This window comes from Tursiops truncatus, chromosome 2 (assembly GCF_011762595.2).
Source record: "Tursiops truncatus isolate mTurTru1 chromosome 2, mTurTru1.mat.Y, whole genome shotgun sequence".
NCBI lineage: Eukaryota > Metazoa > Chordata > Mammalia > Artiodactyla > Delphinidae > Tursiops > Tursiops truncatus.
The window spans coordinates 121,526,225-121,650,606 of record NC_047035.1 but is presented as its reverse complement, the minus strand read 5'-3'; the positions used below and the strand labels follow the sequence as shown (position 1 = coordinate 121,650,606).

At 51.0% G+C, this 124,382-nt stretch overlaps 3 long non-coding RNA genes and 40 other non-coding genes across 43 annotated transcripts; all 43 read right to left on the bottom strand.

Annotated features, from left to right (window-relative positions):
* Window positions 1–1,152: 1,152 nt before the first annotated feature.
* LOC117311357 (small nucleolar RNA SNORD116) lies at window positions 1,153–1,244 on the bottom strand. The gene has a single exon (XR_004525569.1). It is a non-coding gene; the product is annotated as a small nucleolar RNA SNORD116 (small nucleolar RNA).
* A 2,408-nt stretch (window positions 1,245–3,652) lies between these two features.
* LOC117311365 (small nucleolar RNA SNORD116) lies at window positions 3,653–3,745 on the bottom strand. The gene has a single exon (XR_004525576.1). It is a non-coding gene; the product is annotated as a small nucleolar RNA SNORD116 (small nucleolar RNA).
* Window positions 3,746–6,213: 2,468 nt separating this feature from the next.
* Window positions 6,214–6,305, bottom strand: LOC117311324 (small nucleolar RNA SNORD116). Its single transcript, XR_004525538.1, has one exon. It is a non-coding gene; the product is annotated as a small nucleolar RNA SNORD116 (small nucleolar RNA).
* Window positions 6,306–8,715: 2,410 nt separating this feature from the next.
* On the bottom strand, window positions 8,716–8,807 carry LOC117311345 (small nucleolar RNA SNORD116). The gene has a single exon (XR_004525558.1). It is a non-coding gene; the product is annotated as a small nucleolar RNA SNORD116 (small nucleolar RNA).
* Window positions 8,808–11,269: 2,462 nt separating this feature from the next.
* On the bottom strand, window positions 11,270–11,361 carry LOC117311323 (small nucleolar RNA SNORD116). The gene has a single exon (XR_004525537.1). It is a non-coding gene; the product is annotated as a small nucleolar RNA SNORD116 (small nucleolar RNA).
* Window positions 11,362–13,765: 2,404 nt separating this feature from the next.
* Window positions 13,766–13,857, bottom strand: LOC117311344 (small nucleolar RNA SNORD116). Its single transcript, XR_004525557.1, has one exon. It is a non-coding gene; the product is annotated as a small nucleolar RNA SNORD116 (small nucleolar RNA).
* Window positions 13,858–16,322: 2,465 nt separating this feature from the next.
* Window positions 16,323–16,414, bottom strand: LOC117311322 (small nucleolar RNA SNORD116). Its single transcript, XR_004525536.1, has one exon. It is a non-coding gene; the product is annotated as a small nucleolar RNA SNORD116 (small nucleolar RNA).
* Window positions 16,415–18,822: 2,408 nt separating this feature from the next.
* On the bottom strand, window positions 18,823–18,914 carry LOC117311343 (small nucleolar RNA SNORD116). The gene has a single exon (XR_004525556.1). It is a non-coding gene; the product is annotated as a small nucleolar RNA SNORD116 (small nucleolar RNA).
* Window positions 18,915–21,375: 2,461 nt separating this feature from the next.
* Window positions 21,376–21,466, bottom strand: LOC117311354 (small nucleolar RNA SNORD116). Its single transcript, XR_004525566.1, has one exon. It is a non-coding gene; the product is annotated as a small nucleolar RNA SNORD116 (small nucleolar RNA).
* A 2,410-nt stretch (window positions 21,467–23,876) lies between these two features.
* Window positions 23,877–23,968, bottom strand: LOC117311342 (small nucleolar RNA SNORD116). The gene has a single exon (XR_004525555.1). It is a non-coding gene; the product is annotated as a small nucleolar RNA SNORD116 (small nucleolar RNA).
* Window positions 23,969–26,435: 2,467 nt separating this feature from the next.
* On the bottom strand, window positions 26,436–26,527 carry LOC117311321 (small nucleolar RNA SNORD116). The gene has a single exon (XR_004525535.1). It is a non-coding gene; the product is annotated as a small nucleolar RNA SNORD116 (small nucleolar RNA).
* Window positions 26,528–28,936: 2,409 nt separating this feature from the next.
* On the bottom strand, window positions 28,937–29,028 carry LOC117311341 (small nucleolar RNA SNORD116). The gene has a single exon (XR_004525554.1). It is a non-coding gene; the product is annotated as a small nucleolar RNA SNORD116 (small nucleolar RNA).
* A 2,466-nt stretch (window positions 29,029–31,494) lies between these two features.
* LOC117311320 (small nucleolar RNA SNORD116) lies at window positions 31,495–31,586 on the bottom strand. The gene has a single exon (XR_004525534.1). It is a non-coding gene; the product is annotated as a small nucleolar RNA SNORD116 (small nucleolar RNA).
* A 2,409-nt stretch (window positions 31,587–33,995) lies between these two features.
* LOC117311340 (small nucleolar RNA SNORD116) lies at window positions 33,996–34,087 on the bottom strand. The gene has a single exon (XR_004525553.1). It is a non-coding gene; the product is annotated as a small nucleolar RNA SNORD116 (small nucleolar RNA).
* Window positions 34,088–36,554: 2,467 nt separating this feature from the next.
* LOC117311319 (small nucleolar RNA SNORD116) lies at window positions 36,555–36,646 on the bottom strand. Its single transcript, XR_004525533.1, has one exon. It is a non-coding gene; the product is annotated as a small nucleolar RNA SNORD116 (small nucleolar RNA).
* Window positions 36,647–39,055: 2,409 nt separating this feature from the next.
* Window positions 39,056–39,147, bottom strand: LOC117311363 (small nucleolar RNA SNORD116). The gene has a single exon (XR_004525574.1). It is a non-coding gene; the product is annotated as a small nucleolar RNA SNORD116 (small nucleolar RNA).
* A 2,313-nt stretch (window positions 39,148–41,460) lies between these two features.
* Window positions 41,461–64,976, bottom strand: LOC141277865 (uncharacterized). The gene is made up of 6 exons (XR_012329731.1): window positions 64,561–64,976; window positions 64,372–64,480; window positions 62,611–63,154; window positions 54,536–54,673; window positions 44,476–44,626; window positions 41,461–42,096 (listed from the first exon to the last, which is right to left on the bottom strand). It is a non-coding gene; the product is annotated as an uncharacterized lncRNA (long non-coding RNA).
* Window positions 41,615–41,706, bottom strand: LOC117311360 (small nucleolar RNA SNORD116). The gene has a single exon (XR_004525572.1). It is a non-coding gene; the product is annotated as a small nucleolar RNA SNORD116 (small nucleolar RNA).
* LOC117311370 (small nucleolar RNA SNORD116) lies at window positions 44,144–44,235 on the bottom strand. Its single transcript, XR_004525581.1, has one exon. It is a non-coding gene; the product is annotated as a small nucleolar RNA SNORD116 (small nucleolar RNA).
* LOC117311379 (small nucleolar RNA SNORD116) lies at window positions 46,699–46,791 on the bottom strand. The gene has a single exon (XR_004525589.1). It is a non-coding gene; the product is annotated as a small nucleolar RNA SNORD116 (small nucleolar RNA).
* On the bottom strand, window positions 49,496–49,587 carry LOC117311377 (small nucleolar RNA SNORD116). The gene has a single exon (XR_004525587.1). It is a non-coding gene; the product is annotated as a small nucleolar RNA SNORD116 (small nucleolar RNA).
* On the bottom strand, window positions 52,033–52,124 carry LOC117311353 (small nucleolar RNA SNORD116). Its single transcript, XR_004525565.1, has one exon. It is a non-coding gene; the product is annotated as a small nucleolar RNA SNORD116 (small nucleolar RNA).
* LOC117311382 (small nucleolar RNA SNORD116) lies at window positions 54,208–54,300 on the bottom strand. Its single transcript, XR_004525592.1, has one exon. It is a non-coding gene; the product is annotated as a small nucleolar RNA SNORD116 (small nucleolar RNA).
* LOC117311378 (small nucleolar RNA SNORD116) lies at window positions 57,026–57,118 on the bottom strand. The gene has a single exon (XR_004525588.1). It is a non-coding gene; the product is annotated as a small nucleolar RNA SNORD116 (small nucleolar RNA).
* On the bottom strand, window positions 59,814–59,904 carry LOC117311376 (small nucleolar RNA SNORD116). Its single transcript, XR_004525586.1, has one exon. It is a non-coding gene; the product is annotated as a small nucleolar RNA SNORD116 (small nucleolar RNA).
* On the bottom strand, window positions 62,715–62,804 carry LOC117311367 (small nucleolar RNA SNORD116). The gene has a single exon (XR_004525578.1). It is a non-coding gene; the product is annotated as a small nucleolar RNA SNORD116 (small nucleolar RNA).
* Window positions 64,723–64,815, bottom strand: LOC117311338 (small nucleolar RNA SNORD116). Its single transcript, XR_004525551.1, has one exon. It is a non-coding gene; the product is annotated as a small nucleolar RNA SNORD116 (small nucleolar RNA).
* A 4-nt stretch (window positions 64,977–64,980) lies between the features above and the next one.
* LOC141277866 (uncharacterized) lies at window positions 64,981–67,573 on the bottom strand. Its single transcript, XR_012329732.1, has 3 exons — window positions 66,401–67,573; window positions 65,341–65,482; window positions 64,981–65,163 (listed from the first exon to the last, which is right to left on the bottom strand). It is a non-coding gene; the product is annotated as an uncharacterized lncRNA (long non-coding RNA).
* Window positions 66,752–66,844, bottom strand: LOC117311355 (small nucleolar RNA SNORD116). The gene has a single exon (XR_004525567.1). It is a non-coding gene; the product is annotated as a small nucleolar RNA SNORD116 (small nucleolar RNA).
* A 2,058-nt stretch (window positions 67,574–69,631) lies between the features above and the next one.
* LOC117311375 (small nucleolar RNA SNORD116) lies at window positions 69,632–69,724 on the bottom strand. The gene has a single exon (XR_004525585.1). It is a non-coding gene; the product is annotated as a small nucleolar RNA SNORD116 (small nucleolar RNA).
* A 2,784-nt stretch (window positions 69,725–72,508) lies between these two features.
* LOC117311374 (small nucleolar RNA SNORD116) lies at window positions 72,509–72,601 on the bottom strand. Its single transcript, XR_004525584.1, has one exon. It is a non-coding gene; the product is annotated as a small nucleolar RNA SNORD116 (small nucleolar RNA).
* A 2,785-nt stretch (window positions 72,602–75,386) lies between these two features.
* On the bottom strand, window positions 75,387–75,479 carry LOC117311373 (small nucleolar RNA SNORD116). The gene has a single exon (XR_004525583.1). It is a non-coding gene; the product is annotated as a small nucleolar RNA SNORD116 (small nucleolar RNA).
* Window positions 75,480–77,415: 1,936 nt separating this feature from the next.
* On the bottom strand, window positions 77,416–77,508 carry LOC117311337 (small nucleolar RNA SNORD116). Its single transcript, XR_004525550.1, has one exon. It is a non-coding gene; the product is annotated as a small nucleolar RNA SNORD116 (small nucleolar RNA).
* A 1,931-nt stretch (window positions 77,509–79,439) lies between these two features.
* On the bottom strand, window positions 79,440–79,532 carry LOC117311366 (small nucleolar RNA SNORD116). The gene has a single exon (XR_004525577.1). It is a non-coding gene; the product is annotated as a small nucleolar RNA SNORD116 (small nucleolar RNA).
* Window positions 79,533–82,317: 2,785 nt separating this feature from the next.
* On the bottom strand, window positions 82,318–82,410 carry LOC117311371 (small nucleolar RNA SNORD116). The gene has a single exon (XR_004525582.1). It is a non-coding gene; the product is annotated as a small nucleolar RNA SNORD116 (small nucleolar RNA).
* A 2,782-nt stretch (window positions 82,411–85,192) lies between these two features.
* On the bottom strand, window positions 85,193–85,285 carry LOC117311368 (small nucleolar RNA SNORD116). The gene has a single exon (XR_004525579.1). It is a non-coding gene; the product is annotated as a small nucleolar RNA SNORD116 (small nucleolar RNA).
* Window positions 85,286–85,528: 243 nt separating this feature from the next.
* LOC141277864 (uncharacterized) lies at window positions 85,529–92,895 on the bottom strand. The gene is made up of 6 exons (XR_012329730.1): window positions 92,817–92,895; window positions 91,164–91,299; window positions 88,375–88,513; window positions 88,028–88,277; window positions 85,810–85,951; window positions 85,529–85,633 (listed from the first exon to the last, which is right to left on the bottom strand). It is a non-coding gene; the product is annotated as an uncharacterized lncRNA (long non-coding RNA).
* On the bottom strand, window positions 88,071–88,163 carry LOC117311369 (small nucleolar RNA SNORD116). Its single transcript, XR_004525580.1, has one exon. It is a non-coding gene; the product is annotated as a small nucleolar RNA SNORD116 (small nucleolar RNA).
* On the bottom strand, window positions 90,860–90,952 carry LOC117311358 (small nucleolar RNA SNORD116). Its single transcript, XR_004525570.1, has one exon. It is a non-coding gene; the product is annotated as a small nucleolar RNA SNORD116 (small nucleolar RNA).
* A 722-nt stretch (window positions 92,896–93,617) lies between the features above and the next one.
* Window positions 93,618–93,710, bottom strand: LOC117311336 (small nucleolar RNA SNORD116). The gene has a single exon (XR_004525549.1). It is a non-coding gene; the product is annotated as a small nucleolar RNA SNORD116 (small nucleolar RNA).
* Window positions 93,711–96,368: 2,658 nt separating this feature from the next.
* Window positions 96,369–96,461, bottom strand: LOC117311362 (small nucleolar RNA SNORD116). The gene has a single exon (XR_004525573.1). It is a non-coding gene; the product is annotated as a small nucleolar RNA SNORD116 (small nucleolar RNA).
* A 1,822-nt stretch (window positions 96,462–98,283) lies between these two features.
* On the bottom strand, window positions 98,284–98,376 carry LOC117311380 (small nucleolar RNA SNORD116). Its single transcript, XR_004525590.1, has one exon. It is a non-coding gene; the product is annotated as a small nucleolar RNA SNORD116 (small nucleolar RNA).
* Window positions 98,377–107,497: 9,121 nt separating this feature from the next.
* LOC117311503 (small nucleolar RNA SNORD109A) lies at window positions 107,498–107,564 on the bottom strand. Its single transcript, XR_004525698.1, has one exon. It is a non-coding gene; the product is annotated as a small nucleolar RNA SNORD109A (small nucleolar RNA).
* Window positions 107,565–124,382: the final 16,818 nt, after the last annotated feature.

The window sequence follows — 124,382 nt, the reverse complement described above, 5'->3', positions numbered from 1 at the left end:
GACCCCCGCACCACACACCCTCACCCGCCTTGCAAAATCTATAGCCTTTCCTTGGCAGGCGACTCCCTTTTTTCCGCATGGTTGTGCCCAGAGATGACCTCCGGGAGGAGCTGCAAACCTCAGGGGAACGCTATGTGGGCCAGGTTTAGTAAAGATGTTGGGCTGGACTCAGGAACACCCTCACACCTTCAACACAGGGGGAAAGTGGACAGACAGGGACAAAACCACCCACGACCTCCACAATCAGCCCCCATGAGAAGGACACCATACTTGTGCCACAAGGGGCAACCATCACTAGCAATAGGGGGACCCGCCATGAAGTAAATCGACCCAAGGAGGGGAGAAAGGCGGGACAGTCCACAGAAGTTCTCCCGTGTTCCCTCTCTAAACACGTGCCTCCAAATGCTCCTGGGGGATGTCAAAAAGTGTTCCTGGAAGCCTATGGCCTCTGTCAATCTGTCCACCCACAAGTAAGACATGTGGGCTTAGCCAGCCATTTCATCGTGTCTTTATAGGTAGCCTTGCCCTTCCCTCTCCAACGGGATTCCAACGTGTCATGAAAGATGCCAGAGCCACCCCTCACCAAAGAAGCTTGCTGTGACTTATCTTGACTAAGCATTTTCTAGCCTGTTCACACAGCACACACAAGCCGGAAACAAACCCGAGGAGGAGCCATCAGCTTGGGCAAACTGCCTGGGGACAATGGCCCATTGGATTTCTCCCCTCATCATGAGAAACCTAACTGGCAGCTCTGGTTCAAGCAGAACATGACAAAGAGCCAGCCCTAGGCAGGAATCCTGCTCTGACCCTGAGCATAGACTTCTCTTCGTGAGGGCACAAGGCAACGAGTAGCGGTGGCGGCGGCTGTTAGAACTCAAATGCAGTCGATAGGACCACCAACGGTTCACGCTTCCTTTCCTAGCCGGCGTGCTCGTCCGTGGCAGGGGACAGAAGTCCTGGCTCGACCAAGGACCCAGAGACGGCACGCTGTCCCTAGCCTTCCCACCTGGATTGGCATCCCAGGCTCCTTTCCCAATGGCTCTTCTCCCATGAGACGGCCACAACCCTCCACTCGAACAACGTGGCTGTACACACACACGGCAGCAAACGCAACCAAACCTCTCCCTACTTTCCTTTTGGGAGCCACGTGCTGGACCTCAGTTCCGATGAGGAGACGTGTAGGGTTTTCTCACTCATTTTGTTCAGATTTCCAAGGAATGCATTTGTGGGGTCATCATCGATCCAAGCACATGCTCAAACGCCGGACATGCAAAGTTGCAGATTCCACCAAGGGACGGCAGTGAGCTGAATCATGTCAGCATACAGAAGCGGCCAGATCTGAGCCATGGGGCAGGAAATGCAGCCAGTTCTCAGGTCATCGAGCTCATGTTCCCCAGGAAAAAGACAGAAGATGAGGCTGTAGCACCGGTTTTCAGTTCCCGTGGCCAAACCTCTAGGTTTTAGCAAAGAAGTGCCACTTACCGCAACAAGGTTAAACCAGGATCCTCATGGAATGTGCGCCAACACCCCTGCGAGACTCCTCCTCCTCCCTTCACCAGGTATTATGGATGATACGGATGGCCCCAGGCTGCTCTGCTGCTGGGATTCCGGCCCTGGCAGTCCACCTGGCTCGGGCTGAGAGAACACACGCGTGCCTGAGGATGGTGCACGGGCGCACCGAGGGAAAGGGCGATACCATCTAGTGATGCGTGCTCTATATCCCCTCAACATTTCATTTGCTGCCCATCGTGCCTGGGTGTCCGCACGTAAATGTGAAAGCAATGTGGCGTAGACGCCTTCACGGCGTGCCGCCATCAGGACAAAGAGCCCCGCTGTCCAACAACACCCTGGCCTCGGGCCCTGCAATTCCTCTCCTGAGCACTCTCCCCTCCATCACAGCTAAAGGATGTCTTCCGGAAACCCTGAGACACGCTCAGGGCAACTGTGCCTCCTCAGACTAAGAGCCAGTGACCTTTGGGGAACACACCAACTCTAAGCACACATGGCTCCACACAGTGGACGTGCCCGGAAGATCAAGAGATCTTCCACAAGGGAAGGGCACACGGCCGAATATGACGGCCTCCACCAAAAGCGGCTCATAGGGACCCACGACAAAGGGCACGTGAGGAACACCTGGACTAATCAAGGCAGACTCACCAGCAGGCATACTTCCTGGCCTGCTGTTAGGACAGACGACCTACCCTTGTCGTACACACAAAGGTAATGGCATGGGAACCATTACGATGCCCAACGTGGCGGGGCAAACTGTTGCAGCAATTGGGTCTCTTGCAGTGCTGCCTGGCACTTTCACACTCTGGGTCCGTCAGTGACGTGACCTCGGTGAAACCGTGAGGCCCAGGTCCTCTAGAAGCAACGTGTTACCTACAGCCGCGCAACAAGAGAACCCGGCCAACAGCCTAGACACCTGAACCGGTATGACTTCTCTGGACTGTGGCCAGGCACGCCGTACACCACAGTCTCAAAGCACCAGCGGGTGGCAGGAGAAAAGATCCCCGCACCACACATCCTCTCGGGCCCGGAAACCTGTAGCCTTTCCTTGGCAGCCGACTCCCTTTCCGCGTGGTTTTGCCCAATGACCTCCGGGAAGGTCTGCAATCCTCAGGGACTGCTAGGTGGGCTGGGTGTGTAGTACCGATGCAGGGCTGTACTGAGGAACACCTTCACATCTTCAACACAGGGAGAACGTGGACAGACAGGGACAAAACACCCCACGGCCTCCAAATCAGCCCCCATGAGAAGACACCATACTGTGCCACGAAGGCAACCATTCCCTGGCACAGGGACCCGCCATGAAGTAAATTGACCAAGGAGGGGAAACAAGCGAGACACGCCACAGATGTGCTCCCGTGTTCCCTCTCTACACTTGCCTCCAAATGTCCCTGAGGGAATACCAAAAGTGTTCCCGGAAGCCTATGACCACCATCGATCTATCCACCCACCAGTAAACCTGTGGGATTAGCCAGCCATCTCTCGTGTCTTCTTCATTCGCCTTGCCCTCCTCTCTCCACCGGGATCCCAACGTGTCAGGGAAAGATGCCAGAGCCACCCCTCACCAAAGAAGCTTGCTGTGACTTATCTTCACTAAGGCATTTTCTAGCCCTTTCACACAGCACACACAAGCCAGACACAACCCGAGGAGGAGCCCTTAGCTTGGCCAACCTCCCGGTGGCAATGGCCCATTGGATTTCTCCCCTTATCAGGAGAAACCTAAACTGCATCTGGTCTCCCAAGCAGAACATGGCAAAGAAGCCTGCCCTAGGCCAGGAATCCTGCTCTGACCCTGAGCCTACAGACTTCCGTTTCTTTGCGGGCACAAGGCAACGAGTAGCCGGTGGCGGAGGCCTGTAGAACTCAAGGGCAGGCGACCGGACCACCAAGGGCTCACGCTTCCTCTCCTACCCGAATGCTGAACCGTGGCAGGGGACAGCAGTCCTGGCTAGACCAAGGAACCCACAGACGGCACGCTCTCCCTAGCCTTCCCTCCTGGATTGGCATCCCAGGCTCCTTTCCCAATGCCTCTTCTCCCCATCAGACGGCCACAAGCCTCAACTTAAACAGCGTGGCTGTGGACACCCACGGGAGCAAATGCAACGCGAACCTCTCCCTACTTTCCTTTTGGGAGCCACGTGTTGGACCTCAGTTCCAAGGAGGAGACGGCAGGGATTTCTCACTCATTTTTGTTCAGATTTCCAAGGAATGCATTTGTGGAAGTCATCGTCGAGCCAAGCACATGCTCAAACGCTGGACATGCAAACTTGCAGATTCCACCACGGTACGGACAGCGAGCTGAATCACGTCAGCATACGGCAGTGAACAAAGCAAAGCCATTGGGGAAGGAAATGCAGCCAGTTCTCAGGGCATCGAAGCTCGGGTTCCCATGGAAAAGGCCAGAAGGTGAGGGTGTAGCCCCGTTGCACATGTTCCCTTGGTCAAACCTCTAGGTTTTAGGAAAGAGGTGCTACTTACCGCAACAAGGGTTAAACCAGGATCCTCATGGAATGCGGGCCAACACCCCTGTGAGGCTCCTCCTCCTCACTTCACCGGGTGTCAGGGATTATACAGATGGTCCCAGGTTGATCTGCTGCTGGAATTCCTTTCTTGGCATTCCACCTGGCTCGGGGTGAGAGAACACATGCGTCCTATAGGAGGGTGCACGGGTGCACCGAGCGAAAGGGCGATGTCCCTCAGTGATGCGTGCTCTGTCTCCCCTCGACATGTAATTTGCTGCAGATCTTGCCTGTGGGTCCGCAGGGAAACGTGAAAGCAACATAGAGCTGACGCCTTCAGAGGGTGCGGCCATCAGGACATAGAGCACCGCTGTCCAAAATCCCCTGGTCTCGGGCACTGCAATTCCACTCCTGAGTGCTCTCCCATCCACCACAGCAGAAGGATGTCTTCCTAAACCCTGAGACACCCTCTGGGCAACTGTGGCCCCTCAGACTAAGAGCCGGTGCCATCTAGGGGAACACACGCCCGCCCTTGGCACATATTCTTCCACACAAGTGCCACGCTCTTACGGGGAAGAGATCTTCCACAAGGGAAGGGGCCTTGGCCGAATATGACGGCCTTCATCAAAAGCAGCTCGAAGGGAACCGTGACAAAGGGCACGTGAGGAACACCTGGACTGATCAAGGGAGACTCACCAGTAGGCACACTTCCTGAGCTGCTGCCAAGACAGATGACCTACCCTTGGTTCACACACAGAGGTAATGACATGGGAAACATTCTGAAGCCCAACGTGGTGGGGAAACCCTTGCAACCAAATGGCATGGGAGCCATTCCAATGCCCATTGTGGCGGAGAACACCATTGCACCAATGGGGTCAACTGCAGTGGTACCTGGCACATTCACACTCCGGGCCCGTCAGTGACGTGACCTCGGAGAAACAGTGAGGCCCGGGTCTTCTAGAAGCAATGTGTGACCCACAGCCATGCAATTAAGAGAACCCAGCCAACAGCCTAGACACCTGAACCGCTATGACTCGTCTGGCCTGTGGCCAGGCACACCGGATACCACAGTCTGGATGCACCAGCGCGTGGCAGTGAAAATGACCCCCGCACCACACACCCTCACCCGCCTTTAAATCTATAGCCTTTCCTTGGCAGCCGACTCCCTTTTTTCCGCATGGTTGTGCCCAGTGACCTCCGGGAGAGAGCTGCAAACCTCAGGGAACGCTATGTGGGCCAGGTTTAGTAAAGATGTTGGGCTGGACTCAGGAACACCCTCACACCTTCAACACAGGGGGAACGTGGACAGACAGGGACAAAACACCCCACGACCTCCAAATCAGCCCCCATGAGAAGACACCATACTGTGCCACAAAGGCAACCATTCACTAGCATAGGGACCCGCCATGAAGTAAATCGACCAAGGAGGGGAGAAAGGCGGGACAGTCCACAGAAGTTCTCCCGTGTTCCCTCTCTACACGTGCCTCCAAATGCTCCTGAGGGGATATCAAAAGTGTTCCTGGAAGCCTATGGCCTCTGTCAATCTGTCCACCCACAAGTAGACATGTGGGCTTAGCCAGCCATTTCATGTGTCTTTATAGGTAGCCTTGCCCTTCCCTCTCCACCGGGATCCCAACGTGTCATGGAAAGATGCCAGAGCCACCCCTCACCAAAGAAGCTTGCTGTGACTTATCTTGACTAAGGCATTTTCTAGCCTGTTCACACAGCACACACAAGCCGGAAACAACCCGAGGAGGAGCCATCAGCTTGGCCAACTGCCTGGGGACAATGGCCCATTGGATTTCTCCCCTCATCATGAGAAACCTAAACTGCATCTGGTCTCCCAAGCAGAACATGACAAAGAGCCAGCCCTAGGCCAGGAATCCTGCTCTGACCCTGAGCATAGACTTCTCTTTCCGTGAGGGCACAAGGCAACGAGTAGCCGGTGGCGGCGGCCTGTAGAACTCAAATGCAGTCGATAGGACCACCAACGGTTCACGCTTCCTTTCCTAGCCGCGTGCTCGTCCGTGGCAGGGGACAGAAGTCCTGGCTCGACCAAGGAACCCAGAGACGGCACGCTGTCCCTAGCCTTCCCACCTGGATTGGCATCCCAGGCTCCTTTCCCAATGGCTCTTCTCCCCATGAGACGGCCACAACCCTCCACTCGAACAACGTGGCTGTACACACACACGGCAGCAAACGCAACCTCAACCTCTCCCTACTTTCCTTTTGGGAGCCACGTGCTGGACCTCAGTTCCGATGAGGAGACGGTAGGGTTTTCTCACTCATTTTGTTCAGATTTCCAAGGAATGCATTTGTGGGGGTCATCATCGATCCAAGCACATGCTCAAACGCCGGACATGCAAAGTTGCAGATTCCACCAAGGGACGGCCAGTGAGCTGAATCATGTCAGCATACAGAAGCGGCCAGATCTGAGCCATGGGGCAGGAAATGCAGCCAGTTCTCAGGTCATCGAAGCTCATGTTCCCCAGGAAAAAGACAGAAGATGAGGCTGTAGCACCGGTTTTCAGTTCCCGTGGCCAAACCTCTAGGTTTTAGCAAAGAAGTGCCACTTACCGCAACAAGGTTTAAACCAGGATCCTCATGGAATGTGCGCCAACACCCCTGCGAGACTCCTCCTCCTCCCTTCACCAGGTATTATGGATGATACGGATGGCCCCAGGCTGCTCTGCTGCTGGGAGTCCGGCCCTGGCAGTCCACCTGGCTCGGGCTGAGAGAACACACGCGTGCCTGAGGATGGTGCACGGGCGCACCGAGGGAAAGGGCGATACCATCTAGTGATGCGTGCTCTATATCCCCTCAACATTTCATTTGCTGCCCATCGTGCCTGGGTGTCCGCACGTAAATGTGAAAGCAATGTGGCGTAGACGCCTTCACGGCGTGCCGCCATCAGGACAAAGAGCCCCGCTGTCCAACAACACCCTGGCCTCGGGCCCTGCAATTCCTCTCCTGAGCACTCTCCCCTCCATCACAGCTAAAGGATGTCTTCCGGAAACCCTGAGACACGCTCAGGGCAACTGTGCCTCCTCAGACTAAGAGCCAGTGACCTTTGGGGAACACACCAACTCTAAGCACACATGGCTCCACACAGTGGACGCGCCCGGAAGATCAAGAGATCTTCCACAAGGGAAGGGCACACGGCCGAATATGACGGCCTCCACCAAAAGCGGCTCATAGGGACCCACGACAAAGGGCACGTGAGGAACACCTGGGCTAATCAAGGCAGACTCACCAGCAGGCATACTTCCTGGCCTGCTGTTAGGACAGACGACCTACCCTTGTCGTACACACAAAGGTAATGGCATGGGAACCATTACGATGCCCAACGTGGCGGGGCAAACTGTTGCAGCAATTGGGTCTCTTGCAGTGCTGCCTGGCACTTTCACACTCTGGGTCCGTCAGTGACGTGACCTCGGTGAAACCGTGAGGCCCAGGTCCTCTAGAAGCAAACGTGTTACCTACAGCCGCGCAACAAGAGAACCCGGCCAACAGCCTAGACACCTGAACCGGTATGACTTCTCTGGACTGTGGCCAGGCACGCCGTACACCACAGTCTCAAAGCACCAGCGGGTGGCAGGAGAAAAGATCCCCGCACCACACATCCTCTCGGGCCCGGAAACCTGTAGCCTTTCCTTGGCAGCCGACTCCCTTTCCGCGTGGTTTTGCCCAATGACCTCCGGGAAGGTCTGCAATCCTCAGGGACTGCTAGGTGGGCTGGGTGTAGTACCGATGCAGGGCTGTACTGAGGAACACCTTCACATCTTCAACACAGGGAGAACGTGGACAGACAGGGACAAAACACCCCACGGCCTCCAAATCAGCCCCCATGAGAAGACACCATACTGTGCCACGAAGGCAACCATTCCCTGGCACAGGGACCCGCCATGAAGTAAATTGACCAAGGAGGGGAAACAAGCGAGACACGCCACAGATGTGCTCCCGTGTTCCCTCTCTACACTTGCCTCCAAATGTCCCTGAGGGAATACCAAAAGTGTTCCCGGAAGCCTATGACCACCATCGATCTATCCACCCACCAGTAAACCTGTGGGATTAGCCAGCCATCTCTCGTGTCTTCTTCATTCGCCTTGCCCTCCTCTCTCCACCGGGATCCCAACGTGTCAGGGAAAGATGCCAGAGCCACCCCTCACCAAAGAAGCTTGCTGTGACTTATCTTCACTAAGGCATTTTCTAGCCCTTTCACACAGCACACACAAGCCAGACACAACCCGAGGAGGAGCCCTTAGCTTGGCCAACCTCCCGGTGGCAATGGCCCATTGGATTTCTCCCCTTATCAGGAGAAACCTAAACTGCATCTGGTCTCCCAAGCAGAACATGGCAAAGAAGCCTGCCCTAGGCCAGGAATCCTGCTCTGACCCTGAGCCTACAGACTTCCGTTTCTTTGCGGGCACAAGGCAACGAGTAGCCGGTGGCGGAGGCCTGTAGAACTCAAGGGCAGGCGACCGGACCACCAAGGGCTCACGCTTCCTCTCCTACCCGAATGCTGAACCGTGGCAGGGGACAGCAGTCCTGGCTAGACCAAGGAACCCACAGACGGCACGCTCTCCCTAGCCTTCCCTCCTGGATTGGCATCCCAGGCTCCTTTCCCAATGCCTCTTCTCCCCATCAGACGGCCACAAGCCTCAACTTAAACAGCGTGGCTGTGGACACCCACGGGAGCAAATGCAACGCGAACCTCTCCCTACTTTCCTTTTGGGAGCCACGTGTTGGACCTCAGTTCCAAGGAGGAGACGGCAGGGATTTCTCACTCATTTTGTTCAGATTTCCAAGGAATGCATTTGTGGAAGTCATCGTCGAGCCAAGCACATGCTCAAACGCTGGACATGCAAACTTGCAGATTCCACCACGGTACGGACAGCGAGCTGAATCACGTCAGCATACGGCAGTGAACAAAGCAAAGCCATTGGGGAAGGAAATGCAGCCAGTTCTCAGGGCATCGAAGCTCGGGTTCCCATGGAAAAGGCCAGAAGGTGAGGGTGTAGCCCCGTTGCACATGTTCCCTTGGTCAAACCTCTAGGTTTTAGGAAAGAGGTGCTACTTACCGCAACAAGGGTTAAACCAGGATCCTCATGGAATGCGGGCCAACACCCCTGTGAGGCTCCTCCTCCTCACTTCACCGGGTGTCAGGGATTATACAGATGGTCCCAGGTTGATCTGCTGCTGGAATTCCTTTCTTGGCATTCCACCTGGCTCGGGGTGAGAGAACACATGCGTCCTATAGGAGGGTGCACGGGTGCACCGAGCGAAAGGGCGATGTCCCTCAGTGATGCGTGCTCTGTCTCCCCTCGACATGTAATTTGCTGCAGATCTTGCCTGTGGGTCCGCAGGGAAACGTGAAAGCAACATAGAGCTGACGCCTTCAGAGGGTGCGGCCATCAGGACATAGAGCACCGCTGTCCAAAATCCCCCTGGTCTCGGGCACTGCAATTCCACTCCTGAGTGCTCTCCCATCCACCACAGCAGAAGGATGTTCCTAAACCCCTGAGACACCCTCTGGGCAACTGTGGCCCCTCAGACTAAGAGCCGGTGCCATCTAGGGGAACACGCCCGCCCTTGGCACATATTCTTCCACACAAGTGCCACGCTCTTACGGGGAAGAGATCTTCCACAAGGGAAGGGGCCTTGGCCGAATATGACGGCCTTCATCAAAAGCAGCTCGAAGGGAACCGTGACAAAGGGCACGTGAGGAACACCTGGACTGATCAAGGGAGACTCACCAGTAGGCACACTTCCTGAGCTGCTGCCAAGACAGATGACCTACCCTTGGTTCACACACAGAGGTAATGACATGGGAAACATTCTGAAGCCCAACGTGGTGGGGAAACCCTTGCAACCAAATGGCATGGGAGCCATTCCAATGCCCATTGTGGCGGAGAACACCATTGCACCAATGGGGTCAACTGCAGTGGTACCTGGCACATTCACACTCCGGGCCCGTCAGTGACGTGACCTCGGAGAAACAGTGAGGCCCGGGTCTTCTAGAAGCAATGTGTGACCCACAGCCATGCAATTAAGAGAACCCAGCCAACAGCCTAGACACCTGAACCGCTATGACTCGTCTGGCCTGTGGCCAGGCACACCGGATACCACAGTCTGGATGCACCAGCGCGTGGCAGTGAAAATGACCCCGCACCACACACCCTCACCCGCCTTTAAATCTATAGCCTTTCCTTGGCAGCCGACTCCCTTTTTTCCGCATGGTTGTGCCCAGTGACCTCCGGGAGGAGCTGCAAACCTCAGGGAACGCTATGTGGGCCAGGTTTAGTAAAGATGTTGGGCTGGACTCAGGAACACCCTCACACCTTCAACACAGGGGGAACGTGGACAGACAGGGACAAAACACCCCACGACCTCCAAATCAGCCCCCATGAGAAGACACCATACTGTGCCACAAAGGCAACCATTCACTAGCATAGGGACCCGCCATGAAGTAAATCGACCAAGGAGGGGAGAAAGGCGGGACAGTCCACAGAAGTTCTCCCGTGTTCCCTCTCTACACGTGCCTCCAAATGCTCCTGAGGGGATATCAAAAGTGTTCCTGGAAGCCTATGGCCTCTGTCAATCTGTCCACCCACAAGTAGACATGTGGGCTTAGCCAGCCATTTCATGTGTCTTTATAGGTAGCCTTGCCCTTCCCTCTCCACCGGGATCCCAACGTGTCATGGAAAGATGCCAGAGCCACCCCTCACCAAAGAAGCTTGCTGTGACTTATCTTGACTAAGGCATTTTCTAGCCTGTTCACACAGCACACACAAGCCGGAAACAACCCGAGGAGGAGCCATCAGCTTGGCCAACCGCCCGGGGACAATGGCCCATTGGATTTCTCCCCTCATCATGAGAAACCTAAACTGCATCTGGTCTCCCAAGCAGAACATGACAAAGAGCCAGCCCTAGGCCAGGAATCCTGCTCTGACCCTGAGCATAGACTTCTCTTTCCGTGAGGGCACAAGGCAACGAGTAGCCGGTGGCGGCGGCCTGTAGAACTCAAATGCAGTCGATAGGACCACCAACGGTTCACGCTTCCTTTCCTAGCCGCGTGCTCGTCCGTGGCAGGGGACAGAAGTCCTGGCTCGACCAAGGAACCCAGAGACGGCACGCTGTCCCTAGCCTTCCCACCTGGATTGGCATCCCAGGCTCCTTTCCCAATGGCTCTTCTCCCCATGAGACGGCCACAACCCTCCACTCGAACAACGTGGCTGTACACACACACGGCAGCAAACGCAACCTCAACCTCTCCCTATTCCTTTTGGGAGCCACGTGCTGGACCTCAGTTCCGATGAGGAGACGGTAGGGTTTTCTCACTCATTTTGTTCAGATTTCCAAGGAATGCATTTGTGGGGGTCATCATCGATCCAAGCACATGCTCAAACGCCGGACATGCAAAGTTGCAGATTCCACCAAGGGACGGCCAGTGAGCTGAATCATGTCAGCATACAGAAGCGGCCAGATCTGAGCCATGGGGCAGGAAATGCAGCCAGTTCTCAGGTCATCGAAGCTCATGTTCCCCAGGAAAAAGACAGAAGATGAGGCTGTAGCACCGGTTTTCAGTTCCCGTGGCCAAACCTCTAGGTTTTAGCAAAGAAGTGCCACTTACCGCAACAAGGTTTAAACCAGGATCCTCATGGAATGTGCGCCAACACCCCGCGAGACTCCTCCTCCTCCCTTCACCAGGTATTATGGATGATACGGATGGCCCCAGGCTGCTCTGCTGCTGGGAGTCCGGCCCTGGCAGTCCACCTGGCTCGGGCTGAGAGAACACACGCGTGCCTGAGGATGGTGCACGGGCGCACCGAGGGAAAGGGCGATACCATCTAGTGATGCGTGCTCTATATCCCTCAACATTTCATTTGCTGCCCATCGTGCCTGGGTGTCCGCACGTAAATGTGAAAGCAATGTGGCGTAGACGCCTTCACGGCGTGCCGCCATCAGGACAAAGAGCCCCGCTGTCCAACAACACCCTGGCCTCGGGCCCTGCAATTCCTCTCCTGAGCACTCTCCCCTCCATCACAGCTAAAGGATGTCTTCGGAAACCCTGAGACACGCTCAGGGCAACTGTGCCTCCTCAGACTAAGAGCCAGTGACCTTTGGGGAACACACCAACTCTAAGCACACATGGCTCCACACAGTGGACGCGCCCGGAAGATCAAGAGATCTTCCACAAGGGAAGGGCACACGGCCGAATATGACGGCCCACCAAAAGCGGCTCATAGGGACCCACGACAAAGGGCACGTGAGGAACACCTGGGCTAATCAAGGCAGACTCACCAGCAGGCATACTTCCTGGCCTGCTGTTAGGACAGACGACCTACCCTTGTCGTACACACAAAGGTAATGGCATGGGAACCATTACGATGCCCAACGTGGCGGGGCAAACTGTTGCAGCAATTGGGTCTCTTGCAGTGCTGCCTGGCACTTTCACACTCTGGGTCCGTCAGTGACGTGACCTCGGTGAAATCGTGAGGCCCAGGTCCTCTAGAAGCAACGTGTTACCTACAGCCGCGCAACAAGAGAACCCGGCCAACAGCCTAGACACCTGAACCGGTATGACTTCTCTGGACTGTGGCCAGGCACGCCGTACACCACAGTCTCAAAGCACCAGCGGGTGGCAGGAGAAAAGATCCCCGCACCACACATCCTCTCGGGCCCGGAAACCTGTAGCCTTTCCTTGGCAGCCGACTCCCTTTCCGCGTGGTTTTGCCCAATGACCTCCGGGAAGGTCTGCAATCCTCAGGGACTGCTAGGTGGGCTGGGTGTAGTACCGATGCAGGGCTGTACTGAGGAACACCTTCACATCTTCAACACAGGGAGAACGTGGACAGACAGGGACAAAACACCCCACGGCCTCCAAATCAGCCCCCATGAGAAGACACCATACTGTGCCACGAAGGCAACCATTCCCTGGCACAGGGACCCGCCATGAAGTAAATTGACCAAGGAGGGGAAACAAGCGAGACACGCCACAGATGTGCTCCCGTGTTCCCTCTCTACACTTGCCTCCAAATGTCCCTGAGGGAATACCAAAAGTGTTCCCGGAAGCCTATGACCACCATCGATCTATCCACCCACCAGTAAACCTGTGGGATTAGCCAGCCATCTCTCGTGTCTTCTTCATTCGCCTTGCCCTCCTCTCTCCACCGGGATCCCAACGTGTCAGGGAAAGATGCCAGAGCCACCCCTCACCAAAGAAGCTTGCTGTGACTTATCTTCACTAAGGCATTTTCTAGCCCTTTCACACAGCACACACAAGCCAGACACAACCCGAGGAGGAGCCCTTAGCTTGGCCAACCTCCCGGTGGCAATGGCCCATTGGATTTCTCCCCTTATCAGGAGAAACCTAAACTGCATCTGGTCTCCCAAGCAGAACATGGCAAAGAAGCCTGCCCTAGGCCAGGAATCCTGCTCTGACCCTGAGCCTACAGACTTCCGTTTCTTTGCGGGCACAAGGCAACGAGTAGCCGGTGGCGGAGGCCTGTAGAACTCAAGGGCAGGCGACCGGACCACCAAGGGCTCACGCTTCCTCTCCTACCCGAATGCTGAACCGTGGCAGGGGACAGCAGTCCTGGCTAGACCAAGGAACCCACAGACGGCACGCTCTCCCTAGCCTTCCCTCCTGGATTGGCATCCCAGGCTCCTTTCCCAATGCCTCTTCTCCCCATCAGACGGCCACAAGCCTCAACTTAAACAGCGTGGCTGTGGACACCCACGGGAGCAAATGCAACGCGAACCTCTCCCTACTTTCCTTTTGGGAGCCACGTGTTGGACCTCAGTTCCAAGGAGGAGACGGCAGGGATTTCTCACTCATTTTGTTCAGATTTCCAAGGAATGCATTTGTGGAAGTCATCGTCGAGCCAAGCACATGCTCAAACGCTGGACATGCAAACTTGCAGATTCCACCACGGTACGGACAGCGAGCTGAATCACGTCAGCATACGGCAGTGAACAAAGCAAAGCCATTGGGGAAGGAAATGCAGCCAGTTCTCAGGGCATCGAAGCTCGGGTTCCCATGGAAAAGGCCAGAAGGTGAGGGTGTAGCCCCGTTGCACATGTTCCCTTGGTCAAACCTCTAGGTTTTAGGAAAGAGGTGCTACTTACCGCAACAAGGGTTAAACCAGGATCCTCATGGAATGCGGGCCAACACCCCTGTGAGGCTCCTCCTCCTCACTTCACCGGGTGTCAGGGATTATACAGATGGTCCCAGGTTGATCTGCTGCTGGAATTCCTTTCTTGGCATTCCACCTGGCTCGGGGTGAGAGAACACATGCGTCCTATAGGAGGGTGCACGGGTGCACCGAGCGAAAGGGCGATGTCCCTCAGTGATGCGTGCTCTGTCTCCCCTCGACATGTAATTTGCTGCAGATCTTGCCTGTGGGTCCGCAGGGAAACGTGAAAGCAACATAGAGCTGACGCCTTCAGAGGGTGCGGCCATCAGGACATAGAGCACCGCTGTCCAAAATCCCCCTGGTCTCGGGCACTGCAATTCCACTCCTGAGTGCTCTCCCATCCACCACAGCAGAAGGATGTCTTCCTAAACCCCTGAGACACCCTCTGGGCAACTGTGGCCCCTCAGACTAAGAGCCGGTGCCATCTAGGGGAACACGCCCGCCCTTGGCACATATTCTTCCACACAAGTGCCACGCTCTTACGGGGAAGAGATCTTCCACAAGGGAGGGGCCTTGGCCGAATATGACGGCCTTCATCAAAAGCAGCTCGAAGGGAACCGTGACAAAGGGCACGTGAGGAACACCTGGACTGATCAAGGGAGACTCACCAGTAGGCACACTTCCTGAGCTGCTGCCAAGACAGATGACCTACCCTTGGTTCACACACAGAGGTAATGACATGGGAAACATTCTGAAGCCCAACGTGGTGGGGAAACCCTTGCAACCAAATGGCATGGGAGCCATTCCAATGCCCATTGTGGCGGAGAACACCATTGCACCAATGGGGTCAACTGCAGTGGTACCTGGCACATTCACACTCCGGGCCCGTCAGTGACGTGACCTCGGAGAAACAGTGAGGCCCGGGTCTTCTAGAAGCAATGTGTGACCCACAGCCATGCAATTAAGAGAACCCAGCCAACAGCCTAGACACCTGAACCGCTATGACTCGTCTGGCCTGTGGCCAGGCACACCGGATACCACAGTCTGGATGCACCAGCGCGTGGCAGTGAAAATGACCCCCGCACCACACACCCTCACCCGCCTTTAAATCTATAGCCTTTCCTTGGCAGCCGACTCCCTTTTTTCCGCATGGTTGTGCCCAGTGACCTCCGGGAGGAGCTGCAAACCTCAGGGAACGCTATGTGGGCCAGGTTTAGTAAAGATGTTGGGCTGGACTCAGGAACACCCTCACACCTTCAACACAGGGGGAACGTGGACAGACAGGGACAAAACACCCCACGACCTCCAAATCAGCCCCCATGAGAAGACACCATACTGTGCCACAAAGGCAACCATTCACTAGCATAGGGACCCGCCATGAAGTAAATCGACCAAGGAGGGGAGAAAGGCGGGACAGTCCACAGAAGTTCTCCCGTGTTCCCTCTCTACACGTGCCTCCAAATGCTCCTGAGGGGATATCAAAAGTGTTCCTGGAAGCCTATGGCCTCTGTCAATCTGTCCACCCACAAGTAGACATGTGGGCTTAGCCAGCCATTTCATGTGTCTTTATAGGTAGCCTTGCCCTTCCCTCTCCACCGGGATCCCAACGTGTCATGGAAAGATGCCAGAGCCACCCCTCACCAAAGAAGCTTGCTGTGACTTATCTTGACTAAGGCATTTTCTAGCCTGTTCACACAGCACACACAAGCCGGAAACAACCCGAGGAGGAGCCATCAGCTTGGCCAACCGCCGGGGACAATGGCCCATTGGATTTCTCCCCTCATCATGAGAAACCTAAACTGCATCTGGTCTCCCAAGCAGAACATGACAAAGAGCCAGCCCTAGGCCAGGAATCCTGCTCTGACCCTGAGCATAGACTTCTCTTTCCGTGAGGGCACAAGGCAACGAGTAGCCGGTGGCGGCGGCCTGTAGAACTCAAATGCAGTCGATAGGACCACCAACGGTTCACGCTTCCTTTCCTAGCCGCGTGCTCGTCCGTGGCAGGGGACAGAAGTCCTGGCTCGACCAAGGAACCCAGAGACGGCACGCTGTCCCTAGCCTTCCCACCTGGATTGGCATCCCAGGCTCCTTTCCCAATGGCTCTTCTCCCCATGAGACGGCCACAACCCTCCACTCGAACAACGTGGCTGTACACACACACGGCAGCAAACGCAACCTCAACCTCTCCCTACTTTCCTTTTGGGAGCCACGTGCTGGACCTCAGTTCCGATGAGGAGACGGTAGGGTTTTCTCACTCATTTTGTTCAGATTTCCAAGGAATGCATTTGTGGGGGTCATCATCGATCCAAGCACATGCTCAAACGCCGGACATGCAAAGTTGCAGATTCCACCAAGGGACGGCCAGTGAGCTGAATCATGTCAGCATACAGAAGCGGCCAGATCTGAGCCATGGGGCAGGAAATGCAGCCAGTTCTCAGGTCATCGAAGCTCATGTTCCCCAGGAAAAAGACAGAAGATGAGGCTGTAGCACCGGTTTTCAGTTCCCGTGGCCAAACCTCTAGGTTTTAGCAAAGAAGTGCCACTTACCGCAACAAGGTTTAAACCAGGATCCTCATGGAATGTGCGCCAACACCCCGCGAGACTCCTCCTCCTCCCTTCACCAGGTATTATGGATGATACGGATGGCCCCAGGCTGCTCTGCTGCTGGGAGTCCGGCCCTGGCAGTCCACCTGGCTCGGGCTGAGAGAACACACGCGTGCCTGAGGATGGTGCACGGGCGCACCGAGGGAAAGGGCGATACCATCTAGTGATGCGTGCTCTATATCCCCTCAACATTTCATTTGCTGCCCATCGTGCCTGGGTGTCCGCACGTAAATGTGAAAGCAATGTGGCGTAGACGCCTTCACGGCGTGCCGCCATCAGGACAAAGAGCCCCGCTGTCCAACAACACCCTGGCCTCGGGCCCTGCAATTCCTCTCCTGAGCACTCTCCCCTCCATCACAGCTAAAGGATGTCTTCCGGAAACCCTGAGACACGCTCAGGGCAACTGTGCCTCCTCAGACTAAGAGCCAGTGACCTTTGGGGAACACACCAACTCTAAGCACACATGGCTCCACACAGTGGACGCGCCCGGAAGATCAAGAGATCTTCCACAAGGGAAGGGCACACGGCCGAATATGACGGCCTCCACCAAAAGCGGCTCATAGGGACCCACGACAAAGGGCACGTGAGGAACACCTGGGCTAATCAAGGCAGACTCACCAGCAGGCATACTTCCTGGCCTGCTGTTAGGACAGACGACCTACCCTTGTCGTACACACAAAGGTAATGGCATGGGAACCATTACGATGCCCAACGTGGCGGGGCAAACTGTTGCAGCAATTGGGTCTCTTGCAGTGCTGCCTGGCACTTTCACACTCTGGGTCCGTCAGTGACGTGACCTCGGTGAAACCGTGAGGCCCAGGTCCTCTAGAAGCAACGTGTTACCTACAGCCGCGCAACAAGAGAACCCGGCCAACAGCCTAGACACCTGAACCGGTATGACTTCTCTGGACTGTGGCCAGGCACGCCGTACACCACAGTCTCAAAGCACCAGCGGGTGGCAGGAGAAAAGATCCCCGCACCACACATCCTCTCGGGCCCGGAAACCTGTAGCCTTTCCTTGGCAGCCGACTCCCTTTCCGCGTGGTTTTGCCCAATGACCTCCGGGAAGGTCTGCAATCCTCAGGGACTGCTAGGTGGGCTGGGTGTAGTACCGATGCAGGGCTGTACTGAGGAACACCTTCACATCTTCAACACAGGGAGAACGTGGACAGACAGGGACAAAACACCCCACGGCCTCCAAATCAGCCCCCATGAGAAGACACCATACTGTGCCACGAAGGCAACCATTCCCTGGCACAGGGACCCGCCATGAAGTAAATTGACCAAGGAGGGGAAACAAGCGAGACACGCCACAGATGTGCTCCCGTGTTCCCTCTCTACACTTGCCTCCAAATGTCCCTGAGGGAATACCAAAAGTGTTCCCGGAAGCCTATGACCACCATCGATCTATCCACCCACCAGTAAACCTGTGGGATTAGCCAGCCATCTCTCGTGTCTTCTTCATTCGCCTTGCCCCTCTCTCTCCACCGGGATCCCAACGTGTCAGGGAAAGATGCCAGAGCCACCCCTCACCAAAGAAGCTTGCTGTGACTTATCTTCACTAAGGCATTTTCTAGCCCTTTCACACAGCACACACAAGCCAGACACAACCCGAGGAGGAGCCCTTAGCTTGGCCAACCTCCCGGTGGCAATGGCCCATTGGATTTCTCCCCTTATCAGGAGAAACCTAAACTGCATCTGGTCTCCCAAGCAGAACATGGCAAAGAAGCCTGCCCTAGGCCAGGAATCCTGCTCTGACCCTGAGCCTACAGACTTCCGTTTCTTTGCGGGCACAAGGCAACGAGTAGCCGGTGGCGGAGGCCTGTAGAACTCAAGGGCAGGCGACCGGACCACCAAGGGCTCACGCTTCCTCTCCTACCCGAATGCTGAACCGTGGCAGGGGACAGCAGTCCTGGCTAGACCAAGGAACCCACAGACGGCACGCTCTCCCTAGCCTTCCCTCCTGGATTGGCATCCCAGGCTCCTTTCCCAATGCCTCTTCTCCCCATCAGACGGCCACAAGCCTCAACTTAAACAGCGTGGCTGTGGACACCCACGGGAGCAAATGCAACGCGAACCTCTCCCTACTTTCCTTTTGGGAGCCACGTGTTGGACCTCAGTTCCAAGGAGGAGACGGCAGGGATTTCTCACTCATTTTGTTCAGATTTCCAAGGAATGCATTTGTGGAAGTCATCGTCGAGCCAAGCACATGCTCAAACGCTGGACATGCAAACTTGCAGATTCCACCACGGTACGGACAGCGAGCTGAATCACGTCAGCATACGGCAGTGAACAAAGCAAAGCCATTGGGGAAGGAAATGCAGCCAGTTCTCAGGGCATCGAAGCTCGGGTTCCCATGGAAAAGGCCAGAAGGTGAGGGTGTAGCCCCGTTGCACATGTTCCCTTGGTCAAACCTCTAGGTTTTAGGAAAGAGGTGCTACTTACCGCAACAAGGGTTAAACCAGGATCCTCATGGAATGCGGGCCAACACCCCTGTGAGGCTCCTCCTCCTCACTTCACCGGGTGTCAGGGATTATACAGATGGTCCCAGGTTGATCTGCTGCTGGAATTCCTTTCTTGGCATTCCACCTGGCTCGGGGTGAGAGAACACATGCGTCCTATAGGAGGGTGCACGGGTGCACCGAGCGAAAGGGCGATGTCCCTCAGTGATGCGTGCTCTGTCTCCCCTCGACATGTAATTTGCTGCAGATCTTGCCTGTGGGTCCGCAGGGAAACGTGAAAGCAACATAGAGCTGACGCCTTCAGAGGGTGCGGCCATCAGGACATAGAGCACCGCTGTCCAAAATCCCCTGGTCTCGGGCACTGCAATTCCACTCCTGAGTGCTCTCCCATCCACCACAGCAGAAGGATGTCTCCTAAACCCCTGAGACACCCTCTGGGCAACTGTGGCCCCTCAGACTAAGAGCCGGTGCCATCTAGGGGAACACGCCCGCCCTTGGCACATATTCTTCCACACAAGTGCCACGCTCTTACGGGGAAGAGATCTTCCACAAGGGAAGGGGCCTTGGCCGAATATGACGGCCTTCATCAAAAGCAGCTCGAAGGGAACCGTGACAAAGGGCACGTGAGGAACACCTGGACTGATCAAGGGAGACTCACCAGTAGGCACACTTCCTGAGCTGCTGCCAAGACAGATGACCTACCTTGGTTCACACACAGAGGTAACGACATGGGAAACATTCTGAAGCCCAACGTGGTGGGAAACCCTTGCAACCAAATGGCATGGGAGCCATTCCAATGCCCATTGTGGCGGAGAACACCATTGCACCAATGGGGTCAACTGCAGTGGTACCTGGCACATTCACACTCCGGGCCCGTCAGTGACGTGACCTCGGAGAAACAGTGAGGCCCGGGTCTTCTAGAAGCAATGTGTGACCCACAGCCATGCAATTAAGAGAACCCAGCCAACAGCCTAGACACCTGAACCGCTATGACTCGTCTGGCTGTGGCCAGGCACACCGGATACCACAGTCTGGATGCACCAGCGCGTGGCAGTGAAAATGACCCCCGCACCACACACCCTCACCCGCCTTTAAATCTATAGCCTTTCCTTGGCAGCCGACTCCCTTTTTTCCGCATGGTTGTGCCCAGTGACCTCCGGGAGGAGCTGCAAACCTCAGGGAACGCTATGTGGGCCAGGTTTAGTAAAGATGTTGGGCTGGACTCAGGAACACCCTCACACCTTCAACACAGGGGGAACGTGGACAGACAGGGACAAAACACCCCACGACCTCCCAAATCAGCCCCCATGAGAAGACACCATACTGTGGCCACAAAGGCAACCATTCACTAGCATAGGGACCCGCCATGAAGTAAATCGACCAAGGAGGGGAGAAAGGCGGGACAGTCCACAGAAGTTCTCCCGTGTTCCCTCTCTACACGTGCCTCCAAATGCTCCTGAGGGGATATCAAAAGTGTTCCTGGAAGCCTATGGCCTCTGTCAATCTGTCCACCCACAAGTAGACATGTGGGCTTAGCCAGCCATTTCATGTGTCTTTATAGGTAGCCTTGCCCTTCCCTCTCCCCGGGATCCCAACGTGTCATGGAAAGATGCCAGAGCCACCCTCACCAAAGAAGCTTGCTGTGACTTATCTTGACTAAGGCATTTTCTAGCCTGTTCACACAGCACACACAAGCCGGAAAACAACCGAGGAGGAGCCATCAGCTTGGCCAACTGCCTGGGGACAATGGCCCATTGGATTTCTCCCCTCATCATGAGAAACCTAAACTGCATCTGGTCTCCCAAGCAGAACATGACAAAGAGCCAGCCCTAGGCCAGGAATCCTGCTCTGACCCTGAGCATAGACTTCTCTTTCCGTGAGGGCACAAGGCAACGAGTAGCCGGTGGCGGCGGCCTGTAGAACTCAAATGCAGTCGATAGGACCACCAACGGTTCACGCTTCCTTTCCTAGCCGCGTGCTCGTCCGTGGCAGGGGACAGAAGTCCTGGCTCGACCAAGGAACCCAGAGACGGCACGCTGTCCCTAGCCTTCCCACCTGGATTGGCATCCCAGGCTCCTTTCCCAATGGCTCTTCTCCCCATGAGACGGCCACAACCCTCCACTCGAACAACGTGGCTGTACACACACACGGCAGCAAACGCAACCTCAACCTCTCCCTACTTTCCTTTGGGAGCCACGTGCTGGACCTCAGTTCCGATGAGGAGACGGTAGGGTTTTCTCACTCATTTGTTCAGATTTCCAAGGAATGCATTTGTGGGGGTCATCATCGATCCAAGCACATGCTCAAACGCCGGACATGCAAAGTTGCAGATTCCACCAAGGGACGGCCAGTGAGCTGAATCATGTCAGCATACAGAAGCGGCCAGATCTGAGCCATGGGGCAGGAAATGCAGCCAGTTCTCAGGTCATCGAAGCTCACGTTCCCCAGGAAAAAGACAGAAGATGAGGCTGTAGCACCGGTTTTCAGTTCCCGTGGCCAAACCTCTAGGTTTTAGCAAAGAAGTGCCACTTACCGCAACAAGGTTTAAACCAGGATCCTCATGGAATGTGCGCCAACACCCCCGCGAGACTCCTCCTCCTCCCTTCACCAGGTATTATGGATGATACGGATGGCCCCAGGCTGCTCTGCTGCTGGGATTCCGGCCCTGGCAGTCCACCTGGCTCGGGCTGAGAGAACACACGCGTGCCTGAGGATGGTGCACGGGCGCACCGAGGGAAAGGGCGATACCATCTAGTGATGCGTGCTCTATATCCCCTCAACATTTCATTTGCTGCCCATCGTGCCTGGGTGTCCGCACGTAAATGTGAAAGCAATGTGGCGTAGACGCCTTCACGGCGTGCCGCCATCAGGACAAAGAGCCCCGCTGTCCAACAACACCCTGGCCTCGGGCCCTGCAATTCCTCTCCTGAGCACTCTCCCCTCCATCACAGCTAAAGGATGTCTTCCGGAAACCCTGAGACACGCTCAGGGCAAACTGTGCCTCCTCAGACTAAGAGCCAGTGACCTTTGGGGAACACACCAACTCTAAGCACACATGGCTCCACACAGTGGACGTGCCCGGAAGATCAAGAGATCTTCCACAAGGGAAGGGCACACGGCCGAATATGACGGCCTCCACCAAAAGCGGCTCATAGGGACCCACGACAAAGGGCACGTGAGGAACACCTGGACTAATCAAGGCAGACTCACCAGCAGGCATACTTCCTGGCCTGCTGTTAGGACAGACGACCTACCCTTGTCGTACACACAAAGGTAATGGCATGGGAACCATTACGATGCCCAACGTGGCGGGGCAAACTGTTGCAGCAATTGGGTCTCTTGCAGTGCTGCCTGGCACTTTCACACTCTGGGTCCGTCAGTGACGTGACCTCGGTGAAATCGTGAGGCCCAGGTCCTCTAGAAGCAACGTGTTACCTACAGCCGCGCAACAAGAGAACCCGGCCAACAGCCTAGACACCTGAACCGGTATGACTTCTCTGGACTGTGGCCAGGCACGCCGTACACCACAGTCTCAAAGCACCAGCGGGTGGCAGGAGAAAAGATCCCCGCACCACACATCCTCTCGGGCCCGGAAACCTGTAGCCTTTCCTTGGCAGCCGACTCCCTTTCCGCGTGGTTTTGCCCAATGGCCTCCGGGAAGGTCTGCAATCCTCAGGGACTGCTAGGTGGGCTGGGTGTAGTACCGATGCAGGGCTGTACTGAGGAACACCTTCACATCTTCAACACAGGGAGAACGTGGACAGACAGGGACAAAACACCCCACGGCCTCCAAATCAGCCCCCATGAGAAGACACCATACTGTGCCACGAAGGCAACCATTCCCTGGCACAGGGACCCGCCATGAAGTAAATTGACCAAGGAGGGGAAACAAGCGAGACACGCCACAGATGTGCTCCCGTGTTCCCTCTCTACACTTGCCTCCAAATGTCCCTGAGGGAATACCAAAAGTGTTCCCGGAAGCCTATGACCACCATCGATCTATCCACCCACCAGTAAACCTGTGGGATTAGCCAGCCATCTCTCGTGTCTTCTTCATTCGCCTTGCCCTCCTCTCTCCACCGGGATCCCAACGTGTCAGGGAAAGATGCCAGAGCCACCCCTCACCAAAGAAGCTTGCTGTGACTTATCTTCACTAAGGCATTTTCTAGCCCTTTCACACAGCACACACAAGCCAGACACAACCCGAGGAGGAGCCCTTAGCTTGGCCAACCTCCCGGTGGCAATGGCCCATTGGATTTCTCCCCTTATCAGGAGAAACCTAAACTGCATCTGGTCTCCCAAGCAGAACATGGCAAAGAAGCCTGCCCTAGGCCAGGAATCCTGCTCTGACCCTGAGCCTACAGACTTCCGTTTCTTTGCGGGCACAAGGCAACGAGTAGCCGGTGGCGGAGGCCTGTAGAACTCAAGGGCAGGCGACCGGACCACCAAGGGCTCACGCTTCCTCTCCTACCCGAATGCTGAACCGTGGCAGGGGACAGCAGTCCTGGCTAGACCAAGGAACCCACAGACGGCACGCTCTCCCTAGCCTTCCCTCCTGGATTGGCATCCCAGGCTCCTTTCCCAATGCCTCTTCTCCCCATCAGACGGCCACAAGCCTCAACTTAAACAGCGTGGCTGTGGACACCCACGGGAGCAAATGCAACGCGAACCTCTCCCTACTTTCCTTTTGGGAGCCACGTGTTGGACCTCAGTTCCAAGGAGGAGACGGCAGGGATTTCTCACTCATTTTGTTCAGATTTCCAAGGAATGCATTTGTGGAAGTCATCGTCGAGCCAAGCACATGCTCAAACGCTGGACATGCAAACTTGCAGATTCCACCACGGTACGGACAGCGAGCTGAATCACGTCAGCATACGGCAGTGAACAAAGCAAAGCCATTGGGGAAGGAAATGCAGCCAGTTCTCAGGGCATCGAAGCTCGGGTTCCCATGGAAAAGGCCAGAAGGTGAGGGTGTAGCCCCGTTGCACATGTTCCCTTGGTCAAACCTCTAGGTTTTAGGAAAGAGGTGCTACTTACCGCAACAAGGGTTAAACCAGGATCCTCATGGAATGCGGGCCAACACCCCTGTGAGGCTCCTCCTCCTCACTTCACCGGGTGTCAGGGATTATACAGATGGTCCCAGGTTGATCTGCTGCTGGAATTCCTTTCTTGGCATTCCACCTGGCTCGGGGTGAGAGAACACATGCGTCCTATAGGAGGGTGCACGGGTGCACCGAGCGAAAGGGCGATGTCCCTCAGTGATGCGTGCTCTGTCTCCCCTCGACATGTAATTTGCTGCAGATCTTGCCTGTGGGTCCGCAGGGAAACGTGAAAGCAACATAGAGCTGACGCCTTCAGAGGGTGCGGCCATCAGGACATAGAGCACCGCTGTCCAAAATCCCCCTGGTCTCGGGCACTGCAATTCCACTCCTGAGTGCTCTCCCATCCACCACAGCAGAAGGATGTCTTCCTAAACCCCTGAGACACCCTCTGGGCAACTGTGGCCCCTCAGACTAAGAGCCGGTGCCATCTAGGGGAACACGCCCGCCCTTGGCACATATTCTTCCACACAAGTGCCACGCTCTTACGGGGAAGAGATCTTCCACAAGGGAAGGGGCCTTGGCCGAATATGACGGCCTTCATCAAAAGCAGCTCGAAGGGAACCGTGACAAAGGGCACGTGAGGAACACCTGGACTGATCAAGGGAGACTCACCAGTAGGCACACTTCCTGAGCTGCTGCCAAGACAGATGACCTACCCTTGGTTCACACACAGAGGTAACGACATGGGAAACATTCTGAAGCCCAACGTGGTGGGGAAACCCTTGCAACCAAATGGCATGGGAGCCATTCCAATGCCCATTGTGGCGGAGAACACCATTGCACCAATGGGGTCAACTGCAGTGGTACCTGGCACATTCACACTCCGGGCCCGTCAGTGACGTGACCTCGGAGAAACAGTGAGGCCCGGGTCTTCTAGAAGCAATGTGTGACCCACAGCCATGCAATTAAGAGAACCCAGCCAACAGCCTAGACACCTGAACCGCTATGACTCGTCTGGCCTGTGGCCAGGCACACCGGATACCACAGTCTGGATGCACCAGCGCGTGGCAGTGAAAATGACCCCCGCACCACACACCCTCACCCGCCTTTAAATCTATAGCCTTTCCTTGGCAGCCGACTCCCTTTTTTCCGCATGGTTGTGCCCAGTGACCTCCGGGAGGAGCTGCAAACCTCAGGGAACGCTATGTGGGCCAGGTTTAGTAAAGATGTTGGGCTGGACTCAGGAACACCCTCACACCTTCAACACAGGGGGAACGTGGACAGACAGGGACAAAACACCCCACGACCTCCAAATCAGCCCCCATGAGAAGACACCATACTGTGCCACAAAGGCAACCATTCACTAGCATAGGGACCCGCCATGAAGTAAATCGACCAAGGAGGGGAGAAAGGCGGGACAGTCCACAGAAGTTCTCCCGTGTTCCCTCTCTACACGTGCCTCCAAATGCTCCTGAGGGGATATCAAAAGTGTTCCTGGAAGCCTATGGCCTCTGTCAATCTGTCCACCCACAAGTAGACATGTGGGCTTAGCCAGCCATTTCATGTGTCTTTATAGGTAGCCTTGCCCTTCCCTCTCCACCGGGATCCCAACGTGTCATGGAAAGATGCCAGAGCCACCCCTCACCAAAGAAGCTTGCTGTGACTTATCTTGACTAAGGCATTTTCTAGCCTGTTCACACAGCACACACAAGCCGGAAACAACCCGAGGAGGAGCCATCAGCTTGGCCAACCGCCCGGGGACAATGGCCCATTGGATTTCTCCCCTCATCATGAGAAACCTAAACTGCATCTGGTCTCCCAAGCAGAACATGACAAAGAGCCAGCCCTAGGCCAGGAATCCTGCTCTGACCCTGAGCATAGACTTCTCTTTCCGTGAGGGCACAAGGCAACGAGTAGCCGGTGGCGGCGGCCTGTAGAACTCAAATGCAGTCGATAGGACCACCAACGGTTCACGCTTCCTTTCCTAGCCGCGTGCTCGTCCGTGGCAGGGGACAGAAGTCCTGGCTCGACCAAGGAACCCAGAGACGGCACGCTGTCCCTAGCCTTCCCACCTGGATTGGCATCCCAGGCTCCTTTCCCAATGGCTCTTCTCCCCATGAGACGGCCACAACCCTCCACTCGAACAACGTGGCTGTACACACACACGGCAGCAAACGCAACCTCAACCTCTCCCTGCTTTCCTTTTGGGAGCCACGTGCTGGACCTCAGTTCCGATGAGGAGACGGTAGGGTTTTCTCACTCATTTTGTTCAGATTTCCAAGGAATGCATTTGTGGGGGTCATCATCGATCCAAGCACATGCTCAAACGCCGGACATGCAAAGTTGCAGATTCCACCAAGGGACGGCCAGTGAGCTGAATCATGTCAGCATACAGAAGCGGCCAGATCTGAGCCATGGGGCAGGAAATGCAGCCAGTTCTCAGGTCATCGAAGCTCACGTTCCCCAGGAAAAAGACAGAAGATGAGGCTGTAGCACCGGTTTTCAGTTCCCGTGGCCAAACCTCTAGGTTTTAGCAAAGAAGTGCCACTTACCGCAACAAGGTTTAAACCAGGATCCTCATGGAATGTGCGCCAACACCCCCGCGAGACTCCTCCTCCTCCCTTCACCAGGTATTATGGATGATACGGATGGCCCCAGGCTGCTCTGCTGCTGGGAGTCCGGCCCTGGCAGTCCACCTGGCTCGGACTGAGAGAACACACGCGTGCCTGAGGATGGTGCACGGGCGCACCGAGGGAAAGGGCGATACCATCTAGTGATGCGTGCTCTATATCCCCTCAACATTTCATTTGCTGCCCATCGTGCCTGGGTGTCCGCACGTAAATGTGAAAGCAATGTGGCGTAGACGCCTTCACGGCGTGCCGCCATCAGGACAAAGAGCCCCGCTGTCCAACAACACCCTGGCCTCGGGCCCTGCAATTCCTCTCCTGAGCACTCTCCCCTCCATCACAGCTAAAGGATGTCTTCCGGAAACCCTGAGACACGCTCAGGGCAACTGTGCCTCCTCAGACTAAGAGCCAGTGACCTTTGGGGAACACACCAACTCTAAGCACACATGGCTCCACACAGTGGACGCGCCCGGAAGATCAAGAGATCTTCCACAAGGGAAGGGCACACGGCCGAATATGACGGCCTCCACCAAAAGCGGCTCATAGGGACCCACGACAAAGGGCACGTGAGGAACACCTGGGCTAATCAAGGCAGACTCACCAGCAGGCATACTTCCTGGCCTGCTGTTAGGACAGACGACCTACCCTTGTCGTACACACAAAGGTAATGGCATGGGAACCATTACGATGCCCAACGTGGCGGGGCAAACTGTTGCAGCAATTGGGTCTCTTGCAGTGCTGCCTGGCACTTTCACACTCTGGGTCCGTCAGTGACGTGACCTCGGTGAAACCGTGAGGCCCAGGTCCTCTAGAAGCAACGTGTTACCTACAGCCGCGCAACAAGAGAACCCGGCCAACAGCCTAGACACCTGAACCGGTATGACTTCTCTGGACTGTGGCCAGGCACGCCGTACACCACAGTCTCAAAGCACCAGCGGGTGGCAGGAGAAAAGATCCCCGCACCACACATCCTCTCGGGCCCGGAAACCTGTAGCCTTTCCTTGGCAGCCGACTCCCTTTCCGCGTGGTTTTGCCCAATGGCCTCCGGGAAGGTCTGCAATCCTCAGGGACTGCTAGGTGGGCTGGGTGTAGTACCGATGCAGGGCTGTACTGAGGAACACCTTCACATCTTCAACACAGGGAGAACGTGGACAGACAGGGACAAAACACCCCACGGCCTCCAAATCAGCCCCCATGAGAAGACACCATACTGTGCCACGAAGGCAACCATTCCCTGGCACAGGGACCCGCCATGAAGTAAATTGACCAAGGAGGGGAAACAAGCGAGACACGCCACAGATGTGCTCCCGTGTTCCCTCTCTACACTTGCCTCCAAATGTCCCTGAGGGAATACCAAAAGTGTTCCCGGAAGCCTATGACCACCATCGATCTATCCACCCACCAGTAAACCTGTGGGATTAGCCAGCCATCTCTCGTGTCTTCTTCATTCGCCTTGCCCTCCTCTCTCCACCGGGATCCCAACGTGTCAGGGAAAGATGCCAGAGCCACCCCTCACCAAAGAAGCTTGCTGTGACTTATCTTCACTAAGGCATTTTCTAGCCCTTTCACACAGCACACACAAGCCAGACACAACCCGAGGAGGAGCCCTTAGCTTGGCCAACCTCCCGGTGGCAATGGCCCATTGGATTTCTCCCCTTATCAGGAGAAACCTAAACTGCATCTGGTCTCCCAAGCAGAACATGGCAAAGAAGCCTGCCCTAGGCCAGGAATCCTGCTCTGACCCTGAGCCTACAGACTTCCGTTTCTTTGCGGGCACAAGGCAACGAGTAGCCGGTGGCGGAGGCCTGTAGAACTCAAGGGCAGGCGACCGGACCACCAAGGGCTCACGCTTCCTCTCCTACCCGAATGCTGAACCGTGGCAGGGGACAGCAGTCCTGGCTAGACCAAGGAACCCACAGACGGCACGCTCTCCCTAGCCTTCCCTCCTGGATTGGCATCCCAGGCTCCTTTCCCAATGCCTCTTCTCCCCATCAGACGGCCACAAGCCTCAACTTAAACAGCGTGGCTGTGGACACCCACGGGAGCAAATGCAACGCGAACCTCTCCCTACTTTCCTTTTGGGAGCCACGTGTTGGACCTCAGTTCCAAGGAGGAGACGGCAGGGATTTCTCACTCATTTTGTTCAGATTTCCAAGGAATGCATTTGTGGAAGTCATCGTCGAGCCAAGCACATGCTCAAACGCTGGACATGCAAACTTGCAGATTCCACCACGGTACGGACAGCGAGCTGAATCACGTCAGCATACGGCAGTGAACAAAGCAAAGCCATTGGGGAAGGAAATGCAGCCAGTTCTCAGGGCATCGAAGCTCGGGTTCCCATGGAAAAGGCCAGAAGGTGAGGGTGTAGCCCCGTTGCACATGTTCCCTTGGTCAAACCTCTAGGTTTTAGGAAAGAGGTGCTACTTACCGCAACAAGGGTTAAACCAGGATCCTCATGGAATGCGGGCCAACACCCCTGTGAGACTCCTCCTCCTCACTTCACCGGGTGTCAGGGATTATACAGATGGTCCCAGGTTGATCTGCTGCTGGAATTCCTTTCTTGGCATTCCACCTGGCTCGGGGTGAGAGAACACATGCGTCCTATAGGAGGGTGCACGGGTGCACCGAGCGAAAGGGCGATGTCCCTCAGTGATGCGTGCTCTGTCTCCCCTCGACATGTAATTTGCTGCAGATCTTGCCTGTGGGTCCGCAGGGAAACGTGAAAGCAACATAGAGCTGACGCCTTCAGAGGGTGCGGCCATCAGGACATAGAGCACCGCTGTCCAAAATCCCCCTGGTCTCGGGCACTGCAATTCCACTCCTGAGTGCTCTCCCATCCACCACAGCAGAAGGATGTCTTCCTAAACCCCTGAGACACCCTCTGGGCAACTGTGGCCCCTCAGACTAAGAGCCGGTGCCATCTAGGGGAACACGCCCGCCCTTGGCACATATTCTTCCACACAAGTGCCACGCTCTTACGGGGAAGAGATCTTCCACAAGGGAAGGGGCCTTGGCCGAATATGACGGCCTTCATCAAAAGCAGCTCGAAGGGAACCGTGACAAAGGGCACGTGAGGAACACCTGGACTGATCAAGGGAGACTCACCAGTAGGCACACTTCCTGAGCTGCTGCCAAGACAGATGACCTACCCTTGGTTCACACACAGAGGTAACGACATGGGAAACATTCTGAAGCCCAACGTGGTGGGGAAACCCTTGCAACCAAATGGCATGGGAGCCATTCCAATGCCCATTGTGGCGGAGAACACCATTGCACCAATGGGGTCAACTGCAGTGGTACCTGGCACATTCACACTCCGGGCCCGTCAGTGACGTGACCTCGGAGAAACAGTGAGGCCCGGGTCTTCTAGAAGCAATGTGTGACCCACAGCCATGCAATTAAGAGAACCCAGCCAACAGCCTAGACACCTGAACCGCTATGACTCGTCTGGCCTGTGGCCAGGCACACCGGATACCACAGTCTGGATGCACCAGCGCGTGGCAGTGAAAATGACCCCCGCACCACACACCCTCACCCGCCTTTAAATCTATAGCCTTTCCTTGGCAGCCGACTCCCTTTTTCCGCATGGTTGTGCCCAGTGACCTCCGGGAGGAGCTGCAAACCTCAGGGAAAGCTACGTGGGCCAGGTTTAGTAAAGATGTTGGGCTGGACTCAGGAACACCCTCACACCTTCAACACAGGGGGAACGTGGACAGACAGGGACAAAACACCCCACGACCTCCAAATCAGCCCCCATGAGAAGACACCATACTGTGCCACAAAGGCAACCATTCACTAGCATAGGGACCCGCCATGAAGTAAATCGACCAAGGAGGGGAGAAAGGCGGGACAGTCCACAGAAGTTCTCCCGTGTTCCCTCTCTACACGTGCCTCCAAATGCTCCTGAGGGGATATCAAAAGTGTTCCTGGAAGCCTATGGCCTCTGTCAATCTGTCCACCCACAAGTAGACATGTGGGCTTAGCCAGCCATTTCATGTGTCTTTATAGGTAGCCTTGCCCTTCCCTCTCCACCGGGATCCCAACGTGTCATGGAAAGATGCCAGAGCCACCCCTCACCAAAGAAGCTTGCTGTGACTTATCTTGACTAAGGCATTTTCTAGCCTGTTCACACAGCACACACAAGCCGGAAACAACCCGAGGAGGAGCCATCAGCTTGGCCAACCGCCCGGGGACAATGGCCCATTGGATTTCTCCCCTCATCATGAGAAACCTAAACTGCATCTGGTCTCCCAAGCAGAACATGACAAAGAGCCAGCCCTAGGCCAGGAATCCTGCTCTGACCCTGAGCATAGACTTCTCTTTCCGTGAGGGCACAAGGCAACGAGTAGCCGGTGGCGGCGGCCTGTAGAACTCAAATGCAGTCGATAGGACCACCAACGGTTCACGCTTCCTTTCCTAGCCGCGTGCTCGTCCGTGGCAGGGGACAGAAGTCCTGGCTCGACCAAGGAACCCAGAGACGGCACGCTGTCCCTAGCCTTCCCACCTGGATTGGCATCCCAGGCTCCTTTCCCAATGGCTCTTCTCCCCATGAGACGGCCACAACCCTCCACTCGAACAACGTGGCTGTACACACACACGGCAGCAAACGCAACCTCAACCTCTCCCTACTTTCCTTTTGGGAGCCACGTGCTGGACCTCAGTTCCGATGAGGAGACGGTAGGGTTTTCTCACTCATTTTGTTCAGATTTCCAAGGAATGCATTTGTGGGGGTCATCATCGATCCAAGCACATGCTCAAACGCCGGACATGCAAAGTTGCAGATTCCACCAAGGGACGGCCAGTGAGCTGAATCATGTCAGCATACAGAAGCGGCCAGATCTGAGCCATGGGGCAGGAAATGCAGCCAGTTCTCAGGTCATCGAAGCTCACGTTCCCCAGGAAAAAGACAGAAGATGAGGCTGTAGCACCGGTTTTCAGTTCCCGTGGCCAAACCTCTAGGTTTTAGCAAAGAAGTGCCACTTACCGCAACAAGGTTTAAACCAGGATCCTCATGGAATGTGCGCCAACACCCCCGCGAGACTCCTCCTCCTCCCTTCACCAGGTATTATGGATGATACGGATGGCCCCAGGCTGCTCTGCTGCTGGGAGTCCGGCCCTGGCAGTCCACCTGGCTCGGGCTGAGAGAACACACGCGTGCCTGAGGATGGTGCACGGGCGCACCGAGGGAAAGGGCGATACCATCTAGTGATGCGTGCTCTATATCCCCTCAACATTTCATTTGCTGCCCATCGTGCCTGGGTGTCCGCACGTAAATGTGAAAGCAATGTGGCGTAGACGCCTTCACGGCGTGCCGCCATCAGGACAAAGAGCCCCGCTGTCCAACAACACCCTGGCCTCGGGCCCTGCAATTCCTCTCCTGAGCACTCTCCCCTCCATCACAGCTAAAGGATGTCTTCCGGAAACCCTGAGACACGCTCAGGGCAACTGTGCCTCCTCAGACTAAGAGCCAGTGACCTTTGGGGAACACACCAACTCTAAGCACACATGGCTCCACACAGTGGACGTGCCCGGAAGATCAAGAGATCTTCCACAAGGGAAGGGCACACGGCCGAATATGACGGCCTCCACCAAAAGCGGCTCATAGGGACCCACGACAAAGGGCACGTGAGGAACACCTGGGCTAATCAAGGCAGACTCACCAGCAGGCATACTTCCTGGCCTGCTGTTAGGACAGACGACCTACCCTTGTCGTACACACAAAGGTAATGGCATGGGAACCATTACGATGCCCAACGTGGCGGGGCAAACTGTTGCAGCAATTGGGTCTCTTGCAGTGCTGCCTGGCACTTTCACACTCTGGGTCCGTCAGTGACGTGACCTCGGTGAAACCGTGAGGCCCAGGTCCTCTAGAAGCAACGTGTTACCTACAGCCGCGCAACAAGAGAACCCGGCCAACAGCCTAGACACCTGAACCGGTATGACTTCTCTGGACTGTGGCCAGGCACGCCGTACACCACAGTCTCAAAGCACCAGCGGGTGGCAGGAGAAAAGATCCCCGCACCACACATCCTCTCGGGCCCGGAAACCTGTAGCCTTTCCTTGGCAGCCGACTCCCTTTCCGCGTGGTTTTGCCCAATGGCCTCCGGGAAGGTCTGCAATCCTCAGGGACTGCTAGGTGGGCTGGGTGTAGTACCGATGCAGGGCTGTACTGAGGAACACCTTCACATCTTCAACACAGGGAGAACGTGGACAGACAGGGACAAAACACCCCACGGCCTCCAAATCAGCCCCCATGAGAAGACACCATACTGTGCCACGAAGGCAACCATTCCCTGGCACAGGGACCCGCCATGAAGTAAATTGACCAAGGAGGGGAAACAAGCGAGACACGCCACAGATGTGCTCCCGTGTTCCCTCTCTACACTTGCCTCCAAATGTCCCTGAGGGAATACCAAAAGTGTTCCCGGAAGCCTATGACCACCATCGATCTATCCACCCACCAGTAAACCTGTGGGATTAGCCAGCCATCTCTCGTGTCTTCTTCATTCGCCTTGCCCTCCTCTCTCCACCGGGATCCCAACGTGTCAGGGAAAGATGCCAGAGCCACCCCTCACCAAAGAAGCTTGCTGTGACTTATCTTCACTAAGGCATTTTCTAGCCCTTTCACACAGCACACACAAGCCAGACACAACCCGAGGAGGAGCCCTTAGCTTGGCCAACCTCCCGGTGGCAATGGCCCATTGGATTTCTCCCCTTATCAGGAGAAACCTAAACTGCATCTGGTCTCCCAAGCAGAACATGGCAAAGAAGCCTGCCCTAGGCCAGGAATCCTGCTCTGACCCTGAGCCTACAGACTTCCGTTTCTTTGCGGGCACAAGGCAACGAGTAGCCGGTGGCGGAGGCCTGTAGAACTCAAGGGCAGGCGACCGGACCACCAAGGGCTCACGCTTCCTCTCCTACCCGAATGCTGAACCGTGGCAGGGGACAGCAGTCCCGGCTAGACCAAGGAACCCACAGACGGCACGCTCTCCCTAGCCTTCCCTCCTGGATTGGCATCCCAGGCTCCTTTCCCAATGCCTCTTCTCCCCATCAGACGGCCACAAGCCTCAACTTAAACAGCGTGGCTGTGGACACCCACGGGAGCAAATGCAACGCGAACCTCTCCCTACTTTCCTTTTGGGAGCCACGTGTTGGACCTCAGTTCCAAGGAGGAGACGGCAGGGATTTCTCACTCATTTTGTTCAGATTTCCAAGGAATGCATTTGTGGAAGTCATCGTCGAGCCAAGCACATGCTCAAACGCTGGACATGCAAACTTGCAGATTCCACCACGGTACGGACAGCGAGCTGAATCACGTCAGCATACGGCAGTGAACAAAGCAAAGCCATTGGGGAAGGAAATGCAGCCAGTTCTCAGGGCATCGAAGCTCGGGTTCCCATGGAAAAGGCCAGAAGGTGAGGGTGTAGCCCCGTTGCACATGTTCCCTTGGTCAAACCTCTAGGTTTTAGGAAAGAGGTGCTACTTACCGCAACAAGGGTTAAACCAGGATCCTCATGGAATGCGGGCCAACACCCCTGTGAGGCTCCTCCTCCTCACTTCACCGGGTGTCAGGGATTATACAGATGGTCCCAGGTTGATCTGCTGCTGGAATTCCTTTCTTGGCATTCCACCTGGCTCGGGGTGAGAGAACACATGCGTCCTATAGGAGGGTGCACGGGTGCACCGAGCGAAAGGGCGATGTCCCTCAGTGATGCGTGCTCTGTCTCCCCTCGACATGTAATTTGCTGCAGATCTTGCCTGTGGGTCCGCAGGGAAACGTGAAAGCAACATAGAGCTGACGCCTTCAGAGGGTGCGGCCATCAGGACATAGAGCACCGCTGTCCAAAATCCCCCTGGTCTCGGGCACTGCAATTCCACTCCTGAGTGCTCTCCCATCCACCACAGCAGAAGGATGTCTTCCTAAACCCCTGAGACACCCTCTGGGCAACTGTGGCCCCTCAGACTAAGAGCCGGTGCCATCTAGGGGAACACGCCCGCCCTTGGCACATATTCTTCCACACAAGTGCCACGCTCTTACGGGGAAGAGATCTTCCACAAGGGAAGGGGCCTTGGCCGAATATGACGGCCTTCATCAAAAGCAGCTCGAAGGGAACCGTGACAAAGGGCACGTGAGGAACACCTGGACTGATCAAGGGAGACTCACCAGTAGGCACACTTCCTGAGCTGCTGCCAAGACAGATGACCTACCCTTGGTTCACACACAGAGGTAACGACATGGGAAACATTCTGAAGCCCAACGTGGTGGGGAAACCCTTGCAACCAAATGGCATGGGAGCCATTCCAATGCCCATTGTGGCGGAGAACACCATTGCACCAATGGGGTCAACTGCAGTGGTACCTGGCACATTCACACTCCAGGCCCGTCAGTGACGTGACCTCGGAGAAACAGTGAGGCCCGGGTCTTCTAGAAGCAATGTGTGACCCACAGCCATGCAATTAAGAGAACCCAGCCAACAGCCTAGACACCTGAACCGCTATGACTCGTCTGGCCTGTGGCCAGGCACACCGGATACCACAGTCTGGATGCACCAGCGCGTGGCAGTGAAAATGACCCCCGCACCACACACCCTCACCCGCCTTTAAATCTATAGCCTTTCCTTGGCAGCCGACTCCCTTTTTTCCGCATGGTTGTGCCCAGTGACCTCCGGGAGGAGCTGCAAACCTCAGGGAACGCTACGTGGGCCAGGTTTAGTAAAGATGTTGGGCTGGACTCAGGAACACCCTCACACCTTCAACACAGGGGGAACGTGGACAGACAGGGACAAAACACCCCACGACCTCCAAATCAGCCCCCATGAGAAGACACCATACTGTGCCACAAAGGCAACCATTCACTAGCATAGGGACCCGCCATGAAGTAAATCGACCAAGGAGGGGAGAAAGGCGGGACAGTCCACAGAAGTTCTCCCGTGTTCCCTCTCTACACGTGCCTCCAAATGCTCCTGAGGGGATATCAAAAGTGTTCCTGGAAGCCTATGGCCTCTGTCAATCTGTCCACCCACAAGTAGACATGTGGGCTTAGCCAGCCATTTCATGTGTCTTTATAGGTAGCCTTGCCCTTCCCTCTCCACCGGGATCCCAACGTGTCATGGAAAGATGCCAGAGCCACCCCTCACCAAAGAAGCTTGCTGTGACTTATCTTCACTAAGGCATTTTCTAGCCTGTTCACACAGCACACACAAGCCGGAAACAACCCGAGGAGGAGCCATCAGCTTGGCCAACCGCCCGGGGACAATGGCCCATTGGATTTCTCCCCTCATCATGAGAAACCTAAACTGCATCTGGTCTCCCAAGCAGAACATGACAAAGAGCCAGCCCTAGGCCAGGAATCCTGCTCTGACCCTGAGCATAGACTTCTCTTTCCATGAGGGCACAAGGCAACGAGTAGCCGGTGGCGGCGGCCTGTAGAACTCAAATGCAGTCGATAGGACCACCAACGGTTCACGCTTCCTTTCCTAGCCGCGTGCTCGTCCGTGGCAGGGGACAGAAGTCCTGGCTCGACCAAGGAACCCAGAGACGGCACGCTGTCCCTAGCCTTCCCACCTGGATTGGCATCCCAGGCTCCTTTCCCAATGGCTCTTCTCCCCATGAGACGGCCACAACCCTCCACTCGAACAACGTGGCTGTACACACACACGGCAGCAAACGCAACCTCAACCTCTCCCTACTTTCCTTTTGGGAGCCACGTGCTGGACCTCAGTTCCGATGAGGAGACGGTAGGGTTTTCTCACTCATTTTGTTCAGATTTCCAAGGAATGCATTTGTGGGGGTCATCATCGATCCAAGCACATGCTCAAACGCCGGACATGCAAAGTTGCAGATTCCACCAAGGGACGGCCAGTGAGCTGAATCATGTCAGCATACAGAAGCGGCCAGATCTGAGCCATGGGGCAGGAAATGCAGCCAGTTCTCAGGTCATCGAAGCTCATGTTCCCCAGGAAAAAGACAGAAGATGAGGCTGTAGCACCGGTTTTCAGTTCCCGTGGCCAAACCTCTAGGTTTTAGCAAAGAAGTGCCACTTACCGCAACAAGGTTTAAACCAGGATCCTCATGGAATGTGCGCCAACACCCCTGCGAGACTCCTCCTCCTCCCTTCACCAGGTATTATGGATGATACGGATGGCCCCAGGCTGCTCTGCTGCTGGGATTCCGGCCCTGGCAGTCCACCTGGCTCGGGCTGAGAGAACACACGCGTGCCTGAGGATGGTGCACGGGCGCACCGAGGGAAAGGGCGATACCATCTAGTGATGCGTGCTCTATATCCCCTCAACATTTCATTTGCTGCCCAACGTGCCTGGGTGTCCGCACGTAAATGTGAAAGCAATGTGGCGTAGACGCCTTCACGGCGTGCCGCCATCAGGACAAAGAGCCCCGCTGTCCAACAACACCCTGGCCTCGGGCCCTGCAATTCCTCTCCTGAGCACTCTCCCCTCCATCACAGCTAAAGGATGTCTTCCGGAAACCCTGAGACACGCTCAGGGCAACTGTGCCTCCTCAGACTAAGAGCCAGTGACCTTTGGGGAACACACCAACTCTAAGCACACATGGCTCCACACAGTGGACGCGCCCGGAAGATCAAGAGATCTTCCACAAGGGAAGGGCACACGGCCGAATATGACGGCCTCCACCAAAAGCGGCTCATAGGGACCCACGACAAAGGGCACGTGAGGAACACCTGGGCTAATCAAGGCAGACTCACCAGCAGGCATACTTCCTGGCCTGCTGTTAGGACAGACGACCTACCCTTGTCGTACACACAAAGGTAATGGCATGGGAACCATTACGATGCCCAACGTGGCGGGGCAAACTGTTGCAGCAATTGGGTCTCTTGCAGTGCTGCCTGGCACTTTCACACTCTGGGTCCGTCAGTGACGTGACCTCGGTGAAACCGTGAGGCCCAGGTCCTCTAGAAGCAACGTGTTACCTACAGCCGCGCAACAAGAGAACCCGGCCAACAGCCTAGACACCTGAACCGGTATGACTTCTCTGGACTGTGGCCAGGCACGCCGTACACCACAGTCTCAAAGCACCAGCGGGTGGCAGGAGAAAAGATCCCCGCACCACACATCCTCTCGGGCCCGGAAACCTGTAGCCTTTCCTTGGCAGCCGACTCCCTTTTTTCCACATGGTTGTGCCCAGTGACCTCCGGGAGGAGCTGCAAACCTCAGGGAACGCTACGTGGGCCAGGTTTAGTAAAGATGTTGGGCTGGACTCAGGAACACCCTCACACCTTCAACACAGGGGGAACGTGGACAGACAGGGACAAAACACCCCACGACCTCCAAATCAGCCCCCATGAGAAGACACCATACTGTGCCACAAAGGCAACCATTCACTAGCATAGGGACCCGCCATGAAGTAAATCGACCAAGGAGGGGAGAAAGGCGGGACAGTCCACAGAAGTTCTCCCGTGTTCCCTCTCTACATGTGCCTCCAAATGCTCCTGAGGGGATATCAAAAGTGTTCCTGGAAGCCTATGGCCTCTGTCAATCTGTCCACCCACAAGTAGACATGTGGGCTTAGCCAGCCATTTCATGTGTCTTTATAGGTAGCCTTGCCCTTCCCTCTCCACCGGGATCCCAACGTGTCATGGAAAGATGCCAGAGCCACCCCTCACCAAAGAAGCTTGCTGTGACTTATCTTGACTAAGGCATTTTCTAGCCTGTTCACACAGCACACACAAGCCGGAAACAACCCGAGAAGGAGCCATCAGCTTGGCCAACCGCCCGGGGACAATGGCCCATTGGATTTCTCCCCTCATCATGAGAAACCTAAACTGCATCTGGTCTCCCAAGCAGAACATGACAAAGAGCCAGCCCTAGGCCAGGAATCCTGCTCTGACCCTGAGCATAGACTTCTCTTTCCGTGAGGGCACAAGGCAACGAGTAGCCGGTGGCGGCGGCCTGTAGAACTCAAATGCAGTCGATAGGACCACCAACGGTTCACGCTTCCTTTCCTAGCCGCGTGCTCGTCCGTGGCAGGGGACAGAAGTCCTGGCTCGACCAAGGAACCCAGAGACGGCACGCTGTCCCTAGCCTTCCCACCTGGATTGGCATCCCAGGCTCCTTTCCCAATGGCTCTTCTCCCCATGAGACGGCCACAACCCTCCACTTGAACAACGTGGCTGTGGACACACACGGCAGCAAACGCAATGTCAACCTCTCCCTACTTTCCTTTTGCGAGCTACGTGCTGGACCTCAGTTCCAATGAGGAGACAGTAGGGTTTTCTCACTCATTTTCTTCATATTTCCAAGGAATGCATTTGTAGGGGTCATCATCGATCCAAGCACATGCTCAAACGCTGGACATGCAACGATGCAGATTCCACCATGGGACTCCCATCGAGCTGAATCATGTCAGCATATGGAAGGGGCCAGAGCCGAGCCATTGGGGCAGGAAATGCAGCCAGTTCTCAGGTCGTCGAAGCTCATGCTCCCCGAGAAAAGGCCGTAAGGTGAGGGTATAGCCCCGCTGCACAAGTTCCCGTGGTGAAACCTCCAGGGTTTAGCAAAGAAGTGCTGCTTACCACAACAAGGGTTAAATCAGGATCCTCATGGAATGCACGTCAACACCCCAGTGAGACTCCTCCTCCTCACTTCACCGGGAATAACGGATTATACGGATGGCCCCAGGTTGCTCTGCTGCTGGAATTCCTTTTCCTGAATTCCAACTGGCTCGGGGTGAGAGAACACATGCGTGCTTTACGAGGGTGCACGGGCGCACCAAGGTAAAGGGCGATACCACCCATCGATGCGTACTCCATCTCCCCTCAACATTTTATTTGCTGCCCATCTTGCCTTTGTGTCCACAGGCAAACGTGAAAGCAACGTAGAGCAGACGCCTTCAGAGCCTGTGGCCATCAGGACAAATACCTCTGTTGTCCAAAAAGCCCCTAGTCTTGGGCCCTGCAACTCCTCTCCTGAGCACTCTCCCCTCCTGCACAGGAAAAGGATGTCATTCTGAACCCCTGAGACACACTGAGGGCAACTGTGCCTCCTCAGACTTCGAGTCAGTGCCCTCAGGTAAACATGTCGGCCCTTGGCACCTATGCTTCCACTGAATTGACACGCCCTGACAGGGTAGAGATCTTTCACAAGGGAAGGGCCCTTGGCCGAATATGACGGCCTTCATCAAAAGCAGCTCGAAGGGAACCGTGACAAAGGGCACGTGAGGAACACCTGCACTGATCAAGGGAGACTCACCAGTAGGCACACTTCCTGAGCTGCTGCCAAGACAGATGACCTACCCTTGGACCACATACAAAGCTAGTGGCATGGGAATCATTCCTAAGCCAAACGTGGTGGGGAAAACCCTTGCAGCCTAATGGCATGGGAGCCATTCCAGTGCCCAACGTGGTGGAGCAAAGAGTTACAGCAATTGGGTCACCCGCAGTGGTGGCTGGCACTTTCGAACTCTGGGCCCGTCAGTGACGTGACCTCGGAGATACTGTGAGGCCCAGGTCTTCTAGAAGCAACGTGTTACCCACAGCCGTGCAACGCGAGAACCCAGCCAACAGCCTAGACACTTGAACTGCTATTACTTGTCTGGCCTTTGGCCAGGCACACCGGATACCACAGTCTGGACGCAACAGCGCCTGGCAGGAAAAATGGCCCCCGCACCACACATCCTCTCCTGCCCTTAAAGCTTTAGCCTTTCCTTGGCAGCTGACTCCCTTTTTTTCCGCATGGTTGTGCCCAGTGACCTCCGGGAAGATCTGCGATACTCAGGGAACGCTATGTGGGCCGGGTGTGGTAAAGATGCTAGGATGGACTGAGGAACACCTTCACATCTTCAGCACAGGGGGAACGTGGATGGAAAGGGACAAAACACCCCACGGCCTCCAAATCGACCCCCATGAGAAGACACCATACTGTGCCATGAAGGCAACAATTCGCTAGCGCAGGGACCCAACATGAAGTAAATCGACCAAGGAGAGGAAAAAGGCGGGACAGTCCACAGCAGTTCTCCCGTGTTCCCTCTCTACACGTGCCTCCAAATGCTCCTGAGGGGATATCAAAAGTGTTCCTGGAAGCCTATGGCCTCTGTCAATCTGTCCACCCACCAGTAAACATGTGGGCTTAGCCAGCCATCTCACATGTCTTTTAAACTCGCCTTGCCCTTCCCTCTCCACCGGGATCCCAACGTGTCACGGAAAGATGCCAGAGCCACCCCTCACCCAAGAAGCTTTCTGTGACTTATCTTGACTAAGGCATTTTCTAGCCTGTTCACACAGCACACACAGGCCGGACACAGCCCGAAGAGGAGCCATCAGCTTGGCCAACCTTCCGGGGGACAATGGCCCATTGGATTTCTCCTCTCATCACGAGAAACCTAAACTGCATCTGGTCTCTCAATGAGAACATGACAAAGAAGCCTGCCTTAGGGCAGGAATCCTGCTCTGACCCTGAGCATAGACTTCTGTTTCTCTGAGGGCACAAGGCAACGAGCAGCCGCTGGGTGCGGCTTGTAGAACTCAAGTGCAGGCGAGAGGATCACCAATGGCTCACACTTCCTCTCCTACCCGCATGCTGAACCGTGGCAGGGGACAGCAGTCCTGGCTAGACCAAGGAGTCCACAGACGGCACGATGTCCCTAGGCTTCCCACCTGAATTGGCATCCCAGGCTCCATTCCCAGTGGCTTTTCTCCCCATGAGTTGGTCACAACCCTCCACTTGAACAACATGGCTGTACACACACAGCAGCACATGCAACGTGAACCTCTCCCTACTGTCCTTATTGGAGCCACATGCTGGACCTCAGTTCCGATGAGGAGATGGTAGGGTTTTCTCACTCATTTTGTTCAGATTTCCAAGGAATGCATTTGTGGGAGTCTACGTCAATCCAAGCACATGCTCAAACTCTGGACATGCACAGTTGCAGATTCCACCATGGGACGCCGATCGAACTGAATCACGTCAGCATATGGAAGCGGCCAGAGCCGTGCCATTGGGGCAGGAAATGCAGCCAGTTCTCAGGGCGTCGAAGCTCGTGCTCCCCGAGAAAAGGTCGGAAGGTGAGGCTTTAGTCCCGTTGCACAAGTTCCCGTGGTGAAACCTCTAGGTTTTAGCAAAGAAGTGCCACTTACCGCAACAAGGGTTAAATCAGGATCCTCATGGAATGCGGGCCAACACCCCTGTGAGACTCCTCCTCCTCACTTCACTGGGTATCACAGATTATACGCATGGCCGCAGGCTGCTCTGCTGCTGGAATTCCTCTCCTGGCATTCCACCTGGCTTGGGGTGAGAGAACACACGCGTGCTTTAGGAGGGTGCACGGGGGCACCGAGGTAAAGGGCGATACCATCTAGTGATGCGTGCTCTATATCCCCTCAACATTTCATTTGCTGCCCGTCTTGCCTGTGTGTCTGAAGGCAAACGTGAAAGCAACGTAGAGAAGACGCCTTCAGAGCCTGGGCCATCAGGACAAAGAGCCCTGCTATCCAAAAAGCCCCTGGTCTCAGTCCCTGCAACTCCTCTCCTGAGCACTCTCCCCTCCAGCACAGGAAAAGGATGTCTTCCTGAGCCCCTGAGGCCCCTTCAGGGCAACTGTGCCCCCTCAGACTAAGAGCCAGTGCCCTCCAGTTGAACACATCCGCCATTGGCACATATGCTTCCACTAAAAGGACGCGCCCTGAAGGGGAAGAGATCTTCCACAAGGGAAGGGCCCTTGGCCGAATATGACGGCCTCCATCAAAAGCGGCTCGTAGGGACCCGTGACAAAGCGTACGTGAGGAACACCTGGACTGATCAAGGGAGACTCAGCAGCAGGCATACTTCCTGGCCCGCTGCCAAGACAGAGGACCTACCCTTGGACCACACACAAAGCTAGTGTCATGGGAACCACTCCGAAGCAAAATGTGGTGGGGAACACCATTGTAGCCTAATGGCATGGGAGCCATTCCAGTGCCCAAAGTGGTGGAGCAAAGAGTTACAGCAATTGGGTCACCCGCAGTGGTGGCTGGCACTTTTGCACTCTGGACCCGTCTGTGACGTGCCCTCGGAGAAACCGTGAGGCCCAGGTCTTCTAGAAGCAACGTGTTACCCACAGCCGTGCAATGAGAGAACCCAGCCAACAGTCTAGACACTTGAACCGCTATGACTTGTCTGGCCTGTGGCCAGGCAAGCCGGATACCACAGTCTGGACGCACCAGCGGGTGGCAGGAAAAATGGCCCCCGCACCACACATCCTCTCCTGCCCTTAAAGCTTTAGCCTTTCCTTGGCAGCCAACCCCCTTCTTTCCGCCTAGTTGTGCCCAGTGACCTCCGGGAAGATCTGCAAATCTCAAGGAACGCTATGTGGGCTGGGTGTATTAAAGATGCTGGGCTGTACTGAGGAACATCTTCACATCTTCAACACAGGGGGAACGTGGACAGACAGGGACAAACACCTCACGGCATCCAAATCAGCCCCCATGAGAAGAAACCATACTGTGCCACAAAGGCAACCATTCACTAGCATAGGGACCCGCCATGAAGTAAATCGAACAAGGAGAGGAAAAAGGCGGGACAGTCCACAGAAGTTCTCCCGTGTTCCCTCTCTACACATGCCTCCAAACGCTCCATGGATCCTATCAATCTCTCCACCCACCAGTAATCATGTGGGCTTTGCCAGCCATCTCACGTGTCTTTTTCACTCACCTTGCCCTTCCCCCTCCACGGGGATCCCAACATGTCACGGAAAGATGCCAGAGCCACCCCTCACCAAAGAAGCTTGCTGTGACTAATCTTGACTAAGGCATTTTCTAGCCTCTTCACAGAGCACACAGGCCGGACACACCCGAGGAGGAGCCATCTGCTTGGCCAACCAACCTGCCGGGGACAGTGGCACATTGGATTTCTACACTCATCATGAGAAATCTAAACTTCATCTGGTCTCCCAAGCAGATCATGTCAAAGAAGCCTTCCTTAGGCCAGGAATCCTGCTCTGACCATGGGCATAGAAACTTCTGTTTCCGTGAGGGCACAAGGCAACGACAAGCCTGTGGGGGCGGCCTGTAGAACTCAACTGCAGGCGAGAGGACCACCAATGGCTCACACTTCCTCTCCTACACGCATGCTGAACCGTGGCAGGGGACAGCAGTCCTGGCTAGACCGAGGAGCCCACAGACGGCAGGCTCTCCCTAGCCTTCCCACCTGGATTGGCATCCCAGGGTCCTTTCCCAATGCCTCTTCTCCCCATCAGACGGCCACAACCCTCAACTTGAACAACGTGGCTGTGGACACACAAAGCAGCACATGCAATGTGAACCTCTCCCTACTGTCCTTATTGGAGCCACATGCTGGACCTCAGTTCCAATGAGGTGACGCTACGGATTTCTTACTCATTTTGTTCAGATATCCAAGGAATTCATTTGTGGGAGTCATCGTCGATCCAAGCACATGCTCAAAGCTTGGACATGCAAAGTTGCAGATTCCATCACGGGATGGACAGCGAACTGAATCATGTCAGCATACAGAAGCGGCCAGTGTCAAGCAATGGAGCAGGAAATGCAGCCAGTTCTCAGGGCATCAAAGCTCATGTTCCCCGAGAAAAGGCCAGAATGTGAGTGTGTCTTCCCTTTTTCAAGTTCCCGTAGCCAAACCTCTAGGTTTTAGCAAAGAAGTGCCACTTACCGCAACAAAGTTTAAACCAGGATCCTCATGGAATGTGCGCCAACACCCCTGTGAGACTCCTCCTCACTTCAACGGTTATCACGAATTATACGGATGGCCCCAGGCTGCTCTGCTGCTAGTATTCCTTCCCTGGCATTCCACCTGATTCGGGCTGAGAGAACACAAGCGTAATTGAGGAGGGTGCACAGGAGCACCGAGGGAAAGAGCAATACGACCCAGCGATGCGTGCCTTATTTCCCCTCAGCATTTCATTTGCTGCCCATCTTGCCTGGGTGTCCGCAGGGAAACATGAATGCCACGTAGCGCAGACGCTTTCAGAGCGTGTGGCCATCAGGAAAAAGAGCCCCGCTGTCCAACAACCGCCTGGTCTTGGACCCTGCAACTCCTCTCCTGAGCACTCTCCCCTCCAGCACAGGAAATAGATGTCTTCCTGAACCCCTGAGACCCCCTCAGGGCAACTGTGCCCCCTCAGACTTAGAGCCAGTGACCTCCAGGTGAACACATCTGCCCTTGGCACGTATGCTTCCACTCAATGGACGCGCCCTTAAGGGGAAGACATCTTCCACAAGGGAAAGGCCCTTGGCTGAATATGACGGCCTCCATCAAAAGCGGCTCGTAGGGACCCGTGACAAAGCGTACGTGAGGAACACCTGGACTGATCAAGGGAGACTCAGCAGCAGGTATACTTCCAGGCCTGCTGCCAAGACAGACGACCTACCCTTGGCCCACACACAAAGTTCATGGCATGGGAACAATTCCGATGCGCAACGTGGCAGGGAAAACCCTTGCAGCCTAATGGCATTGGAGCCATTCCAATATCCAAAGCGGCGGGGCAATTCGTTGCAGTAATTGGGTCACTTGCAGTTGCTGCCTGGCACTTTCGCACTCTGCGCCCGTCAGTGACGGGACGTCGGAGAAACCGTGAGGCCCAGGTCCTCTAGAAGCAATATGTTATCTACAGCCGTGCAACAAGAGAACCTAGCTAACAGCTTAGACACTTGAATCTGTATGACTTGTGCGGTGTGTGGCCAAGCGGGTCGAATACCACAGTCTCGACGCACCAGCGGGTAGCAGGAAAAATGACCCTCGCACCACACATACACTCTTGCCCTTAAAGTTGTAGCCTTTCCTTGGCAGCCAACTACCTTTTTTTCTGCCTGGTTGTGCCCAGTGACCTCTGGGAAGAGTTGCAATCCACAGGGAACGCTATTTGGGCCAGGTATAGAAACGATCCTGGGCTGTACATAGGAGCACCTTCAATCTTCAACACAGGGGGAACGTCGACCGCCAGGGCCAAAACACCCCACGGCCTTCAAATCCTCCCCCATGAGAAGAAACCATACTGTGCCACGAAGGCAACCACTCGCTGGCACAGGGACCCACCATGAATCAAATCGATCTAGGAGAGGAAAAAGGTGGGACCGTCCACAAATGTGCTCTCGAGTTCCCTCCCTACACGTGCCTGCAATCGCTCCTGAGGGAATCCGAAATGTGTTCCGGGAACCCTATGGCCACCGTCGATCTATCCACCCACCTGTAAATCGGAGGGCTTAGCCAGCCATCTCAAGTGCCTTTTTAACTTGCCTTGTCTTTCTCTCTACACTGGGATCCCAATGTGTCTCCACAAGATGCCAGAGCCACCCCTCACCAAAGAAGCTTACATGACTAAGCTTGACTAAGGCATTTTCTAGCCCATTTAGATAGCACACACAAGCAGGACGGAACCCAAGGAGGAGCCATCAGCTTTTCTAAACTCCCGGCGAATGTGCCCCATTTGATTCCTCCCCTCATCAGGAGAAACCTAAACTGCATCTGGTCTCCCAAGCAGAACGTGACAAAGAACCCTGCCCTAGGCCAGGAATCCTGCTCTGACCCCGAGCATACAGACTTGTTTCTTTGAGGGCACAAGGCAACGACACCCCCACGGGGGCAGCCTGTAGAATGCAAGTGCAGGCCACAGGACCACCAATGGCTCATGTTTCCTGTGCTACCCTCATGCTGAACCGTGGCAGGGGACAGCAGTCTTGGCTAGACCAATGAACCCAGAGATGGCACGCTGTCCCTAGCCTTCCCACCTGGATTGGCATCCCAGGCTCCTTTCCCAATGGTTCTTCTCCCCATGAGACGGCCAGAATCCTAAACTTGAGCAACGTGGCTGTGGACAAGCACGCCACCAAATGCAACGTGAACCTCTCCCTACTTTCCTTTTGAGAGCCACGTGCTGGACCTCAGTTCCGATGAGGAGACGGTAGGGATTTCTCACTCATTTTTTTCAAATATCTAAGGAGTACATTTTTTGGGAGTCATCGTCGATCCAAGCAAATGCTCAAACGCTGGAAATGCAGAGTTGCAGATTCCACCACAGGATGGTCAGCGAGCTGAATCATGTCAGCATATGGAAGTGGCCAGAACCCAGCCATGGGGCAGGAAATGCAGCCAGTTTTCAGGGCAACGAAGATCCCGTTTCCCGAGAAAACACGAGAAGGTGAGAGTGTAGCCCCGGTGCCCAAGTTCCAGTGGCCAAACCTCTAGGTTTCACCAAAGAAGTGCCACTTAGCACAACAAGGGTTAAACCAGGATCCTCATGGAATGCACGCCAAAACCCCTCCGAGTCTCCTTCACCTGGCCTCGCCTTGCCTCACCGTCATCACTTCACTGGGTATCACGGATTATACGGATGGCCCCAGGCTGCTCTGCTGTTGTCATTCCTTCCCTGGCATTCCCCCTTGTTCGGGGTGAGGGAACACACGCGTACTTTAGGAGGGTGCATGGGTGCACCGATGTTAGGGGCAATACCATGCAACGATGTGAGCTCTATCTCCCCTCAACATTTCATTTGCTGCCCATTTTGCATGTTGTCCGCAGGGAAATGTGAAAGCAACGTAGCGCGGATGCCTTCAGAGCCTGTGCCCATCAGGACAAAGAGCCCCGCTGTCCAACAACCCCATGGTCTCAGGCCCTGCAATTCCTCTCCTGAGCACTCTCTCATCCATCACAGCAGAAGGATGGCTTCCTGAACCCCTAAGACACCCACAGGGCAACTGTGCCCCCTCAGCATAAGAGCCAGTGCCCTCTAGGGGAAAACACATGCCCTTAGGACATATGCTTCCAAACAATGGACGCGCCCTGAAGTGGAAGAGATCTTCCACAAGGGAATGGCCCTTGGTCGAATATGAGGGCCTCCATCAAAAGCAGCTCGTAGGGGGCCTCCCTGGTGGTGCAGTGGTTTATAGTCCGCCTGCCCATGCAGGGGACACAGGTTTGTGCCCTGGTGCAGGAAGATCCCACGTGCCGTGGAATGGCTAGGCCCGTGAGCCATGGCCACTGAGCCTGTGTGCCCGGAGCCTGTGCTCTACAACGGGAGAGGTCACAACAGTGAGAGCCTTGCATACAGCAAAAAAAAAAAAAGCGGCTCGTTGGGACCCGTGAAAAAGGACATCCGAGGAACACCTGGACTGCCCAAGGGAGAATCACCAGCAGGCCTACTTCCTGGCCTGTTGCCAAGAGAGACGACCTACTCTTGACCCAGACACAAAGCTAATGCCATGGGAAGCATTCTGATGCCCACCGTGGTGAGGAAAACCCTTGCAGCCTAATGTCATGGGAGCCATTCCGATGCCCAAAGTGGGGGGCAAACCACTGTAGCAATTGGGTCACTTGCAGTGGTGCCTGGCACTTTTGCACTCTGGCCTGTCAGTGACGTGACCTCGGAGAAACCGTGAGGCCCAGATCCTCTAGAAACATGTTACCCACTGCCGTGCAACGAGAGAACCTAGCCAACAGCCTAGACACTTGAACCGGTATAACTTGTCTGGCCTGTGGCCAGGGACGCCAGATACCACAGTCTCGACGCAGCAGCGGGTGGCAGGAAAAATGACCCCTGCACCACAAATCCTCTCCTGCCCTTCAACCTGCAGCCTTTCCTTGGCAGCTGACTCCTTTGTTTCCACATGGTTGTGCCCAATGACCTCTGGGAAGATCTGCAATCCTCAGGGAACACTATGTGGGCTGGGTGTAGTAACGATGATGGGCTGTACTGAGGACCACCTTCACATCTTCAACACAGGGCAAACATGGCCAGACATGGACAAAACACCCCACGGCCACCAAATCTGTCCCCATGAAAAGACACTATACCGTGCCTGGAAGGCAACCATTCGCTGGCACAGGAACCTGCCATGAAGCAAATTGACCAAGGAGAGGAAAAAGGCGGGACAGTCCACAAATGTGCTCCCGTGTTCCCTCCCTACACGTGCCTCCAAATGCTCCTGAGGGGATCCCAAATGTGTTCCGGGAACCCTACGGCCACCATCGATCTATGCACACACCAGTAAACCTGGGGGCTTTGCCAGCCATCTCACGTGTATTTCCTGCTCGCCTTTCCTTTCTCCTTCAACCAGGATCGAAATGTCTGAAGGCAAGGTGCCAGAGCCACCCCTCATCAAAGAAGTTTTATTTTCCTGAGAATTGACTAAGACATATTCAAGTCCACCTGCACACAATACACAAGCAGATCACAACCGAGGAGGAACCATCAGCTTGGCCCAACTCCCAGGGACAGTGGCCCATTTGATTTCACCCCTCATCATGAGAAACCTAATCTGAAACCTGTCTCCCAAGGCAGAACATGACAAGGAAGACTGATCTAGGCCAGGACTCCTGCTCTGACCCTGAGCACAGAGACTTCTGTTTCCTTGAGGGCACAAGGCCATGAATAGGGGGCGGGGGAGAATGTTAGAACTCACTGGCAGGCGAGAGCCCCACCAAAGGCTAATGCTTCCTCTTCTGAATGCACGCTAAACTGTGGCAGGAGACAGAAAGCCTTGATAGACTTAGTTGCCCATGGACGACTAATTTGTCCTAAGCCTTCCCAGGTGAATGGGCATAACAGGCTCCTCTCCAAACGGCCCTTTTCCCAGAGAAGGCTGCCACTCTCCACTTGAACAATGTGGCTGTGGATCCCCACAATAGCTAAATGCAATGTGACCTCTCTCTACTCTTCTTTTGGGAGCTATGTGCTGGACATCAGTTCTGATGAGGAGATGGTAGGGATTTCTCATTCATTTTGTTCGTATTTCCAAGGAATTCATTTTTGGGAGTCATCATCGATCCAAGCACGTGCTCAAAGCCTGGACATGCAAACTCACAGCCTCCACCATGGGACAGCCAGTAAGCTCAATCATGTCAGCAGTCAGGGTTGGCCAGAATCAAACCATGGGGCAGGAAGTGCAGCCAAGTCTCAGGGCATTGGAGCTTGGGTGCCCCAGGAAGAGCCCAGAAAGTAATGGTGTACTCTTGGTGCACAATATCCTATGGGCAAACATCTAGGTTTCTGCAAAGATGTTCCACTTACTGCCACAAGGTTTCCACCAGGAACCTCAAGGACTTCACGCCAACACCCCTCTGAGACTCCTTTGCCTCGCCTCTCCTTGCCACAAAGTCCACTATTCACCATGTATCACAGACTATACGGAGGGCCCAATGCTGCTGGTGGCATTCATTCTCTGGCAGTGCACCTGGTTCAGGGTGAGAGAACACATGCACGTTTGAGGATGGTGCACGGGTGCACAGAGGGAATGGGTGATACCACCCAGAGATGTGTGCTCTATCTAGCCTCAAAATTTCATTTGCTGCCCATCTTGTCTGTGTGTTTGCAGCCAAATGTGAATGCATTGTGATGTAGATGCCTTCAGAGTATGCAGCCATCAGCACAAAGAGCGCTGCTGTCCATCAACCCCCTGATACGGGCGCTGCAATTACCCCCCTGAGCGACCTCCATGCCAACACAGCATAAGGATGTCATCCTGAACCCCTGAGACACCCTCAGGGGAAGTGGGTCCCCTCAGCCTAAGAGCCACTGTCGTCCAGGTGGACACACCCACTCTTGGCATATACACTTCCTCACAATGGACTCACCCTCAAGGAGAAATGTGGTCCCTGAGATCTTCCACAAGCGAATGGCCCTTTGCCGAATGTGATGACCTCCATCAAATGCGGCTCGTAGGGACCCGTGACAAAGGGCACCTGAGGAATCCCTGGACTGACCAAGGGTGACTCACCAGCAGGCATACTTCCTGGCCTCCTGCCAAGGCAGAGGACCTTCCCTTTGACCACACGCAAAGCTAAAGGCATCAGAGCCATTCCAATGCCCAAAGTTGTGGCGCAAACCCTTGCAGCAACTGGGTAACTTGCCGTGGGTTTTTGCAATTTTGCAGTCTCGGCCCGTCAGTGAAATGACCTCGGAGGACCCATGAGACCCAGGTCCTCCAGCACAAAATGTACCCACAGTCGTGAAACAAGAGAACCCAGCCAACAGCATGGACACTTGAACTGGCATGACATCTGTGGCCTGAGGCCAGGCATGCCAGAGACCACAGGCTCGCTGCACCAGCTGGTGGTGGGACCAAATGGTCCCCGCACCACACATCCTCTCCTGCCCTTAAAGCTGTAGCCTTTCCTTGGCAGCCGACTCCCTTGTTTCTGCATGGTTGTGCCCAATGACCTCCAGGAAGAGCTCAAATCCTCAGGGAACGCTACGTGGGCCGGGTATAGAAACGATGCTGGGTTGTCCTGAGGAACACCTTCATATCTTCAACACAGGGGGAACGTGGCCAGACAGGGACAAAACACCCCACTGCCTCCAAATCGGCCCCTATGAGAAGACACCATACTGTGCCAAGAAGGCAACCATTTGTCGGCACAGGGACAATCCATGAAGCAAATCAACAAAGGAGAAGAAAACAGTGAGATGGTCCTCGAAAGTGCACCCATATTCCTTCCTTGCACATGCCTCCAAACGCTCCTGAATGCATCACAAAGGCCTTCTGGGAACCCTATGCCCACTGTGATCTATTCACCCACCAGTCTACCTGAGGGATTAGCCAAGAAACTCATGGGTATTTTCCGCTCACCTTGCCCTCCTCTCTCTGCCTGCATAAAAACATCTCACGGCAAGGTGCAATAGCAACCTCTCACCACAGAAGCTTGATTTCCCAGGGAATTGCCTAAGGCATTTTCCAGCCCCCCAGCCCACTAACACATAAGGAGGACACAACCCGAGGAGAAGCCATCAGCTTGGGCCCAACTTCCGGGGACAGTGGTCCATTTGATTTCCCCTGATCAACAGGAGACACCTACCCTGCATCACATATCCCAAGCAGACCATGACAAAGAAGCCTGGCCTAGGCTAGGACTCCTGCTCTGACCCTGAGTGTAGAGACACCTGTTTCCTTGAGGGAACAAAGCAATGACTGGGGGGCGGGGAAGGCCTGTAGAACTCAATGGCAGGCCCAAGGCCCGCCACAAGCTCACACTTCCTCTGGCACCTGCATGCTCAACTGAGGCAGGGGACAACAATCCTGGCTAGACTCAAGCACACCGAGACAGGACGCTGTCCCTAGCCTTCCCACTTGGATGTGTATCCCAGGCACCTTTCCCAATAACTCTTCTCCCCACGAGAATGCCGCCACCCTCAGCATGAGCAAGGTGTCTGTGGATGCCCAATGCAGCAAATGAAACATGAACTTCTCCTTACTTTCCCTTTGGGAGGCAAGTGCTGGACCTCGGTTCTGATGAGGAGACGGTAGGGATTGCTCACTCATTTTGTTCAGATTTCCAAGGAATGCATTTGTGGGAGTAATCATCAATCCAAGCACCTGCTCAAAGGCTGGATGTGCAAAGTCGCAGCTTCTACCGCAGGATGGCCAGCGAACTCAATCTTGTCAGCCTTCAGGAGTGCCCAGAACTGAGACGTGGGGCAGGAATTGCAGCCAAGTCTCAGAGCATCGGAGCTTGTGCTCCCTGAGAAAACCCCAGAAGATTATGGTGCAGCCCCGATGCAAAAGTACCGTGGGCAAACATCTATGTTTTGTAAAGAAGTGCAGTTTACCACAATGAGTGTTCCACCAGTAACCTCACGGACTGCATGCCAACATGCATCTGAGACCCCCTCGCCTCACCTCGCCTCGCCTTGCCATGTCTTCCTTGACTTGCTGGGTATTACAGAATATGCAGAGGGTCACACGCTGCCACTAGCCTTTCTTCCCTGGCACTCCACCTGGTTCGGAGTGATAGAAAACACGGATGCTTGAGGATGGTACATGGGTGCACAGGCGCACGGAGGGACAGGGTGATACCACCCAGACATGTAAGCTCTATGTCGCCTCTATGTTTAATTTGCTGCCCATTTTGTCTGTGTGTCAGCAGCCAAACATGAAAGCATCGGGGCATGGATGCCTTCAGAGCAGGCGTCCATCAGGACAATGTGCGCTGTAGTCCATCAACCCCCTGGTCTCGAGCCTTGTAATTCCCATCCTGGGTGCCCTCCCCACCGACAAAGCATAATGATGTCATCCTAAACCCCTGAGACACCCTCAGGGGAACTGGGTCCCCTCAGCCTAAGACCCACTGCCCTCCAGGGAAACACACCCACTCTTGGCACATACGCTTCCTCACAATGGACTCACAATCAAGGGGAAATGCGGTCCCAGTTACTTTCCAGAAGGGAATGGCCCTTGGCCAAAAGTGATGACCTCCTTCAAAAGCGGCTCGCTGGGCCCCACAACAAAGGGCACCCGAGGCACTCCTGGACTGACCAATGGGACTCACCAACTGGCATTCTTCCTGGCCTCTCGCCAAGCCAGAGCCCCTTTACTTGGACCATATGGAAAGCGAATGGCATCAGAGCCATTTCGATGCCCAAAGTTGCGGGACAAGACCCTTGCTGCAACTGGCTTACTTCACTTGGCGCCTTGCATTTTCACATGCTGGGCCCATCAGTGCCACAACTTCGGAGAAAGCTTGAGATCCAGGTCCTCCAGAACAAATGTGTCAGCCAGAGCCATGCAATAAGAAAATGCAGCCAGCAGCCCGGACTCTTGAAACGGCATGACTTCTCTGGCCTGAGGCCAGGCACACCGGAGACCACAGGTCCGCCCACCAGTGGGTGACAGGACAAAATGATCCCAGTGCCACAAAACTCTTCTGCCCTTAAACCTGCAGGCTCTCCTTGAAAGCCGAATCCCTTGTTTCTGGGTTGCACCCAAAGACCTCCGGGAAGAGCTCTAATCCTCAGGGAACAGTGTGTGGGCTGGGTACAGAAATGACGCTGGGGAGTCCTGAGGAACACCTTCACATTTTCAACATAGGGTGAACGTGGCCAGACAGGGTCAAAAAACCCCATGGCCTCCAAATTGGCCCTCTTGCGAAGACACCATACTGTGCCACAAAGGCAAATACTACCTGGCACAGGGACCCGCCATGATGCAAATCGACAAAGGAGAGGCCAAGGGCGGGATGGTTCATGAACGTGCACCCATAATCCTTCCCTATACATGCCTTCAAATGCACCTGAAGGCATCCCAAAGGAGTTCCAGGAACCCTATGCCCATTGTCAATCTATCCGCCCACCAGTCCACCCATGGTTGGGCTTAGCCAACCATGTCACGTTTATTTCCCGCTTGCCTTGCCTTTCTCTTTCTCCCCAGATAAAAACATCTCACGGCAAGGTTCCAGAGCCAACCCTCACCACAGAAGCTTGATTAAACTTGGGTGCCCAGAGATGACATGCTCTCCCTAGCCTTCCTCCATGGATGTGCATCTCAGGCTCTTTCCCAATGGTTCTTCTCCCCACAAGAATCCCGCCAACTAAACTCACACAATGTGACTGCGGATATCCAAGGCAGCAATTGCAACATGACACTCTCCTTACATTCCCTCTGGAAGCCACGGAGTGGACCTCAGTTTCACTAAGGAGACGGTAGGGTGTTCACAATCATTTCCTGTAGATCTTCCAAGGAATGCATATGAGGAAGACATCATTGTTCCGAGCATGTGCTGGGATGCTGCAGAACCCAAAGGGCAGGCCTCTCAGCATTAAGATCAGTGAATCTGTATGGGTCTGTAGAGAACCCAGTGACCTCGGAGAGCTCCACAGCCTGGGGAATCCCCACTACCCAGGCCTCTCAGCATTAAGATCAGTCAATCCATGCTTGCAACCACTGGGACTACCCAAGGAAACCCTAATATCGAATGGCACATCTTGGAGTGGGAGAATACCTACTGTCCTCAGTGACCCACAGCCATGCTCGGCACCCTGGGCTGCCCCATTTCTTCTAGGTCTCCCTTGCACCTCCAGTCATCAGACCACGTGAAGGTCTTCTTGTCTTAGCCGATGGCCAGCCTTGCCCAGCAACTGCACCTAAGAAGTGGACAGAAATCACACAGGCTTCAGAATTGGACCAGCATACTCAGAGAACACTATTCATGCCAACATTTACCTGGGGATAAGCCCTGCACCTGCTTCCCAAGTACCTCAATCCCTTATGGAGGAGTGAATGCGTGTCTGACAGCACGACTGAAGGAATGTAGGCATGTAGGTGGGCCCGCGAGTGTGAGGGTATATGTGTACACGCACACACCTGCACGTGTGTGTGACTGTGACTGCGCACGAGGACTCACTTGCGGGTTTCTGTGTGTGCCTCTGTACCCATGTCGGGACCCCTGTGTGTCCCTGTACCCCTCTGTAAAGGCCTCAAACAGGAAAAGCAACAACTTATACACAGAGCCATGGCCTCGGGCCCTGTCACAGAACGTTGAAAGACCCCTGCTACCTTCAAGAGACCGCATGCGAACTTTGACCCCAGAGATGTTGAAATAAGCAATGGACTCCTGCTCTCCAACAGCACCGTCTTCTGACCAAAGCACACAGACTTGATGAGACCAGCCTGGCCTCCTGGCTGTGGGTGTGACATCTACATAAGCCTGGAGACCCTGCCAGCTACCCTAGCACATCTGATGTGCACTTGCTGGCCACTCCCAGCACCTCTGCGAAGAAGGGAACCTCCCACGGGCAGGCCAACACTGCCTTGCAGCTGGCTACAGGCAAGATGCAGCCCCTCTTCCTCTCAAGGGGCCAAAGGACTTAAGACTAGGTTCCACTTAAGGCCAACTATGCCAAATCACTTTCCATGGACCCGCAGGCATGCCTATCATGGGAAGTGTTGGTCTTCAGCCACCATTATGCAGGGTCGAACTGCACAAGGAAACTAGGCCACCTTCCTGGCCAGGTTCTGGCCAGCTAAACAACTGGCAGAATTCGTGGCTCTGGTCCCTGAGGAAATGCTCAGATGCTGGATATCCTTGTCCCACGTGCCCTCCTCCTGCCCACAGGGCGATTGGACACAACAAGAAGCCACAGACACCATGCTAACATGGGAGACACTGAGCACCACGGAAGACAGACAGCAAGCATGTTGGCTTTGATGAGGTCGAACCCATGCCATACATTCTGTAATCTCGTCAGCATCACACCAACACCAACAAGGACCTCACAGAGATCCAAGGTGCCATCCACGAGGATCACAGAAAGACTTCAAATGGAGGACCTCTGCCACGGGAGGGGAACTGAAACCCTGAAAGAGCACAACTGGCTATCCATGGCAGCGTGCATGGCATCGCAATATCGCCCCCATCTCTGCCACACCCACGGTTTTCCACAGATAAACCTCTGGCCCTGTGAAAGGCTTGCGTGCTACCTGGGCAGGCCGTGTCATGCCCTTTGGGAGAAACACTTTCGCCTTGCACATTCCATAACTAGGGAACAAAGGGGCCAAAGGGCATGTTTGCATAACTCACTTCCCCCTAGGGAGGCCAGCCCCAACTCCTCAGCAAGTGGATCTCTTCTACCCACCGCAATAAACCATTTGGGTGTCATTCCTCAGGCAAGGGGTCCCCGGTCGACACAGGTCACCAATCACAACACATTCACTTGGACCGCAAAAGCCCTCTCCTCCCTAGGCAGCTGATGGCAACCCTCACGGTTCAGGGACATACCAGGGAAGCTGAGGCGACCACCTGCAACCCAATGATGACAGCCCATCCCATGACATCACACAGGACCTGTCCTCATCATGCCTTACCTTCCTGTCCAGGTCATCAGCCACCATGCAGGCTTAAATGCGGCACTCGGTCCTCACTCAACTACACGATGACCCACTTGGCACCAACACTGTGCTGAGAGTTGCAGTACACGAGCTGACAAGGGCAACACCGAGGCCTAATCCGTCAGCCCCCTTCCTCCGACACCCAGCGCCAGCCCACCCCTGCCCACTGCTCCAGCCCCACTGGGCACTCAAGAAACTCATCGCGGCAAAGGCAACAACAGGGAGGGCCATATGCCTGGCCTGGGGCTCCAGGCCACAACAAGAGAAGGTGGCTCATTTTGGCTTCCAAACACCCCACAAAGTGCCACGACCAAAGAGGAAACATGGCCAAAACACAACTCTCCAAGCCGCAGGCTCACTGGGCCTGGACCTGTACACGGTATGACACCTAAAACCAGCAAGACAGCGTGCCGCCTTGTAATCCGTCATTGGCCTTTCACCAAGGACCTGGGATTCATAGACGATTCAGGTAAGGTGCAGACACGGTCAACCTTCAGACAGGAGCCCCTCAAATGCTGGCACCATGGGTGGTGTTTGCATGCATGTCAAAAAGGGGACGCTGGCCTCCACTCCCAACTGTACCCTACCCCCAAGGGAGGAAATGTGCTGGACCTCAGTTTCGATGAGGAGACGGTGGAGCGTTCTCACTCATTTAATTCAGATTTTCCAAGGAATGCATACAAGGGTGTCATCTTCAATCCAAGCACATACTGGGACAGTGCTCAACACAACAGGGCAGGCCACTTGGCTCTGCAAAGGAGCCATGACCCCGGAGTATTCGAAAAGCCTGGGGAATCCACAGCCCTCAGGGCACTCAGCAAGAGTAACAGGCAATCCACTATTGCAGCCACTGGGCCCATCTCAGGAAACCCTAATATCCATTGGCACATCTTGGGGTGGTTGATTCCCTACTGTCCTGAGTTATCCACAGCCACGGTCAGCAACATGCCCCTGCCTCACTTTTTCCATTTCTCCTTAGCACATCCAGTCATCAGACCATGCGAAGGTCGTCTTCTCTATGCCAACGGCCAGCCTTGCCCAGCAACTTCACCAGAGAAGTGGACAGAAACCACAAAGGCTTCAGAATTGGACCGGGGTGCTCAGAAAACATGATATGTATGAATATTAACCTGGGTGTGATGCCTGAACCTGCTTCCCAAGGACCTCTATCCCTTACTGAGAACAGAATGCATGTCTGACAGCACAATTGCAGGAACTCAGGCACGTATGTTGGCCTGTGTGTGAGACGGTGTTTGTGTGTGTTCACGCATGTGCATGTGTCTTTCTGTGACTGCGCATAAGGACGGGCTGGTGGGTTTTGGTGAGAGCCTCTGAATCCGCGTCTTGGTCTCTGTCTGTCCCTGTGGCCCTCTGCAGGGACTGTGAACAGTAATAGGCCAAAGTTTATATGAGGAACACTAGCTTTGGACCCTACAACTGAATGGAGAAAAACCTCTATCACCTTCAAGAGGCCGCATGGGAATTTTGACCCCCAGGGGCTATTGAAATAGGCCACGGACTCCCACATTCCCACAGCCACGCCTTCTGAACAAAGCACAAAGACTGGACGAGACCTGCCTCCCGGCCATGGGTGTTACATATATGTGGACCTGGAGACCCTGCCAGCTACGAGAAGATCTGATGTGCAATTGGGGTCACTCCCAGCGCTTCCAGAAGCAAGGAAACCTCTCATGGAAAGGCCAACACTGACCTGCAGCTGCCTACAGGCAAGATGCAACCTGGTAGCTCTCACGGGGCTAATGAACATCGGAACAAGTGCCACTTCTCGCCAATTAGGCCAAATCACTTTCCGTGACCCTGTGGGAATACCCACCACGGGAACTGGTGAGCTTCAGCAACCATGACCCAAGTTGGAAACCCAAGGCAGAAACTAGGCCACATTCCCGGCCACGTTTCGGCCAGCTCCCAGCCAGCAGGGTTTGAGGCCCGGACTCCTGACGAAACGCTCAAACCCTTGACAGCCTCGGCCTAAGTGCCCTCCTCCTGCCTGCAGGGCGACTCGACCATACTGGAAGTCACAGACATCATTCGAACACGGGGATACTGAACACCAGGGAAGACAGACCACAAGCATGTTTGCTTTGATGATGTCCACTCCACCCCATGCATCCTGGCACTTCTCCACTGCCACAGCGACACTACCGAGGAACTAACAGTGATCAAAGGCACTGTCGCTGAGGAGGACAGACAGATTTTCAAAAGAAGACCTCTGCGACAAGAGGGGACCTGGAAGCTTCAAAGGGCAGAGTGGCTGTCCACCGCAGTGCACCTGGCATCACAACAGTGCCCCCATCACTGCCCCGCTAATGGACTGCTCCGGATAAACCTCTGGCTCTTCGAAAGGCCTGCATGCCACACGAGCTGGCTGCATTATGCTCTCCGGGAGAAACAGTTTCGCTTTGCACATTCCCAAACGAGTGAACAAAGCGGCCAAATGGCATGTTCGCATAACTCGCCTACCCCCAAGGAGGCTGGCACAGAAGCCTCAGCATGTCGGTCTTGTCGACGTCCCACAGGACACCCTGAGGGCGTCATTCCTCTGGCAACAGGATCACAACTGTACACAGGTTACCTACCTCAACGCATCCACATGAACTGCCAAAGCCACCCCCTTCATAGGCAGCTGATGCCAACCCATCATGGACAGGACACATCCTTGGGAAGCCGTGGCCAGCGTGTGCAACCCAATAATGACAGCCCATCCCACGACATCACAGAGGACATGTCCTCATCATCCCTTACCTTCCTGTCCAGGCCATCAGCCACTACGCAGGCTTAAATGCAGTACTTGATCCTTACCCTACTCCACAATGATCCACTTAGCGCAAAAAGTGTGCCGGCAGCTTCAGCAGAGGAGCTGAAATGGGTAGCTCAGAGGCCTACTCCATCAGCCCCCTTCCACCAACGCCCAACTCCAGCCCATCCCTGCTCACTGCTCCAGCCCCACCAGGCACTCAAGAACTGCACCGTGCAAACGCAACAACAGGGAAGCCCACAGGCCTGGCCTGAGGCTCCAGGCTCCAACCAGGGAAGCTTGCTCATTTTGGATTCCAGAATCAACCCCTGATGTGGCATGCACAAAGTGTGATCTTGGCCAAAACGCACCTATCCAAACTACAAGCTCACTGGGTGTACACCAGCACACACTCTGACTCTGAAGACCAGCAGGAGAGACTGTCCCTTTGCATTCACTCAATGGCCTTTCAGCAGGGACCTGGGATTGATAAGATGACCCAGCTTATGTACAGACACGTTCGACCCTCAGACAGGAGCCCCTCCAATGCTAAAGCCCTGGGTGGTGTTTGCATGCATGTCAGCAGGTGATGCTGGCGCTCACTCCTCACTGTCCCCTACCCCTGAGAGAGGAAATGTGCTGGACTTCAGATTCGATGAGGAGATGGTAGTGTTCTCACTCATTTTGTTCAGATTTTCCAAGGAATGCATACAAGGGTGTCATCATCGATCCAAGCACATGCTGGGATGCTGCAGAACACAACCAGTCATGCCATGCGGGTCTGCAGAGGAGCCATGACCTCGTAGTACTCCAAACCCAGGCGAATCTACAGCCCTGAGGCCAATCAGAAAGAGCAAAAGTCAATCCACTCTTGCAGCCACTGGGCCCGAATAAGGAAAACCTAATATCCAAAGGCATATCTTGGGTGGGTGAATGCCTACCTACCTGAGTTATACACGGACTCATTTAGCAACATGTGCCTGCCTAATATTTACAGTTCTCCTTAGCATATTCAGTCATCAGGCAATGCGAAAGTCTTCTTGCCTTTCCTGACGGCCACCCCTGCCCAGCAACTGCACCTTAGAAGTGCACATAAATCACGCAGGCTTCAGAATTGGACCGGGTCCTCAGAGACCATGATTCATGCGAAATTTTACCTGGGCTGGAGCCTCGACCCTGCTTCCCAAGGACCTCTACCCTTACCGAGATCTCAATGCGTGTCTGACAGTACGACTGCAGCAAGTTAGGCAGGTATGTTGGCTGGTGGGTGAGAGGGTGTATGTGTGTGTTCACGCATGGGCAGATGTGTGACTGGCACTGCGCACGAGGACGCACTTGTAGACTATTTTTTGTGCCTCTGAATCCACATTTTGGTCTCCGTGTGTCCCTGTGGTCCTCTGCAGAGACTTTGAACACTAAAAGCCAAAGTTTATACACAGTGCCTTGGCTTTGAACCCCCCCCCCCCCCCCCCCCCCCCACTGAATGAAGAAAGACGCCTATCAGCTCCAAGAGGCTGAATTCAAACTTGAGCCACAGGGGCTGTTGAAATAGGCCATGGACTACCGCTCTCCCACAGCCAAGCATTCTGGTCAAAGCACAAAGACCTAACCAGACTTGCCTCCCGGCCGTGGGTGCCACATGTACGTGGACCTGAAGAACCTGCCAGCTAGTAGCACATCTGATGTGCACTTGGGGTCCCTCCCAGAAATTCCGGAAGCAAAGGAACCTCCTATGGTCCGGTGGACACCGATCTACAGCTGGCTGCAGGTCAAAAGCAGCCTGGCACTTCTCAAGGGGCAAACGAAACTCGGTCCAACTGCCAATTCTCACCAACTGGCACAAATCACTTTTCGTGGACCCCTGGGAATACCCACCACAGGAAGTGGTGGGCTTCAGCAACCATAATCCACGTTCAAAGAGCACAGCGGAAACTAGACCCCCTTCCCGGCCATGACTTGCCAGCACCCAGCCGGCAGGTTTCGCGTCCATGAACCCAGAGGAATTACTCAAATGCTTGACAGCCACGTCCTATGTGACCTCTTCCTGCCCACAGGGCAACCCGAAACTACTGGAAGCCACAGACATCATGCAAACACGGGGACACTCTACACCAGGGATTACAGAACGCAAGCATGTCTGCTTTGATGACACTGACCCTACCCCACGGATCCTGGCACTTCTCCACTGCCACAGCGACACTACCGAGAACCTCACAGAGATCAAAGGCACTGTCCCCGAGAACCACAGACAGACTTCCAACGGAAGACCTCTGCCATGCGAGGGGACCTGGAAGGTTCAAAGGGCACAGTGCCTGTCTGCGGCAGCGCACCTGACATAGCACCTGTGCCCCCATCTCTGCCCCACCAATGAACTGCTCCAGAAATACCTCCGTCTCTTTGAAAGGCTTGCAGGCCACATGGACCGGCCGCATCATGCCCTCTGGGAGAAACACTTTCGCTTTGCACATTCTCATACGAGGGAACAAAGTGGCCAAAGGGCATGTTCGCATAACACACCTTCCTCCAAGGAGACCGGCACTGATGCCTCAGCATGTCTATCTTCTCTACATCCCGCAGGACACCCTTTCATCGTCATTGCTCCAGCAACGAGATCACAACTCCTGCAGATTACCGACCTGACGGCATCCACGTGAGCGGGCAAAGCCATCCCCTCCATACACAGCTGATGCCAGCCCATCATGAACATGACACATCCTTGGTAAGCCGAGGCCAGTGCCTGCAACCCAATGATGACAGCCCATGCCACAACATCACACAGGACCTCTCCTCATCATGCCTTACTGTTATGTCCTGTCCATCAGCCACCACGCAGGCTTATATACAGCACTCGGTCCTCACTCCACACCATGATGACCAACTTGACGTCAACACTGTGTCGGGAATTGGAGTAGAGGAGCTGACAATGGCAACACCGAGGCCTAATCCATCAGGCCCCTTCCGCCGACGCCAATCACCAGCCCAAACCAACCCACTGCTCCAGGCCCACCAGGCACTCAAGAACTTCACTGTGTGAAACACAACAACAGGGAGAACCACAGGCCTGGCTGGAGGCTCCAGGCTCCAACAAGGGAAGTTTACTCATTTTGGATTCCAGAAGCATCCTCTGAAGCGTCATGCACAAAGCGTGATCCTGTCCAAAACACACCTCCCAAGCTGCAAGCTCACTGGGCCTACACCAGCATACAGTTTGACTCTGAAGACCAGCAGGTGAGACTGCCACCTCGCATTCCTTCAACGGCCTTTCAGCAGGGACATGGGATTCACAGATGACCCAGCTTATGTGCAGACATGGTCCACCCTCAAACAGGAGCTCCTCCAATGCTGGAGCCCTGGATGGTGTTTGCATGCGTGTCACGAGGGGACGATGGCCCTCACTCCTAATGGTGCCCTACCCCCGAGACAGGAAATGTATTGGACCTCAGATTCTATGAAGAGACGGTAGAGTGTTCTCACTCATTTTGTTCAGATCTTCCAATTTGTTCAGATTATCTGTGCCTTACCGCCGAGAGAGGAAACGTGCTGGACCTCAGTTTCGATGAGATGGTAGAGTGTTCTCACTCATTTTGTTCAGATTTTCCAAGGAATACATACAAGGGTGTCATCATCGATCCAAACACATGCTGGGAAGCTGCAGAATGTAACTGGACAGGCCGCAGTACTCTGCAGAGGAGCCATGACCCTGGAGTACTGCAACAGCCTGGGGAATCCACAGTCTTCAGGCCACTCAGCAAAAGCAAAAATCAATCCACTCCTGCAGCCATTGGGCCCATCTGAGGAAAACCTAATGTCCAATGGCACATCTTAGTGTGAGTGAATGCCTACCATCCTGAGTTATCCAGAACCACGCTCGGTAACATGCGCCCGCCTCACTTTTTCCAGTTGTCCTTGGCACATCCAGTCATCAGACCATATGAAAGTCTTCTTGTTTTTGCCGCCAGCCAGCCTTGCCGAGCCACTGCACCTGAGGAGTGGACACAAATCACCGAGGCTTCAGAAGTGGACCAGGGTCCTCAGAGAACATGATCCATGTGAATATTTACTTGGGCTTCAGCTCTGAACCTGCTTCCCAAGGACCTCTATCCCTTACCGAGTATTGATTTGTGTCTCACAGCATGTCTGCAGGAAGTTAGACACGTACACTGACCTGTGTGTGAGACGCTGTATGTGTGTATTCGTGACGCCGTCTGCGCATGAGGACGCGCTTGTGGGTTACTGTGTGTGCCCCTGAATACGCATCTTGCTCTCTGTGTGTCCCTGTGGCCCTCTGCAGAGGCTTCCAACAGTAAACACCAGAGTTTATACACAACACCCTGGTTGGATCCCCAACAGAAATGAGAAAGACCCCTGTCAGCTGCAGGAGGCCGCATGCGAACTTTGACCGACAGGAGCTGTTGCAATAGGCCACAGACTCCCGCTCTCCCATAGCCACGCTTCTGACCAAAGCACAAAGACTGGAAAAGACCTGCCTCCTGGCAGTGGATGTCACATGTATGTGGACATGGAGATCCTGCCAGCTAATAGTCCACACCTAATGTGGACTTGGGGCCACAACCAGTGCTTCCAGAAGCAAGGGAGTCTCCGATGGGCAGGTAAACACCGACCTGCAGCTGGCTACAGGCAAGGGCAGCTTAGCATCACTCAAAGGGCTAACGAAACACAGTCCAAATGCCAATTCTCGCCAACTAGACCAAATCACGTTCTGAGGACCCGTGGGAATGTCCATCACGGGAAATGGTGTATTGTACCAACCAGGACCCAGGTTGGAACCCCACGGGGGAACCTAGGTCATCTTCCCGAGCACGTCTTGCCAGCGCCCATCCAGCAGGTTTCACGGCCCTGAACCCAGAGGAAACGATAGAATGCTTGACAGCCTTGTCCTAAGTGACCTACTCCTGCGCGCAGAGTGACTCGCCCTTACATGAAGTCGCAGACACCTTGTGAACAGGGGGTCATTGTACTCCAAGGAACACAGAGTGCATACATGTCTGCTTTAATGACGCCGATCCCAGCCCACGGATCCTGGCACTTCTCCACTGCCACAGCGACACTACCGAGAACCTCACACAGATCAAAGGCACTGTCCCCGAGAAACACAGACAGATTGCCAACGGAAGACCTCTGCCACCCAAGGGGACCTGGAAGCTTCAAAGGGCACAGTGCCTGTCTGCGGCAGCGCACCCGGCATCGCAACAGTGCCCGCGTCGCTGTTCCGCCAACACACCGCTCCAGGTAAATCTCTGGCTCTTCGAAAGTCCCTGCGTGCCTCACGGGCCGGACGCATCATGCCCTGTGGGAGAAAAACTTTTCACTTTACACATTCCCAAACAAGGGAACAAAGTGGCGAAAGGGCATGTTCTCATAACTCACCTATCCTCAAGGAGAGCGGCACAGACGCCTCAGCATGTCTATCTTCTCTACGTCCTGCAAGACACCCTTTGGGTGTCATTCCTCCGGCAATGGGATCACAAATCTACGCAGGTTACCTACCTCGCTCCTCACTGTCCGTACACCCGAGAGAGGAAACGTGCTGGACCTCAGACTCGATGAGGAGACGGTAGAGTGTTCTCACTCATTTTGTTCAGATTTTCCAAGGAATGCATACAAGGGTGTCATCATCGATCCAAGCACGTGCTGGGACGCAGCAGAACACATCCGGGCATGCATGCGGGTCTGCAGAGGAGCCACGACCTCGTAGTACTCCAAAACCCTGGGGAATCCACAGCCCTCAGGCCACTCTGCAAGGGCAACAGTGAATCTACTCTTGAAGCCACTGGGCCCGTCTGAGGAAAACCTAATATCCAGTGGCACATCTTAGGGTGGGTGAACGCCTACCTTCCTGAGTCATCTGGGACCATGCTGACCAACATGCCCCCACCTCACTTTTCCAGTTCTCCTGATCACCTCCAGTCATCACACAATGCGAAAGTCTTCTTGCCTTTCCTGACGGCCACCCCTGCCCAGCAACTGCACCTGAGAAGTGGACATAAATCACGCAGGCTTCAGCATTGGACCGGGGTCCTCAGAGAACGGGTTTCATGCGAATGTTTGCCTGGGCTTGAGCCCGGACCCTGCTTCCCAAGGACCTCTACCCTTACTGAGGACTCAATGTTTGTCTGACAGCACGACTGCAGAAAGTTAGGCACGTACGTTGGCCGGTATGTGAGAGGGTCTACGTGTGTGTTCACACGTGAGCGCGTGTGGGACCGTAACTGCGCACGAGGACGTGCTTCTGGGCTTCTTTGTGTTCCTCTGAATCTGCATCTTGGTCTCCGTGGGTCCCTGAGGCCCTCTGCAGAGACACCGAATCGTTAAAGACACAGTTAATACACAGCACGCTGCCTTTGGACACCGCCCCCCCGAATGGAGAAAGACCCCTTCAAGCTTCAAGAGGCTGAATGCGAACTCTGAAACGCGGAGGCTGTTGAAGGAGGCCACGGATTCCCGCTCTCCCACAACCAAGCCTTCTGACCAAAGCACAATGAGCTAACCAGACTTGCCTCCCGGCCGTGGGTGTGACATATACGTGGACCCGGAGAACCTGCCAGCTAGTAGCACATCTGATGTGCGCTTGGGGCCACTTCCAGCACTCGCGGAGGCAAGACAACCTCTGCTGGTCGGGCCGACCCTGACCTGCGGCAGGCTACAGGCAAGATGCAGCCCGGAACCACTCGAGGGGTAACGAAATTTGGCCTATGTGCCTATTCTCGCCAACTAGGCCAAATCACTTTCTGTGGGCCCATAGGAATGCCCACCACAGGAAGTGATGGGCTTCAGCAACCATGACCCAAGTTCAGACCCCACAGCCAAAACTAAGCTACCATCCCTGCCACGTTTCGCCAGCACCCACCCAGCAGGGTTAGCGGCCCTGAACCCTGAGGAAACGCACAAATCCTTGCCAGCCTCATCCTCCGTGGCCTCCTCCTGTCCACGGGGCAACTCGACCCTATTGGAAGCCACAGACATCGTGCAAACAGGGGGACACTGTACACCTGCGATGACAGATCGCAAGCATGTCCGCTTTGATGACACTGACCCTACCCCACGGATCCTGGCACTTCTCCACTGCCACAGCGACACTACCGAGAACCTCACAGAGATCAAAGGCACTGCCCTCGAGAACCACAGACAGATTGCCAACGGAAGACCTCTGCCACCCAAGGGGACCTGGAAGCTTCAAAGGGCACAGTGCCTGTCTGCGGCAGCGCACCCGGCATCGCAACAGTGCCCGCGTTGCTGTTCCGCCAACACACCGCTCCAGGTAAATCTCTGGCTCTTCGAAAGTCCCTGCGTGCCTCACGGGCCGGACACATCATGCCCTGTGGGAGAAAAAGTTTTCGCTTTGCACATTCCCAAACAAGGGAACAAAGTGGCCAAAGGGCATGTTCGCATAACTCACCTATCTTCAGGGAGAGCGGCACAGACGCCTCAGCATGTCTATCTTCTCTACGTCCTGCAAGACACCCTTTGGGCATCATTCCTCCGGCAATGGGATCACAAATCTATGCAGGTTACCTACCTTGCTCCTCACTGTCCGTACGCCCGAGAGAGGAAACGTGCTGGACCTCAGACTCGATGAGGAGACGGTACAGTGTTCTCACTCATTTTGTTCAGATTTTCCAAGGAATGCATACAAGGGTGTCATCATCGATCCAAGCACGTGCTGGGACGCAGCAGAACACATCCGGGCATGCATGCGGGTCTGCAGAGGAGCCATGACCTCGTAGTACTCCAAAACCCTGGGGAATCCACAGCCCTCAGGCCACTCTGCAAGAGCAACAGTCAATCTACTCTTGAAGCCACTGGGCCCGTCTGAGGAAAACCTAATATCCAGTGGCACATGTTAGGGTGGGTGAACGCCTACCTTCCTGAGTCATCCGGGACCACGCTTAGAAACCTGTCCCCACCTCACTTTTCCAGTTCTCCTTAGCACCTCCAGTCATCACACAACGCGAAAGACTTCTTGCTTTACTGTCGGCCACCCTTGCCCAGAAACCGCACCTGAGAAGTGGACATAAATCACACAGGCTTCAGAATTGGACCTGGGTCCTCAGAGAACGTGATTCATGCGAATGTTTACCTGGGCTTGAGCCCGGACCCTGCTTCCCAAGGACCTCTACCCTTACTGAGAACTCAATGTTTGTCTGACAACACGACTGCAGAAAGTTAGGCATGTACGTTGGCCGGTATGTCAGAGGGTCTATGTGTGTGTTCACACCTGTGCGTGTATATGACTGTAACTGCTCACGAGGACGCGCTTCTGGGCTTCTTTGTGTTCCTCTGAATCCGCATCTTGGTCTCTGTGTGTCCCTGAGGTCCTCCACAGGGACACCGAACCGTAAAAGCCACAGTTGATACACAGCGCGCTGGCACTGGACACCGCCCTCCCTAAATGGAGAAAGACCCCTTCAAGCTTCAAGAGGCCGAATGCAAACTCTGAAACCCAGGGGCTTTTGAAATAGGCCACGGATTCCCGCTCTCCCACAGCCAAGCCTTCTGACCAAAGCACAAAGACCTAACCAGTCTTGCCTCCCGGCCGTGGGTATGACATATACGTGGACCCAGAGACCCTGCCAGCTAGTAGCACATCTGATGTGCACTTTGGGCCTCTTTGAGCACTCCTGGAGGCAAGAGAACCTCCGCTGGTCGGGACGACCCTGACCTGCAGCACGCTACTGGCAAGATGCGGGCCGGCACCACTCAAGGGACTAACGAAATTCGGCCAATGTGCGAATTCTCGCCTACTAGGCCAAATCAATTTCCGTGGACCCATGGGAATGCCCACCCCAGGAAGTGGTGGGCTTCAGCAACCATGACCCCGGTTCGGACCCCACAGCCGAAGCTAGGCTACCATCCCTGCCATGTTTCGCCAGCACCCAGCCAGTAGTGTTGGCGGCCCTGAACCCCGAGGAAACGCACAAACCCTGGACAGATTCTTCCTCCGTGCCTTCCTCCGGCCCACGGGGCAACTCGACCCTACTGGAAGCCACAGACATGGTGCAAACAGGGGTACACACTGTACACCAGGGATTACAGATCGCAAGCATGTCTGCTTTGATGACACTGACCCTACCCCACGGATCCTAGCACTTCTCCACTGCCACAGCGACACTACCGAGAACCTCACAGAGATCAAAGGCACTGTCCCCGAGAACCACAGACAGATTGCCAACGGAAGACCTCTGCCACCCAAGGGGACCTGGAAGCTTCAAAGGGCACAGTGCCTGTCTGCGGCAGCGCACCCGGCATCGCAACAGTGCCCGCGTCGCTGTTCCGCCAACACACTGCTCCTGATAAATCTCTGCCTCTTCGAAAGTCCCGCGTGCCTCACGGGCCGGACGCATCATGCCCTGTGGGAGAAAATCTTTTCGCTTTGCACATTCCCAAACAAGGCAACATACTGGCCAAATGGCATGTTCACACAACTCACCTATCCTCAAGGAGAGCGGCACAGACGCCTCAGCATGTCTATCTGCTCTACGTCCTGCAAGACACCCTCTGGGCATCATTCCTCCAGCAATGGGATCACAACTCTACGCAGGTTACCTACCTCACCCCATCCTCTTGAACTGCCAAACCCATCCCCTTCATAGGCAACTGATGCCAACCCATCACGGACAGGACACATCCTTGGGAAGCCGTGGCCAGCGCCTGCACCCCAATAATGACAGCCCATCCCACGACATAACACAGGACATGTCCTCATGATGCCTTACCTTCCTCTCCAGGAAACAGCCACCACGCAGGCTTAAATGCAGCACTCGGTACTAACCCCACTCCACGATGGCCCGCTTTGTGCCAACACCTGTGCCGGGAGCTGTAGTACAGGAGCTGACATGGGCCCTAACTAGGCCTAATCCATCAGTCCCCTTCCACCAAGGCCCAACCCCAGTCCAGATCCACTCACTGATCCAGCCACACCGGGAACTCAAGAACGTCAAAGCGCCAAAGCAAACGACAGTGAGGGCCACAGGCCTGGCCTCATGCTCCAGGCCCCAACCGGGGAAGCTTGCTCGTTTTGGCTTCCAGAGCTAAACCCCGAAGCGGCGTGCACAAAGCGTGATCCCGGCCAAAACACACCATTCCAAGCTGCAAGCTCACTGGGCCTACACCAGGACACACTCCGACTCTTAAGACCAGCAGGAGAGCCTGCCCCCTCGCATTCCTTCAACGGTCTTTCACCACTGACCTGATATTCATAGACGACCCAGCTCATGGGCAGACACAGTCGACCCTCAGAGAGGAGCCCCTCCAAGTCTGGAGCCCTGAGTGGTGTTTGCATGCATGTCAGCAGGGGACGCGGGGCCTAAGCATGTCTATCTTCTCTAAGTCCTGCCACACACCCTTTGGGCGTTATTCCACTGGCAATGGGATCACAACTCTACCCAATTTACATACCTCGCTCCTCACTGTCCCCTACGCCCGAGAGAGGAAACTTGCTGGACATGAGACTCGATGAGGAGACGGTAGAGGGTTCTCACTCATTTTGTTCAGATTTTCCAAGGAATGCATACAAGGGTGTCATCATCGATCCAAGCACGTGCTGGGACGCAGCAGAACACAACCAGGCATGCCATGCGGGTCTGCAGAGGAGCCATGACCTCGTAGTACTCCAAAACCCTGGGGAATCTGCAGCCCTCAGGCCACTCTGCAAGAGCAACAGACAAACTACTCTTGAAGCCACTGGGCCCGTCTGAGGAAAACCTAATATCCAATGGCACATCTTAGGCTGAGTGAATGCCTACCTTCCTGAGTCATCTGGGACCACGCTTAGAAACCTGTCCCCACCTCACTTTTCCAGTTCTCCTTAGCACCTCCAGTCATCAGACAATGCGAAAGTCTTCTTGCCTTTACTGTCGGCCACCCTTGCCCAGAAACCGCACCTGAGAAGTGGACATAAATCACGCAGGCTTCAGAATTGGACTGGGGCCCACAGAGAGTGTGATTCGTGCGAATGTTTACCTGGGCTTGAGCCAGGACCCTGCTTCCCAAGGACCTCTATCCTTACTGAGAACTCAATGTTTGTCTGACAACACGACTGCAGAAAGTTAGGCACGTACGTTGGCCGGTATTTCAGAGGGTCTATGTGTGTGTTCACACCTATGCGTGTATGTGACTGTAACAGCTCACGAGGACGAGCTTCTGGGCTTCTTTGTGTTCCTCTGAATCCGCATCTTGGTCTCCGTGTGTCCCTGAGGACCTCCCCAGAGACACCGAACCGTAAAAGCCACAGTTGATACGCAGTGCACTGGCACTGGACACCGCCCTCCCTAAATGGAGAAAGACCCCTTCAAGCTTCAAGAGGCCGAATGCAAACTCTGAAACCCAGGGGCTGTTGAAATAGGCCACGGATTCCCGCTCTCCCACAGCCAAGCCTTCTGACCAAAGCACAAAGACCTAACCAGACTTGCCTCCCGGCCGTGGGTGTGACATACGTGGACCCGGAGATCCTGCCAGCTAGTAGCACGTCTGATGTGCCCTTTGGGCCTCTTTGAGCACTCCCGGAGACAAGACAACCTCCGCTGGTCGGGCCGACCCTGACCTGCGGCAGGATACAGGCAACGTGCAGCCCGGCACCACTCGAGGGGTAACGAAATTTGGCCTATGTGCCTATTCTCGCCAACTAGGCCAAATCACTTTCTGTGGGCCCATAGGAATGCCCACCACAGGAAGTGATGGGCTTCAGCAACCATGACCCAAGTTCAGACCCCACAGCCGAAACTAGGCTACCATCCCTGCCACGTTTCGCCAGCACCCACCCAGCAGGGTTGGCGGCCCTGAACCCTGAGGAAACGCACAAATCCTTGCCAGCCTCGTCCTCCGTGGCCTCCTCCTGCCCACGGGGCAACTTGACCCTATTGGAAGCCACAGACATCGTGCAAACAGGGGGACACTGTACACCTGCGATGACAGATCGAAAGCATGTCCGCTTTGATGACACTGACCATACCCCACGGATCCTGGCACTTCTCCACTGCCACAGCGACACTACCGAGAACCTCACAGAGATCAAAGGCACTGCCCTCGAGAACCACAGACAGATTGCCAACGGAAAACCTCTGCCACCCAAGGGGACCTGGAAGCTTCAAAGGGCACAGTGCCTGTCTGCGGCAGCGCACCCGGCATCGCAACAGTGCCCGCGTCGCTGTTCCGCCAACACACTGCTCCTGATAAATCTCTGCCTCTTCGAAAATCCCGCGTGCCTCACGGGCCGGACGCATCATGCCCTGTGGGAGAAAATCTTTTCGCTTTGCACATTCCCAAACAAGGCAACATATTGGCCAAATGGCATGTTCACACAACTCACCTATCCTCAAGGAGAGCGGCACAGACGCCTCAGCATGTCTATCTGCTCTACGTCCTGCAAGACACCCTCTGGGCATCATTCCTCCAGCAATGGGATCACAACTCTACGCAGGTTACCTACCTCACCCCATCCTCTTGAACTGCCAAACCCATCCCCTTCATAGGCAACTGATGCCAACCCATCACGGACAGGACACATCCTTGGGAAGCCGTGGCCAGCGCCTGCACCCCAATAATGACAGCCCATCCCACGACATAACACAGGACATGTCCTCATGATGCCTTACCTTCCTCTCCAGGAAACAGCCACCACGCAGGCTTAAATGCAGCACTCGGTACTAACCCCACTCCACGATGGCCCGCTTTGTGCCAACACCTGTGCCGGGAGCTGTAGTACAGGAGCTGACATGGGCCCTAACTAGGCCTAATCCATCAGTCCCCTTCCACCAAGGCCCAACCCCAGTCCAGATCCACTCACTGATCCAGCCACACCGGGAACTCAAGAACGTCAAAGCGCCAAAGCAAACGACAGTGAGGGCCACAGGCCTGGCCTCATGCTCCAGGCCCCAACCGGGGAAGCTTGCTCGTTTTGGCTTCCAGAGCTAAACCCCGAAGCGGCGTGCACAAAGCGTGATCCCGGCCAAAACACACCATTCCAAGCTGCAAGCTCACTGGGCCTACACCAGGACACACTCCGACTCTTAAGACCAGCAGGAGAGCCTGCCCCCTCGCATTCCTTCAACGGTCTTTCACCACTGACCTGATATTCATAGACGACCCAGCTCATGGGCAGACACAGTCGACCCTCAGAGAGGAGCCCCTCCAAGTCTGGAGCCCTGAGTGGTGTTTGCATGCATGTCAGCAGGGGACGCGGGGCCTAAGCATGTCTATCTTCTCTAAGTCCTGCCACACACCCTTTGGGCGTTATTCCACTGGCAATGGGATCACAACTCTACCCAATTTACATACCTCGCTCCTCACTGTCCCCTACGCCCGAGAGAGGAAACTTGCTGGACATGAGACTCGATGAGGAGACGGTAGAGGGTTCTCACTCATTTTGTTCAGATTTTCCAAGGAATGCATACAAGGGTGTCATCATCGATCCAAGCACGTGCTGGGATGCAGCAGAACACATGCGGGCATGCATGCGGGTCTGCAGAGGAGCCATGACCTCGTAGTACTCCAAAACCCTGGGGAATCCACAGCCCTCAGGCCACTCTGCAAGAGCAACAGTCAATCTACTCTTGAAGCCACTGGGCCCGTCTGAGGAAAACCTAATATCCAGTGGCACATGTTAGGGTGGGTGAACGCCTACCTTCCTGAGTCATCCGGGACCACGCTTAGAAACCCGTCCCCACCTCACTTTTCCAGTTCTCCTTAGCACCTCCAGTCATCACACAACGCGAAAGACTTCTTGCTTTACTGTCGGCCACCCTTGCCCAGAAACCGCACCTGAGAAGTGGACATAAATCACACAGGCTTCAGAATTGGACCTGGGTCCTCAGAGAACGTGATTCATGCGAATGTTTACCTGGGCTTGAGCCCGGACCCTGCTTCCCAAGGACCTCTACCCTTACTGAGAACTCAATGTTTGTCTGACAACACGACTGCAGAAAGTTAGGCATGTACGTTGGCCGGTATGTCAGAGGGTCTATGTGTGTGTTCACACCTATGCGTGTATATGACTGTAACTGCTCACGAGGACGCGCTTCTGGGCTTCTTTGTGTTCCTCTGAATCCGCATCTTGGTCTCCGTGGGTCCCTGAGGACCTCCACAGAGACACCGAACCGTAAAAGCCACAGTTGATACACAGCGCACTGGCACTGGACACCGCCCTCCCTAAATGGAGAAAGACCCCTTCAAGCTTCAAGAGGCCGAATGCAAACTCTGAATCCCAGGGGCTTTTGAAATAGGCCACGGATTCCCGCTCTCCCACAGCCAAGCCTTCTGACCAAAGCACAAAGACCTAACCAGTCTTGCCTCCCGGCCGTGGGTATGACATATACGTGGACCCAGAGACCCTGCCAGCTAGTAGCACATCTGATGTGCACTTTGGGCCTCTTTGAGCACTCCTGGAGGCAAGAGAACCTCCGCTGGTCGGGACGACCCTGACCTGCAGCACGCTACTGGCAAGATGCGGGCCGGCACCACTCAAGGGACTAACGAAATTCGGCCAATGTGCGAATTCTCGCCTACTAGGCCAAATCAATTTCCGTGGACCCATGGGAATGCCCACCCCAGGAAGTGGTGGGCTTCAGCAACCATGACCCCGGTTCGGACCCCACAGCCGAAGCTAGGCTACCATCCCTGCCATGTTTCGCCAGCACCCAGCCAGTAGTGTTGGCGGCCCTGAACCCCGAGGAAACGCACAAACCCTGGACAGATTCTTCCTCCGTGCCTTCCTCCGGCCCACGGGGCAACTCGACCCTACTGGAAGCCACAGACATGGTGCAAACAGGGGTACACTGTACACCAGGGATTACAGATCGCAAGCATGTCTGCTTTGATGACACTGACCCTACCTCACGGATCCTAGCACTTCTCCACTGCCACAGCGACACTACTGAGAACCTCACAGAGATCAAAGGCACTGTCCCCACGAACCACAGACAGATTGCCAACGGAAGACCTCTGCCACCCAAGGGGACCTGGAAGCTTCAAAGGGCACAGTGCCTGTCTGCGGCAGCGCACCCGGCATCGCAACAGTGCCCGCGTCGCTGTTCCGCCAACACACTGCTCCTGATAAATCTCTGCCTCTTCGAAAGTCCCGCGTGCCTCACGGGCCGGACGCATCATGCCCTGTGGGAGAAAATCTTTTCGCTTTGCACATTCCCAAACAAGGCAACATACTGGCCAAATGGCATGTTCACACAACTCACCTATCCTCAAGGAGAGCGGCACAGACGCCTCAGCATGTCTATCTGCTCTACGTCCTGCAAGACACCCTCTGGGCATCATTCCTCCAGCAATGGGATCACAACTCTACGCAGGTTACCTACCTCACCCCATCCTCTTGAACTGCCAAACCCATCCCCTTCATAGGCAACTGATGCCAACCCATCACGGACAGGACACATCCTTGGGAAGCCGTGGCCAGCGCCTGCACCCCAATAATGACAGCCCATCCCACGACATAACACAGGACATGTCCTCATGATGCCTTACCTTCCTCTCCAGGAAACAGCCACCACGCAGGCTTAAATGCAGCACTCGGTACTAACCCCACTCCACGATGGCCCGCTTTGTGCCAACACCTGTGCCGGGAGCTGTAGTACAGGAGCTGACATGGGCCCTAACTAGGCCTAATCCATCAGTCCCCTTCCACCAAGGCCCAACCCCAGTCCAGATCCACTCACTGATCCAGCCACACCGGGAACTCAAGAACGTCAAAGCGCCAAAGCAAACGACAGTGAGGGCCACAGGCCTGGCCTCATGCTCCAGGCCCCAACCGGGGAAGCTTGCTCGTTTTGGCTTCCAGAGCTAAACCCCGAAGCGGCGTGCACAAAGCGTGATCCCGGCCAAAACACACCATTCCAAGCTGCAAGCTCACTGGGCCTACACCAGGACACACTCCGACTCTTAAGACCAGCAGGAGAGCCTGCCCCCTCGCATTCCTTCAACGGTCTTTCACCACTGACCTGATATTCATAGACGACCCAGCTCATGGGCAGACACAGTCGACCCTCAGAGAGGAGCCCCTCCAAGTCTGGAGCCCTGAGTGGTGTTTGCATGCATGTCAGCAGGGGACGCGGGGCCTAAGCATGTCTATCTTCTCTAAGTCCTGCCACACACCCTTTGGGCGTTATTCCACTGGCAATGGGATCACAACTCTACCCAATTTACATACCTCGCTCCTCACTGTCCCCTACGCCCGAGAGAGGAAACTTGCTGGACATGAGACTCGATGAGGAGACGGTAGAGGGTTCTCACTCATTTTGTTCAGATTTTCCAAGGAATGCATACAAGGGTGTCATCATCGATCCAAGCACGTGCTGGGACGCAGCAGAACACAACGAGGCATGCCATGCGGGTCTGCAGAGGAGCCATGACCTCGTAGTACTCCAAAACCCTGGGGAATCTGCAGCCCTCAGGCCACTCTGCAAGAGCAACAGACAAACTACTCTTGAAGCCACTGGGCCCGTCTGAGGAAAACCTAATATCCAATGGCACATCTTAGGCTGAGTGAACGCCTACCTTCCTGAGTCATCCGGGACCACGCTTAGAAACCTGTCCCCACCTCACTTTTCCAGTTCTCCTTAGCACCTCCAGTCATCAGACAATGCGAAAGTCTTCTTGCCTTTACTGTCGGCCACCCTTGCCCAGAAACCGCACCTGAGAAGTGGACATAAATCACGCAGGCTTCAGAATTGGACTGGGGCCCACAGAGCGTGTGATTCGTGCGAATGTTTACCTGGGCTTGAGCCAGGACCCTGCTTCCCAAGGACCTCTATCCTTACTGAGAACTCAATGTTTGTCTGACAACACGACTGCAGAAAGTTAGGCACGTACGTTGGCCGGTATTTCAGAGGGTCTATGTGTGTGTTCACACCTATGCGTGTAGGTGACTGTAACAGCTCACGAGGACGAGCTTCTGGGCTTCTTTGTGTTCCTCTGAATCCGCATCTTGGTCTCCGTGTGTCCCTGAGGACCTCCACAGAGACACCGAACCGTAAAAGCCGCAGTTGATACGCAGTGCACTGGCACTGGACACCGCCCTCCCTAAATGGAGAAAGACCCCTTCAAGCTTCAAGAGGCCGAATGCAAACTCTGAAACCCAGGGGCTGTTGAAATAGGACACGGATTCCCGCTCTCCCACAACCAAGCCTTCTGACCAAAGCACAAAGACCTAACCAGACTTGCCTCCCGGCCGTGGGTGTGACATATACGTGGACCCGGAGAACCTGCCAGCTAGTAGCACATCTGATGTGCGCTTGGGGCCACTTCCAGCACTCCCGGAGACAAGACAACCTCCGCTGGTCGGGCCGACCCGACCTGCGGCAGGCTACAGGCAACGTGCAGCCCGGCACCACTCGAGGGGTAACGAAATTTGGCCTATGTGCCTATTCTCGCCAACTAGGCCAAATCACTTTCTGTGGGCCCATAGGAATGCCCACCACAGGAAGTGATGGGCTTCAGCAACCATGACCCAAGTTCAGACCCCACAGCCGAAACTAGGCTACCATCCCTGCCACGTTTCACAAGCACCCACCCAGCAGGGTTGGCGGCCCTGAACCCTGAGGAAACGCACAAATCCTTGCCAGCCTCGTCCTCCGTGGCCTCCTCCTGCCCACGGGGCAACTCGACCCTATTGGAAGCCACAGACATCGTGCAAACAGGGCGACAATGTACACCTGCGATGAGAGATCGCAAGCATGTCCGCTTTGATGACACTGACCATACCCCACGGATCCTGGCACTTCTCCACTGCCACAGCGACACTACCGAGAACCTCACAGAGATCAAAGGCACTGTCCCCGAGAACCACAGACAGATTGTCAACGGAAGACCTCTGCCACCCAAGGGGACCTGGAAGCTTCAAAGGGCACAGTGCCTGTCTGCGGCAGCACACCCGGCATCGCAACAGTGCCCGCGTCGCTGTTCCGCCAACACACCGCTCCAGATAAATCTCTGGCTCTTCGAAAGTCCTGCGTGCCTCACGGACCGGACGCATCATGCCCTGTGGGAGAAAAACTTTTCGCTTTGCACATTCCCAAACAAGGCAACATATTGGCCAAATGGCATGTTCACACAACTCACCTATCCTCAAGGAGAGCGGCACAGACGCCTCAGCATGTCTATCTTCTCTACGTCCTGCAAGACACCCTTTGGGCGTCATTCCTCCGGCAATGGGATCACAAATCTACGCAGGTTACCTACCTCGCTCCTCACTGTCCGTACACCCGAGAGAGGAAACGTGCTGGACCTCAGACTCGATGAGGAGACGGTAGAGTGTTCTCACTCATTTTGTTCAGATTTTCCAAGGAATGCATACAAGGGTGTCATCATCGATCCAAGCACATGCTGGGACGCAGCAGAACACATCCGGGCATGCATGCGGGTCTGCAGAGGAGCCATGACCTCGTAGTACTCCAAAACCCTGGGGAATCCACAGCCCTCAGGCCACTCTGCAAGAGCAACAATCTACTCTTAAAGCCACTGGGCCCGTCTGAGGAAAACCTAATATCCAGTGGCACATCTTAGGGTGGGTGAACGCCTACCTTCCTGAGTCATCCGGGACCATGCTTACCAACCTGCCCCCACTTCACTTTTCCACTTCTCCTGAGCACCTCCAGTCATCACACAATGCGAAAGTCTTCTTGCCTTTCCTGACGGCCACCCCTGCCCAGCAACTGCACCTGAGAAGTGGACATAAATCACGCAGGCTTCAGAATTGGACCGGGGTCCTCAGAGAACGTGATTCATGCGAATGTTTACCTGGGCTTGAGCCTGGACCCTGCTTCCCAAGGACCTCTACCCTTACTGAGAACTCAATGTTTGTCTGACAGCATGACAGCAGAAAGTTAGGCACGTACGTTGGCCGGTATGTGAGAGGGTCTACGTGTGTGTTCACGCGTGAGCACGTGTGTGACCGTAACTGCGCACGAGGACGCGCTTCTGGGCTTCTCTGTGTTCCTCTGAATCTGCATCTTGGTCTCCGTGGGTCCCTGAGGCCCTCTGCAGAGACACCGAATCGTAAAAGCCACAATTTATACACAGCACGCTGCCTTTGGACACCGCCCCCCCGAATGGAGAAAGACCCCTTCAAGCTTCAAGAGGCTGAATGCGAACTCTGAAACACGGAGGCTGTTGAAGGAGGCCACGGATTCCCGCTCTCCCACAACCAAGCCTTCTGACAAAAGCACAATGAGCTAACCAGACTTGTCTGCCGGCCGTGGGTGTGACATATACGTGGATACGGAGATCCTGCCAGCTACTAGCACATCTGATGTGCGCTTGGGGCCACTTCCAGCACTCCCGGAGGCAAGACAACCTCCGCTGGTCGGGCCGACCCTGACCTGCGGCAGGCTACAGGCAACGTGCAGCCCGGTACCACTCGAGGGGTAACGAAATTTGGCCTATGTGCCTATTCTCGCCAACTAGGCCAAATCACTTTCTGTGGGCCCATAGGAATGCCCACCACAGGAAGTGATGGGCTTCAGCAACCATGACCCAAGTTCAGACCCCACAGCCAAAACTAGGCTACCATCCCTGCCACGTTTCGCCAGCACCCACCCAGCAGGGTTAGCGGCCCTGAACCCTGAGGAAACGCACAAATCCTTGCCAGCCTCATCCTCCGTGGCCTCCTCCTGTCCACGGGGCAACTCGACCCTATTGGAAGCCACAGACATCGTGCAAACAGGGGGACACTGTCCACCTGCGATGAGAGATCGCAAGCATGTCCGCTTTGATGACACTGACCATACCCCACGGATCCTGGCACTTCTCCACTGCCACAGCGACACTACCGAGAACCTCACAGAGATCAAAGGCACTGCCCTCGAGAACCACAGACAGATTGCCAACGGAAGACCTCTGCCACCCAAGGGGACCTGGAAGCTTCAAAGGGCACAGTGCCTGTCTGCGGCAGCGCACCCGGCATCGCAACAGTGCCCGCGTCGCTGTTCCGCCAACACACCGCTCCAGGTAAATCTCTGGCTCTTCGAAAGTCCTGCGTGCCTCACGGGCCGGACGCATCATGCCCTGTGGGAGAAAAACTTTTCGCTTTGCACATTCCCAAACAAGGGAACAAAGTGGCCAAAGGGCATGTTCGCATAACTCACCTATCTTCAAGGAGAGCGGCACAGACGCCTCAGCATGTCTATCTTCTCTACGTCCTGCAAGACACCCTTTGGGCATCATTCCTCCGGCAATGGGATCACAAATCTATGCAGGTTACCTACTTTGCTCCTCACTGTCCGTACGCCCGAGAGAGGAAACGTGCATGACCTCAGACTCGATGAGGAGACGGTAGAGGGTTCTCACTCATTTTGTTCAGATTTTCCAAGGAATGCATACAAGGGTGTCATCATCGATCCAAGCACGTGCTGGGATGCAGCAGAACACATGCGGGCATGCATGCGGGTCTGCAGAGGAGCCATGACCTCGTAGTACTCCAAAACCCTGGGGAATCCACAGCCCTCAGGCCACTCTGCAAGAGCAACAGTCAATCTACTCTTGAAGCCACTGGGCCCGTCTGAGGAAAACCTAATATCCAGTGGCACATGTTAGGGTGGGTGAACGCCTACCTTCCTGAGTCATCCGGGACCACGCTTAGAAACCCGTCCCCACCTCACTTTTCCAGTTCTCCTTAGCACCTCCAGTCATCACACAACGCGAAAGACTTCTTGCTTTACTGTCGGCCACCCTTGCCCAGAAACCGCACCTGAGAAGTGGACATAAATCACACAGGCTTCAGAATTGGACCTGGGTCCTCAGAGAACGTGATTCATGCGAATGTTTACCTGGGCTTGAGCCCGGACCCTGCTTCCCAAGGACCTCTACCCTTACTGAGAACTCAATGTTTGTCTGACAACACGACTGCAGAAAGTTAGGCATGTACGTTGGCCGGTATGTCAGAGGGTCTATGTGTGTGTTCACACCTATGCGTGTATATGACTGTAACTGCTCACGAGGACGCGCTTCTGGGCTTCTTTGTGTTCCTCTGAATCCGCATCTTGGTCTCCGTGGGTCCCTGAGGACCTCCACAGAGACACCGAACCGTAAAAGCCACAGTTGATACACAGCGCACTGGCACTGGACACCGCCCTCCCTAAATGGAGAAAGACCCCTTCAAGCTTCAAGAGGCCGAATGCAAACTCTGAATCCCAGGGGCTTTTGAAATAGGCCACGGATTCCCGCTCTCCCACAGCCAAGCCTTCTGACCAAAGCACAAAGACCTAACCAGTCTTGCCTCCCGGCCGTGGGTATGACATATACGTGGACCCAGAGACCCTGCCAGCTAGTAGCACATCTGATGTGCACTTTGGGCCTCTTTGAGCACTCCTGGAGGCAAGAGAACCTCCGCTGGTCGGGACGACCCTGACCTGCAGCACGCTACTGGCAAGATGCGGGCCGGCACCACTCAAGGGACTAACGAAATTCGGCCAATGTGCGAATTCTCGCCAACTAGGCCAAATCATATTCCGTGGACCCATGGGAATGCCCACCCCAGGAAGTGGTGGGCTTCAGCAACCATGACCCCGGTTCGGACCCCACAGCCGAAGCTAGGCTACCATCCCTGCCATGTTTCGCCAGCACCCAGCCAGTAGTGTTGGCGACCCTGAACCCCGAGGAAACGCACAAACCCTGGACAGATTCTTCCTCCGTGCCTTCCTCCGGCCCACGGGGCAACTCGACCCTACTGGAAGCCACAGACATGGTGCAAACAGGGGTACACTGTACACCAGGGATTACAGATCGAAAGCATGTCCGCTTTGATGACACTGACCCTACCTCACGGATCCTAGCACTTCTCCACTGCCACAGCGACACTACTGAGAACCTCACAGAGATCAAAGGCACTGTCCCCACGAACCACAGACAGATTGCCAACGGAAGACCTCTGCCACCCAAGGGGACCTGGAAGCTTCAAAGGGCACAGTGCCTGTCTGCGGCAGCGCACCCGGCATTGCAACAGTGCCCGCGTCGCTGTTCCGCCAACACACTGCTCCAGATAAATCTCTGGCTCTTCGAAAGTCCCGCGTGCCTCACGGGCCGGACGCATCATGCCCTGTGGGAGAAAATCTTTTCGCTTTGCACATTCCCAAACAAGGCAACATACTGGCCAAATGGCATGTTCACACAACTCACCTATCCTCAAGGAGAGCGGCACAGACGCCTCAGCATGTCTATCTGCTCTACGTCCTGCAAGACACCCTCTGGGCATCATTCCTCCAGCAATGGGATCACAACTCTACGCAGGTTACCTACCTCACCCCATCCTCTTGAACTGCCAAACCCATCCCCTTCATAGGCAACTGATGCCAACCCATCACGGACAGGACACATCCTTGGGAAGCCGTGGCCAGCGCCTGCACCCCAATAATGACAGCCCATCCCACGACATAACACAGGACATGTCCTCATGATGCCTTACCTTCCTCTCCAGGAAACAGCCACCACGCAGGCTTAAATGCAGCACTCGGTACTAACCCCACTCCACGATGGCCCGCTTTGTGCCAACACCTGTGCCGGGAGCTGTAGTACAGGAGCTGACATGGGCCCTAACTAGGCCTAATCCATCAGTCCCCTTCCACCAAGGCCCAACCCCAGTCCAGATCCACTCACTGATCCAGCCACACCGGGAACTCAAGAACGTCAAAGCGCCAAAGCAAACGACAGTGAGGGCCACAGGCCTGGCCTCATGCTCCAGGCCCCAACCGGGGAAGCTTGCTCGTTTTGGCTTCCAGAGCTAAACCCCGAAGCGGCGTGCACAAAGCGTGATCCCGGCCAAAACACACCATTCCAAGCTGCAAGCTCACTGGGCCTACACCAGGACACACTCCGACTCTTAAGACCAGCAGGAGAGCCTGCCCCCTCGCATTCCTTCAACGGTCTTTCACCACTGACCTGATATTCATAGACGACCCAGCTCATGGGCAGACACAGTCGACCCTCAGAGAGGAGCCCCTCCAAGTCTGGAGCCCTGAGTGGTGTTTGCATGCATGTCAGCAGGGGACGCGGGGCCTAAGCATGTCTATCTTCTCTAAGTCCTGCCACACACCCTTTGGGCGTTATTCCACTGGCAATGGGATCACAACTCTACCCAATTTACATACCTCGCTCCTCACTGTCCCCTACGCCCGAGAGAGGAAACTTGCTGGACATGAGACTCGATGAGGAGACGGTAGAGGGTTCTCACTCATTTTGTTCAGATTTTCCAAGGAATGCATACAAGGGTGTCATCATCGATCCAAGCACGTGCTGGGACGCAGCAGAACACAACCAGGCATGCCATGCGGGTCTGCAGAGGAGCCATGACCTCGTAGTACTCCAAAACCCTGGGGAATCTGCAGCCCTCAGGCCACTCTGCAAGAGCAACAGACAAACTACTCTTGAAGCCACTGGGCCCGTCTGAGGAAAACCTAATATCCAATGGCACATCTTAGGCTGAGTGAACGCCTACCTTCCTGAGTCATCCGGGACCACGCTTAGAAACCTGTCCCCACCTCACTTTTCCAGTTCTCCTTAGCACCTCCAGTCATCAGACAATGCGAAAGTCTTCTTGCCTTTACTGTCGGCCACCCTTGCCCAGAAACCGCACCTGAGAAGTGGACATAAATCACGCAGGCTTCAGAATTGGACTGGGGCCCACAGAGAGTGTGATTCGTGCGAATGTTTACCTGGGCTTGAGCCAGGACCCTGCTTCCCAAGGACCTCTATCCTTACTGAGAACTCAATGTTTGTCTGACAACACGACTGCAGAAAGTTAGGCACATACGTTGGCCGGTATTTCAGAGGGTCTATGTGTGTGTTCACACCTATGCGTGTATGTGACTGTAACAGCTCACGAGGACGAACTTCTGGGCTTCTTTGTGTTCCTCTGAATCCGCATCTTGGTCTCCGAGGGTCCCTGAGGACCTCCACAGAGACACCGAACCGTAAAAGCCACAGTTGATACGCAGTGCACTGGCACTGGACACCGCCCTCCCTAAATGGAGAAAGACCCCTTCAAGCTTCAAGAGGCCGAATGCAAACTCTGAAACCCAGGGGCTGTTGAAATAGGCCACGGATTCCCGCTCTCCCACAGGCAAGCCTTCTGACCAAAGCACAAAGACCTAACCAGACTTGCCTCCCGGCCGTGGGTGTAACATACGTGGACCCGGAGATCCTGCCAGCTAGTAGCACGTCTGATGTGCCCTTTGGGCCTCTTTGAGCACTCCCAGAGGCAAGACAACCTCCGCTGGTCGGGCCGACCCTGACCTGCGGCAGGCTACAGGCAACATGCCGCCCAGCACCACTCAAGAGGCTAATGAAATTCGGCCTATGTGGCAATTCTCGCCAACTAGGCCAAATCACTTTCTGTGGACCCATAGGAATGCCCACCACAGGAAGTGGTGGGCTTCAGCAACCATGACCCAAGTTCAGACCCCACAGTCGAAACTAGGCTACCATCCCTGCCATGTCTCGCCAGCACCCAGCCAGCAGTGTTGGCTGCCCTGAACCCCGAGTAAACGCACAAATTCTTGCCAGCCTCGTCCTCCGTGGCCTCCTCCTGCCCACGGGGCAACTCGAACCTATTGGAAGCCACAGACATCATGCAAAGAGGGGGACCCTGTACACCAGGGATGACAGACCGCAAGCATGTCCGCTTTGATGACACTGACCCTACCCCACAGATCCTAGCACTTCTCCACTGCCACAGCAACACTACCGAGAACCTCACAGAGATCAAAGGCACTGTCCCCGAGAACCACAGACAGATTGCCAACGGAAGACCTCTGCCACCCAAGGGGACCTGGAAGCTTCAAAGGGCACAGTGCCTGTCTGCGGCAGCGCACCCGGCATCGCAACAGTGCCCGCGTCGCTGTTCCGCCAACACACTGCTCCAGATAAATCTCTGGCTCTTCGAAAGTCCTGCGTGCCTCACAGGCCGGCCGCATCATGCCTTCTGGGAGAAAAACTTTTCGCTTTGCACATTCCCAAACAAGGGAACAAAGTGGCCAAAGGGCATGTTCGCATAACTCACCTATCCTCAAGGAGAGCGGCACAGACGCCTCAGCATGTCTATCTTCTCTACGTCCTGCAAGACACCCTTTGGGCGTCATTCCTCCGGCAATGGGATCACAACTCTACGCAGGTTACCTACCTCAACGCATCCTCATAAACTGCCAAAGCCATCTCCTTCATAGGCAGCTGATGCAACCCATCACGGACAGGACACATCCTTCGGAAGCCGTGGCCAGCGCCTGCACCCCAATAATGACAGCCCATCCCACGACATCACACAGGACATGTCCTCATGATGCCTTACCTTCCTCTCCACGAAACAGCCACCACGCAGGCTTAAATGCACCACTCGGTGCTAACCCCACTCCATGATGGCCCACTTTGTGTCAACACCTGTGCTGGGAGCTGCAGTACAGGAGCTGACATGGGCCCTACCTAGGCCTAATCCACCAGTCCCCTTCCACCAAAGCCCAACCCCAGTCCACACCCACTCACTGCTCCAGCCACACCGGGAACTCTAGAACATCAAAGCTCCAAATCAAACGACAGAAAGGTCCACAGGCCTGGCCTCATACTCCAGGCCCCAACCAGGGAAGCTTGCTCGTTTTGGCTTCCAGAGCTAAACCCTGAAGCGGCGTGCACAAAGCGAGATCCCGGCCAAAACACACCTTTCCAAGCTGCAAGCTCACTGGGCCTACACCACCACACACTCCAACCCTGAAGACCAGCAGGAGAGCCTGACCTCTCACACTCCCTCAACGGTCTTTCAGCAGTGACCTGATATTCACAGACAACCCAGCTTAGAGGCAGACACAGTCAACCCCCAGAGAGGAGCCCCTCCAGGTCTAGAGCCCTGAGTGGTGTTTGCATGCATGTCAGCAGGGGACGCTGGCCCTCAGCATGTCTATCTTCCCTACGTCATGCAAGACACCCTTTGGTGTCATTCCTCAGGCAATGGGATCACAACTCTATGCAGGTTACCTACCTCGCTCCTCACAGTGCCCTACGCCCGAAGAGGAAACGTGCTGGACCTCAGATTTGATGAGGAGATGGTAGAGTGTTCTCACTCATTTTGTTCAGATTTTCCAAGGAATGCACACAAGGGTGTCATCATCGATCTAAGCACGTGCTGGGACGCTGCAGAACACAAGCAGGCATGGCATGAGGGTCTGCAGAGGAGCCATGACATCGTAGTACTCCAAAAGCCGGGGATATCCACTGCCCTCAGGCCACTCTGCAAGAGCAACAGTCAAACTACTCTTGAAGCCACTGGGCAAGTCTGAGGAAAACATAATATCCACTGGCACAATTTTGGGTAGGTGAACGCCTACCATCCTGAGTCATCCAGGACCAAGCTTAGCAACCTGCCCCCACCTCACTTTTACAGTTCTCCTTAGCACCTCCAGTCATCAGACAACGCAAAGTCTTCTTGCCTTTCCTGACGGTCACTCTTGCCCTGCAACTGCGTCTGAGAAGTGGACATAAAACACGCAGGCGTCAGAATTGGACGGTGTCTGCATAGAACCTGATTCATGCGAATGTTTACCTGGGCTTGAGCCCGGACCCTGATTCCCAAGGACCTCTACCCTTACTGAGGACTCAATGTTTGTCTGACAGCACGACTGCAGAAAGTTAGGCACGTACCTTGGCCGGTATGTGAGAGGGTCTATGTGTGTGTTCACGCGTGTGCACGTGTGTGACTGTCACTGCTCACGAGGATGCGCCTGTGGGCTTCTTTCTGTTCCTCTGAATCCGCATCTTGGTCTCCGTGTATCCCTGAGGCCCTCTGCAGAGACAACGAACCGTAAAAGCCACAGTTTATACACAGCGCGCTAGCTTTGCACACTGCCCCCCCTGAATGGAGAAAGACCCCTTCAAGCTTCAAGAGGCTGAATGCGAACTCTGAAACCCAGGGTCTGCTGATATTGGCCACGGATTCCCGCTCTCCCACAGGCAAGCCTTCTGACCAAAGCACAAAGACCTAACCAGACTTGCCTCCCAGCTGTGGGTGCGACATATACGTGGACCCGGAGATCCTGCCAGCTGGTAGCACATCTGATGTGCACTTGGGACTCCTTCCGGTACTCCTGGAGGCAAGAGGACCTCCGCTGGTCGGGCCGACCCTGACCTGCAGCAGGCTACAGGCAAGATGCAGCCCGGCACCACTCAAGAGGCTAACGAAATTCGGCCTATGTGCCAATTCTCGCCAACTAGGCCAAATCACTTTCTGTGGACCCATAGGAATGCCCACCACAGGAAGTGGTGGGCTTCAGCAACCATGACCCAGGTTTGGACCACACAGCCTAAGCTAGGATACCATCCCTGCCATATTTCGCCAGCACAAAGCCAGCAGGGTTTGCTGCCCTGTACCCCGAGGAAATGCACAAATCCTTGCCAGACTCGTACTCCGCGGCCTCCTCCTGCCCATGGGGCAACTCGCCCCTATTGGAAGCCACAGACATCGTGCAAACAGGGGGACACTGTACACCTGGGACGAAAGATCACAAGCATGTCTGCTTTGATGCCAGTGACCCTACCCCAAGGATCCTGGGACTTCTCCACTACCACAGCGACACTACCGAGAACCTCACAGAGATCAAAGGCACTGTCCCCGAAAACCACAGACAGACTGCCAACAGAAGACCTCTGCCACCCAAGGGGACCTGGAAGCTTCAAAGGGCACAGTGCCTGTCTGCGGCAGCGCACCCGGCATCGCAACAGTGCCCGCGTCGCTGTTCCGCCAACACACTGCTCCAGATAAATCTCTGGCTCTTCGAAAGTCCTTCGTGCCTCACGGGCCGGACGCATCATGCCTTCTGGGAGAAAAACTTTTCACTTTGCACATTCCCAAACAAGGGAACAAAGTGGCCAAAGGGCATGTTCGCATAACTCACCTATCCTCAAGGAGAGCGGCACAGACGCCTCAGCATGTCTATCTTCTCTATGTCCTGCAAGACACCCTTTGGGCGTCATTCCTCCAGCAATGGGATCACAACTCTACGCAGGTTACCTACCTCACCCCATCCTCTTGAACTGCCAAACCCATCCCCTTCATAGGCAACTGATGCCAACCCATCACGGACAGGACACATCCTTGGGAAGCCGTGGCCAGCGCCTGCACCCCAATAATGACAGCCCATCCCCCGACATCACACAGGACATGTCCTCATGATGCCTTACCTTCCTCTCCAGGAAACAGCCACCACGCAGGCTTAAATGCAGCACTCGGTGCTAACCCCACTCCACGATAGCCCACTTAGTGCCAACACCAGTGCCGGGAGGTGCAGTAGAGGAGCTGACATGGGCCCTACCTAGCCCTAATCCATCAGTCCCCTTCTGCGAAAGCCAAACCACAGTCCACACCCACTCACTATTCCAGCCGCACCGGGCACTCAAGAACGTCAAAGCCCCAACCCAAATGACAGGGAGGGCCACAGGCCTGACCTGATGCTCCAGGCCCCAACCAGGGAAGCTTGCTCGTTTTGGCTTCCAGAGCTAAACCCTGAAGCGGCGTGCACAAAGCGAGATCCCGGCCAAAACACACCTTTCCAAGCTGCAAGCTCACTGGGCCTACACCACCACACACTCCGACGCTGAAGACCAGCAGGAGAGCATGCCCCCTCACATTCCCTCAACGGTCTTTCAGCAGTGACCTGATATTCACAGACGACGCAGCTTAGGGGCAGACACAGTCGACCCTCAGAGAGGAGCCCCTCCAAGTCTGGAGCCCTGAGTGGTGTTTGCATGCATGTCAGCAGGGGACGCTGGCCCTCAGCATGTCTATCTTGTCTATGTCCTGCAAGACATCCTTTGGGCGTCATTCTTCCGGCAATGGGATCACAACTCTACGCAGGTTACCTACCTCGCTCCTCACTGTCCCCTACGCCTGAGAGAGGAAACGTGCTGGACCTCAGACTCGATGAGGAGACGGTAGAGTGTTCTCACTCATTTTGTTCAGAATTTCCAAGGAATGCATACAGGGGTGTCATCATCCATCCAAGCACGTGCTGGGACGCAGCAGTACACATCCGGGCACGCCATGCGGGTCTGCAGAGGAGCCATGACCTCGTTGTACTCCAGAACCCTGGGGAATCCACAGCCCTCAGGCCACTCTGCAAGAGCAACAGTCAATCTACTCTTGAAGCCACTGGGCCCGTCTGAGGAAAACCTAATACCCAAAGGCACATTTTAGGGTGGGTGAACGCCTACCTTCCCGTGTTAACCACATCTACGCTCGGAAACGTGGGCCTGCCTCACTTTTTCCAGTTCTCCTCAGCAACTCCAGTCGTCAGCCCACGCAAACGTCCTCTTGTCTTTGCTGACGGCCAGCCTTGTCAAGCAACTGCACCTGGGATGTGGACAGAAATCACGCAGGATTCAGAAGTGAACGGGGGTCCTTAGGGAACATGATTTATATGAACATTTACCTGGGCTGCAGCCCTGAACCTGCTTCACAAGGACCTCTATCCCTTACCAAGAACTGAAAGTGTGTCTGACAGCATGACTGCAGGAAGTTAGGCATGTACGTTGGCCTTTGTGTGTGAGGGTGTATGTGTGTGTTCCTGCGTGTGCACGTGCGTGACTATGACTACGCATGATGATGTGCTTGTGGGTTTCTGTGTGGACCTCTGAATCCCTGTACTGGTCTTTGTGTGTCCTTGAGGCCTTCTGCAGTGACACTGAATAGTAAATGTCGCAGTTTATACACAATACCCTGACTTTGGACCACCCCACTGAATGGAGAAATACCCCTGCCAGCTTCAAGAGGCCATATGCTAACTTTGACCATTTGACCACCAGAGGCTGTTGAAATAGGCCACCGACTCCCGCTATCCCTCAGCCATGCCTTCTCACCAAAGCACAAAGTGTCGAGGAGATCTGCCTCCCAGCCGTGAGTGTCACATCTACATGGACCTAGAGACCTTGCTAGCTACTAGCACATCTGATGTGCACTTGGGGTCACTCCCAGCGCTTTTGGAAGCAAGGGAACCTCCCATGGATGGCGTTGACAATGACCTGCAGCTGGCAGCAGACAAAATGCAACCCGGTACCTCTCAAGGGTCTAATGGACTTCAGCCCAAGTGCGACTTCTCGCCAACTAGGCCAAATCACTTTCCGTGGACCTGTGGGAATGCCCACCATGGCAAGAGGTGGTCTTCAGTAACCATGACCCAGGTTCAAACCCCACAGCAGAAACTAGGCCACCTTTCCAGCCACATCTCGGCCAGCTCCCCTCTGGCAGGATTCAGAGCCCTGAATCCCGAGTAAATGCTCAAACACTTGGCAACCTTGTCCTCACTGCCCTCCTCCTGCCCACATGGCGACTGGACCCTATTAGAAGCCAGAGATAACATGCGAACACGGGGACACTGTACACCAGGGAAAACAGACCACAAGCATTTCTGCTTTGATGACACTGAACCCACACCATGCATCCTGGCACTTCTCCACTGCCACAGCGAAACTTCCGAGGACCTCACAGAGAAAAGCACTGTCCCCGAGGACCACAGACAAACTTCCAACGGAAGACCTCTGCCACATGAGGGGACTGGAAGCCAGTAAGGGAAATGTGGCTGTCAAGGTCAGCGCACCTGGCATCACAACAGTGCGCCCATCTCTACCATGCCAACGGACTGCTTCGGATAAACCTCTGGCTGTTAGATAGGCCTCCGTACCTCATGGGCCGGCCGCAGCACGCCTTCCGGGAAAAACACTTTCGCTTTGCACATTCCCAAACTAGGGAACAAAGTGGCCAAAGGGCATGTTAGCATAACTCACCTACCCCCAGAAGGCCAGCACACACTCTTCAGCATATCGATCTTTTCTAGGTCACGCAAGACACCCTTTGGGAATCATTTCTCTGGCAACGGGATCACAAGTCTACACAGGTTACCTACCTCGTCGCATCCACATGAACCGCCAAAGCCATCCTCTCCATAGGCAGGTGATGCCAGCCCATCAAGTACATGACAAATCCTTGAGAAGCCGAGGCCAGAGCCTGCAACCCAATGATGACAGCCCATGCCACAACATCACATAGGACCTGTCCTTATCATGCCTTACCTTCCTGTCCAGACCATCAGCCACGACACAGGCTTAAATGCAGCACTCGGACCTCACCCCACTCCACGATGACCACGTGGCGAAAACACTGTGCCGGGAATTGCAGTACAGGAGCTGACAAGCGCAACACCGAGGCCTAATCCATCAGCCCCCTTGCGCCGATGCCCAACGCCAGGCCCCACACACCCACTGCTCCAGCCTCACTGGCCACTCAAAGACTTCACCATGACAAACGCAAAAACAGGGAGGGCCACAGGCCTGGCCTGAGGTCCCAGGCTCCAACCAGGAAAGCTTTCTCATTTTGGCTTCCAGAATCAACCCCCAAAGCGGCACGCACAAACCGTGACACTGGCCAAAACACACCTCCCAAGCTGCAAGCTCACTGCACCTACCTCAGCCCACACTCCGACTCTGAAGATCAGCAGGTGAGCCTGCCCCCTCACATTCCCTCAGCGGCCTTTCAGCAGGGACCTGGGATTCATAGACGACCCAGTTTATGTGCAGACACGGTCCACCCTCAGACAGAAACCTCTCCAATGCTGGAGTACTGGGTGGTATTTGCATGTATGTCAGGAGGGGATGATGACCCTCACTCCTCACTGTGCCCTAACCCCGAGAGAGGAAACGTGCTGGACCTCAGTTTCGATAAGGAGACTGTAGAGTGTTCTCACTCATTTTGTTCAGATTTTCCAAGGAATGCATACAAGGGTGTCATCATAGATCCGTATACATGCTGGGAAGCTGCAGAACATAACCGGGCAGGCCGTGGGGTTCTGGAGAGAAGACATTACCCTGGAGTACTCCAACAGCCTGGGAAATCCACAGTCCTCAGACCACTCAGCAAAAGCAAAAATCAATCCACTCTTGCAGCCATTGGGCCCGTCTGAGGAAAACCTAATATAGAATGGCACATCTTAGGGTGAGTGAATGCCTACCGTCCTGAGTTATCCACAGCCATGCTTAGCAGTATGCGCCCGCCTCACTTTTTCCAGTTTTCCTTAGCTCATCCAGTCATCAGAGTACGCGAAGGTCTTCTTTTTGCCGACAGCCAGCCTTGCCGAGCAACTACACCTGAGAAGTGGACAGAAATAACAGAGGCTTCAGAAGTGGACCGAGGTCCTCAGGGAACATGATCCATGAGAATATTTACCTGGGCTTCTGCTCTGACCCTGCTTCCCAAGGACCTCTATCCCTCACCGAGTATTGATTTGTGTCTCACAGCATGTCTGCAGGAAGTTAGGCACGTACATTGGCCAGTGTGTGAGACGCTGTATATGTGTATTCACGCGCGTGGGCATGTGTGACTGCGACTGCGCACGAGGATGCGATTGTGGTTTCCTGTGTGTGCCTCTGAAAACGCGTCTTGCTCTGTGTGTGTCCCTGTGGCCCTCTGCAGAGGCCTCCAATAGTTAATACCAGAGATTATACACAACACCCTGGTTGGACTCCCAACAGAAAGAAAAACCCCTGTGAGCTGCAAGAGCCTTATGAGAACTGTGACCCCCAGGAGCTGTAGAAATAGGCCACAGACTCCTGCTCTCGCATAGCCATGCCTTCTGACCAAAGCACGAACCTAGATGAGACCTGCCTTCCAGTTGTGGGTGTCACATGAGTGTGGACATGGACATCCTGCCAGCTAACAGCACATCTGATATGCAATTGGACCACTCCCAGTGCTTCCAGAAGCAAGGGAAACTCCTATGGGTGGGCTGAAACCGACCTGAAGATGGCTACAGGCAAGATGTAGTCTGGCACCACTCAAGGGGCTAACGATATTTGGCCCAAAAGCCAATTCTCGCCAAATAGGACAAATCACGTTCTGTGGACCCATGGGTATGCCCACCAAGGGAAGTGGTAGGATTAAGCAACCATAATCCAGGTTGGAACCCCACAGAAGAAACTAGACCATCTTCCCGGCCACGTCTCGCCAGCACCCAGCCGGCAGGTTTCTCGGCCCTGAACCTGGAGGAAACGCTCAAATTTTTGACAGCCTCGTCCTAAGTGCCCTCCTCCTGCCCACAGGGCAACTCGACCTTACTTGAAGCCACACACATCATGCAAACACGGGGTCACTGTACACCAAGGAAGACAGACCACATACATGTCTGCTTTGATGACGCTGATCCCACCCCATGCATTCTGGCACTTCTCCACTGCCACAGCGACACTACCAAGGACCTTACAGAGATCAAAAGCACTGTCCCCGAGGACCACAAACAGACTTCCAACAGAAGACCTCTGCCACGTGAGGGGACCTGTAACTCTGAAAGGGCATAGTGCCTGTCCATGGCAGCGCACCTAGCATAGCAACAGTGTCCCCATCTCTGCCCCGCGTAAACCTCTGGATGTTCGAAAGGCCTGCATGACACACGGGCCGGCCGCATCATGCCCTCCGGGAGAAAAACTTTCACTTTGCACATTCCCAAACAAGGGACAAAGCGGCCAAAGGGCATGTTCGCATAACTCACCTAGCCTCAAGAAGAGGGGCACAGACGCCTCAGCATTTCTATCTTCTCTAGGTCCCGCAAGACACCCTTTGGGAGTCATCCCTCCAGCAACGGAATCTCAACTCATCACAGGTTACCTACCTGACCGAATCCTCATGAAATGCCAAAGCCACCCCCTTCATACACAGCTGATGCCAGCCCACCACAAACAGGACACATGCTTGGGAAGCCGTGGCCAGCATCTGCAACTCAATGATGACAGCCCATCCCATGACATCACAAAGGACATCTCCTCATAATGCTTTACCTTCCTCTCCAGGCCAGCAGTCACCACGCAGGCTTAAATGCAGCACTCACTCCTAACCCCACTCTACGATGACCCACTTAGTGCAAACACTGTGCCAGAAGCTGCAGTAGAGGAGCTGACATGGGCACCACCGAGGCCTAATCCATCAGCCCCCTTCCACCAACGTCCAACCCCAGCCCACACCCACCCACTGCTGCAGCCCCACCGGGCACTCAAGAACCTCAACGCGCCAAACTCAAGAACATGGAGGGCCACACAGGCCTGGCCTGAGGCTCCATGCTCCAATCAGGGAAGCTTGCACATTTTGGCTTCCAGAATTAACCACCGAAGCAGCGTGCACAAAGCGTGATCCCGGCCAAAGCACACCTTTCCAAGCTGCAAGCTCACTGGGCCTACACCTGCACACAATCCAACTCTGAAGACCATCACGAGAGCCTTCCCACTCGCATTCCCTCAACGGTCTTCTAGCAGCGACCTGATATTCATACATGACCCAGCTTACGGGCAGACACAGTTGAACCTCAGACAGTAGCCCCTTCAATTCTGGAGCCCTGGGTGGTGTTTGCATGCATGTCAGTTGGGGACACTGGCCCTCACTCCTCACTGTCTGAAACACCCAAGAGAGGAAACGTGCTGGACCTCAGATTCGATAAGGAGACGGTAGAGTGTTCTCACTCATTTTGTTCAGATTTTCCAAGGAATGCATACAAGGGTGTCATCATCGATCCAAGCCGTGCTGGGACGCAGCAGAACACATCCGGGCATGCCATGCAGGTCTGCAGAGGAGCTATGACCTCGTAGTACTCCACAACCCAGGGGAATCCACAGCCCTCAGGCCACTCTGCAAGAGCAACAGTCAATCTACTCTTGAAGCCACTGGGCCCGTCTGAGGAAAACCTAATATCCGATAACACATGTTGTGTTGGTTGAATGCCTACCATCCTGAAATATCCACGTCAATGCTCAGAAACGTGGGCCCGCCTCACTTTTTCCAGTTCTCCTCAGCACCTCCAGTCGTCAGCCCACGCAAACGTCCTCTTGTCTTTGCTGACGGCCAGCCTTGCCAAGCAACTGCACCTGAGATGTGGACGGAAATCACGCAGGATTCAGAAGTGAACCTGGGTCCTGAGAAAACGTGATTTATGGGAACATTTACCTGGGCTGGAGCCCTGAACCTGCTTCACAAGGACCTCTATCCCTTACCAAGAACTGAAAGTGTGTCTGACAGCATGACTGCAGGAAGTTAGGCACGTACGTTGGCCGTTGTGTGTGAGGGTGCACGTGTATATTCCTGCGTGTACGCGTGCATGACTATGACTACGCACAATGATGCGCTTGTGGGTTTCTGTGTCAGCCTCTGCATCCCTGTCCTGGTCTTTGTGTGTCCTTGAGGCCCTCTGCAGTGACACTGAATAGTAAAAGTCACAGGTTATACACAGTACCCTGGCTTTGGACCACCCCACTGAATGGAGAAACACTCCTACCAGCTTCAAGTAGCCACATGAGAACTTTGACCCCCAGAGGCTGTTGAAATAGGCCACCGACTCCCGCTATCCCACAGCCATGCCTTCTGACCAAAGCACAAAGACTCGAGGAGATCTGCCTCACAGCCTGCTAGCTACTAGCACATCTGATGTGCACTTGGGGTCACTCCCAGCGCTTTTGGAAGCAAGGGAACTTCCCATGGATGGCGTTGACAATGACCTGCAGCTGGCTATAGGCAAGATGCAACCCGGCACCTCTCAAGGGTCTAATGGACTTCAGCCCAAGTGTGACTTCTCGCCAACTAGGCCAAATCACTTTCCGTGGACCTGTGGGAATGCCCACCACGGCAAGAGGTGGTCTTCAGTAACCATGACCCAGGTTCAAACCCCACAGCAGAAACTAGGCCACCTTTCCAGCCACGTCTCGGCCAGCTCCCCCTTGGCAGGATTCAGAGCCCTGAATCCCGAGGAAATGCTCAAACACTCAGCAACCTTGGCCCCACTGCGCTCCTCCTGCCCACACGGCAACTCGACCCTACTGGAAGCCACAGATAACATGCGAACACGGGGACACTATACACGAGGGAAGACAAACCACAAGCATGTCTGCTTTGATGATGCCAAACCCACACCATGCATCCTGGCACTTCTCCACTGCCATAGAGATACTACCGAGGACCTCACAGAGATCAAAAGCACTGTCCCCGAGGACCACAGACAAACTTCCAACGGAAGACCTCTGCCATGAGAGGGGACCTGGAAGCCAGTAAGGGAAATGTGGCTGTCAAGGTCAGCGCACCTGGCATCACAACAGTGCGCCCATCTCTACCATGCCAACGCACTGTTTCGGATAAACCTCTGGCTGTTAGATAGGCCTCCGTACTTCATGGGCCGGCCGCGTCACGCCTTCCGGGAAAAACACTTTCGCTTTGCACATTCCCAAACTAGGGAACAAAGTGGCCAAAGGGCATGTTCGCATAACTCACCTACCCCCAGAAGGCCAGCACACACTCCTCAGAATATCGATCTTTTCTAGGTCACGCAAGACACCCTTTGGGAATCATTTCTCTGGCAACGGGATCACAAGTCCACACAGGTTACCTACCTCGTCGCATCCACATGAACCGCCAAAGCCATCCTCTCCATAGGCAGGTGATGCCAGCCCATCAAGTACATGACAAATCCTTGAGAAGCCGAGGCCAGAGCCTGCAACCCAATGATGACAGCCCATGCCACAACATCACATAGGACCTGTCCTTATCATGCCTTACCTTCCTGTCCAGACCATCAGCCACGACACAGGCTTAAATGCAGCACTCGGACCTCACCCCACTCCACGATGACCACGTGGCGAAAACACTGTGCCGGGAATTGCAATACAGGAGCTGACAAGCGCAACACCGAGGCCTAATCCATCAGCCCCCTTGCGCCGATGCCCAACGCCAGGCCCCACACACCCACTGCTCCAGCCTCACTGGCCACTCAAGAACTTCACCATGACAAACACAAAAACAGGGAGGGCCACAGGCCTGGCCTGAGGCTCCGGGCTCCAACCAGGGAAGCTTTCTCATTTTGGCTTCCAGAATCAACCCCCAAAGCGGCACGCACAAACCGTGACACTGGCCAAAACACACCTCCCAAGCTGCAAGCTCACTGCACCTACCTCAGCCCACACTCCGACTCTGAAGATCAGCAGGTGAGCCTGCCCCCTCACATTCCCTCAGCGGCCTTTCAGCAGGGACCTGGGATTCATAGACGACCCAGTTTATGTGCAGACACGGTCCACCCTCAGACAGAAACCCCTCCAATGCTGGAGCCCTAGGTGGTATTTGCATGCATGTCTGGAGGGGACGATGGCCCTTACTCCTAACTGTGCCCTACCCCCGAGAGAGGAAACGTGCTGGACCTCAGTATCGATGAGGAGATGGTAGAGTGTTCTCACTCATTTTGTTCAGATTTTCCAAGAAATGCATACAAGGGTGTCATCATCGATCCAAGCACATGCTGGGAAGCTGCAGAATATAACTGGGCAGGCTGCGAGGCTCTGTAGAGCAGCCATGACCCCGGTGTACTCCAAAACCCTGGGGAATCCACAGTCCTCAGGCCACTCAGCAAGAGCAACAGTCAATCCACTCTTGCAGCCACTGGGCCCATCTGAGGAAATCCTAATATCCAATGCACATCTTAGGGTGCGTGAATGCCTACCTTCCTGAGTTATCCACGGCCACGCTCACCAACACGCACCCGCCTCACTTTTTCGAGTTCTCCTTAGCACCTCCAGTCATCAGACCAGAGAGGTGGACAGAAATCACTCAGGCTTCAGAATTGGACTGGGGTGCTCAGAGAACATTATTCATGTGAACATTTACCGGGGCGTGATCCTGGAAACTCCTTCCCAAGGACCTCTATCCCTTACGGAGGACTGATTGCGTGTCTGACAGCACGACTGTAGAAGTTAGGCACTTACATTAGCCAGTGTGTTTGAGGGTGTATGTGTGTGTTTGCACGTGTATGCACGTGTATGCACGAGGATGCGCTTGTGGGTTTCTATGTGTTCCTCTGAATCCGCGTCTTGGTCTCTGTGTGTCCCTGTTGCCCTCTGCAGAGAACCTGAACAGTAAAAGCCACAGCTTATACACAGCGCCCTGGCTTTGGACCCCCCCACTAAATGGAGAAAACCCCTGTTAGCCTCAAGAGGCCGCATGTGAACTTTGACCCCCAGGGGCTGTTGAAATTGGCCATGGATCCCGCTCTCCCACAGCCACGCCTTGTGACCATAGCACAAAGACTCGACGAGATCTGCCTCCCGGCTGTGGGTGTGACATCTACGTGGACCTGGAGACCCTGCCAGCTAGTAGCACATCTGATGTGCACTTGGGGCCACTCCCAGTGCTTTTGGAAGCAAGGGAACCTCCCATTGATGGTGCCAACTCTGACGTGCAGCTGGCTATAGGCAAGATGCAGCCCGGCACCTCTCTAGGGGCTAATGGACTTCAGCCCAAGTGCTACTTCTTGTCATCTAGGGCAAATCACTTTCCATGGACCTGTGGGAATGCCCACCATGGGAAGTGGTGGGCTTCAGCAACCATGACCCAGGTTCGAACCCCACGGCAGAAGCTAGGTTACCTTTCCAGCCACGTCCCGGCCAGCTTCTAGCCGGCAGGGTTTGGAGCCCTGAATCCGAGGAAACGTTCAAACACTCAACAGCCTCATCCTCAGTGCCCTCCTCCTGCCCACAAGGCGACTCGACCCTACTGGAAGCCACAGACATCATGCGAACATGGGGACACTGTACACCAGGGAAGACAGACTGCAAGCATGTCTGATTTGACGACGCTGACCCCATCCCATGCATTCTGGCACTTCTCCACTGCCACAGCGACACTAACAAGGACCTCACAGAGATCAAAGGCACTGTCCCCGAGGACCACAGACAGACTTCCAGTGGAAGACCTCTGCCACGCAAGGGGAGCTGGAACCCTGCAAGGGCACAGTGAATACACCCCCCGAAGTGCCACGCCCAAAGTGGGAACCTGACCAAAACACACCTCTCCAAGCCGCGAGCTCACTGGGCCTAGATCTGCTCACACTCCTTCTCCTAAGACCAGCAGGAGAGCCTGCCATCTCACAATCCCTCACTGGCCTTTCACCAAGGACCTGGGATCATAGACTACCCAGCTACTGTGCAGACATAGTCGACCCTCAGACAGGATCCCCTCCAATGCTGGCACCCTGAGTGGTGTTTGCATGCGTGTCAGCAAGGGAACGTTGGCCCTCACTCCTAACTGTCCCCTACCCCCAAGGGAGGCAACGTGCTGGACCTCAGTTTCGATGAGGAGATGGTAGAGCATTCTCACTTATTTTGTTCAGATTTACCAAGGAATGCATACGAGGGAGTCATCATCCATCCGAGCACGTGCTGGGACACTGCAGAATCCAACTGTGAGGCTGGGTGGCTCTGAAGAGGATCCAATGACCCCGGAGTACTCCAACAGCCTGGGGAATCCACAGCTCCCAGGCCACTCAGCAAGAAGAAGAGTGAATCCACGCTTGCAGTCACTGGGTCCATCCAAGGAAACCCTAATATCCAATAGCACACCTTGGGGTGGGGGGATGTCTATGGCCCTGAGAGATCCATGGCCAGGTTCAGCACCCTGGGACCATCCCACTTCTTTCGTGTCTCCCTCATACCTCCAGTCATCATATCACGTGAAGGTGTTCTTGTCTTAGCGGACGGCCAGCCTTGCTTGGCAACTCCACCTGAGAAGTGGACAGAAATCACACATGAGCTTCAGAATTGGATCCGGGTCCTCACAGAAGAAGATTCATGCCAATGTTTACCTGGTGGTAAGCCCTGCACCTGCTTCCAACTACCTCTTTCCCTTAGGGAGGACTGAATGCGTGTCTGATGGCAGGAGTGTAGGACATTAGTCACTTACGTTTGCCTGTATGTGTTTGTTCATTTGTATTTTTGTGTTTGTAGTGAAATGGCATTCCTTCTACGCATCACCGTGGCCTGTGCCTTGTGAAATGCAAAGAATTCCCATGCACACTATGATTTGTGCTTCATGCCAGGATCTGCCGCCTAAGTCAAAATCTTCACATTTTTTCAAATCTTCTTATTTTTCATTTTTCATACTTTTTATCCTGTCATATTCTCCCATGAAAAGGTATCACTGCCCTTCCCAACACATAATTTGTACCTCTCACCTGATATGTTCATGGACTTTTAAAAACCCTTCAGCAATGTCCCTCACAGAGTTCCTTTTTAAAAATATGATCTTTTTTTTGCCAACAAACACATGAAAGGATGCTCAACATCGCTAATCAATAGAGAAATGCAAATCAAAACTACAATGAGATATCATCTCACACCAGTCAGAATGGCCATCATCAAAAAATTTATAAACAGCAAATGATGGCGAGGGTGTGGAGAAAAGAGAACCCTCCTGCACTGTTGGTGGGAATGTAAATTGATACAGCCACTATGGAGAACAGTATGGAGGTTCCTTAAAAAACTACAAATAGAACTACCATACGACCCAGCAATCCCACTGCTGGGCATACACCATGAGAAAACCATAATTCAAAAAGAGTCATGTACCAAAATGTTCATTGCAGCTCTATTTACAATAGCCAGGACAAGGAAGCAACCTAAGTGTCCATTGACAGATGAATGGATAAAGAAGATGTGGCACATATACACAATGGAATATTACTCAGCCATAAAAAGAAATGAAATTGAGTTATTTGTAGTGAGGTGGATGGACCTAGAGTCTGTCATACAGAGTGAAGGAAGTCAGAAAGAGAAAAACAAATATTGTATGCTAATACATATATATTGAATCTAAAAAAAAATGGTTCTGAAGAAGCTAGGGGCAGGACAGGAATAAAGACACAGACATAGACAATGTACTTGAGGACGGGGGAGGGGTAATGGCAAGCTGGGATGAAGTGAGAGAGTGGCATGGACATATATACACTACCAAATGTAAAATAGATAGCTTGTGGGAAGCAGCCACATAGCACAGGGAGATCAGCTCAGTGCTTTGTGACCACCTACAGGGGTGGGATAGGGAGGGTGGGAAGGAGACGCAAGAGGGAGGAGATATGGGGGTATATGTATAGCTGATTCACTTTGTTATAGAGCAGAAACTAACACACCATTGTAAACCAATTATACTCCAATAAAGATGTTAAAAAAATATATTATCTTTTTTTCTAAACATAACACCTTTGTGGAAAATATCTCCAATATTATGTGATCTTTTTCACATGTTTTAAAAAGATTATCCATAGACCTGTTTTTTATTATGAATCACCATATGTTATGCAACATATTTTATATTCCATTTCATGTTATTACAAAAGGTAAACTACCCTATTCACAGAAGGCAAAAAGAACAATAGCAATAAAATATCTTTTTCTCAAAAAGTTAAATGAAAAATTTACATACATTTTTCTTTACCAGTATTACTGTATTTTGTGATATAAGGATTTAATTTTACAGATAAACTGTAACCAGCAGAATCACAGGGGGTGATTTTCAAATTATATTTTTGGTAAAATCTTTCCTCCCGTACCATATAATCAGCTCTTTCAACTGAAGAAGAAAAGAAATAACTCCATTAAAATTGTTAAAATTATTTTAATAGACACTTCTCAAGTGAAGATACACAAGTGATTATAATCCTTCAAGATATGATGAACTTCATTAGTGACTGGTAAAATCAAAAGTGAAATGAGAATGACAGCACCAAATCTGACACATGAGGAACTCCAACACCTGTCCCTTCATAAACAATAACGAAAAAGTGGTAAATGCTTGCACTATCAACTTTTTTGGAAATCTGCAAATTCACCAAGTAATAGCTGTCACTAGGCAATCTCTTAATCAAGAAACATAGTTCAATTTCTAAAATCCAGAAACTTTGGGCTGTTTAACTGAGTCTAACCTCATGTCTTATTCCCCAACTCAGTGATATTATTGAGAATAACACTCCACATTCCTGGTTCTTGTAGTGGAAAGAGTCGGACTGACCTCATATCCAAAGAATTGTAATTTCTTTTAATTTATGATTTATGTTGGCTCCCTAAAACACTGGTTCAAAGACTTGCTTTTCTTTCTCCTAATTCAGAAGTCACTCAATGCTAGCAGCTAGATTGGTGGTAATTTGCATTGTTTGTCGCTGCTGCCTAATGCAACGGATTACAGTTGTAACAGAAAATAAATTAAACCAATACCTTATGAGGAAAGTTCAGGAATGAATTTTTTGTGTTTTTGAAGTAATGGCTATCAGGTGATTCCATGGGTTCCTCATAATCTATAAGGGCAGCACAGATGTAGAGTTATGTGCCTATTCAGGGAAAACTTGAGAAGGCCTAAGGTCTCCTCTGTGAGTGAACTTGAGGCTCTTAACAAGCAAAAATTGAGGCTAAGGGAAAGCTTAAAATGCCTGGCTAAGTGTTAAAGGCATATACTAACATACACAGAGAGACTTCTGAAACGCAGGGAAATTTTTTGTCTTCAGGATTTCTAAGGAAATCTTTGTCCAATTTTTAGCTGACCACAAATCTAATGAAGCAGTCTTCAGTGAACACATACCACAAACAACTTCAACAACAAAAAGCAACAACAGACAAACAGGGAAGGCACATCTGATTTCCAGAGTTGCCGCATTATGATATTCATAATGTGCAATTTTCAACATAAAAGTAATGGGCATTCAAGGAAACTATGAAGTATGTCCCACACACAGAGAAAAAAATATAAGAACAAGTAATAGAAACTCTCCCTGAAAAGCCAAGACATTGGACTCAAAGACAAATATTTTAAATCAGTTACTTTAAATGTGTTGAAAGAGCTAATGGAAAACATATTTAAGAACTAGATGAACCCCACAAGCACTGTCTCATGAAATAGGTGTATCAATAAAGAGACAGAAAGTTTTCAAACAAATCAAGTAGACATTCTGGAGCTGAAAAGCACAATAGCAAGTGTTGAAAAACTCACAGAAAGGGCCCCACAACAACTTGAGCTGAAAAAATAAAACTAACTTAAAGGTAAGTCAATTTAAATTATCCAATTATAGGAAGAGAAAATTTATTTTTTAATGGACATAGCCTAAAAGTCCTATGAGGCTACCATCCAGTGTACCAACATATGCATAATGAGAGTCACGAAAGAAGAAAGAAAGGAACAGAAACTATATTTCAAGTAATAATGGACAAAACTGCCCAAAGTTGATGAAAAGTGATAAACTACCTATACAAGCAGTCTAATGAACTCCATGTAGGATAAATTCAAACAGATTCATACTGAAACACATCATTATGAAACTGTTCAAATAGAAAGTCAAAGAGAGAACCTTGAAAGCAGCAATAAAGAAGGGACTCATCAGATAGAAGTGATCTTCAATAAAATAACAAGTGATTTTTCATCATACAACATGGGGTAAGAAGGCAGTAGGATGATAGTTTCAAAGTTATGCAATGAAAAGACATTCAACTAGGAATTCTTGATCTGACAATAATGCCTTACAAAAATGAAGGAGAAATTAAGACATTCTCAGACAACAAACACTGAGAATGTTCTTTGACAGCAGCCTTGCCCTACAACAAATGTCAAAGGGGGTCAAGCTGAAATGAATGGACCATATACAGTAACTTGAATCCACATCAAGAAATAAATAATATCAGTAAAGGTAACTTCACAAGCGAATATAAAAGCCAATATTAATATGTTTTTTGTAACTCCTCTCTTTTCCTATCATATGCTTGAATAACTGCATAAAACAAAAATTATCAGTCTGTGGTGATGAGTACATAAGTATAGAGACATAATTTGTGACAATGACAACACACAGGGGAAATGGAGCAATATGGAAGCAAAGATTTTATATACTATTGAAATTAAATTGGTATTAATTAGAACTAGATTGTTATAAATTAAGAAGTTAATTGTTACCCCTAGGGCAACCACTAAGAAAATAACTTAAAAATATATATAGTAAAAACAACAAGGAAATAAAGAAGTTTAAATGGTGCACTCAACAATATCTACTTAACACAAAAAAAGCAATAATGGAGACCAAAAAACATGTAAGACACAGAAAACAATGAACAGCAAAATGGCAGTAGTCCTCCTTTATCAGTAATGACATTAAACAGAAATGGTATAAAATGTATAAGTGAAAGGCAGAGATTGGCAAAATGGATTTAAAAACATGATCCAACTGTATGTTATCTGCCAGAGACACACTTTACATTCAAAGAGACAAACTGGTTGAAAATTAGATCATGAAATAAATATTTCATATAAGTTGTAACCAAAATAGAGCTAGAGTGACTATACTAATATCAGACAAAATTTGTTTTCAAACAAAAATTGTTTCATGGGTCAATTAAACATTGATAAAAGAGTCAATCAATTAAGAAGATATGACAATCATAAACATTTACACACCTACCAACAGAGTCCCAAAATATCTGAAGCAAAATTGCACAGAATTGAAGAGAGAAACAGACATCTCTACAATACGTGGATACTTCAATGTCCTACTTTTAATAACCAATAGAAAAATTAGAAAGAAGATCATTCTGGAAATAGAGCACTTGAACAACACCATAAATCAACTACACCTAACGGACTTACGCAGAACACTCCACCTAAAAGCAGAAGATTACACATTTTTCTCAAGTGCATAAGGAACATTCTTCAGAATAGACCAGAAATAACACCCAAAATAAGTTTAAATAAATTTTAAAACATTGAAATCATACAAAGTATGTTCACTGACCACAATGGAATTAAATTAGAAATCGGTAACAGAAGGAATTTTAGAAGACTCATCACACACAAGTGGAGATTAAGAAACACATTCCTAATAAACAATGAATCAAATAAGATTCTCTCATTCTCAAGGTAAATTATTAAATTATTTGAGATCAATAAAAATTATCATACAACATTCCAAAACTTACAAGATGCCAAAAGCAGTACTTGAGGGGAAAATTTTATAGCTATTAAAACTTACATTAAAAAATGAAGAAAGAGAGAGGGTGGGAGGGAGGGAGAAGCAAGAGGGAAGAGATATGGGAACATATGTATATGTATAACTGATTCACTTTGTTATAAAGCAGAAACTAACACACCATTGTAAAGCAATTATACCCCAATAAAGATGTTAAAAAAAAAATGAAGAAAGAGGGCTTTCCTGGTGGCGCAGTGGTTGAGAGTCCGCCTGCCGATGCAGGGGACACGGGTTCAGCCCCGGTCTGGGAAGATCCCACATGCCGCGGAGCGGCTGGGCCCATGAGCCATGGCCGCTGAGCCTGCGCGTCCGGAGCCTGTGCTCCGCAATGGGAGAGGCCACAACAGTGAGAGGCCCGCGTACTGGAAAAAAAAAAAAATGAAGAAAGATTTCAAGTCAATAATTTAACCTTATACCTGAAGAAGGTAGAAGAAGAGAAACCCAAACATAAAGCAAGAAAAGGAAGAAAAAAAAAGATTAGCATAGAAAATAATAAAGATTAAAGATTGAAATAATCAATTGAATAGAAATTTAAAAATCAATGAAACCAAAAACTGATTCTTTGAAAACTTCAACAAAATTCAGAAAGTTTTAGCTAAACTGACCAGAGGAAAAGAGAGAAGATTCAACTTACTAATGTCACAAATGGACACAGGCACATTATTACTGATTTCAAAGAAATGAAAAGGGTTATAAACAATACTATGAATAAGTGTATACCAACAAATTAAACAATCTAGATGTAATGGATGAATTCCAAAATACATAAAAACTATCAAAAATAACTCAAGAATAAATTGAAAATCCTAATAGACCTTGCTATGGTCTGAATTTTTGTGTCCCCCCAAAATTCATATTTAAAACTGCAACCCCCAAATGTTAACATAGTAGTAGGTAGGACCCTTGGGAAGTGTCTGGACCATAATGGTGGAGACCTGGTGAATGAAATTCCTTTCTTATAAAAGAGACCTCCACTAAACTCTTTTATTCCTTTCACCATGTGAAGATACAAGAAGTCTTCAACTCAGAACAGTGCCCTTACCCGAGCATACCAGCCCCCTGATTTCAACCATGTTGGTATTCCAGCATCCAAAACTTGAAAAATAAATTTCTATTGTTTATATGCTACCTGGTCAGTGGTGTCTTGTTATGATGGCCCAAATGGACCATTAATAAAAAAGTGACTGAGTCAGAAATTTAAAAAATAAAAATAAAAAACCTACCAGCAAAGAAAAGTCTAGGACCATATGCTTCACTGGTGAATTCTACCAAACATTTAAGGAAGAATTGACATCAATACTTCTCAAACTCTTTCAAAAAATAGAGGAGGAAGAAACACTTCCTAACTCATATAATGAGGCCAACTTAACAGTGATACCAAAGCCAGACAAGGACATCACAAGGACCTCACAAACTAGTGAATGTAACAAAAAGAAGTAGACTCACAGATACAGAGAACAAAGTAGTGGTTACCATTGGGGAGAGGGAAGGGAGGGGATGAATTAGGTGTAGTGGATTAACAGGTACAAACTATTAGGTATAAAATAAGCTACAAGCTATATTGTACAACATGGGGAATATAAGCAATATTCTATAATAATTACAAATAGAGTACAACATTTAAAAATTGTGAATCACTATATTTATACCTGTAACTTATATAATATTGTATATCAACTATACTTCAATTAAAAAAAAGAAGTGATGAGACAGGATATCATCTTGTTCCCAATCCTAGGAAAAAGTACTTCTTTTTTAAAACACCCTGGGTTGTAAATTTTTAATACTTGCCATTTACAGCATTAATACTCTATGTCAATTTAATTCTACACATTAAGACAGCAACCATGCACTATAAATCTACTTATATACTAACATGGATGAATAAACAATTATGTAATTTTAGGATCATATTTATTAGACCAAAATATGTTCTAGTGTTCCTGTCATTCATAATTATACTCAAATGTTTTTGAATGATAAGAGTTTCTACAGTTCATGTCAGTATCTGGTAGGGCTCTTTTCCTCCCTAATATTACAATTATTAATGTTCACGGCTATTTTATTAGTTGTTATTGAGTTCATTTGAATTACTTTGCTAGGTTCTGGAGAAGTGAAAACATATATTACAATACATAAATAAATAAATAAGTATAAAAATAACAAAAACAATTATTACTTCAAAGAATTTGCGACCATAACTTTGTCAAAAGAAAAACAGAGTTTACCCATTTCTAAAGTATTAAACACCAGGCCCTAGGTAACATAAAACCTGTGTAATCATGCCAAGGAATATACAAACCATTTTCCTTATTGATGGATGTTTCAATTTTAACAACAAATAATGATTAATTATTTACTATATGAAATTTCACTATCTCTACACTTGATTAACCCAACCCGATATCTTTTGTGAGATTAATGTACTATGGAAAATTGAATTTTTTTGTGTTTCAGAAAAATGAAGTACTTCAAGGTTCTTTATCATTTAAAATCTTCATGGCCTTACAAAGATCTCAGAAAGTTTAATATATAATTTTTCACATCAAAAAATGAAAAACACCTAATTAAAGTCAAATTCATCACTGAGAAGAGTAGCAATAATGACCCATAATGATCTTATGGATCTGACCAAAATGCTCTAACTATGATGATCTCAATCACGGGGTTAACATTCTGAAACCATAATTTGTTACAGAAACTCCCAAACACAGCTTAATTTCACCAAAGGATATTTCACTGCAATAAGAAAATGTATTAAAAAACCAATAATTTTCCAAGATTCTCCATTTGTCAATCCATCCAAAACTCAGAAAAAATAAAATTTAAAATTTGGAAATGAGGGTAGAGGCAATCACCAAAGAAAAGGACACATCATGAAGATATAATCGAGTAAGCCATTGAACAGATGAACACAGAGACTTCAGGGTGTGGCACAGAGCACATGACATGAATTTTAAAGGACTCAGGTATAGTTACTCACCCCGTTCTCTGAAGTGGAAGCCCTCATTTCAGCCCTTCTACCTCAAAAAACCATAAATAAACAACAACAACAAAAAAGAAAGATATAGTCTCAAAAAATACTCAACACTAAAAATAACAAACACACTAATACTGACTCCATGGTCAATATTTATTATAGGCATGCATGGTTCCCTTCTTTTAGCCCAACACTAATGAGTCTTTCAGTACCCATCACAGTTGCTTGACCCCTTCTTAATGCAACATTTCTTTTGTTTCCTCATTTATTACTCAAGAACATTTCCTTTAAACAAGTTCTATCTACATCTCTGTTCAAAGTGAGCAAAATGAAGCAAGTCTTGGGTCACTTAGCATATATACAGTGAATATTGCATCATAAGATAGGATGCTAATAATGCCTTGCCCTGGGAGAAAGAAAAGACATGCTTGCAGCAGTATTATGTCGTCAATGAGGAGTCACCAAATAAAGCCAGGCTATGAGGGTCTTATTTGTCCTATTAGAGGGGCATTCATCTGGACCTCAGATTGACATCTGGAATGAGTCCCTCAGCATCCTCAGACAATTTTTCTCATCATCGATCCAGACAAGCACCCTCCCAACATATAAGCATTTCCATAGCCAGGCTTATTTTCTTCAGGCTTATCTACTGCGTTATGAATTAAAAACAGCACATATACTGTAGACGTTTTGTTTAGTAGTTGAAAAATGGAACCCTCATCTACACAGCACAGTAGGCACATACCATGGATTTTTTCGAATAAAATTAAATAAAATCTATTGAGAAAATACAAAAAATTAAGTCAACTAAAATTTCAAGGAGTAGTGGGGTAATATTTGTAAATGAGGTAGCAAATAAGTTTTGATTATCATAGAAATATGAGTAAAACATCTAAGTTCTGAAATGCTAGTAATAAAAAGTTAAATAAATATTTTGGCACATTTAAATTGCACTAAAAGATTATTTTCATACATAATAAAATGGTATAAAAAGGAAATCTATCAACGGTTCTTAAATGTTAACCAAGTTACTTCAAAGAGAGATTTTTATTTAATAAAGGAAAGAAACAATAATGAAGATTCCATTAACAAAGTAGGTATACCTATGGGGAAAAATCTATCATAAAAGCATGCTCCCTGAGCGCCTGAAAGAATGAGCTGACAGGACTTGAATTTCTCACATCACTGGCCAGAACACAGACCAAAACTTTCAATAGCACCCGAGTAGCTGCTCACCTTTCTTCCTTGAAGTATGATAACTTTCTAGCCTTTTACCTGCAGCAGAACATCACAAAGAATATAAATCAGATCAGGAAATACATGAAATTCATTTAAAAATCAAGTACAACAATTGGTTCTATGTAATTATTTATTTTACAGGCATCCCCGCATGTCTAGTCCTCATCACACAAATCACGGTTCCTTGGTCCTTTATCACTTTTGTCTATTCATTTCTTCACTTATTTCCTCTCTGAATTCTTGACTCTGCAAATAGTCTGTAATCCTGTCTACAATACTATGCAAATTAGTGGCATAACAGTTTTTTTTTTTTTTTTTTTGCGGTACGCGGGCCTCTCGCTGTTGTGGCCTCTCCCATTGCGGAGCACAGGCTCCAGACGCGCAGGCTCAGCGGCCATGGCTCATGGGCCCAGCCGCTCCGCGGCATGTGGGATCTTCCCGGACCAGGGCACGAACCCATGTCCCCTGCATCAGCAGGCAGACTCTCAACCACTGCGCCACCAGGGAAGCCCAATAACAGTTTTCTTTTTAAGTGAGAAATTCTAAAGTTGTATCCCACCAAATAAAGACTTTGTGAAAATGCTTTGTGATGGGTCAAATGAAAAGCACATGATAAAGGCGTTGTTAGACCTATATTCTAGAAGTAAGATAAGAACTCTGCAAATCCATTACAAACAACCTGTAGAAATAAATGGAGCAATGGCAAGAACAGAAAAATATCAATAGATGAGACAGTTCAAAAGATAAATGGAAATTATTAAAAAAGAACCAAATGAAAAAAGACATTAGAGAGAGGTAAGATTGGCTTGTCTTTTCTCCATACAGAATGCAACTAAGAGTCCTAGGAGGAGTATATCTATAACCTAACAGAGGTCTCTGAAGGGTAAAGACCTGCAAGTAAACTGGGCAACTCAGAGTGCTAAGTAAAAGAAACTAGACCTTAGACGCTAAGTAATGTTTCATTCCATTTAAATGACATTTTGTAAAAGGCAAAACTATAGAAACAGTGATTGCAACAGTGATTGTGGAGTAGGAGGAGAAACACAAGGGGATTTAGGGGTAATGGAACCCCTCCACATCATGATTGTGGTGCTAGATATACTATTCTATACCTTTGTCAAAACCCACAGAACTGTACACAACAAAGGGTGTATTTTACTGTACATAAAATAAAAAGTATATAAGAGGTACAAATATAAAATTTTAAAAAGGCTGGGACAGGGACTTCCCTGGTGGTCCAGTGGTAAAGAATCCACCTTCCAATGCAGGGGACATGGGTTCAATCCCTGGTCGGGGAACTAAGATCCCACATACAGTGGGGCAAATAAGCTCATGCGCCACAACTACTGAGCTCGCGCGCCGCAAACCACAGAGCCCACACGCTCTGGAGTCCACACGCTACACCTAGAGAAGAGAAAACCAGCATGCCACAACTAGAGAGAAGCCTGCGCACCGCAATGAAGAGCCCACGCGTTGCAACAAAAGAGCCCGCGTTGCTCAAAAAAGATCCCACATGCTGCAACTAAGACCTGATGCAGTCAAATTAATTAATTAATTTAAAAATAGTTTTTTAAAAAAGAAGAAAGGCTGGACTGAACACTGGTCCTAGTATTCATGTACCCATTCCACACTCTCATATATTGAGCCTATATATTTGTTAGCAGGCACACACTCAAAGGAATACCATTTAATAAGGAACCAGATACTCAGATATCAAATGTTGAATACATGCAAAACTGGTAGCACTCAAAGCTACCCAAACTGTGAGCTAACACTAAAATGAGTTAGCTAACATCTTCCCTCACTTGCTTAGAATAGAAATACAGTACTGTTCAACAACAGTGATTTTGTCGCTCATTTTTTTCAGATTTTTCACAATGTATGAATATATGATCCAGACACATTCATTCAAAAGGGCACCTTTTGCTGGCTGCCTGTGAGAAAGGATAGACCCTGAAGACACCCAAGAAATAACAGTCATTCATAACCCTGGAAACATACTGAACCACTTGATTTACACGTGAAAATTGGAGATGACAATGAATAAGGGAGGCTACACCAGCTATTAAACCAATGAGAGAAAGTTTTTCATTTCAGTTCTTCATGAACATTATGAGTAAAATCAATACATTTCTGTGGCAAAATTCTACCAATCCGAATGATCCTACTGTCCTTGAATAATATTTAATTCACTTATTTGAGATACACTTTCTCCATCATAATTAATGTTGTAAGACAAGGAAATGCTTTGTATGCAAACCAACATTGATTCCATAACATTTAAAACAAAAACCATAAATGCAAAAATGCACAATAATAAAAAAATATATATACCCATTGAATCAACCAGGTATGAAGCAATGGGCTTCAATTGTGTTTATCTTGGTTTTTCAGTTTACTTAATTATTTCTACAGTAAGATTTTCCACCAATACTCAACAGGATATTCATGGTGCACAGAGTTGTACACCTTCAAATGAAACAAGTATGATCTTAACGTCCTGGTCAGACAACTCCTCAAAATGTTAAACATAGAGTTACCATATTCTCATCCCTAAAAGAACTAAATCTCTACACAGGTATTTATAGCAAGATTATTCAAAATAGCCAAAGAGTAGAAATAACCCAAATAACCACTAACTGATGAATGAATAAGCAAAATGTGATATATCTATAAATGGAATATTACTCATCCATAAAAAGAAATGGAGTTCCGATACATGTCATAAGGTGGCTGAACCTTGAAAATATTATGCTAAGTGAATTGTGGGTAAAAAGACTTGTTCTATTGGAAATGGTTCAAATGCAGATATGGATAAGACTCATTGGTATCACAGTATTCATGCACTTATTCCACACTTTCATATTTCCTGAGCATGTATGTACACCTGAAGCCATACGCTTCAAGATATTCTTCTTTTTACATATTATTTTATACAATCATTTTGACCTAATTTCAGACTTAAAGTCTTATAGCTGTAAATCAACTATACTTAAATAAATGTTTTAAAATGAATATTTTAAAAAGTATCCTGTTTCTCTTCAAATTTTATCCAATAAGTTCTACCACCTTTTGATGTTCCTGGTTGAAACAATTATTGAATATTATGATTATTGCCAAATGTTGAGTTCTTATATCCTGTCATGCTTATAATGTTCCTTGCAGCTTTCTGTAGTAAAGAACTTTACTTTCTACCCTATTCATTCATTCATGCATTCACATATTAGTTTGGTTTTTTTTTTAACCTTTTTTTTTTTTTTGCTGTACGTGGGCCTCTCACTGCTGTGGCCTCTCCCGTTGCGGAGCACAGGCTCCGGACGTGCAGGCCCAGCGGCCATGGCTCACGGGCCTAGCCGCTCCACGGCATGTGGAATCTTCCCAGACCGGGGCACGAACCCGTGTCCCCTGCATCAGCAGGCGGACTCTCAACCACTGCGCCACCAGGGAAGCCCGATTCACATATTAGTTTAATAATATTATAAACATCTTAACATCATTAATCAGTTTTATCATCCTTAAAGAGATTTACCAGGTCCAAACATCCCCAAATTGTACCAGTCAAAACCAAAGGGTGAACAGCTCAGTGTCCAGCAGTCCTCTTTGACAGATGCAGCCTTACCCATATATGACTGGTTTTTCCTTCTGTACTTATCTTCCTCCTTCAGTATTCTCAACGTTACAGAGCCCCAACTGTGCATATCTTATGTAGGTCCATTTCCCCTCAAGATACCAGAAGATAAAAAGGCAAAGTTAGAATAGTATAGCACATACCCTGCTATAAACCACCCAAATTTTTAAACATACCTTAGCCACTGCTATGGCACAGTCAGGCAAAACTTATGTCACAATTCACTCTGCTTATCATTCTGGCCAACATTTTAGCTACCAGATGAGAATTACTAATGAACCATACTTGTAAGACACAGTGTTGTCTTTAGAAAAGTGTTAGAATGAATACAGATAACTGGAGAAAATTGAATTGATTATGGAACACATATTCATATGAAGTAGACAGTTTATAATCCAGACCATATGGTCATAAAGTACAATTTGAAAAATATTCCAATAGGAGATTATGGCATTTGAATCTATATCGGTTGGGGATTATTTCTTCACTCCAAGATCTTTGTTGGTCTTTTCCCTGCTATCTAAAGATCTTCATTGGTCCTTTCCCTGCTATCTACAGTATTTGTCTTGGTATTGCCTATCACCAAGTCTGATCCAAAGTTGATTTCTTCCATTTACTGATACTCCACTTACTGGCCATTTCTCTTTGGACTTTGATCTGTGCCCCATTCTCTAGCTATGAAATGGTTTCTGCTGAAGAACACTGTCCCATCACCTAAGCACTGGTGCCCCATATTTTTAGAGGTCATTCTGTGTAGATTTATACCACGTAATTTTCCACAAACCAATGTCCTATTCATCTTTTTCTCCTGTTCTGACAATATCTCAACACATACTTTTTAGCCTAAAGAACTAAACTTGAGAATTCTCATGGCTCTGACCTTAACAACACAGAGAAAACAAATATGACCTCAGAAATGTGCGTCTTTTCCCCAAACATGGGAAGATTTAGCAAAATATAACTATTTTTAATTATCATCTACCAAAGGCTGTGACACTGTGTGGGTTTTTTTAAGTTGTGAGTAACAGAATGACTTGTACAATCAAATTTAGTTTCAAACTCAGTCTCTATCTTCTTATCTTATAAAAAGGAATGAATATCTTAATCTGTTATTATGGTTATTATTAGCATTAAATGAGATAATCCATGAAAAAGTATTTATCTCAGCATGTGGTAGTACACATACTAAGAATTCAATAATTGCTATATATAATTGAAATATATAGATTTGAAACTACACCACACACACACACACACACACACACACACACACACACACAGAGAGAGAGATAATAGTAAAATAATGACCCAAACTCACCATCAACAGTTTTTGAACATTCTTCCTGTAAAATTGGTTTATTGATCATATCCAAACAATCACATATATATATCATTTTATGTGAGTGAAATACAATATTAATGCCTCAAACATAGTTGATATTCAGTAACTTATGGATAAATGAACTTCTGAAAAACCTGAATGTTCTTATCAATTAATTTCAGTATACATTACCATATATAACTAAATACAATTCAATTAGATAAATGAATCATCATTAATTTACCCAGCATTATGACTTGATAAACAGATTACTTATCATTTTACAAGTATAACTTAGGCTGTCACGAGTACCCTTGAGTTTATATACACATTTGAACACTCCCTATTATATCTTATAGGTAAATTTCTAAAAATAAAATTGTTAGTCAAAATGTGCTAATTTCCATCTAATACATATTTTTCCACTGTCAATTGGAAAGACTGTAACACACAAGGAGTCCCAAATTCTCCAGACTTTGTTAACAAATGTGCCTGTTAATCTAATAGGTGAAAAAGTAACTGTTGATTTATTTTATTATTATAAATTATGTGTGTTTCTGTCTGTGTTTAAACACCCATACATATATTTATTTCATTATATATGTATAATGATTGATAATTATTTAATATATATTTAATATTTCATTATAAAGATAGATATGGTTGAGTATATTTTTATGTGTTCTTGGCCATTCACAATACTTACCTTTTATGAACTGCTCATTTATGTGTTTTCCCACTTTTGTACTGGAATGTTTGTCTTTTTCTAATTGATTTGGGTGAGCCTTTCATAGAATATTAACACTAAACTGGTCATATATGTAAATATACAGGTACATTTTCAGTTGACTGCAGAATAAGCAATAGCCCAATTTAATTTTAAGTTAGTGCATTTTAGATATTTTTTCTCTCCTCTAAACCCTCCAATACAGATAACATGAAGAAAACTTGGAAAACACAGTTTAACTGGATTAAAGATTGTATCCATTAGCTATTTATACTGTTGAATCTTCCACATTTTTACAAACTAGGTCACATAACAGCCTTGGAAGATACAAATCCTATTCTGAGATGTTGAAACAATTACAAAAACTGTTCAAATGATGTCAAAATAGACTGAAGTCAATGCCTAAGGAGACTGGATACCACCAAGAAAACTGATAGATAACATTTTGACGTGAAACGTGCTGAAGGGGAAAAGAAGGCAGGCAAGATTTTGGACACAATCCTTGCGGACTTTATAAATGGAATGTGGGAGAAATATGCTCAACTTAAAAATATAATTTATTGGTTACAACTGGAAAGGGGTTCATATCATTCCAGTCACTTATACAGTTTTACATTGTTTAGGTTATGATGGCATGTAGTATTCATTTATAGCACTCTCTTATGAGTGAGATTTAGCAGAGGAACTAAAATAATTTTCATGAAAATAAAATAGGGAAATAATTTTCAGATCTTTTTACCATGTAGTGGGGTTCATCCGATTATTTTCCAGGTTCTGATTTAACCAATGCTCTAGTTCAGCATATGGTACTCAAGCCCACAGCCTGCTGTTGTAAATAAAGTATTACTGGAACACAGCCACACTCATTCAATGGCACATTGTGTTTAGCTGCTTTCACACTACAATAGAAGAGTAGATTAGCTGTAACAGAGTTCATAAATCCTAAAAAGCTGAAATCATTTGTTATTTGGCCTTTTACAGAAAAGGTTTACCAATCCATGGTCTAGTTTAAAGTAAACTGAGGTGATAGCTCCATGTAATTAAAACTGAGTTTTAAAATATGAAAGCATAGGTGGACTGAAAAGGCAGAGCTATCATATTTAGATGAAATTTTCTCACGTAAGCTGACACAGAATATAGGCAACTCTATTTTGATTTTTCAAATGTGAGCATAGTAGTAAGTCCAGAGTTCCTGCTAGATGGGTCCCTGAGTTACTGGTCCTCAGTCCTCATGTTCTCTTCTTGTTTTCTCCTTATACATCATCACTTCAGAGACCACTGTTATCACTGTCCTTTCACATGGGAGGTAAACCCCTTGTTTTTCTATTGCCATGCTCTTCTGCCTATTATACCTAATAAAGGCATGGATGGAGAGATAGATAAATTGATGATACACAAAAGATCGTTTATAAGATGGGTGACTGAACTTGAATGATAACTTATCTATTAAGTTAATAGGCAGATGATAGGTAGAGATATACAGATAAATACAGAAGATAAAGTGATAGACAGACAGATAGATGATAAAGTAGAATGGGGCAGAATTTGAGAATCATTAACATAAGACATTACAACACCAAAGTGCTTCTCAAAACTGAGCACTTCTGCTTCCACAGAAACTTATTTATCTTATATGTCTGTTGGAATATTATTTCTAAATTTCTCATAAGATCAAGGATGGTAGTATGTTTTGGTGACAATGTACATTGCAAAAACTACAACAGCTTCCTCTTTCCTGTATGATTGTCATGGAAGTTCACATGTGGGAATCATGTGAAAGCAAAAAAATATGCCATTCAAATCAAACACATACAATTCAAAGGTTAATTTCATCCTCCCTAAATTCAGAGGTTGTGACGTACCCATGTCCCACTTATCTTCAATAAAGAGAGTTATTTCAAGAGATGGATCAATTCTGTTTTAAGAGAACTCATACCAAATGTTTACATCACAGCACAATTCACAAACTATTCCGTATTTCTATGCCTTGACCAAATGGTAATATTATCAATTAATTAAATGAAATATTTCTAACATCAATTCACTCCAATCTTTTTACCTTGCTTTTTCTCTTTAACAGAGTCATCTATTTACTCTCTAACTAACTTACTATTTTATTGTAAATACCATGAAAGCAAAACTAGCCATTTAAAAGTGTGGAATGATTATTTTCTGTATGACTTTCTGGGTAAGACAAGAATATAAATAAAACCAACTCCCTGTCAAAGGGAGCTCATTTTTCAAAACTGTCAAGAGACACAGAGAGCAACACATAAAAACAAACTGTTTAGTTAAGAACTCTTCATAACAAAGTATCTATCACATCCTGCTTTGCTAGCCTAAACTTTTGCTTCAACTATTTTCTATACCAACTAATAAAATGGATTTTATTTCAATGAAGCAGAGAAAACCATGGAATATTATCTTTAAAGTACTAGGGGAAAATGTTAATAATTCTATATTCAGTAACTATATTCCTCAATAAAGAGGACTAAAAAAAAGACACTGTCAGATAAAAGAAAACGAAGAAAAATTATCACCAGTACAACTGGTGCTAAAGAAACCTCTTTGGGAAGATAAATAATGATAACAGAAGGAAACATGGGTCTTCCGAATAGAATGAAAAGCTTTAAAACTGGTTAATATGTGGGTAATTATGAAATATTTTCCCTCTTAAATTCTTAAAAATAAATATACCTATTTAAAACAATTATTCCATTGGCTATATGGTTTAGAGTAGATATAGATATAATATATATGACACATCTAGCATAACAGGGGGCAGAGACTAAGTAAATAGGTATGTATGTTTCCAAGATTCTTCTGTTTATGTGAAGTGATTTAATGGTCTTAAAGAGTGAAATAACTAAACATGCATATTGCAATCACTAGAAAACCACTAAAAAACTACAAAAAGGTAGAGTTAAAAAATTAAAGGAGGGCTTCCCTGGTGGCGCAGTGGTTGAGAGTGCGCCTGCTGATGCAAGGGACATGGGTTCGTGCCCCTGTCCGGGAAGATCCCACATGCCGCAGAGCGGCTGGGCCCATGAACCATGGCCACTGAGCCTGCGCGTCCAGAGCCTGTGCTCCACAACGGGAGAGGCCACAGCGGTGAGAGGCCTGCGTACTGCAAAAAAAAAAAAAAAAAGTAAAGGAAAATGGAATTCTGGAAAAAAAAAAATGAAACAATCAAAAGCAAGACAGAGAAGAAGGGAAGAACAAAAAACAGAAGATAGACACTGATAAGGAGTACACACTTACAAAGAAAAAAACAATAAAAGAGGTGGACTTAAATCCGCTTTTTCAATAATTATATTAGGTGAACATTGAATAAACACTCCAACTGTTAACAGTTAAACATAACCCAACTATATGCCATCTAATGACAATATTTTATACATAAAGATATAGGTTAAAAGGAAGAAAAGATGAAAAGATACACCATACTAACAGAAAGCATATGAAACCTAGAGTAGTTATATTAATTTCTGATACAGTAAACTTCAAGTTAATGTATTACCAGAGATAGAGACATTTCATAATATAAGAGGGTCAATTTATACGGGAGACATAATCATCATAAAAATTTATATGACTAATAACAAAGTTTCAGATTACATGAAATGAAACTGACAGAAATAAGGGGAGTAACAGACAAATCCACAATCATAGTTGGTGACTTTAAACTCTACTTTTTCAGTAATTTATAGACCAAAACACAATATCAATCATAGAAGATATGAACAATATATATTAACCATTTAAACCTAATGGGCATTTATAAAACACTATAGCCAACAACTTTAGAATGAATGCACATTTTAAGTGTCTATGGCATATTCACCAAGATAAACCATATACCAGGCCAAAATCTTTAAAAATCCCTCAAATAACATAGAATATATTCACTGATCATAATGAAAATTAGAAATCCATACCATAAAATATCTTTGAAGAATAAAAGGAAACAATGAAGGACTTATATATTTGTATAGCTAACGAAATTTGTGTAGCTAATAAAAGTTTCTCTGATTTTTCATAATTGTATGATCTTAACTTAGTTCAGTTTTAGAGTTAAGCAATCCTTACTTGCAAGAGTAAGTCAGCACAAGATTGAAATGCAACCCTAGAATATTGTTCCCACACCTCAGGAAGTTTTGACAGGAAAAAATATTTTTACTCTCATTAACATGGGGCATCCTACCCAAATCTAAGAAAATTTGGAAGATTAAATTCTTATTAAAGAAAGTACTTCAAGTTTCAAAAAACAGTATTAGAGCAAAGGGAAATATTTTGACTGAAAAGCAAGATACAAAACTTTAGGAATTGGGAGTCAACAAGATGGTGACGAAGGAGCTCCCCTCCTCATACAGACACACCAAATGTACAGCTACACATGGAGCAATTTACTCTGAAAGGGACCCAGAAACTAGCTGAACAACTCCTACAAGTAGGACAAATGAGAAAATACGCACATCAAAACAGGTAGGAAAGGCTGTTCTTTCCACACTCTTGGCATCAACTCCACCCACAGCACAGTGCCTTACAATCAGGAGAGAAGTCTCAACTTCTAGCTTCTCCCTGAAAACCAAAGGGCTTGGACTCCATATCTAGCACACCAACTGCTAAGACCCACTAGAGGGACAAGCTCACAAAATCCCTTGCTCTAAAAACCAATGGAGCTTGTATCCACAAGACTTACAACAGTATAGCAAAAAAAAGAAACAATTCTTAATAAGCATGTAAGCACTCACCAAGGCTATCATTCCAGCAATCAGCATAGAGGGAACAGGCAAAATTGTACACCTCACAGTTTTCCCCTGAAAGAGTATCTGCATACTTTAAAAGCTGCCGCCTAAAGGCCAGTCTTCTAACTTAGCAGGCACTAGGGGCTGGCTGTGATCCTCCCCAGAGAATGGGGAAGTGGACACCACTCCTCCCCACTCCAGATGGCTCTAATTTCCTAGTATCTCCCTGGAATGGCCTTGTACACATGCCTACACCCAAGATTTCATAGCTTCTGCCCGAGAAATGGGTCAGCAGACCATCAGTCTTATAGTTAAAGGGGGTTCCATTCACAAGTTCCACAGGACCATAGAAAACAAAGGAGCAATTCCTAGCTGGCTATCCCCTAGGCTCAGTGAGAAGGAGAAAGCAAAATTACCCATCTCCCAATTGTTCCCTGAAAGAGCTTTACCTGCATACTGTAAAAGATGGAAAGTTATACTTTATTCTTGGATTGGAAGAATTAATATTGTTAAAATGACCATAATACCCAAGACAATCAGCAGATACAATGCAATCCCTATCAAACTACCAATGGCATTTTTCACAAAACTAGAATAATTTTAAAATTTGTATGGAAAAACAAACAAACCCAAATAGCTGAAACAATCTGGAGAAGAAGAACAGAGCTGACACAGAGGGATGATCATATGAGGACACAGGGGGAAGGCAGCCATCTGCAAGCCAAGGAGAGGGGCCTCAGAATGAAACTAGTCCTGCCCACACCTGGATCTTGGACTTTCAGCCTCCAGAAATGAATAGAGACACATGCACCATGAATCCAAAGAGAAGGCTGGAAAAGAAAGGTCGAGATACATCAGAAATACATTTACATGTGGAACACCCAAAAAACACCTACTGAATGCTAGCAGAAGACCTCAGACCTCCCAAAAGTCAAGAAACTCCCCATGTACCTGGGTAGGGCAAAAGAAAAAAGATTAAACAGAGACAAAAGAACAGGGACGGGACCTGCACCAGTGGGAGGGAGCCGTGAAGGAGGAAAGGTTTCCACACACTAGAAGGCCCTTCGCGGGCAGAGGCTGCAGGTGGCGGAGCGGGGGAGCTTCGGGGCCACGGAGGAGACCACAGCAACAGGGGTGTAGAGGGCAAAGCAGAGAGATTTCTGCAAATAAGATCGGTGCCGACCAGCACTCACCAGCCTTGTCTGCTCACCAGCCAGGGCGGGCGGGGCTGGGAGCTGAGGGTCGGGCTTCGGTGGGAGCGCAGGGAGAGGATTGGTGGCGTGAACACAGCCTGAAGGGGTTAGCGCACCACGGCTAGCAGGGAGGGAGTCTGGGAAAAGGTCTGGAGCTGCCGAAGACGCAAGAGACTTTTTCTTCCCTATTTGTTTCCTGGTGCGCGAGGAGAGGGGTTTAAGAGCGCTGCTTAAAGGTACTCCAGAGATGGGCGCAAGCCGCGGCTAAAAACGCGGACCCCAGAGACGGGCGCGAGCTGCAGCTAAAAACGCAGACCCCAGAGAGGGGTGCGAGCCACGGCTAAAAGCATGGACCTTTACAGACAAGCAAAAGCTAAGAGAGTTCAGCACCACCAAACCAGCTTTACAACAAATGTTAAAGGATCTTCTCTAGGCAAGAAACACAAGAGTAGGAAATCAACTATAATAACAATTAATAAACAATTAAGAAAATGGGAAGAGGAACATACATATCGATAATTACCTTAAATGTAAATGGATTAAATGCTCCCACCAAAAGACACAGACTAGCTATATAGATATATAGAATGGACATAAAAACAAGACCCATATATATACTGTCTACGAGAGACCCACTTCAGACCTCGAGACACATACAGACTGAAAGTGAGGGGATGGAAAAAAGATATTCCATGCAAATGGAAACCAAAGGAAAGCTGGAGTAGCAATTCTCATATCACACAAACTAGACATTAAAATAAAGACTATTAGAAGAGACAAAGAAGGACACTATATAATGATCAAGGGATCGATCCAAGAAGAAAATATAACAATTGTATATATTTATGCACCCAACATAGCAGCACCTCAATACATAAGGCAAATAGTAACAGACATAAAAGGGGAAACCAAAAATAATAATAATAAAGTAAAAAAAAAAGGGAAATCAAGAGTAACACATTCATAGTAGGGGACTTTAACAAGCCTACTTTCACCAATGGACAGATCATCCAAAATGAAAATAAATAAGGAAACACAAGCTTTAAATGATACATTAAAAAAGATGCACTTAATTTATAGGACATTCCATCCAAAAAGAACAGAATACACATTTTTCTCAAGTGCTCATGGATCATTCTCCAGGACAGATCATATCTTGGGTCACAAATCAAGCCTTGGTAAATTTAAGAAAACTGAAATTGTATCAGGTATCTTTTCCAACCACAATGCTATGAGGCTATATATTACAGAAAAGGATCTGTAAAAAATACAAACACATGGAAGCTAAACAATACACTACTTAATAACGAAGTGATCACTGAAGAACTCAAAGAGGAAATCAAAAAATACCTAGAAACAAATGACAATGGAGACACGACAACCCAAAACCTATGGGATGCAGCAAAAGCAGTTCTAAGAGGGAAGTTTATAGCGATACAATCCTACCTTAAGAAACAGGAAACATCTCGAATAAACAACATAAGCTTGCACCTAAAGCAATTAGAGAAAGAAGAACAACAGCAACAAAAAAACAAAGTTAGCAGAAGGAAAGAAATCATAAAAATCATATGAGAAATAAATGAAAAATAAATGAAGGAAACAATAGCCAAGATCAATAAAACTAAAAGCTGTTCTTTGAGAAGATAAACAAAATTAATAAACCATTAGCCAGACTCATCAAGAAAAAAAGGGAAAAGACTCAGATCAATAGAATTAGAAATGAAAACGGAGAAGTAACAACTGACACTGGAGAAATACAAAAGATCATGAGAGATTACTACAAGCAACTCTATGGCACTAAAATGGACAACCTGGAAGAAATGAACAAATTCTTAGAAATGCACAACCTGCCAAGACTGAATCAGGAAGATATAGAAAATATAAACAGACCAATCACAAGCACTGGAATTGAAACTGTGATTAAAAATCTTCCAACAGGGGCTTCCCTGGTGGTGCAGCAGTTGAGAGTCTGCCTGCCGATGCACGGGACACGGGTTCGTGCCCCGGTCCGGGAAGATCCCACATGCCGCGGAGCGTGGGCCCAGGAGCCATGGCCGCTGAGCCTGCACGTCCAGAGCCTGTGCTCCATGACGGGAGAGGCCACAGCAGTGAGAGGCCCGGGTACCGCAAAAAAAAAAAAAATCTTCCAACAAACAAAAGCCCAGGACCAGATGGCTTCACAGGCAAATTCTATCAAACATTTAGTGAAGAGCTAACATCTATCCTTCTCAGACTCTTCCAAAATATAGCAGAGGGAGGAACACTCCCAAACTTATTCTACGAGGCCACCATCACCCTGATACCAAAACCAGGAAAGGATGTCACAAAGAAAGAAAACTAGAGGCCAATATCACTGATGAACACAGATTCAAAAATCCTCAACAAAATACTACCAAACAGAATCCAACAGCACATTAAAAGGATCATACACCATGATCAGTGGGGTTTATTCCAGGAATGCAAGGATTCTTCAATATATGCAAATCAATCAACGTGATACATCATATTAACAAATTGAGGGAGAAAAACCATATGGTCATCTCAATAGATGCAGAGAAAGCTTTCGACAAAATTCAACACCCATTTATGATAAAAACTCTGCAGAAAGTAGGCATAGAGGGAACTTTCCTCAACATAATAAAAGCCATATATGACAAACCACAGCCAACACTGTTCTCATCGGTGAAAAACTGAAAGCATTTCCACTAATATCAGGAACAAGACAAGGCTGCCCACTCTCAGCACTCTTATTCAACACAGTTTTGGAAGTTTTAGCCACAGCAATCAGAGAAGAAAAGGAAATAAAAGGAATCCAAATCGGAAAAGAAGAAGTAAAGCTTTCACTGTTTGCAGATTACATGATACTATACATAGAGAATCCTAAACATGCTACCAGAAAACTACTAGAGCTAATCAATGAATTTGGTAAAGTAGCAGGATACAAAATTAATGCACAGAAATCTCTGGCATTACATACTCTAATGATGAGAAATCTGAAAGTGAAATCAAGAAAACACTCACATTTACCACTGCAACAAAAAGGATAAAATATCTAGGAATAAACCTACCTAAGGAGACAAAAGACCTGTATGCAGAAAATTATAAGACGCTGATGAAAGAAATTAAAGATGATACAAATAGATGGAGACATATACCATGTTCTTGGATTGGAAGAATCAACATTGTGAAAATGACTCTACTACCCAAAGCGACCTACAGATTCAATGTAATCCCTATCAAACTACCACTGGCATTTTTCACAGGATGAGAACAAAAAATTTCACAATTTGTATGGAAACACAAAAGACTTCAAATAGCCAAGGCAATCGTGAGAACGAAAAATGGAGCTGGAGGAATCAGGCTCCCTGACTTCAGACTATAGTACAAAGGTACAGTAATCAAGACAGTATGGTACTGGCACAAAAACAGAAATATAGATCAATGGAACAGGATAGAAAGCCCAGAGATAAACCCACGCACATATGGTCACCTTATCTTTGATAAAGGAGGCAGGAATGTACAGTGGAGAAAGGACAGCCTCTTCAATAAGTGGTGCTGGGAAAACTGGACAGATACATGTAAAAGTATGAGATGAGATCATTCCCTAACACCATACACAAAAATAAACTCAAAATGGATTAAAGACCTAAATGTAAGGCCAGAAACTATGAAACTCTTAGAGGAAAACATAGGCAGAACACTCTATGACATCAATCACAGCAAGATCCTTTTTGACCCACTTCCTAGAGTAATGGAAATAAAAACAAAAATAAACAAATGGGACCTAATGAAACTTCAAAGCTTTTGCACAGCAAAGGAAAGCATAAACAAGACCAAAAGACAGCCCTCAGAATGGGAGAACGTATTTGCAAAGGAAGCAACTGACAAAGGATTCATCTTCAAAATTTACAAGCAGCTCATGCACCTCAATAACAAAAAAACAAACAACCCAATTCAAAATGGGCAGAAGAACTAAATAGACATTCCTCCAAAGAAGTTATACAGATTGCCAACAAACACATGAAAGAATGCTCAACATCATTAATCATTCGAGAAATGCAAATCAAAACTACAATGAGATATCATCTCAAACCAGTCAGAATGGCCATCATCAAAAAATGTAGAAACAATAAATGCTGGAGAGGGTGTGGAGAAAAGGAAACACTTGCACTGCTGGTGGGAATGTGAATTGGTACAGCCACTATGGAGAACAGTATGAAGGTTCCTTATAATACTACAAATAGGACTACCATATGACCCAGCAATCCCATTACTCGGCATATACCCTGAGAGAACCATAATTCAGCAAGAGTCATGTACCAAAATGTTCATTGCAGCTCTATTTACAATAGCCAGGATATGGAAACAACCTAAGTGTCCATCATCGGATGAATGGATAAAGAACATGTGGCACATATATACAATGGAATATTACTCAGCCATAAAAAGAAACAAAATTGAGCTATTTGTAATGAGGTGGATGGACCTAGAGTCTGTCATACAGAGTGAAGTAAGTCAGAAAGAGAAAGACAAATACCATATGCTA